The 140,645-nt window shown below is 43.7% G+C and overlaps 9 protein-coding genes across 13 annotated transcripts in view; 2 read left to right on the top strand and 7 right to left on the bottom strand.

Annotated features, from left to right (window-relative positions):
- The window catches only part of adgra1a (adhesion G protein-coupled receptor A1a), a 2,795-nt gene extending 2,182 nt beyond the window's left edge, over positions 1-613 (top strand). Inside the window, exon 5 of the mRNA XM_079577517.1 lies at positions 1-613. This exon is cut by the window's left edge and continues 849 nt beyond it. Coding sequence (XP_079433643.1) covers positions 1-337 — 337 coding nt within the window. The 3' untranslated portion in view covers positions 338-613.
- Positions 614-2,867: 2,254 nt separating this feature from the next.
- LOC306979061 (zinc finger protein 518A) lies at positions 2,868-12,810 on the bottom strand. 2 transcript variants are annotated; one of them, XR_013793936.1, is made up of 4 exons: positions 12,618-12,810; positions 10,388-10,442; positions 2,964-8,982; positions 2,868-2,931 (listed from the first exon to the last, which is right to left on the bottom strand). XR_013793936.1 is itself a non-coding variant. In XM_079577835.1 (3 exons), exon 3 carries the CDS (start codon positions 8,961-8,963, stop codon positions 5,277-5,279), a length of 3,687 nt encoding a protein of 1,228 aa, XP_079433961.1. In that variant the 5' UTR covers positions 8,964-8,982; positions 10,388-10,442; positions 12,618-12,810; the 3' UTR covers positions 2,900-5,276. The 2 variants fall into 2 exon arrangements, 1 of the variants encoding a protein (XP_079433961.1); XM_079577835.1 differs by having other exon boundaries at positions 2,900-8,982.
- Positions 12,811-25,085: 12,275 nt separating this feature from the next.
- On the bottom strand, positions 25,086-35,581 carry fmn2b (formin 2b). Of its 2 annotated transcripts, XM_079576925.1 has the most exons (20): positions 33,727-35,581; positions 33,292-33,527; positions 32,871-33,052; positions 32,396-32,537; positions 32,247-32,270; positions 32,114-32,157; positions 31,132-32,018; positions 30,528-30,672; positions 30,312-30,399; positions 30,124-30,185; positions 29,841-29,932; positions 29,322-29,451; positions 29,107-29,253; positions 28,494-28,553; positions 27,291-27,411; positions 25,868-25,960; positions 25,754-25,805; positions 25,536-25,685; positions 25,381-25,462; positions 25,086-25,203 (listed from the first exon to the last, which is right to left on the bottom strand). In XM_079576925.1, exons 1-20 carry the CDS (start codon positions 35,052-35,054, stop codon positions 25,177-25,179), a joined length of 4,092 nt encoding a protein of 1,363 aa, XP_079433051.1. In that variant the 5' UTR covers positions 35,055-35,581; the 3' UTR covers positions 25,086-25,176. The 2 variants fall into 2 exon arrangements, with proteins under 2 accessions (XP_079433051.1, XP_079433052.1); XM_079576926.1 differs by lacking the exon at positions 32,247-32,270.
- Positions 35,582-36,499: 918 nt separating this feature from the next.
- chrm3b (cholinergic receptor, muscarinic 3b) lies at positions 36,500-39,084 on the bottom strand (the record flags this gene model as incomplete). The annotated part of the gene is made up of 5 exons (XM_079576866.1): positions 36,500-36,988; positions 37,174-37,760; positions 38,002-38,297; positions 38,821-38,969; positions 39,036-39,084. The coding sequence occupies 5 exons, from the start codon at positions 39,082-39,084 to the stop codon at positions 36,582-36,584; spliced, it is 1,488 nt and encodes a 495-aa protein (XP_079432992.1). The 3' UTR covers positions 36,500-36,581.
- Positions 39,085-41,655: 2,571 nt separating this feature from the next.
- Positions 41,656-88,466, bottom strand: ryr2a (ryanodine receptor 2a (cardiac)). 3 transcript variants are annotated; one of them, XM_079578140.1, is made up of 114 exons: positions 88,308-88,466; positions 82,020-82,139; positions 81,556-81,660; positions 80,460-80,534; positions 80,249-80,327; positions 79,871-79,983; positions 79,519-79,618; positions 79,348-79,444; positions 78,954-79,028; positions 77,696-77,852; positions 77,461-77,625; positions 77,157-77,278; positions 76,758-76,941; positions 76,541-76,676; positions 76,210-76,305; positions 75,898-76,016; positions 75,693-75,826; positions 75,361-75,602; positions 74,972-75,164; positions 74,674-74,878; positions 74,504-74,608; positions 74,325-74,428; positions 74,147-74,230; positions 73,872-74,031; positions 73,430-73,577; positions 73,248-73,348; positions 72,958-73,062; positions 72,627-72,801; positions 71,235-71,443; positions 70,811-70,978; positions 70,575-70,720; positions 70,338-70,452; positions 69,814-69,974; positions 69,544-69,703; positions 69,364-69,450; positions 69,150-69,281; positions 68,907-69,001; positions 68,573-68,748; positions 67,859-68,448; positions 67,427-67,627; positions 67,158-67,263; positions 66,923-67,060; positions 66,588-66,715; positions 66,250-66,395; positions 65,938-66,052; positions 65,737-65,869; positions 65,529-65,632; positions 65,288-65,423; positions 65,033-65,219; positions 64,712-64,820; positions 64,512-64,632; positions 64,264-64,433; positions 63,959-64,179; positions 63,803-63,893; positions 63,560-63,700; positions 63,325-63,488; positions 63,173-63,251; positions 63,000-63,089; positions 62,798-62,935; positions 62,594-62,671; positions 62,442-62,517; positions 62,259-62,382; positions 61,787-61,902; positions 61,553-61,617; positions 61,345-61,466; positions 61,101-61,150; positions 60,673-60,733; positions 60,366-60,604; positions 60,210-60,291; positions 60,003-60,133; positions 59,650-59,777; positions 59,389-59,581; positions 59,233-59,315; positions 58,976-59,133; positions 58,805-58,892; positions 58,614-58,706; positions 58,359-58,529; positions 58,232-58,291; positions 58,026-58,160; positions 57,840-57,952; positions 57,676-57,772; positions 57,486-57,592; positions 57,309-57,360; positions 57,091-57,141; positions 56,905-57,004; positions 56,483-56,562; positions 56,187-56,263; positions 55,916-55,989; positions 53,084-53,164; positions 52,757-52,845; positions 52,551-52,679; positions 52,322-52,426; positions 52,160-52,241; positions 51,228-51,386; positions 51,007-51,161; positions 50,658-50,873; positions 50,151-50,423; positions 49,841-50,047; positions 49,369-49,656; positions 49,116-49,186; positions 48,847-49,003; positions 48,686-48,772; positions 48,323-48,589; positions 47,996-48,126; positions 47,703-47,745; positions 47,473-47,606; positions 47,346-47,406; positions 47,059-47,205; positions 46,238-46,372; positions 45,365-45,521; positions 44,462-44,526; positions 44,178-44,278; positions 43,976-44,027; positions 41,656-43,732 (listed from the first exon to the last, which is right to left on the bottom strand). In XM_079578140.1, exons 1-114 carry the CDS (start codon positions 88,353-88,355, stop codon positions 43,637-43,639), a joined length of 14,796 nt encoding a protein of 4,931 aa, XP_079434266.1. In that variant the 5' UTR covers positions 88,356-88,466; the 3' UTR covers positions 41,656-43,636. The 3 variants fall into 3 exon arrangements, with proteins under 3 accessions (XP_079434266.1, XP_079434264.1, XP_079434265.1); XM_079578138.1 differs by lacking the exons at positions 41,656-43,732; positions 43,976-44,027; positions 44,178-44,278; ... (6 more) ...; positions 47,703-47,745; positions 47,996-48,126 and adding exons at positions 55,146-55,163; positions 81,220-81,240 and having other exon boundaries at positions 48,248-48,589; XM_079578139.1 differs by lacking the exons at positions 41,656-43,732; positions 43,976-44,027; positions 44,178-44,278; ... (6 more) ...; positions 47,703-47,745; positions 47,996-48,126 and adding an exon at positions 81,220-81,240 and having other exon boundaries at positions 48,248-48,589.
- Positions 88,467-89,229: 763 nt separating this feature from the next.
- On the bottom strand, positions 89,230-102,416 carry mtr (5-methyltetrahydrofolate-homocysteine methyltransferase). Its single transcript, XM_079576987.1, has 33 exons — positions 102,286-102,416; positions 101,493-101,707; positions 101,045-101,134; positions 100,383-100,452; positions 100,184-100,276; positions 99,970-100,076; positions 99,805-99,864; positions 99,652-99,746; positions 99,478-99,578; positions 99,341-99,402; positions 99,193-99,260; positions 99,038-99,117; positions 98,792-98,904; positions 98,580-98,720; positions 98,316-98,501; positions 98,020-98,199; positions 97,834-97,950; positions 97,157-97,297; positions 96,999-97,088; positions 96,183-96,332; positions 96,008-96,112; positions 95,738-95,838; positions 95,604-95,671; positions 95,323-95,443; positions 94,827-94,908; positions 94,654-94,752; positions 93,877-93,952; positions 93,631-93,786; positions 93,277-93,476; positions 91,469-91,669; positions 91,204-91,396; positions 90,805-90,917; positions 89,230-89,622 (listed from the first exon to the last, which is right to left on the bottom strand). Exons 1-33 carry the CDS (start codon positions 102,326-102,328, stop codon positions 89,533-89,535), a joined length of 3,807 nt encoding a protein of 1,268 aa, XP_079433113.1. The 5' UTR covers positions 102,329-102,416; the 3' UTR covers positions 89,230-89,532.
- A 257-nt stretch (positions 102,417-102,673) lies between these two features.
- Positions 102,674-111,008, bottom strand: bms1 (BMS1 ribosome biogenesis factor). The gene is made up of 23 exons (XM_079576717.1): positions 110,878-111,008; positions 110,310-110,490; positions 110,014-110,204; positions 109,850-109,929; positions 109,586-109,774; positions 109,262-109,404; positions 109,058-109,179; positions 108,790-108,983; positions 108,340-108,482; positions 107,799-108,223; positions 107,624-107,725; positions 107,324-107,475; positions 106,966-107,047; positions 106,628-106,704; positions 106,010-106,195; positions 105,752-105,940; positions 104,688-104,868; positions 104,469-104,527; positions 104,277-104,399; positions 104,047-104,194; positions 103,769-103,944; positions 103,092-103,253; positions 102,674-102,939 (listed from the first exon to the last, which is right to left on the bottom strand). The coding sequence occupies exons 2-23, from the start codon at positions 110,480-110,482 to the stop codon at positions 102,715-102,717; spliced, it is 3,522 nt and encodes a 1,173-aa protein (XP_079432843.1). The 5' UTR covers positions 110,483-110,490; positions 110,878-111,008; the 3' UTR covers positions 102,674-102,714.
- Positions 111,009-118,149: 7,141 nt separating this feature from the next.
- Positions 118,150-121,485, top strand: adoa (2-aminoethanethiol (cysteamine) dioxygenase a). The gene is made up of 2 exons (XM_079577815.1): positions 118,150-118,693; positions 120,707-121,485. Exons 1-2 carry the CDS (start codon positions 118,349-118,351, stop codon positions 121,112-121,114), a joined length of 753 nt encoding a protein of 250 aa, XP_079433941.1. The 5' UTR covers positions 118,150-118,348; the 3' UTR covers positions 121,115-121,485.
- A 2,868-nt stretch (positions 121,486-124,353) lies between these two features.
- On the bottom strand, positions 124,354-126,253 carry egr2b (early growth response 2b). The gene is made up of 2 exons (XM_079577899.1): positions 126,011-126,253; positions 124,354-125,612 (listed from the first exon to the last, which is right to left on the bottom strand). Exons 1-2 carry the CDS (start codon positions 126,171-126,173, stop codon positions 124,585-124,587), a joined length of 1,191 nt encoding a protein of 396 aa, XP_079434025.1. The 5' UTR covers positions 126,174-126,253; the 3' UTR covers positions 124,354-124,584.
- Positions 126,254-140,645: the final 14,392 nt, after the last annotated feature.

Genomic DNA, 140,645 nt, shown 5'->3' with positions numbered 1-140,645 from the left:
TAACATGACTGACAGTGTCACATCGTGTGGCAGCCTCCTGTTGCCCTCTCAGGGGCCACATAACTTCCAGTGGCACTTGTATGGTCCTTCAGAACCATGCTCAGAGGACATGGACCCCTACAACAGCACATCAGTAAACTCAGAAAAACAGAACCGCCTCTGCATTGATGTGGAGCAAAAGGCTTTCCCTAGAAACACGCTTCCCCGGCAACATGGCACCATGAGCCGGAGAGGACCTATTGAACGGAACCGCAGCCTCCAGGAAGACGGTCTTTTTGGCTCTGACTCCATAGGGAACATACGGACTGGCCCATGGAAGAACGAAACCACTGTGTAACTGGAGCATTTTGCTCTGCCTTCCTGTGCTCACCTCTGACCCAGAAAAGCAATAGTTGCACTATTTCACTTATCAGACCATTGACCATATGGTCATTGGTGCTTGCTTACACACAGGTAAAAAAAAAAGAAAAAGAAAGAAAGAAACTCTAACGAAAAAGGCTAAACATTCCAAAGTCCAGCTGTCCAAGTAATGCAAGAGAAGCTTTGCAAAAGTCACTGTTTCCTCATGTGCAAGTTTATTTTTTCAGGTATGCATGATTTATTTAGATTATTATTATTTGTATTATGATTTTTTTTAAGCTTTTGTGATGGGAGAAGCACCTGCTGTTTAAAGGTTTAAGGGACATTTCCATTAGCTTAAACTGTTGAACTGAGTGTTGGGCTCATTCCGGGGGTGATCTCCGGGCAAACTGGATGGAGTGTGTATGTGGCACAACTGGCCCACGACCACTTTATTAGACAGCTGTATATGGACTTGTCTCGGCCTGCAGCACAGTTTTTATGTCTGAAAATCTGTGTCAACAGTCAAACCTTTAAGTTTACTTTGTGGAAAAGGGCCTTCATTCTGCACATCTCCTTCACTTCTGTTCACTTTCTTAAGAGATTTTCAAGAGCACCAAAGAAACAAGTCTCCTTCATTGGCAACATACCTTCTAGAATCATTTGTTCATCGGAATTTTTCTACAAGGCCTCATCACATTATATTGTTGAGGATGCTTTAACAGTTCAAAGTATTATATTTACTGTACAACTATCCTGTCTATTTTAATTCAACACTAGATAAAGGATGGATTGATCACTGATCCTGACTGTCAATGTCACAAATGCATTTGTGTGAGTTTGAGTGCAGTGGTCTGCAGCTTTTTTCTCTTTGCACTTAGACAAACCAAAATAGAGTCAGCACTCTGCTGCTGAAAATAGTCTTAGCTTTATCCAAAAGGTTCAAAGCGTGTTTTTCATCATATTTCACTTTGACAATCAAATTTCAATATTTATGAGAAGTTGCACATATTAGATGGTAAAGTGCACGAAGCACCTGTGAGAAGAGCCCTGGCAGTGGACAGATGCTCTGTACATGTGTTCTTTTGTCCATTCTGTGACACTGGAGTGTTTCATTTGTGTATTTAAGACATGCACATGTGTTGATCAGAGCATGCGTCTGTGCTAACAAAGTCATGTGCTGTGCATTTTGTGGTATGCATATCTAATATTGATTCATGAACTATTTTATCAATTTATACTAGACTTGTTGGTGTCTTTTATTTTTTACACATTCTTATGCTGCCAGTGAATTCCAGTGAATTCCTATTGTGTTTTGTCACAAAACCTCGCCTTTAATGTACTGTGTGCACTGTGCTCTGAGCACCACCTGTGTCCTGTGCCAACACGCTGTTTGTGACCTGACCACAGCCATGTACAATTCTTTAACTCAGGTTTACAATACAAATGTGTGAAGGCCTCCCCAGAAGCCATTTGGTTTGATAATGACATGTATTTTTCTCAGTTTATTCTGACCATGTGAAGGAGGCAGCACTGAGGGCTCAGCAGAGACCACAGGCACCTGTGCCCATGTGCTGTCCAGCACGGTTAGAAATGCAATACATGCAACTATTTACTTCTCCAAAAAAAGAAGTTAGTATTTTGAAAAACATATTTGTCTTTCCAAAAAATGAGTCTGGTGACCAAATGTTTCATCTGAACCGTAAATTCAGATTTAGATTATTTTATATTCAGCTTAGAAATATTAAAATGTATAAATGAATAATTGTTTGAAAACTCCCCAGGAGGTTCCTGTATGACAGTTTGGGAATCACCTCTGATGGCTCTCTGGTAATGGATGCTGCTATGCAAAAAAGTTGATATTGTTATCTGTATTTTGTTTATGATTCATATATAAAGCGGAACACATGACTGTTCCTTTTATATAAAATAAATGCTCACTGTGACCACCTGCAGAGTATTTGTCCCATCTGTACCTGTTTACTTTATCTTAACTTGTTTGTGCAGATGGACAGCCAGCTTTGCATATGAGAGTTGAATGCTTCATGCCTTCATTCAATCTGTGCGAAATATCAAATTCTTTTTTTGTCCTCCTGTTTTCAATATGCCTACACAAAATCAGTGGGCTGCTCCACACAACACATTTATGAACACATCCCATTGCATTTATTCCAACTTTCTAAAGGCTATTTAATACTCCTCTTGCTCTGTTTGTCATCCGTTCATATTTAAATGTTTTGGTATTTCAGCTTGATCCCCATAAGGAATGACATGCTCCCCTCCCCTTGGTAAGCATGTATGCAAACACACGTGCACTAGTCTAAACCCGTCCAGCAGCCAGTCAGAAAAATGAAGCCTGGGTCCCTGACATGACCTACTTAATGTCAGGCCTCCACACACAGGGCCCGCTGCCTGCACCTGCCTCGGGCCTCCTCTGTGACTGTGACTGTGACCATGACTTTGCAGAGTAATACCAGCTCATACCGATGTAGTAGGCGACCTCAGATTGAGATGGATTTCTTAGATGATGCGCTGCCCTCTGGTGGCTTAATGAAAACACCCCACGACTTCAGAAGAGCGTTTTTACCCTGGCTTAATTTGGGGAGAATGTCCCATAGGATTACAAAGGAGAAGGCAAATTGAGAGGCATAACAAACTTCAAATACTTAAATGAGAAATGACACACAAAAGCAGAGAGGCCTGTACATTTATTATAAAACAGGAGCACGAGGTCAGACAATGTACAGTACACAAGTCAATCAGTCCAGGGACATCAGAGGCACTTGGTTAGGACAGAGGTACCTGCAAAAAGCCGGGAAGGGAAAGCTAAGCCTAAAGTTTAGTGCACACAAAGTGAGAAGACCCTCATTAGTCAGTCCGGCCAACACCATTTTCACTTTAGAGCTCAGGCTTTGGTCACATGGCGCAACTAAAGCCTGCTCCTCAAAGAACCTCTGCAACTTTAAAAAAAACAAAAAAAAAAACATGTCTAGATGACTGCTTTTCAAGATTTAGTTACTTTCCTGCATTACTGAGGGACATCATTTATAATTAAGTAATTTCAGTTTTCTAATGGATGAGAGAAAGGAGAGCACAGATTGAACACACTTCACTTTACACAGATTCAAAATGAGGGCTGGTGTTAACGGGAATCACAATAACCCTGTATTCCACTGTTTTAATTAAAGGATTGGTTTTGAACAAAGGCAAACAAGATGTTAAAGTACATACATTGATTTGACAACCCTGGACTAGACGCAGGTTATGTACAGTTAATCCAGAAAACTCATGTGTGGCTTGTCAGACTTTGTCAAATTGCTTTTGCACTTTCTCTGACCATAAGTGAATATTAAAGCTTTAAGGCTTTGATGTTTGGACTATTAAATGATTTAGCTTAGTGAAACTAAGGATAATGTATTAGCCTCCACAGTTTTATATCAAATGGTTAAAGCTGAAACAAAATGACCTTGACTTCTCTGATGACACAAATAACGCTCATCAAAGGCCCGAAAGTGGAATTGTGGTATAAGAGTCAGAATCACAAGGACACCGCTCTAAACCAAACCTCTTTCATGAGGGTTAGGTCTCAGTTAGCATGCATGCTTGTAAAATGGCCAGATGCCACACAAAAAAAGTAAATCCACTCATGGAGGACAACATAATAAACTGGAAGAGTGAATGATTATGGGGTCTTTTCTTTTCCTCACAGCCTGAATGAGGGAAGGGGTGGAAGAGAGCACCAGAGAAACTATTCAGGTAGCACACACAGCACACCAAGAAGTCTTGAAATATTCTGCATTATATTATAATATAGTTTACAAACAGCATTGTCTGTGTATGTGCAGTATACATGTATAATGGAGGAAAAATGGACATGATCCACTAGCTCCCTCTGACCCCTCATCTTGTAAAACTGGTAAAACCGTCTCTATGACACACATCTCTTTGACCACATCACACTTTTCAAAAGTTGCCTTATCAAAGCTAAAAGTAGAACAAATAAGGCGTTAAGCCTTTGAGGCCGTAATGACTTTTTAAAGTCATTTTTTCTGTTGACCATTGTCCTCAAAAACAGCTTTAGGGCAGTAAGCAGCAGGGCTTTAGATCTAGGATTTGATTCTTATCGAGTGGAGGTTACAACCTCGGTCTATATTTGCTTTTGTTTCCCCTCCAACCCTAATGGGGTTCGGTTAGTCATAACAATTGTACAGTATATGTTGGATGTAATGAGAAAGCACTTAACTTTACAGAGGCAAAAATGAGTAGAAAGCAAACACATGTGAAGCCAGTACACTGAGGATATTTGCTGTGATATGCACACTTTCGCATATTAGGGAATGACACATTCATTTCCACAGCACCATTTTGATAACAATCATGAAACAATGAGAAGTATTAATCTGGTTCAAAGACAACTATTTCTCAAGTGGACCTTAATGTAGAGAACAGTACAGGACATTACAGCAAGTAGATTGTACAGTAACTATAAATAATGTGAAACAGAGAGTGAATAAATAAAACATTAAGAAATCTGAACCTGATATCAGTGTGGGATCAAGATAAGAGGATCCAGTTGAAAAAGTGGGACCATTTTCAATATAGGAATGTATAAATGAAGTAGGCCTAAACAAGACCTAAACTTTGTTGTTAAAAACAGGGTCATAGCAGAAAAACTGTACACTGGATTTTTACCTGAGTAGTGTTATGCATATCAACTGAGTTGTGTCCCTTTAGCTAATAGTGCTGCTAAAATGTGTACCGTTCTGACTTTAAATTTGACCTGTGCATGCTCACAAGAAACCCCACGCTTTTCATTTGCATTATATTTTACTGGAGAATCTATCAAAAAGATAACATTTGGATAAAAATCAGTATTTACATTGACAATGAATATAACCATTTAAAAACAAAAGGTCTTTAAAAATGTTACTTCCTGTTTACACCAGAGTGTTCCAGTCTCTTGTAGCCTCCAACAGGTGCCGCTGGCCGTGGCCAATCCAGGCCTCCTGACTGTTAAAGAGGCGACCACAGAACCAACAGGTAAACTCGACTGGCTGTTGCAGGTTTGGGACAGTTCGCACAAGTCTATACTTCTTTTTGTTTTTTCTCTTCAACTTTAGTTTCAGAAGATATCTCTCGCGTACTAAACTCTGCACTGTGCGTGGGTGACAGCTGTCACTTTGAGATTTATCTTTGGTTGAGGAGTCAGTGACGGAAAGGTTGAGAGCTTGGATTGTTTTTTGCGAGAGGCTCACTTTGGTGACTGCCCCTTGGTGTCTCTGGACAACCTTCATGATGCTAGCCACCTCTGGAATGTCCACATCAGGATGATTGAGCACCACCACAGGCTGGGATTTTCGAGGCCATTTAACCTGCTGATCAGAACTCTGTGGGGAGAGTCTTAGTGTCCTCTCTTTGTCTTTGGCTACAGGGCTCCACAGCAAATTCGGCTCTTTCTCAGGAAAGGTTTTATTCGAGAGCTTTCGAACTTTATTGTTAGTCACTGGAAGTTCATCAAACAACAGTTTCCGCCGTCTCTTCCTTTGACTTGGTGGTCGAATGGGCCGAGGTGCTAGTACTCGTTTGTCAGTGTCACTCGATTGCATTTTCACTGAGTGTACAACTCTCGCCTCTGAAACAATGTTCTGTGAAGAGTTTTGAACGGCAAAAAATTTCTTTATACCAGTCGTAGGATTGTTTGAAGACAAAAAAAAACATTGTGCTTGAGGCCTTGTGGTCAAAAGTACAGGGTGATTCTGAGACACTGGTGAGGCATTAGAAAGTGCGGAATTAGGAGGGCTTACAATTTTAAAAATGAGTTTGTTTCCAGAACTGTCATTTGGTTGAGTACATGGTCCTGCGGGTTTTATGACCTTGGTTTCCTGGCTGGACACATTCAAGCCGGATTTTGTAGGAGGAACATAACGAAGCAAGAATGTTTGTCGACCACTCTGCAGATTGCCAGGGCTTTCTGCAGAACTTACTGGCACAGCCAGAAGTGGCCGTGAGTTTAGAGAAAGCTGTGTACCTGAAAGTTTAAGTCCAGGAGCAGGGGGTGACTGAACAACAGGTAAAGATGACCTTTGGACCACATAGCAGGTCTTAGTTTTATCAGAAGGCGTACCATTTAACACTCTGGGAAGGAGTAAAGGACGCTTTAAGTCTGAAGTTATAAGGTAGTGGTTTGAAGAACTTGTAATGCCTTGTTTGGACGAAGTTAGAAGTGTTGCACCTTTCCCTGTTGGGACACCTACCACCTTACTGTTTGAACCAATCAAAACTCCAGAGTTGGATGTTTTTTCACCTGCCGATTTCATGTAGGAGACATTGATGTGAGGATTTGTTGAATTTGTGATGAGTTTAAAGCCAGGAGGAGCTTTGACTTGCACCGGCACAGCAAAGCGGCTGTCTGCAGCAGTCCTCAGCAGTACAGGCTGCTTGCCCTCATGTAACTGAAGGAATCTTAAGGTTGTCGTGGTTTGTTTAGTAGAGTCCATGCTTTCTGAACCTGCCGATTCAGTTGATTCTTTATTAGCTTGTTGGGTAATTAAAGTGTTACAGTGTTCATTGTTTGCTGTTGGACTGAGATGATTAGATGGTGGTTTAGTTATAGGAATGTTCTCTTCTTCTATCTTTATAATATTGAAATCTTGCAGCACTGACTCTGGGTTTTCCTCCACTTCCACATCACTAACGCATCCATCGACTTCTACATTACTACTGCACTCACTGTTCCTTTGTCCACATATACTCTCATCAACTGCTGGCTCCTTTATAGCGCTACCTGGATCCGGTGATTCAGCCAATGTCAAGCTAAATTCTGGTGAGTCTGCTTCCCTCTCAGCTGAAAGCTCAAATGAACTGTGGCCAAAATCGGGAGAAGAGCTTGTGGTTTCTTTTGAATAATTGTGAAAAGTGAAAACTTCTTGCGTTGGAAGAGTTTTTGTGCAGTTGTCATCTGCTCTGCTAAAATTAGAAGACTCTTCCACAACATTATCTTGTCCATTTTTGTCACTTTTATTAGCAGAAGTGTCTGAGGTTGTTTGTCCTGTTAGCGTATGTTTTTCTGGCGTTTGTGACAAAACACTTGCATCTGCAACCTCACAATTATCAACATGAATAGCGTTTGAAGGCTGAGAAGACTCAATGAGGTTTGTAGAATCACTACACTGAGCTGTGTTTTTTTCTTTCACAGTTCTTTGACTGCATGCTATTTGCTGGTGAGGGCTGGTATTCTTATCACAGTTCTTTAACATTAGGTGTCCATCTGAAAAGGGACTTAAGTTTAGATCATTATTAACAGCTGCACCTTTGGGGCTTGAATCTAAACTAGAAACGGTGGTTTCTTCCTCTTCTACCTTTACTTTTACAGTCATTATTTCATCTGCTTGGAGACAGTCCAGTGTTGAATTTTTACCAGTGGAATACTCTCTGGGATCTGGCTGGGCACAATCATCTTGCTTTGAAGCTTGTATCACTTTAAGAACCAAGTGCTTTTTACCATCTACCATTTTGAAACCTATGACTTTGGTAGTGCAGTTTGGGGGGAGAGAGAGTTTGTTTTTGACTCTGAGAACGGTCATCCCATTAGGACTGCTTTGACCCAAGTCAGAGCTCAGAGAGTGCTCTGCCTCCTGTAAGAAGTCTACTGCTGATGGTTCTTGTTCATTGTTGCTCTTTTTACAGTTTCTATTGTCCCTTTTTGCCAATGTGTCTGGTGCCTTGAGATGAGGTTCAGCGTGTACCTCATTTGACAGTACTATTCTGTCAATGGTGTTTGCTTTAACTCCAGGACCTATACTGACTTTATTTATTTGATTATCTTCTTTAGATTCTCCAGATGGAGGTGAGGTCTTTTTGAGTAGAAGTTTGAGACTTGCAGGTGAATTTAGAGGAGCGCCATTGTCCTCTATAGCAGTCCAAACACTCTTTTTCTCTGATTTGTGAACAGCCGCCATGTGCTTCTTGAGGTAATCATTTCTTGCACATCCATATCCGCACATCGGACAAGTGAAGGGAAACGTCCCAGAGTGGCTTTTCAAATGCTTTTGGTGCTGCTCTTCATTCAAGCTAATGTGAGAGCACTTTGCACACTCCCAAGTGGTCGCTTTATGGTGATGGATGTGCTGCACGAATGTCCCTGCGTCCACAGTGGTGAACTGGCACCAGTGGCAGGTGAACTGTCCATTGAGGCTGTGGCACATGTTGTAGTGTCTGGTGAGGAGGAGCAGAGAGTACTGCACCCCATCATGGCATAGCTCACAGGTCACCAGTGTGTCCCGGTGCTCGATGCGATGGCGTTGGAGCACGGCAAACTCGTTGGTGACAAAGCCACAGAGATCACAGGGGTACGTGGGGAGGGTGCCGCGGTGAGCTGCTCTGAAGTGTTTGAGTAGGTCATTGGGGCTGTACGTAGAACTATCTTTGCACTCTGAACATCCAAAACTGAGAATTTTTCCAGAGAACACTGCCCCCTGCTGCGCCCTACAGTGCCCTTTGTTCAGGACTGCTCTGTCGTTCATCAAATGCCTGTAGACAAAGTCCTTCACCTTTTCCCGCTCATCCTCCTTTGTAAGAAGTCCACAGCTTTTGACAGAATCCTGAGTTATGATGTGATCCTCCATAGCGTTCGGTCCGGGATATCTAAAACAACAATATAAAAAAATATATAAAAAATTGAGATGGATCAATATGAGTTTTTTTTTTTTGTCATATAGCCTGTCCCTATTTGGGCGTACCACTTTATCCCCCAGAGCATCTTCTCGCAAAGAAACAATAAGTATATTATTAAAACAACTAAACTTAGTTCTATAGTACTGAAAAGACGTTGAGCCGACATTTTTGGGTGAGTGCACCAAAATTGGTCTCAGTCTGGAACCCCGTTTTGTTTGGTTTTTCAAAAGGAAATTAACTCATCACTACCCACCTCTGCATTTGTGTTGAAACTTATTCAAGTTCATTTGTTATTGTATAGGGCTGCACAATTAAAATAATATATTCAATTGCAATTATTCTTTCAAGTTTGGCAAATAATATTTTAAAAATAAAGAATAAAATCATAGTGCACACTAGGCACTGTGATTTATGTTATTTTTGTTGTATGTTGTGCAGCCCTAATGCACTCACTCAATGTCAAATTTAACACAAAAATCCTACATGACCATCTTGTTGATACACCCAATAGTTAGTGTGAAGTTTCAAGTTCAAATATTTCGTTAAATCAAGAGTCATTTTCACAGTTTGTTCTACATATTGTGGAGTATTGTAGATGTGAAGAATAGAATTCAGTGCTGTACAATTTAGATTTTAGGACAGCCAAATATTGAAAATATAACATTTAATCCATAAAGGCGTCTCTGGGAGATTTTGTGCTCTCAGATTGAGGAAAATGACTAAGAGTCAACATCCGATGCCCCATCTTTACCTTTACTATTGAGGTATTTAATGTTTCTACATTTACTGCACACATTAAGCTTTTGATTCCTGCGATATAGTAGTTTTCATAGTACACAGACTTGAGATCCCATTTTTGCGTTTAATGGCTGACAAGTAAGAATAAACTAATTCTAATTAAGACCTAGTCAGTAATAAAGTACTCTTAAATGACTTATTCATGAAATACATCCACTTATGGAATAAATGTCATAGTCTCAATATTTGGTCCGTCATAACTAAAATTATACAACATTGAATCCTACAACAATCTGTAGAACAAACCATGAATTTCAATTCATATAAAAGCAGATAATAGAGGAGTTACAGCTGGTCAAACACGCTTTTTATACCCAATTGAAAACTTCACATAGTCACTGTTCACTGGTCAATAGACAACAATCAGGCCAAGTTTGAAGCAAATCCGAAATAATAATAATAATAATAATAATAATAATAATAATAATAATAATAATAATAATAATAATAATAATAATAATAATAATAATAATAATAATAATAATAAAAATGGCTTATTACTTGTATTGCGCGTTTAAGGCCTGTGCTACCAAGTTTACACAATAAAAAAAAAAAAAACTTGATACGATTAAGTCACCTGTATTTTCAGACAACAGATCCTGACCGTCTCTCTGACCCGGGCACCTGAACACCTGTGAAGAGGAACAACTAGATCAGAGTCAGGTCAAAAAGATGTTTAGATCACAAAAGGCCAGAGTTCCCTCATTTACATCAGGTTAGGGCAAAAAGACTAATTGTGAATTGAGATGTTTCAAACGGGTACAATTCTCAAATAGACTTTAATCGCCTAAACACATGCAAAAAGCAACTAAGTGGCAGCAGTTGTCTATTGTCTTTCTTTATGTCAATGAAAATATTTGTACTTTCCCCCTTTTTTTTTTTAAGCAATGCATATCGGGCTTGACCATGTTAAGCTGGCCACATTAGGTTGCCCATCCCTGATATACATCAACAGTCCGCCAATGTGTTAAAAACATTACATTGTTCTAAATGAAGCTATATGTAGTGTAGTGTCATTTGTCATATGTTGTTCTACAAATCTATTAATAGCAAAACAGTAATGGGAAAAAGCTTCATTTCAACACTTAATTTTGACACAAAAGCAACATTTCACAACATGAAGAAGCCCAGTAGCAATAAGCCTAGCTGTGTGTTTAGATGGTGTAATATCAAATAGAGATCTAGTGTAGCAGCAGTAACGTCTCTGACTCCTCACAGTAACTAAACAACTATGTGTAAAAGGGACATGCTACTACAATGTTGATAGCATGTTCAGTCTTGTGAGGGAAGCCCCATCACTTTTCTTTTCTTTTACCAGGAGTCAGGAGCAGGAAACTGTGTTGCAAACGAATCAAAGGCGCACTGGGTACAGTTCAAGCTTTTGATACCCTGCTGGGTAGGGCTGATACTGATGGGTAGGCCAGCCGAAAAATGAAAGGTATTGGCCAAAAGCTATACAATATGGCTGATATCACACCAATACATGTCACACCTTGTTTGAAACTTAAATTTACAATTCATTGGTTAAAATAGTTTAACTATCAGAATGTGCAAGCATCCCGAGTAGGTCTCTACTTAAAACTGTACATTAACTATAATTAGTAATACTGTCAAAGACATCTTTATCACGGTCTTACACTTTGTTGGTTAGAAAACGCAATATTTATCAACAACAGCTGAAACAAAATTTCCAGTCGCTTCACTTCCTGATCCTCAGAGCTAGCTCAAATAAGCCCCTCCCACTGCCCCTTCCTCCTGCTCTCCTTCGCTGCGTAGCTGTTTCAATAAAGAGTAAAAAAATAAAGGAAACCAACTGCAAGCAGAAAATTGTTTTGTAAAATAGATTAAATTGTTAAAACACAATACTAATTGAATTAAGATAATGTATAGTGATGCAATCACTATGTCACAATGTCTTGAGTTATGTGTATTTTGCTGGAACGTGGTTTACAACAAAGCCTACTAACAGAATCAAAACAGTCTATAATATGGAGGACTGTGGTCTAGTCTAGGATGAGGACAAACTGTAAAACATCTGAATTACTTAAAATCAATAGCAGTATCGTCAGGGCGTTACTACTTCACATCTGCCTATGGTAAATGTGAAGCAGTAGACAGTAATAACCTCCTACATTCAGAAAAGGAGTTGGATTAGTCTCATGGCTGCTGCAGCTCTGTGGAACGGCAGCCATATTGGATGGGAAAAATGGCTGCCATGATTTTAGGTTTCAACCACTTCAAGCACCACACTCAACACATTCAATGACACTGTTACATGATATTCACATCTGTGCATATACAATTAGAAATAAAGATAAATACTAAATGAATTGTATTAAAAATAATGAAATAATCATAGTTGATTAATTTCTCTGCACTCAGAAACTCATCAGTGTGGGTGAGCACACACAGGTAGGATTTACATGGGACAGCCCAGATGGGACAGGATGCTCCCCTCGGCCAAATCTAACTAAAGAGCTCAATGTTAGTAATTGTCAAGGTGAATCCCAGATGGGAACAAAAACTTAAAATCTCTAACAACACTTTCACGCTTCGTCTGAAGGCAATTTGATAGCACTTTCTGTACTGGTAGTTGTATAGTTAAAGCCCAAGTTGAATAAACGTGAGTGACAATTCATCAGAGAAGAGAACACAAATAGCACACACGGGCATAACGAGGAAGTGTGCTTATCATTCACACACGGGCATTTATCACAGCGTTAGTTAATAGTTAGTTATTCTACACCTAACACTCCCCCCGCCCACACCAACATGTTTAAAGTTATAGAACAACAGCTTAATCTTACGAAGAACTCGATGGAAGTCCAGGCGGTGTAGCGCTGTAGTCCTACATTGTAAAAACAATGTTGATCTCGGAAAAGTGCCCAGCTGAGACATTAGCCTCGCTCCTTTCCTCTCTGTGGAACCACAGCGACGGCGGCCATGACACTTCATCCGGGTACTGTTGTGCTCTAGACTCGAGCACCGGCGGAGGAATATGGGCTTGTTCTCCAATGCTAAACTAGTTCCATACATGGAAACAAATTGTAATAACTACCTTATTTGAAAGGAACACATTTGGTTTACCGACACGATTCGTGTAAGGTCTGTAACGCTTACGTTCCTCTGGACGTCAGAAGTGAAGGTGACTCTGTTTGAGCGTAGGTGGAGGAGAAGCGTGAGCTGCCATGGCGGATGTACGCCATTTCCTCTCGACGATGTGGGGATGTTGGCTTGCTTTTGTTGTTGTACTAATCTGATGAAAATCCACTATACAACTTCTAATTGTGATGCAAGGATTTATAATTTAACCAATGCGTGATGCACAAGCTTGAGCACAAAACACTATCTCTATCTTACCTGCCCTGTGTATTGGAGAATGTGATTAACCTGCTTGCTTTTTCAAAAACATAGTTTAAATAGAGGAGCTGAGATGATTACTCAGGTGCATCCTATGGCAGTTTTGATTTTGTTTCTGTCCAATCACACAGCCTATCCAGTAAAACCATACATCTATGAGTGAAACACACAGAATCTTAATATCCAAATATATTTAGCCTATTAGGCTACAATATAGGCTATTAGCTGCTTTTATTACACTGCACATTTCAATTTTATTGGATTTTTACATTTTTATTAACCCTAATGCAGAAGTTCATCTGTAAACGGAATAATTCGGAATAGATCAGCCCCATCATACAAACCGCAGATGGTTCAAAGAGGATAAACTAAACCAGTGTGTCGAATATTGAAGGATGTGCAAAGAAGAGATGCTCTCTCTCTGTGTTGAGAGAGAGCACCCTTTTGTGCCCCTGTAGATCCGGCCTTGAAAAAAAACAATGGTCCTTGTCTACCAGAAATCACAGGAACATTAAACAGGTAATGATGGTATGAGGCTGATAGACAGCTGCTCCTAAGATTTAAAAGACCATTTAATCAAAGTCTATGGTCCAGTCAGTTTTCCCAGAACAAGTTGATTCAGCGAAGAGCTAAAATATTTGGTGGTGATGCACCCACTGAGTGAGCCAAAGGATGGTCTTGATCCACTACTGCAATCATTTTTGCTGTCATTTTCTTAATTTCTTCACAACTGATCTCCTTCCAATAAAAACAAAGCATTAGATGATGTGGCCAAACACAACATAACTAGTAACTACAACCATTAGAGCAGGTTTTACTGCTCCTCACTCATACTACATATGTGCATGTGTGCACCTGTTACAAAAAGCTCACAGTTTCAAAGCTTGGTTCCGGGCCCATGCCCTGCCCACCCCCCTACGCCTCTGATCACCACTGCCAAACGTTCTTGAGCACAGGTCTGCACAAAATAGACATTTTCACACCAAAACCTAAAAGGGAAAGTCCCTGTCCAACAAAGGTGGGTAGAGCAGTCAAAATAATTACTCAAGTGAGAATAAAAAAAGCACTTGGAGAAAATTCTGTGAGTACTACTGAGTATCTGTTTGATTTATGTTTTAGTAAAGACAAAAATGTTAAATAATAAATGAATACTAATATTTCCAAAGAAAACGCCGCAAAATATATGGAGAAATAATTTTGAAGAATAAGGTAAGAAACACCAAGTACGTTTTTTTTAAATGTTAATATGAAGCCTTTGCAACATTAAGGATTTACAATGTTACTTCAAAACGCACTTGAGTAAATGTAACTGCGTGCTACCCGCCTGCCTAAAGTTTCTGTATTGCATTTTTCACCATGGAAAATGAATCAGTAAAAGAAAAATACAGTGTGCAATGAGCAGGCAGAGACAACATTTCACAGAGTTTTACTAAGCAAAGAGGATCTCCACACATAAGCTATGAAAGAGGGATTGTAACAAGTTTTGCTAAATACAGTGTCTAGGCACGTGTTACATACCTGTCTTACTATGTAACCACGTCACCAAAGCACTCATCTGACTGGAAAGCTGAACCTGTCCCCGCGCCTCAGCCCCCAGGACGCTCAAAGAATCACAAAAAGTTCCTGAGGGGTGAAAATGTGTAAGATTTTGACTGAAAGAGTTCTTCAATTCTTTTGAAGAGAATATGTTGATATATTAATATTTAGGATATGTTGCTATATACACTGCTCACAAAAACTTAGGGCACACTCAAAAAACACAATGTAACTCCAAGTCAGTCAAATTTCTGGGAGATCAGACTGTCCAGTTAGGAAGCCACGCTTATTGTGAATCAATTTCACTTGGTGTTGTGGAAATTAAACAGACAACAGGTGGAAATGAGAGGCAATTAGCAGATCACTCCAAAAGAGGAATGGTTTTGCAGGTGGTGACCACAGACCATTTCCCTGTCTTCATCCTTTGTACCGTATTTTTGGAACACTTTTGCATTTGTGGTATGAGGGCCCGACGTCCACAAGTTGGGCCGGTGCTTACTGCCCAACACCGTGCAGCCCGATTGGCATTTGCCCGAGAACACAGCGATTGGCAGATTGGCCAATGGCAAGGCAAGGCAAGGCAAGTTTATTTGTAGAGCACAATTCATACACAAGGCAATTCAAAGTGCTTCACAGTTGAAAACAAATAGAATCAATAAAAAACATCAACATAAAATTAATCAATTACAGTAAAAGGCGACAGTGCAGATAAAATACTTTCAGTCATATGCATTGGTAAAAAGAACTGTTTTCAGCCTGGATTTGAACATTGTCAGAGTTGAGGCCTGTCTCACATCCTCGTGAAGACTGTTCCAGATTTTAGCTGCATGAAACTGAAACGCAGCCTCACCGTGTTTATTATTGACTCAGGGAACCACCAGGAGGCCCCTCCCTGAAGTTCTCAGGGCCCGAGATGGTTCATACGGCTCTAACATGTCAGAGATGTACTTTGGAGCTAAACCATGAAAAGACTTGTACACGAGCAGAGCTGTTTTAAAGTCTATTCTCTGAGTGACAGGAAGCCAGTGCAGAGACCGGAGCACTGGACTAATATGGTCATATTTCCTGGTTCTTGTCAGGACTCGAGCAGCAGCGTTCTGGATGTACTGTAGCTGTCTGATAGCTCGTTTAGAGAGGCCAGTGAGTAGGCCGTTACAGTAGTCTAACCTGCTGGAGACAAATGCATGGATAAGTCTCTCTAAGTCTGGTTTTGACACTATTCCTCTGATCTTAGCAATGTTTTTCAGATGGTAAAAAGCTGCTGATGTTATTGCTTTGATGTGGCTGTTTAAGTTCAGGTCTGAGTCCATGATCACTCCTAGATTTCTAACCTGATTTTTTGGTTTTAGAGAGAGAGACTCAAGGTGACTGACAACACTTTGTCTTTGTGCCTGTGGGCCAAAAACAATGATCTCAGTTTTGTCTGAGTTTAGTTGGAGAAAGTTGTTTTGCATCCACAAACTGATCTGTTGGATGCAGTGACAGAGTGTATCTACAGGCCCATGTTCACCAGCCGTCAGTGACACGTAGATTTGAGTGTCATCTGCATAGTTGTGGTACGACACATTGTTGCTGTTTATTAGCTGACCCAATGGAAGCATGTACAAGTTGAATAAGAGGGGTCCCAAGATTGACCCCTGGGGGACTCCACAGGTCATGGCAATTTTGTCTGAGACACAGTTGCCAATTTCAACAAAGTACGTCCTGCCCTCGAGATAGGACTTAAACCAGTTTAGAGCAGTACCAGAGATTCCCACCCAGTTTTCTAACCTGTGAAGTAAGATCCCGTGGTCCACTGTGTCAAAGGCAGCGCTCAGGTCCAGCAGAACTTAGACTGAGACCTTACCTGCATTGGTGTTCATGCGGATATCATTTGTCACCTTGATCAGAGCTGTCTCAGTGCTGTGGTGGGGCCTAAAGCCTGACTGGAAAGTATCAAACACATTGTTAGACAGGAGAAAGTAAGTGAGCTGCTGATATACTACTTTCTCTAGGACTTTTCCTAAGAATGGCAGGTTTGATATGGGCCGGTAGTTGTTCATTACCTTGGCATCAAGGCTGCTCTTTTTTAGAAGAGGCTTAATGACTGCTGTTTTCAAGGCCTTTGGAAATGCTCCAGTCTGGAGTGAGATGTTAACTAACTGAGCAAGTTGTGGTAACAAGCTGGTCAGCACAGACTTCAGAAATCTAGTGGGTAATTCATCAAGGCAGCATGTACATGAACTCAGACCAGAGATAACCTCTTCGATTGTTTTGTCAGTAACAGGTGTGAAATGTGTCAGCTCAAGGTGTTTATCTGGTGGCAGAGTTTCTTTTTGTGTTGTGGAATTTATGGCATTTTTAATGCTTTGGACTTTGTCATAGAAAAATATTGCAAACTCATTACACTTAGATGTCGAGATTAGTTCTAGGGGCAGTGAAACTGGAGTGTTAGTTAATCTGTTTACTGTGGAAAACAGAACACGAGAATTGTTTCTGCAGTTCGCAATGATTTTAGAGAAGTACTTCTCCCTTGCTCCACGCAAAATCTGGTTGAACACACAAAGTACTTCTTTGTAAACCTCAAAATGAACCTGGAGCTTTGACTTGCGCCATTTCCGTTCGGCTTTTCGGCACTCCCTTTTCTGTGCCCTGACCGAAACTTCACTTCTCCAAGGTGCCTTTTGCCTATTGTTAACCATTTTAACCTTGACAGGAGCAATAGTATCCAAAACATTTAAGACCCTTGATGTGTAAGAGTCCAACAGATTATCAACATTAGAACATGGGGCATTTTCAAATCTGATCATCTCCATAAACTGTGTCTTCGTTTTATCATTTATGTGTCTTCTTTGAATAACTCCAGGCCCGACCACTGGTTTAGGTGTAACACACAGGTCAAAGAAGACACAAAAATGATCAGATAATGCAACATTAACAACATTCACATTTGATATATTAACACCTTTTGTAATAACTAGATCTAGAGTGTGGCCTTTGTTGTGAGTCGCCTCACTCACGTGCTGAGTTAAACCAAACATTTCAAGGACAGCACTGAGTTCTTTTGCATGCCTGTCGTTGGTCACATCCACATGCACATTAAAATCACCTGAAATTATGGTGCCCAGTGCTCTTCACGGATGAGAGCAGGTTCACCCTGAGCACATGTGACAGACGTGACAGAGTCTGGAGACGCCCTGGAGAACGTTCTGCTGCTGCAACATCATCCAGCATGACCGGTTTGGTGGTGGGTCAGTGATGGTCTGGGGAGGCATTTCATTAGAGGGCCGCACAGCCCTCCATGTGCGAGCCAGAGGTTCCCTGACTGGCATTGGGGACCGGGATGAGATCCTCAGACCTATTGTAAGACCATATGCTGGTGCTGTGGGCCCTGGGTTCCTTCTGATGCCTGATAATGCCAGGCCACATGTGGCAAGAGTGTGTCAGCAGTTCCTGCATGATGAAGGTATTGTTGTTATGGACTGGCCTGCCCGTTCCCCAGACTTAAATCCAATAGAGCACATCTGGGACATCATGTCTCGGTCCATCAATCAACGCCACGTCGCACCACAGACTGTCCAAGAGTTGACTGATGCTCTAATTCAGGTCTGGGAGGAGATCCCTCAGGAGGACATCCGTGGTCTCATCAGGAGCATGCCCAGGCGTTGTAGGGAGTGCATTCAGGCACGTGGAGGCCACACACACTACTGAGGATGATACAGACTCGTTTGGAGGAATTTCTACAGAATTTGGATCAACCAGTGACCTGATTTGTCACTTTGATTTTGACTATAATTTTGGATCCAGACCTCCAGGGGCTGAGAATTTGATTTCCATTGATCATTGTTATGTTATTTTGTTCTCAACACATTGCCCTACACTATGAATAAATATTTTCATCCGAAAAATCGAATTGATTGACATCCAGGATGTGTTTTTTGAGTGTGCCCTAAGTTTTTGTGAGCAGTGTATTACCATCAAACTGTATCGTAGGAAAGCGGTTACTGCTGTTGTTCCACAGCAAGAGAGTCACAGGTTCAATCCCCTGTGACTTTCTTGCTGTGGGGCAATACAGTCCCACAGCACAAGGCTGGATGGAGTTTGTATGCTCTCCCTGTGCCTGTGTGGGTATCCTCTGGGTACTTGGTTTCCTGTATTTGTTGATTGCAATAGGCCAAAATAAATGAGAGTGTGCTTCTGTGAGCGACTGTGGGTCAATGGATAGAAAGGACCCATGGCTACTATCTGGAGTGGCGTGTTTACATGCATTAGTCTGATGTTTGTTCATTTGTATGCACTGTTCCGACCAAATAAACATGTCATATGTATTTATAATCCACTATAGCTCTTTCAAAACGTAAGCAATTAATACGCACACATATGGTAACGGTAAAGCTGGCTGAACCAATTTTGTTTGACTGAAGTGGATTTCCACTTGGCTGAAGAGTTAAACTCACGGGAAAGAAAGTTTTCTGAAGGGCCTTTTTCTAAAACCTCATTTGCCTGACCTTTGTTCTCTATAAAAGGGACTGGACTTTGGACTAAACTTCTTGTGTCTTTATAGGACCTTTAGGAAAGTTAAGGAAGTTTCATATAACTTCAGTTGGAGTTTTTTCCTAGTTTCTCTGTTTATTCAGAGAAAACCTACATCTGTATAAGATTTCAAAATTCAAAACTGTTTTGACAATGTGCAAAATAAATCAGTTAGAGGTGCTCCAATGTGACACATGTACATGTTTTTCAGCAGCAGGTCATTCAAAACTGAAAAGGTAAAACTGCACAACATTGACCTGATGTTACTGCTTTGAACATGTTTTCTGTCAAGGTTTTTAAACTTTTGCTTTTAACTTGTCAAACCTCTTATTTATTTATTTATTGCATTTGTAGATTTGTTCTTCTTGACTTCTTTTAAACAGGAGCAAATTCTGCTTCTATGTTTTATTCCAATGGCTTAAACTATGTTATAATCAACAAACAAAAGTAAACCTCAGAGAAACACTTGTTCAGATGATGTGAGGGCAATGTCCAGTTTTGTATGTAAGTAAGTAAGTAAATAAATAAATAGGTAAGTGTTTTATTTGTCACTGTACAAGCGTACAACAAAATAGTGTTCAGGTGTTTGTCCTGAGCCGCTACAACTGAGCCGCGCCGCCTCTGTGGGTCAACCTGACCAGCATGTTTTTGGAGATAGAGGAAACCTGGCTGGCTGCCTTCAGTCTCCTATGATCCTCTGAAATGGTGCAGCGCCTCCTAGGTTTGTCCCTGTTTCAGAGCATGGTGTCCTGCACTGGTCAGTTCCACCTCCTCATTCCTCTTCCTCCTGGGCAGCTCCCTCCACTCTCTCTGCTCCACAACAGTCTTTCACCATCTCCTCGTTTTTCCCTATTAGTGTCTCCAGAGAAAGTCTGGCAGCCATGAGAGCCATAACAGGGGGGTGGCTCTAAAGATGGTCTCCCATCTTTGTACCAACCAGGCCCTACATACCATGCTTAGCCTCCAAGGTCTGACGGGATTGGGCATAGCAAAGGTGGTATGGAACTTTGAGAATGGCCTTTCAAGTTACAATTACCAATATCCTAAATCTATGGAGAAACGGTGACTCAGTGCAATAATTTTACATCATATTGTGAAAATTAGGCAATAATTGTTTTTAATGCATCCTCTATGTTTTTGTTGTTCAAAACTTTCCTAAATATAAACAGTGGGAACCAGATGTTTACATACACTATATAAAAAAGTGCTTTTTTTTTCACTGTCTGACTTAAAACCAGAATGAACTTTTTAAAGTGAATTAGAATTTCAGAATTATTTCTATGGGACAAGGCCTCGTGGAAGACCCAGGACACGCTGGTGGGACTATGTCTCCGAGCTGGCCTGGTGTCGCCTCGGGGTCCCCCCAGAACAGCTGGAGGAGGTGTGTGTGGATCGGGAAGTTTGGGCATCTCTGCTGAGACTGCTGCCCCCGCGACCCGGCCCCGGATAAAGCGGAAGAAAATGGATGGATGGATGGATTTCTATTTGCTAAATTCCAGAAGAATGAGAGAAAGATTTTTTTAGAAATTGTTTTGTTACGTTCTGTGGTCTGAAATGTGAATATCAACCCAAATGCAAAAGACCTGGTGAAGATGCTGAAAGTGGTAAGAGTTTGTCATCATCCAGAGTGAAACAAGTCCTGTACCGACATGGGCTGAGAGGGAACTCTGCCAGGAAGCCCTTGCTCCAAAAGAAACATTAAAAAAAAGCCAGAATAGAGTTTGCACGTGCACACAAGGATAAAGACTTTTTGGAGACATATCCTGCGGTCTGACGAGGGAAAAAATGCAATTGTTTGGCCATAATGACCATCGTCACGTTTGGAGGAAAAAGGGTGAATCTTGCAAGCCTGAGAACACCATCCCAACTGTGAAAGACGGGGGTGGCAGCATCATGCTGTGGGGCTGTTTTGCTGCGGGAAGGACTGGAGCACTTCACAATATAGATGACATCATGATGAAAGAACTCTATGTGGAAATATTGGAGCAACATCTCAAGACATCAGCCAGGAAGTTAAAGCTTGGGCACTGATGGGTCTTCCAAATGGACAATGACCCAAAGCAAGCTGCCAATACTGGTTACAAAGTGACTTAGGGAAAACAAGACAATGTTTTGAAGTGGTCATCACAAAGTCCAGTTGAAAATGTATGAGCAGTGCTGAAAAACAGATTTGGCTCAGTCACACCAGTTTTGTTTGAAAGGAATAGACACAATTCCTGCCAACTATTGTGAGAAGCTTGTGGAAGGAAATCCAAATGTTTGACCCAAGTTATACAGTTTAAAGGCAATGCTACCAAATATTAATGAAACGTATGTAAACTTTTGGTTTAGTAAAAAGTGATATAAAACCATGTAGAAAATTCTATCTTTCATTTTCTGGCATTTAGCAAATAGAAATAATAATTAAAAAAGTTCTAATTGACCTATAAAAGTAAAAGTTAATTCTGGCTTCATGTCAAACAGTAAGAAAATAGAAGAGATACTTCGCACATCAATTACTAGACGCAGGTGTGTAGGAGATGAGGGAAAATCCCAGCGTACATGAGTAGAAATAATACTTCCCGCACACTGTCAATCTTGCAAAAATAGTTTATTAGGATTAGGTCAACGTTTCAGCCTAGACCTTCATCTGGCAAATTGCTGAAGAGCTCCAGGTGACACCCAAAGGGACACTATGCCAAAAATGGTCAACCCATTAATACACGTCAAACAGGCCTTGCAGTGCATCTGATTACACATATCAATGGATGTAGACCACAGGTGGAACAAAAAAAACCTGTTGGAGCTCCATCGATCCTAACATGTAAACAACATGGTCACAGTACACAATAAAAGATCAGTATAGTCAGGTTACAAAAAAATGCTCAAGTTAAATTTGTCGTTGAGGCCTTCAGGAGCCAACGTTTGTAAAGTGTGGCTCAATAAGATTCTCTTTGCTTGAGGAGTTTATCATGAAATCCCCCTCTGACTGGAGGGGGGACATGTTTGATGCCATAGAACCTCAGAGAACAGAATCATGATTGTTGTCATTAAAATGTAGAGCAATTGGATAAAGAGCTCCGGATGGAGCTCTTGTGCTCACTAATGCTTGTAGTTTTACCTACATAAGCTAAACCACAAGGGCACCATAACATGGAGATGACATGGGTTGATGAACACATGATTAACACATGATTAAAATAACTTTTTTAAGGGCGGGCGGCGGGCGCGTGAGCAGAATATTGAGTGTTACATGTTACAGAAACGTTTTTTGCCTCTTCATCTTTTTAATACTTCAGAACGGGTCTTGTAAAGTGCCCGTAGGTACGCATCATCTATCCAATTTTTGGGATACCCTCGTTGCTCAAGCCTCATTTTTTACATGTCTGTTGCTTGATTAATAAAATCTTCCGTCGAGTGGCAAATTCTCCTTAACCTGAGAAACTCCGAAAATAATCGGGATTATCCAGTTGCTCTACATTTTAATGACAACAATCATGATGTCTGTTCTCTGAGGTTCTATGGCATTGAACATGTCCAGTCAGAGGGGGAGATCATGATAAACTCCTCAATCTCGGTAGTGTTGATTGGATCCACGCTTTACAATTGGCTTCTAAAGGTCTCAATGACGAATTTAACTTGAACATTTTTTTGTAACCCGACTATACTGATCTTTTATGGTGTACTGTGACCATGTTGTTTACATGTTAGGATCGCTGCAGCTCCACCAGGTTTTTTTGTTGCACCTGTGGTCTACACCTGTGTAATCAGATGCACTGCTGTTTATATAATGTATATATTTTATCTGCATTTTCTAAGGCTTGTTTGATGAGTATTAATGGGTTGACCATTTTTGGCACAGTGTCCCTTTAAGGGGGGCACCCTTGGGTGCCAATCACACCTTACTTAAGACTGGTCACCTGGAGCTCTTCAGCAATTTGCCTGATGAAGGTCTCAGGACCGAAACGTTGACCTAATCCTAATAAACTATTTTTGCAAGGTTGGGCAGTGTGCTGAAAGTATTATTGTTACTCACAGACAGTGAGAGAAAAAAAATGCAAATGTGTCTTTCCCTATAGTGTATACAGTGGCAAGAAAAAGCAAGTACACTGTTCGGAATTTCTTAAATTTCTGCCTAAATTGGTCACTAAATGTGGTCTGATCTTCATCAAAATCACAGGAATGATTAAACAGTGTCTTAAACCAATACCACCCAAACATTTACATGTTATCATACTTTTATTGGCCACAACATGAACACATTCACGGGAGCGCAAGGAATAAGTAAGTACACCCCCTGAATCTCGCTGAACTGCAGCAGTTTTGTAAAGAGGAATGGTCCAAGATTCATCCTGATCGTTGTGAGCGACTAATCTGCAACGATAGAAAAGCAGTCATTGCTGCAAAAGAAGGATCAGCAGCTATTTAATACAAGGGATCACTTAATTATTCCACGCTGTTGTGAATTTCCCAGGTCTTTCTGCAAAATGCCTTGATCAACCTGTGAATTAACTTTTCTATTGATGATATCAAGTTGCCCAGGCCCTGAGGCCGCCTCAGGTCTTACACGTAACTGCAGCTTCTATATTAAGCTCGTGCATGACGGCACTTCGGACCCGAATTAACAACTTTTTGAGTGACAGTGAAGGATTTTAGAGGCAGTTGTGGTGAACAGGTCTGAGCTCATTCTACACATTAGGACTTTGCTGGAACAGGTATGGGGAGGAAAATACAAAATGTTAACATTTTTTAACTCTGTATAGTCCCTTTAAGACATTTGTGTTAATCATTCCAATTTAAGCAAAACTTTTTCTTGCCACTGTAAGTAAACATCTGGTTCACACTGTACATACATCATGATATTGTAAAGCTCCATAAAAGCAATGGTTTGCAACATTATGATTTTGACTTGTTTTTTGGTAAAGTAGTCAACATCAGAACATGGACAGAGGAAAGCCCATTTGCTTTGAAAGATTTTATTTTACATTTATGAGTTTCCTATGTACAGTACATTTTCACATTCACTTATTTACACTCAAAACCCAGCTGTATTGAGCACCATTCTTTCATGTACCCCATGTGCCATACCTGGACACAACTAGCCACATTTAAACAACCAATTCAGGACATTCATAAATGTGAGCAGAGGAGTTATTGATTATGGAGTTTCTGTTGGGTCTTTTCTAGTTTGAATTGTACACAGCAAACTTAATTTCTGATGTATTTCATGGCTCTACAGGTGATGCAGGTGAACCACATTTTACTTTAAACATACTTTTTTTTGTGTCAAACTCAATTAAACAAAGGTTTGCTTTTAAAGGTCCTATATTAAGCTAAATTTTATTTAATTTTCTTTTACATTGTAATGGTGGATTCCCTCATGAAAAACAAGGTATACCTTTTTGTTTCTGTGCATGTTATAGTCCTACATGCTGAGGCCACCTCTTCTAAAACACTAAGAATGCTTGGTTTTACCTTATGACGGGTTGGACATGAAGTGTTCAAAAGACCTTCATTGTGTACATATTCTGATGATTTCCATGCTCACAGATGCATCAGTTCATGTTTTTTGTCTCAGGGCAACATTGGCAAGTAAGTCCTTGCACCAGTTGCAGAGAATTATTTTGAATGCTCGGAAATTAAAGCTGACCTTGGCTTTTACTTTTTCCCACACAATACAGAATAATATAGGACCTTTAAAAGCTATGTGGTTATACGTTTTGGAACAATACATTAGTACAGTGTTGTTACAGGCACTAAAACAAACTTATGCAGTATTACATCCACTGAGAAAATGAAAAATAAAGGCAATTCTGTGTTTGGATCCATATGAACAGACATGGGTCCCAGTCAACTCCAGATTGATGCGACTAAAATTCCTGTGATGATGCCGTACTTCCTTTTCTAACATCTTCTTTGTGTTTCCTCTAACACGCTCCTTTCCATATTCCTTCATACATTTTTTGTGGTCACGTCAACTCAGATTTTCATACCAAGCTTAGCTTTCTGCAAAATAAACAAATTAATAAATTAGTACTACTGCTACTACTATAATACCATTACTACTACTACTACCATTACTACTACTACTACTACTACTACTACTATTAATAATTATTATTATTATTATTATACATATTTTTTGTGTTACGGGGAGCCATGCTGTTGTAGACGTATACGTACAATGCCAGATGCGTGCTTGGGTTTGACGCTGTAGGATGCCTTCTCCTTCACTTGTCGAAAGCTCTCCTCAGCGGCCTTCAGCCTGAAACACACAACACAGCTTAGTGCCATGTCCTCTGTTCAGACAACTGTCTCACAGGAAGCTAAAATGGCACCTCTCTTTGATTATGACCCTGTTCTCCCTCTTCCACTGGTCTTTGAGGTCAGAGGAGAACTCATGCCACACACTGAAGCAGGTGTGGGGAGACACCTCTTTCTCTCCACCTTTGGCCTTCACTGAGAAGAAGACGGTTAGCTCCAGGAAGCTGCAGATAACAGAGGTTACAGACTTGAATTGACATGGATCATCCTGTATTAGCTACGAAGCACTTACAGAGTGTGTGTACTGCCAAGCTGAGAGTCAAGCGTTTCCAGTTCATTTTTGGCTGAAAAGGAAAAAAGAGGCATTAACTTGTTCTTTCATGTGCTGAAGCACAGCAGAGCTTACCCTGTAAGAGGAAGTCCTCCATCTTCTCTTTGAACGGCTGTAGATGCTCCCCATCTGACATGCCACAAACCTTTTCCACCTCAGCTGTACACGCTGAGCACGACACAGACAACACATTAGGCTTAAAGCACTGCTATACAATGTGATTGATGCTAAGATTGATTTTGTCTGATAGCGGTCTGTTTGCATGTTCATGGATCAGTGGTTTTGGGCTGAATGACACTTAAAAACCTAAAAACTTACATTTAAAGTGACTCAGTCCTCATTTCATTTTCATTTATTTATTTATTTAATATGGACAAAGCAATGTGGTCACGTCATTGGATGAACCAGATGCATTGTTTAAAGTGTTATAGCACATGTGCTAATTTTCAACACCTGTCCATAAGGGGCTTTTAGGATTTAAAAATAAAACACATTGTTAAACACGGCTACAATAAAACAGATTATTAAACTAGATAAGGCACATTTTACACATGTGAACACCTTTGGGCCGATTTGAGCCACTGTTTAAGCTCTCTGGTAAAGATGGTAATGTTCGTCTGCAGTTTCAGAGCCGTAGGGAGAGAGTTCCACAAGCTCGACTGTCCAAAAGATTTTCTAAATTTTGGGAGCACACAATCCCCATTAACTGAGGGTCTGGTGGAAGGTCTGAGAGAGCCCTGACCCCTCACCATGAGGCCAGAGAACAGAGGTGACACACAATTGTTCAGACATTTAAAAGTCAATTTCAGTATACTAAAATTTACAAAGTTTTCAAAAGTAAAAAACTTGTGCTTTTGTATGATATCACAATGATGCCATCTCAAAGGTTTCTTGTCAAATATCTTAATTGCCTGTTTATACAGAGAAGTGACTGGTTTCAGAGTGGACGCTGATGTTTGTGACCATGCTGTAATGCAGTATGACAAATGTGAAAAAACCATTGCATGCATGTACAATAGAGCCGCGTGGTGTGATAACTCTCTTCTTATAAAACGAAAACAGTTCAGATTAGATTTCACTTTCCTGCAGACGTTAGTGACTTGACTTTGAAACTTTAGGTGTTTATCTAAGATTATGCCCAAGTATTTTGTTTCATGAACCTCCTGAATGGGTTCATGTTCTAACTGAACCTCAAAGGTGCTGTCAGGGGACCTCCGGCTGATAGAGAAACAAGTCCTGATAAGCTCAGAGAGAGACTAATTACTATGATAATATGATAATTGATGTTTTCCAAAGTTATCATTATGGAGTAGTTGACCTTTATGGTATCATACAGGTCTAATGGGTTTATGTGGAGGTGGGAGCTCCTGAGCTTCTAAACTGTGGAGGGCTGTTCCCAAAGCTCATAAATGTATGTGGTGGACTGAGACATATAATTTGAAGTGAATGAGGGAGACAGTGTGCAGCAAATGCTGAATTGATTTAAAAGGTACTCTACCTCTCAAGTCCTTTCGAAGCCGTAGTAGGTCTTTTTGGAAATCTTCAAACTTCATCTGTGAGGCCTGGAAGAGATCATGAGGCTCTGGAAGAGGGAACACACAGGTCTCCCGGCCAGCGTCCTGCCCAAGCACAGGGTCACACTCAGAACAAAGTTCAACAATTCAATTAGTAACACATTTAGTCCCACTACATCCACTTTGTATTGGTGGAATAGGCTCAGCCTACTTAAGTTTAAGTGTACACCAAATTTGCAGAGCACATTGCGTACACTTATAGAACTTTTAGTTTGTACACAGCAAATGTAACTCCTATTTTAGATTTGATGGATCCCTGTGACTTAAAGCAAAAAAGTTTAACATTTTATAAATTATCGCAGAAAGTCAGAGGGGGAGATCATGATAAACTCCTCAATCACGGTAGTGTTGATTGGATCCACGCTTTACAATTGGCTTCTAAAGGTCTCAATGACGAATTTAACTTGAACATTTTTTTGTAACCCGACTATACTGATCTTTTATGGTGTACTGTGACCATGTTGTTTACATGTTAGGATCGCTGCAGCTCCACCAGGTTTTTTTGTTGCACCTGTGGTCTACACCTGTGTAATCAGATGCACTGCTGTTTATATAATGTATATATTTTGTCTGCATTTTCTAAGGCCTGTTTGATGAGTATTAATGGGTTGACCATTTTTGGCACAGTGTCCCTTTAAGGGGGGCACCCTTACTTAAGACTGGTCACCTGGAGCTCTTCAGCAATTTGCCTGATGAAGGTCTCAGGACCGAAACGTTGACCTAATCCTAATAAACTATTTTTGCAAGGTTGGGCAGTGTGCTGAAAGTATTATTGTTACTCACAGACAGTGAGAGAAAAAAAATGCAAATGTGTCTTTCCCTATAGTGTATACAGTGGCAAGAAAAAGCAAGTACACTGTTCGGAATTTCTTAAATTTCTGCCTAAATTGGTCACTAAATGTGGTCTGATCTTCATCAAAATCACAGGAATGATTAAACAGTGTTACAAAACAAACCATTTTATAAATTATCGCAGAAACTTTGCAGAAAGTTTGAAAGTTTGCATCAGACAATCAACCCCTAATTAAATTTTAAAAAAGACCTGTGAGCAAAAATGTTTATGTCAAGCTCAGCACAGTAGCCACACAATTGAACACACAAATAAGGGGGACTTGGCACAGACGGACCTCACTGAAATGTTGGAGGAAGTATCTGACGATGTAGGCCAGCAGGCTCTTGGACCCGTCCTGGAATATAAAACACAGTTTTATCATTTCGTATAGTTGGGGCGACAGTGCCGCAGAGAGTAGAGTGGGTCATCTTGTGATCGGTGGTTCGAATCCCACAGGAACACACTGTTGTTGTGTCCTTCGGCAAGACACTTCACCCACCTTGCCTCTAGTGTCTGCGTACACTGGTGTATGAATGAGAGTGTGAATGGGTTCCTTGATGTAAAGGCACTATATAAATGTGACCATTTACCATTTTTATGTGTCCATTTATAGTAGAGCTTTTACTTTAATAAAAATACATGTATGAACTTAATCTCTCCTCACTGTAAAAATGCAGGAAGTGTGTTCATGGTACAAAAACAATGTCACATAATGTTATCACTGGAATACTGTATTTGTTTGACTTTAGTAGAGACTTGTCAACAGGAAAGGCTTGTTTCAGGACATCTTGCCTCATTTCTCAGTGGCAATTTCTCTAAAAACCATGTTGATTACCAAATTTGATCAGATGTGTGTGGAGAAGTCTCTGCTTACTACCTTTATATGCAAATGTAGAAGGTGTACTCACACTGCTCTTAACGTCTTTTAGTTTGGGAAGGATTTCGAGGGTGAAGCCATCAGCCTGGCCCCTGGTTCGATTTCCACCATTCATGAAGTTCCCAAAGGCCAGAACCAGACCCAAGACCTGCTTCACAGTTTCGCCGTCCTTCAGCTCCTACAGCAAAGAGACTTTGTGGTTATGTGAATACTCAGTGGTCCAAGACTGTTACAGCAGGCTCTCACCGTGCACACTCTGCGCAACACGTCCAACTTCCTCAATAAGGAACACATGCACTCGTTGAAACTGCTTTGGAACAGGATACAGAAGACTCGCCCAGAGAAGCTTGGTATGAGAGACAACTCATACAGAAACCTGCAAAAAGGGGACAAAGTAGCCTGTTGCCATGGACTGTTGGGTTACAGGCAGGGTGTGTCCGGCGGCTGTGTTGCATACTGTTGTATTACTAGTAGGTGTCATACAGTCTGATACATTAAAGATGTTACACATGCGTTTTACAGGCTGGTGGCTTATGTGCAGTTGTGTTACGGACATATACAGTTTATAAAGGGCCGAATGATTTCAGGCTGGTGTGTTACAGGCTGGTGTGTCACAGGGTTCCAGGCTGGTGTGTTTACAGGCGCATATAAAGGGCAGGATGACTTCAGGCCTGTGTGTTAAAGGCTGATGTGTTGTCTTTCATGTATGGCCTGGGTGTGCGCTGACTAGCTTTATCAGGTGTGAGCAGCAGGCGCAGAACTCACTGTTCAGGTTTGTCCAGGGGCTTGCTGCTGTCTTTGTCTTTGGAGGCTTTCACGTGCTTTTGAATTTTATCCAACTCATCCTGCTGGGCTCTCTGTCACAACCAGAACAACAAAAAACAGCTATGAACAGCTTCTTAACCACAAACACCAACGTTCTTTGTGCCTTTGGTTATTTGTGTGTGTTGGATATAGACTGCATTTTTACATGTAAAATATCTTGAACATTCTCAAATACAGTTGGAGTAAAGCTAAATAAATAACTGAAAATAGGTAAAAATCTCACATTCTCATACAGTGCCTGCAGGGTCTCCAGGTCCACCACAGTGTAGTCCAGGTTCAGCACAGCTACATAAGTCAGAGTGAAGCACATACAGTAACACATAGGGACGTGTAGTATGGGAGGCATGTTATGTTACAGTGATACACATGGCCCATCATGTTAGACTTTTTTTTTTTTTTTCAAGTACTGACCGTGTTGGATGTCCTTCATATCCAGGTGCAGAGAGGACATGAGGATTCCCACAGCCTGAGAGCGCTTGTTGTTCAGAAGTTTTACAACCTAAAAATGGCGGTGGGAGGGGACAGTTATGTACAGATAAATGCTCCATGCTAACACCAATCAGACGGACATGAAAGAGCAACAGAGCATTATGTGTAAGTACAAAAAAGATTCTGGGGAGCACTGACCTGCTTAGCCTTGGACTTGGTGATAGTATCAGAGAGTGGCTGCTTCTTTTCCTTCACTGCAGTCTTAGAGAACAACTCCACAAACTCCTCAAAGTCCACCTCAGGCTCTTCGATCTTGTCCCACACTGATGACAATGAGACTTCCCTGAGAAGGAGCAAGTGGTTTTCATCACACTTTTGAACTTTTAAACACTGTGGCACTTTTATGTTTTTGAGCTATAATTGTAGCCTATTACCATGGGGAAAGCAAAGTTGAAGAAGCTAAATTGTGCTCTGATTTTAGTGCATATAAAAGGTCTTAGTTTGTGTTAACAGTGAGGAGTGTAAAGTGGCCTTAATGAGACCAAACAAGGACAAAAAAAAGATGGACTGATGTGGTCAAAATTAAATATAAATACATATAAAAAAAAAAAAAAGGAAAATGAAGTGAAGGATAACAAAAGAAAGTGTGTCCAGACTCAGTAATAAGGTGTTCTTTCTTGGCTTGCTATTTAAAATAATTGTTCAGTGTCCCAGTGAGAGTGAGGCCAATGTTTTGTCACGGACAACAATGTGGGTTGTCCTAAATATATCAATAGCATTTCAGATTTCAAATATTGCGTACTTTTTGGTGTTCAGCTGAATCCTGGTCCAGTATAAGGGCTTCATTGGTCTAGGAGGCTCCAGTAGAGCTTTTCGAGGTGGCTTTTCCTGGGCCAGACCCAGACTGTACAGTCCGAAAGGCAGAGGAGGGGGCAGAGAGCCGTGAGGCGGAGGAGGAGGTATGCACGCTGCACCTGGAGGAGGTGGAGGAGGTGGAGGTGCAGTTCCAGGGAGAGGGGGAGGTGGTGGAGGTGCTGCCCCAGGGAGAGGCGGTGGCGGCGGAGGTGCTACCCCAGGGAGAGGGGGAGGCGGTGGAGGTGCAACTCCAGGAAGAGGGGGAGGCGGTGGAGGTGCAACCCCAGGAAGAGGTGGGGGAGGAGGAGGGGGAGGAACAGCCCCAGGGAGAGGTGGTGGTGGAGGGGGTGGAGGTGCAGTTCCACGGAGCTGGGAAGAAATAGCATCAGGGAGTGGAGGAGGAGGTGGAGGAGGAGGTGGTGGCGGAGCAAGGTCAATATTGTGTACAGGTGGAAAAGGTCCTGGTAGAGGAGATGGCTGTTTCTGACAAGAGCAAAGAAAAACGTCTGGGCCAGAGGGTCGGTGCGGGACCCCATTGACCCCGCTTGTGTCACTAGAAGGTAGTTTGAAGTTTTCATCTATTGGTGAGGTCTGCACTGATTTAACCTGAAGACAGCACGGGGAAGTTTGCAAGTGGGCATCACACAGCGGCCGTAGTACTGGCTCACACCCCCCACACTCTCGCTCCACGGTAATGACTTTAGTGTCCACAAGGGGGGGCTGCTTCTCCAACTCTGCAATCTTAGTGCGGAGGTCCTCGATGGTTTGCTCCAGCTGCTGAATCACATTCACATGTTTCTCCTTCAGCTTTGCTGACTTCAGGACATATTCATCCTGCAACAAAGCCTTTGTGAAACTTCTGAATGCTCAGCAAAGACAATTCGTATATTACAAAAGAAACTCAAAATACTCTTGAATGAAGGACAAACCTGACATTCTTGATTTTCCTGTTGTTTCAAACAGGATGAGTTCTCTGTAAGACACAAGGTCCAGAAGAGTTTTAAATACACATTGGTCTGTAGTTTGTTCATTTGAAATAACTAGTGATATACTGTAGCTCACCCTGATTGTCTCCTGAGGGGCAGACTGGGACAAGGGTAACAAATATCACATATACTGACATTTTAATTTCACCTCACATACATTTTTAATCTATATTCTACACATCACAATACGACATTGTGTATTTAGTGTGTCAGGGATCTGCATACCAGCCTCTGTGGTGCTTGGTCGCCTGCTGTCCACTCCGGGTCTAACCTGGCTGCAGGCAGCTCGGAGCTGGCCCTTCAATTCCAAAGCCTCCAGAGAGAGTGGAGGCTGGCTCACGGCTGCCCAGGTGTACAGCTGGTCATGCTGTGCACAAAGAAAAGCTTTAGCACAAGGACTGTAAGTAAATATACACGCATCAGAACAATATGTGAAAACAGTTACTGGGCAAAGTCTTACAGTGCTTCCGGAAAAAGTTTGCAAATGAATGTTTCATTTGATCACTTGACACAGTAATTACCAGATACAAAGCTGTCAATCAATCAAGCAAACCAAGCCAAAAAGAGAGAGACTGATTTCACCCATACATGCCTCACACATACAGACACTGATTTCCTCTTTATATGTTATGCTTGACTTGTAAAGGTGTAATCATGTACTCCATAAGACCTCCATTGTGAGGGGTAATGTAGCACCTACAGTGAACTTGGCTGTTGTGGGGAGTTGTCCCGTACTGTCCCCCAGAGGTTCTCTGAAGCATTCAGTGAAGGGTTGCAGCAGACCCATTGCCAGAATCTTGGAGCAGAGCTGCTCTGCCTCCTCTGTCTCATCCTGCTGCTGCTGCTGCTGCTGATGGAAGAGCTTCTCCAGAAGTGTACGCCCTGGACACAGACGCACGTACAGATACAGGTCATTCACCACACTCAGCTACCTATGAGAGGAGTGAGAAGAGCTGACCAGGCAGTCATCTTTGGTTAGACATGCTCCTTCTTTGGTAATATATTAATATTCTGTTCTGAATAGTTCTGAATATTCAACATGTAAAAAAGAACACCACTACCTGAATACATGTGCTGTGCAAGCTGACATGAGCAGAGACCGTTGCTCTGGGTAAACTCACCTGTGAATACATCCTGGTACGAGCAGGTGCTGTTCTGTCCACAAGAAGATCGTCTGGTGGGGCAGAGAGGTTGGCTGCCGCCCCGGTGCGTCTCTAGAAAGTCTCGGCAGATTCCAGAAACATCCTCCTGTTCCCGGCAGACCCTCAGCTCCTCCGTCCAATCAGCAGAGCGACTTAGGGGCCTTCCAATACTCCGCGAGCGATGCCTGTGGAGTCTACGGCTTTCTGCAAGAGTCCTGCATCCAATAAGGTTAGTGTGGACAGAGTTTGGAGGGGTGGAATTTTTGTATATGCATTTCATTCTTTATCCTACAGACATCCTTTTGGCTCAGACACACACTGAGGCTTAACTCTGGAACACAGTCAATTTCCAAACCTGAGCACACAATTTACATATTATACATTGATTGGAGATTAAATTGCATCTAAGCATACCTGTGCAACGTATGCGTATCCCGGCGGGGGGACAGTGGGCTGTGAGAGGGGGAGTGTCCTGGAGAGCTGAGCTGCCTTGTAGTGGTCTTGATGTATGAGGGGAAAATAGGGGGATACGGTTTGACCACAGGACTGGTGCTGACTGGGCTGGGCCTGAGCCCTCTCTTGGCTATGGAGGGGCTCTCTTGAGGAGGCAGAGGACTCCTCCGGCAATGCTGAATGGAGATGGCTGTGCTGTCGGTGACTGAGAGGCTGTGTTCGGAGTCAGCACTGACACAATCCTCCAGAGACTCAGCACTGGTCCCTGACCCCACCTTCCCTCCCACCCCTGAGCTGAGCCCCTCATCACCATTACATGGCAGTTCCACAGGGGCACCCCACTCTTCAACTTGCCCCACATACTCCTCCTGAGCTGCTTCGTCAGCACTGGCAAACATGAAGGCTGTGTTTGTCATGGTAACAGGGCTGCCAGTGGCCCCCCCATATGTTGCTATGGAAACCTCTGTATGGGGGGACAGATCTGTGGGAGTACAAACAGGGGCCTCAGTGTCCGGTCGCTCTGCCTCAGTCTGTGCTGTGCTCTGCTGTAAAATCGGGGAGTGTTTCTCCTGACAGGGCTGGGGCTCTCCAGGCTCTTCAGGGGGGTGACCCGGCCCACTCTCCAGGAAGGACAGTGCATCAGAGCCCAGCTCCAGCTCTGGGGTCAGGCCCAGAACCTCTGGGGGAGTGAGGTAGACACCTCCGTTGCTCTGCTTGCCATTGCCCACCCCCACAACCTGCTCTTGGTCGGTGGGAGTGTGGGCACTGCTCCGGGCTCCCCCATGCTGCTGGTGCTGGAGGCGAATGGTGAGCTGGATGTCAGCCAGAAGGTCGTGGTGGTCTGCAGCTGAGTGGAAGCTGTAGATGTCAGTGTCTGAGCCTGAGCTGCCAGCCTTGTTACCTCGTTCCCCCGGATGTTCATTGTCGCGGGTCTCAGGAGCAAGACACTCGTTGTCAGACTGTCCCAGCTCGTCAGCGGACAGGTCCGGGGTCTTGCTGGGGTCTGGGTCATGAATATGCTGTGGACTTGCCAGCACATCTTCTTTAGACCCACTTACAGACGAGCATCCTTTGCCTTTGAGCTGGCCTCTCTTCTTACGAATGGAAAACACAGACTTGGACTCAGATTTATGCTTTCTCTTGTTTGTGGCTGTGCCATGCTGCCCCCCTCCCCCCTGTTTACCATGGATCTTCTTTCCTCCTTTCCGCTCCCCTGAATCTTTGGATCCATCATCCAGAGAAGGGTAGCTGCCATTAGCTTTGCGCTGCCTTGCCTCCTGGTTCCCCATGTTGACACTGTGAGGCAAAGAGAGACAGGGGCTCAGGCCATGGCTACCCCCTTCACCACAGTGGTGCCTGGTTCTGGAGGGACTGCAGCTGGTGTGTGATGCTAGGCTGCTGCTTACGTCTGCTGTGTTCCGGTGACGAGGCTGAGGCTGTGATGCTGTTACTGATGCAGGGGACTGCTGTCTTCAGCCCCTTTCCCGAGCCCCCACCCCCGCTACCTTCTGCTCAGGGAGTGGGCTGGGGGTCTCACTGGATGATATAGCCGCTATAAGGAGCACAAAGGCCTGGGATGGAGGAGATGCTGTTAGAAGAAACAGGGGTATGGGTGGGGGAGGCTCACAGGCACCGCAGTCACTCTCTACTACATTTCCCATCACACTCAGGCAGAAGCATACATTACCCAGAGTGCACTGAGAGTGCATGGATAAAGCTGCAGAACACATAGACAGACAGCTGGCCGGAGAAATTACTCAGAGAAGGAAAAAACAGTGATCTAACCTTGATAATGTTATTTTACTGCCCTGACCACAAATATGTTCATACACTTATTCATTGTACCTCGATTTACTATTACTTGATTTGACTTTTGACTTTTGACTTTTGAATTTTTGCACCCCTTGAGTGTTCTTCAGAGCTGATGAAACAAGTGAATTTCTGAGGTCATTAAACTTCTATCTAATCTCATTTCACTGAAGCAGAACAAAGAGAGCTATCCATGCTTCACAGGTCGCAGTACCCTCATCTGACATGAGAGGGTACTGCTGCTCAACTGTAACTACACAGACATAATCAATAACTACTGCTACCACCTGATAATATATAATGACTCGCATCTTCTTTTCTGAGTCTTTCCCGCAAGGAAATATACATTTCTGGATCTTACCTCTCAATAAACAGGGAAAAATGGTGTCCACTTGTCAAAACTTTATTTAGTGCATGGATTCTAGGTGTCTGTTTGTTGTTAGGTACTGTATATATTGAGGAGGCAGTTATTCAAAAGTTGCAATAATTGTTTAGAAAATATAACATTATATTTGCAGTGGGGATCCTTTACTACACAGAATATTTGTGCAACAGCAGTTAGTATGACAGTATTATCAGCTTTCAACATGTTTATTATAATGAAATAACTATTGCTTTATGTGACATAATAGACAGCAAACATAGTTGTTTTTTATTTGTGATTTTGATAAGAAAATAAAAGCAAAGTCTTTCACATGTTGCTGTTTTATCTGATTGTATTATCTTGATTGAATTATGCAATGTTTATTTGTGATTATGTGTACAATTGTAACTTGTGTGTGAAGTTGTTCCCCTGCCAGGACACTCTTGAAAAATACACTTTTTAAAATCAATTATTTTATCCTGGATGTTATTTCATTTGCAGTATTGGGCATGTATACACGGATGGATGAATGCATTCATCATGAGTCTATCATGGGTCCAAAACAACATTGTTGCATCATGACTTTGTGTGTGACTGAAACAGCATTTATCAGAGCACAGAGCAGGCTTCTTTACAATGGACCTTATCTGCGGAAGGCCACGGTGGGCTTTTTGCGCTTGCTCCACTGACACAACAGAATATCCCTGAAGGTGTCGCGGAAGGTCTTGTTGCACAGAGCGTAGCACATGGGGTTGACTGTGCTGTTGACGTAGCAGAGCCAGTAACCCAGAGCCCACAGGCTGTCAGGGATACAGTTCTGGCAGAAAGTGTTCACCAGAACCATGATGTTGTATGGAAGCCATGTAGTGACAAATGCCAGTAGAATAGCACTAAGTGTCCGAGCTGCCTTCTTCTCATTGGCTTTCTTCTCGTTCTTGCGCTTGTTGATTTCACTCTTTGCTTTTGATGCTAATCGTTTGGCTGTAGCTGCATCCTTTATACTGATGGAGGGAGTCTGCTCACTCTGAACTACTGGAGAGTGCTGTTTATCTGAAAAACACAAACAAGCCACATACATAAGCATGTCACAAACCAAAAGGCAGAACACTTCATGATTAACAATGTCAACAAAGTCATCATACTGTATTTATGAAAAGATACAAAAGTGCCAATAGCTGAAGCAGTCTAGGACAGCTGAAAGAAGTCCTTTAGTGGGGCAGAAGAGTGTGTCTGACCTGCTGTAGGGGCTGGAGGCTGGGGAGTGTCTCTCCCTGTGGAAGGTCTCTTGACGGAGTCACTGCTGCCTGGCTCCATGGCTCCTTCTGCTCGGCTGAACATGCTGGGAGGACACGGGCAGCAGAAGCCCTGTGGACAGGGGACTCTTCCCCTGGGTTGTCTCTGTCTGGACACTTCCTGGGTGTTATTGAGCTCCACGCTGCTGCAGCTCTGGGAGCTCATCTGTCTCAGCACAGCCCCGTCTGACTGTGATGGCCTGGGGGCAGAGCCAGAGCCCTTGAGACCCTGCACATCTTTAGCCCTCTTCTCTGTCTCCTGGTAAATCCTCCAGAAGAGAACGCTCATAATGGACACAGGGAGGTAGAAGGCAGCGATGGCTGTGCAGAAGGTGATGATGGGCTCTGACAGGAACTGGATGTAGCACTCAGTGGGCTGCACTGTCCGCTCTCCCACAATGTACTGCCAGAACAGGATAGCTGGAGCCCAAAGCACAAAGGAGATAGACCAGGCAAGGCAAATCATCACCATGGCCCGCTTTGTGGTGCGCTTCGCCATGTAGGTCAAAGGTCGCATCACAGAAAAGTATCTGAACACAAAAACAAACAAATCAGTGTGGTCGGAGTGTTCGTCTCTGAAAGTTTCCCCGTGGCTGTGTTGAGTCTCGGTCTATCGGTCAAATATATGTTTGTTTCTCTCTCTCAGTAAAAGAATTGTTGGCTCTTCAGCCAACAATTCTATATCCATCTTACTGAAGTGTCTACAGTGACTTGTTATTCTCATCACAAACAAGGTTAAGAAAATGTAGGAGGATCTTGTGCATGTCTCACCTGTCAAAGCTGATGACCAGCAGGTTCATGACAGAAGCGTTGCTGGCCACATAGTCAATAGCCAGCCACACGTCGCACACGAGTGGCCCCAGCGCCCACTGGTCCATGATGATGTAGGTGGTGTAAAGGTTCATGGAGAGGGTTCCGATGGTCAGGTCTGCGAAGGCCAGGCTTAAGAGGTAGTAGTTGTTCACAGTTTTCAGAGCTTTGTTGATTTTGAATGAGACCAAGACGAGAATATTTCCCACCACAGTGACAAGGGACAGCGAGCCAGTCAGGAAGACGATTATAACAACCTGTTAGCACATTCAAGGGAAGTGTGGCGTCACCTTTCTATCGCTCTATACATTTAGGACCAAAGGCAGTACAAAAGCCCTGTTAAAGTTATTGTGGTTCATGCATACTGTCATGTCCATGCTGTTGTGTCCTCCTTGTCTGTCCGAATGTGGTGTGTGAGGAGTATGCACTATTGGTTGGTGTGGGGAGTTTGTAATTAATTTGGACAAAACTCCAGGAGCTGCAACAGCTGATGGTACCCGTGAACTCAAATCACATGCCTGTTTTTATCCATCTCTGACAGAAACATTTTTCATTAGATTTATTCCCTCAGTTAAGTTCAAATGAATTAAAAACTCTTTCCATCAGAGTATTGACAAAAACAGGCATACATGTATGTTGTCTGGTCAATTATTGAAGCTCCCGGAGTCTAATTCAAATGACTTAAATACTCTGCCCATCAGAGATAGTTAAAAACAGTGCACTGACCATGCGTCACTTTATGATGGGCACGGAGTGAGACTGTGTTGGCTGGTGCTGTACCTGCCAGACAGTGTGCCCACCCAGCGGGTCGAACGCTGGAGGATCTGCAGCTGAACTCTCATTTAGATGGCTCGAGTTTCCTACTTGATTGGACTGATTTGGATGGCTCCATCCTCCCACAGTAGACAGTATCTCCAGCAACTGCGGTCCTACGGGCAGGGGCAGAGGTTGGTTATTACTGCCGATGAACTTTAGTAAGTGTGATGGATTCTCACCTGGGAGACTGGGGCTGGGCTGTGGCACCAGAGTAGAGCTGCTGGCCATGTTTCAGACAACAATGGACATCTACAAAAAGAGCATCCAGTCTGGTTTAGCAGAAATCTCCATCCACGATAAAAACTCCAATAACAATAGTATAATACAGGATACTATTTATGAAAAGGGTGCCCAGAGATACCTTCATCTTCCTGGACACATCTGCCTTTAGCTTCTCACTCAAGCTGTTTCTTCCCTATCCTCCTGACATCTCCTACAGATTCCCCCACTCACCAGAAGAGTAGATGTTGTGGTTTTCAGAGTCGATGTTTTGCTGGTTCTGGCATAGATTAGCATAGCCTGTAAAGAAGTGCACACAAGACTAATACAGGCTGTACTAATTAAAGCCACAACCATCCGCTCTCATCTTCTGTGACCATTCAGGAGTCAAGTCCCATTCCAGTCAGCTCAGGGTGAATGAGATTATAATCATAAAAAATAATAAAGACGTTCACAATGTTCAAGTATTGTCACAATTTCAGATAAAAGGCGGGACCTATGAATCTGGGTAATTAGTATCATAGTAGTAATGGTAATATAGTTTTTTAAATATATAACCCACATGAAGATCCTTGTTTCTTGTGTGAAGGATCGGGTCCACACATTTTCTACATTATTCTTTAAAGTCGTTTTAAAGTTCTACACAAAAATGCCCCTATTTTTTATTCTATTGTTAATAAAAACAATATTTGATTGACATTGACAGAGAAGATGTTGGACTTCATGACACTTTTTTGTTTCTTGTGGATAGATCCAGTAATGATATAAAACGAAAAACAAAACAAAAAAACTACAATCTAGGCCATAGAAGTCTGGTCTTTCCTGCATCTCAATATTTAACTATCGTTCTCAGTCAATTGTTTATACTGAAACCAACCTATTTAGTAAAGCAGTTGATTCTAAATTAGGCTAAGAGAAACCTGAGTACCGCAGTATATCAACAAATAAAGCAAATACAACACATGAAAATAAATACAATCCAGACTACAGTGACATAAAAATTGGCTGATTTTAAACGAGCCACAGCGACCAGTGAGGAGAAAAGCCAAAATCAAGTCCAATTCGTGCGAGAGTTTATGCCAAAGAGTAAAGTCTACTTACCTGAGCTGGACAGTGCAGCTCTCAATCTGAGCTCCTCACAGTGGACTGATGTGCAGAACTCCGCACTGCTGAGGGCTCCTCCTCCCCCTGCCCGGCCACAAAGTTGGAACCTCCTCTGTCAAGGTCAAATACTCATTTCTACTTTTATGTGTATTTTAAATTAGTGTGTATTATGCTTAGCTCGGAGGGGGTTACTCCTTTGAAAGCAATGACCATGTGATTTGTGTACTCAAGTGGGATGATGAGCCGGTAAACTTTCACATAACTATTTGCAGACTCCCTTATGTGTGCCTTCATTTCACTTTTATGCCCCTTATAGATCTCTTAGGGCAACATACAGAACTGGGTAGAAGGGTTTGTCAATGGAGGAAGGCTCTTAGAGTGATGGTTGGGAGCAAGTGTCAAAATAAGTTTCCTCTGCGGGGCGACTGGACACTCCCTTAGTTGGGTTGAGGAGCTCCGTCACCCATGGGAAGCGCGGGATAGAGCCGCTGCTTCTCCATGTTAAAATGAACCAACTGCGGTGGCTTGGGCATCTGTTTCCTGGACACCTTACTGGAGAGGTGATCCATTGGGAGGAGGCCCCATGGAAGACCTAATACACACAGGAGGGACTGTCGGCTGGCCAGGGAATGCCTTGGGAATCCCGTGGAAGAGCTGGAGGAGGATTTCATGGTAAGTTTGGGAATCTCAGCTGAGACAGCGGCCTCTAAAGCCTGGCCCTGGAAAAAGCAGAGCTGAATGGATAAATGGCATTGTAATGTGAAGGCATTATGACATTTTTCGTTCCAGTAAAAGTACCATATATTGAACTGGAAATAAGAATAATAAATGTGCTTGTGTTTGTATATATTTTATATTTCAGTGGTTGTTTCTGCCTGCCCACCTAGATTAGCCTATGTACATCTGTTTCTACTGCCTTGTACAAGGACGTGCACAGTTTTTGTTCTTGCACTGGCAATCTTCATTATTTTGGACGGATCATGTGACACGTTTTTACATCATGTGACCCATATAATCAAGAGCTGTATATATGTTCAGGTGTGCATGAGCCACCTTTATTGTCTGAAGAAGGGCTACTTGCCCGAAACGTCACGCTGTGGTGAGCTAATAAAAAAGCTAGTGAGCATTCAGGATTTTGTTGTAATTTTTACATTTATATCATGCTGCAGTCTTACCGTCTGTATAGCTGTAACTTTGGCTCTCAGGCAGTATATTATGGTTTAGCTTGCATATCAGTATGACGCACAACTATTATTGTTTGTCCCTCTTCATGTAGAAGCATAGCCAGACTTGAATGGTTCATGTCTCCGAGTCCTGCACTGACGGTAAATAAACTTCTCCTGCATAACACATCCAGACTCATGCCTATTTTTCACCTTTCCTCTCGGACGCCATTGTTTTTTCTTTTACCGTCCCCGGCAGTTGAAATAAAGAACAACATGTTGCACATTTTTGAAGGTTTTACATTTTTATTAATTGAATAAATACATGAATAAAAATATCATAAAGAATATTAAATGCATATTTAAATGTCTGCTCTGATAAGCAAGCTCGATTAGATTAAAATTGCCATTCCTTGCATACACTCATCATTTCTGGAGTAACCACAGAAAAAGGATGCACTTATAACATTGTCAATTACAGCAAAACCTGCAGATTTCAAGATTACAAACATTTATCCGAAATATACAATCACCATCCAATGAATCTGTGCATGGCATACTTTCTCACAAAAAGTGTTTGCTTATTTTGGTTGATTTGACAGGACAGCAAAGAAAGCAACAGTAACGTTTTGAGGAGAGCAGGGCTGTAGCCTGTAAATGTGCTCTATATGTGCCACATGCTCTGTCAACTGAATACGGTATACAAAAGGGTCATATTTGAACATTATCAGAAACCTGTAGTAAACATGCAAAGTATTACTAGGCCATTTTTATATAAAATCAAATTAAACTGAGAACAGAATTTAAAATGTAGCATTCCTCAAAATGTTAAAAAATACATCTGAACGCATGCCCAAGGTCGTGTAAACCACTCTGGGCTCATCTTAGACAGAGGACTGCTGTCATGGTCAACATCAGAAATGGTGAAAACTATGCAGAGCAATGTTCATGTATGTGGATCTGTGAGGTGTTCAGCAGTGAGGAGTGACTGATGGTGTCAGTTCCTTTAGTGTATCTGCACAGAAGTCATCATTTACTCTTTCACTTTGCCCTCAACTAAAGCCCTCTCTGACAGCAGCAGGTGATGAGACCCTAAACATTTAGTGAGCACAGGGAAACATGACAGACTGGTGCTGCTGTGGTGAGGACATGCTCCTCATATAGACCACTTTTACTGTAGGGTTCTCACACCCACGTCTACTGGAAGACTTCTGTCGTGAACAGGGTGTGAAGGCAAATAATTCACTGCACAACTAAGTGTCCCTGCCAAAGGGAGAGTTTAGAGTGGTCACAGAGAAGTGGAGATGTCCGTCTGCACCGCGGGCCTCTGGCTTAAGGCACTGTTTCCTGTCTGCTCTTTGAGCACTCAGCCTGATCCCATTTTCCAAACTTTATCACATAGTAACTTTGGTATTGCTTACCATCAAATATATTTGATCATAATCCTATATCTTCATCAATATCTTTCAGCACCTGGAGAATGCATGCTTCCACCAGAATAGGCTCATGGCTCTTCACTATTACAACAGTGTGTCAGGTCCTTCAATAGCAGTGACCTCATTTAAAGTGCATAAATATGATATGAAGGATGCTAGAAAGTGAAAATGAGACTCTTTCTGGCATTGTGTTGAGGCTGTGACTTTCTGCCATACTCTGAATGTGGCAATATGGTTGTATATGAATATATACTAAATATTGTATTTACCGGTAATCAACAGTCAAAAGGTCAGACATAATGGTCTAAAGTGTGGAATCACTTCATAGTGGTCCTGAATGTATGTAAGCACTTCGTAGGAACACAATATACTGTTGATGCAAATATTATTTTGAACTTTTGAACTTTGAATTCTCATTGTAGAAGTTGTGACGGCTCCTCTCCTGCTCTTTCATAAGCTCAGGAGCACTACAGCTAGCCAGTCCAAGCATGGACACAGGAGCAGCGATGTCCTGGGGGAGGGGGGCGTGCTGGTTCTGGGGGGCTGTGGGTCAGCCTGAGGTGATGGATGAGTTATTGCGAAATGCTTCATTGGAGCTTCACATGTGCTCACATGCAACGTGCATTAAACAGAGGAGTCAACCAGAGCCACGCTCACAGGCCAGCAGCCAGTTGGTCCAGCTGTAAGAGTCAAGAGCTTTCGCTGTGTCTGTGCTGTTCAGAGGAGCATGTATCAGTGTATCATACAAACTTTCTTGTAAAAACAAGAAACACAAGCATTGTCTGAGTGTGCTGGAGGCGCCTGAAACCAGGGGCCTCACTTGGACGAAACAAGAACATTTTTGTGTTTGATGAAGAATCAATTGAGCTGATCCTCATATTGTTTACGGAAACAGTCTCCAGCGGGGAAAAACTCCCAGCAGCGCTCCTGGTACATCTTCCACACATAAGACTCCTGTGGACAGAGCATAGATTTAGAGCTGGCCCAGAGCACAACCCGGGGTCATGACCTCCTGCAAACTGGTGCCTGTTTCATGATGAAACTAAGGTGTGCTTCTCCAGCAACTCTTTGGCAGATCAGCTCCTGCAGCCCGTGGCACACTAACTACTACATGTACAGTATCACCCAATACAACAGTTGATATCCCCATTTAGTGTGTGTAAAGTGGGATCATAGTAAAAGGATAGCAAGGATTACCTGGCCAGTGTGCTCTGTCTCATCTTTGTTGATCAAATACATCACAAAGAATCTGAAACAAATTGAAAGAAAGAAATACACATTAAATCTGTATCAAAAGTCCCAAACGAAGAAGGATCAAGTCAGTGGAGCTTTTTAGTCCTTGATTTCTTTGACAAACTATATTGACACTATTGTCAGGTTTATAAAAATAAGCACTCACAGGTAGTTTGCCAAGTTGTGCTCCTGAAGTGTGTGGGTTTCAAAGCCATGTGGCACTGTGTCAAAATAATCATTTCCGATTCCACAGATGAAGCATTTGGTCTGAAAAGAACACAGGTGTGAAGTTATTATATTTGAAAACGATGGGCTGAAAAAACCTCTCAGAATCTAACTTACACCTAATTGTGGAGATAAAACTTTAATGACTCTGGACAGTAAACCCTGGGGGGGCTACTATCCTTCCTAAAATAATCTACTAATACGCATAATGTGTATATGGTTCACCTCCATGTCTTCCTTCACTTGTTCCTGCTGGTCTCGCAGTTCTCCAAAGGCATCAATGATGAGACCTGCAGACAGAGAGACCAGTCTGTATCAGAGCTCACTGACAGCAGGGAAACCAGGTGTCACCACAGAGGGGGTTAAACTCATGTTGGTTTCCCAGTGCCCTGTCTCACTGTGATTTTGATCAGTGATAACTGACCAATACAAATATATTGAACAATACAATAACCTATATGTGTTATACAGGGACGGCTGGTGGTTTTTCAAACAGGAGAAGCTCGTGATATTTTCTATTCTTTATCACGGACCTACATAAACCTGCACTAACATTGAACACTACATTTCTACACACAGCCTTTTGTGCATACTAGATTTATTTAGACTTTTGACTCACTTAAAATCAAACTCAAACTCAACAATTAAATTAGGCCTAGTATTTAGGGGGAAAGAAGGCTATTCCTAAATCAGCAACTAAACCAGTCCAAAACAGGGTTTAACTGGAACAACACAAAACTTGGACAAAAATACATAAATCTGGAACTAAAACTGAACTAAACCAGGTCCAAACTCGGACTAGACAAAGAAACCAGGTCCACATTAGGGCTTACTCTGAGCTGTTGTGCATGATGCCCATAGCCTATAATAGCACCAAAGTGAGAGTCCATTATAATGAATACTTTTTCTTGGAGGCCCCACTATAAACTAGCGAGGCCGTTTATAGAGGACATTATGCACTTTGTGGTACAAGTGCCAAATTTGGCATGGATGTAGCTTAGGACTCTCTTTTACATTAGCCGCCTGAAAAATTCAAGACGGCGCACATTATTCAAGATGGCCGACATGCACTCACTAATACTGAAACACATTTGCAATTAAATTGATTATTATAGGGGCGGGGTGTACCCTGGATGATGGCCAGCAGGATGACGATGACAAAGAAGAAGAAGGTGATGTCAAAGATGATTCGGTAGATCTCGTATTCGTCTCCGGCCGGGTCCTCGATCTGGTCCCCAATGCCTCCACCGGCACGCACACCCACATACATGTGAAACATGTAGCACTGCAGCACACAACAAGCACAATGAGCAGAGTGCACAGTACAGAGTACTCAGTACTGAGATCATGGTACATTTGACTTGAGTTCAGGTCTCAGGGAACAGAAGGAAATGGAAGTGAAGTGGGCCCTCTCACATTGTGCCAACGGTTATTGTAAGGGATTTCTTTAGCCACAGTCTGGTGTTGCCCACACACATAAGAACCATCACCAGCCCCTTAGAAGGACATGAGCTCAGGAAATGTTACGGGTGACTGGCTGAGAGGATTACTGAGTGTCCTGGGCTTTCCGGGTGACTCCTTCCCCCGCTCACCCTTGCGCCACAGCCTTATATAGGCCTTCTATAGTGTACTATGAAGGAAGCAGCTGCTCCCACTGCTCTCTCTGGTCAGACACATCACTCTGTTCTGACTCTGATGCTGAGTGATGGGCTTTTGCTGCTCACAGTCGAGACGATGGGAAAATGCGTGGCTTTTATCTTTATTCACCAAATGCCCCTAAATATTTATAATTTTGTTTAGCAAATGCATTTTACTAAATAACAGAAGTAGAGAGAAGCATGTCCTATTCAACTTTTCAACACATGTGCCTCTGAAATGGGTAAAAATTTGTCTATCTCTCATTTCTCATGTTTTGAAGAAAGTCATGTTATTTCTACATTTTGTAGTTTGGTGGCCTGGGCGCTGAGGCCAGACTCTGGGCCCAAAGAAGGAGCCGCTCACCGTGAGCATGTCGTCACACTTCATGTCGGGCAGCTCCCCGTCCTCGCTCTTGTTGTAGAACTTTCTGAAGAAGTTGAAGGCAACCACAGTGTAGAGATAGACCACCACAGCCAGGAGACCCACTGTTAACACCAGCTGCACAGAACAAACACCACACAGGAGGATAGAGTTAGGAACCTTTCACCTAATTCATGGGTTTCAGTCATATGACCCTTGAAGGCCATTGCATAGGCCACATAAAATAATAAAATATGCAGCGCAATTATTACGTTGAAAGTTACAGGATTGTAGGGTATGGGATTACTTAAAAGCACATGTGTCAAGGTCAAGGCCCGTGATGAGTTAATGGCCCTTTGAGGAGCATGAATTCCTGAGCATGTCAAAAAAAAAGTACATCTCTAGCCCATTCCCGTGCGGAGTTATGGATTATAAAATAAAAGAACAGTTTGCTCACTCCAGCCACTAGGGGGCAGCTGACATAATAAGAGATCACGATACAAACAGCATATTATAGCCACGTGGTTAATGCTCAGTCTGCCCCAGGGCGGCTATCGCGACAATAGTAACTTACTGCCATCGAGTGAGGGCTGAATGAATAATGACTTCATGTAGCACTTTGAGAAACATATGACACAGGCTGATGAAGCGCAATAAGTGTAAGCCGTCATTTATGAGGCCACAGTTTACAATATATGCGGCCTGAATATGGGGGATTAATTTTGGCCCACGACCCAAACGACTTCGACGCCCCTGCTTTAAAGTAACAAAACACAACTCCAGGTATATTTTCTTTTGACGATGTAGAAGTCCGCCTCGTTTACCTGCTTCCCATTGTGAGTTACAGACGACAGGATGGTCCGCAGAGTTTTGAAACCCATTGCGATGTCCAGCAGATGAGCCGCAAAGAAGAAGTTGTTGTAATGTCCGAGGATAGACATGGTCATGTACCAGGCCAGGTACAGGAATGACTGAAGGGCGAGTGCACACAGTTAAAACAAGGCCATACAAAGCACATTTTCTCACATTAAGTTTTCCTGAATTTCAATGTACATTCTCAATAATGTGCATTGTGCAAATGTTCCACAGAGAAGTGCCAGTGTGCACTTACATTGTCAGTGAAAACAACCCCCAGCTTCCATATCTGGTACTTGACGTCAATGGAGTTGAGTCTATAAAAAGAAGTGAAGTCAGTGTACAGTATATTATTGGAGGGCCCCTAGTGGTCAAGTACTCACACAGCGGCCAGTGAGCTATCTCTGCGCGGCTTCCTCTTCTTCTGAGAGTCACTGAAGTCCAGAGCTGCCTTGTCCATCCCTAGGAGCTCACTGATACGGTCATGACCATAGAACTCTCCATACTTATCCATCACCTGACAGTAAACAGTTTACTCAGATTACATTCTCAAAAATGCTCAATTATACAAAGCCATTGTAATTTCACAAAGTACATTGGAACCAAAACATACCTTTCTTTTCACAAACTTGTCCCAGTAATTGTTTGGAAACGATCTACATGATACAACACATGACATGTTCAAATGACAATTTTCTGAACTCTTAAAGGAACAGGCCACCGTTTTTTCCATACTGACATATGTTCTGGTCTTTGTGCGTGCGCTCAGTCACGCAAAAAGACCAAAGAGACAGGTACGCATCAACTAGTCTAAGCTCAGGCAAGAACATATCTCAGTATGGTAAAAAGGTGGCCTGTTCCTTTAAGTTTTCGAAAATAAGATTGCACTGAGGGGATGCCACTAACTGTGTGTTGATGACCAGTCGGTCCCACTGTCCTTTAATGTCGTCCTCTGAGGGTTGTTCTGTTATGTATAATCCATCAAATTCAAGCTTTCGGGCCACCTCCTTTTCCCTCTTGAAGATGACCAAAGGGACCTGCCACACATCCGATAGAGAGAAAAAAGAAACCAGGAAGAGAGAAGTACAGTGTAATTACATAGAGGCACAGAACTTTTTATATCTGAAGACTCTGGTGCATCTTCACACATTTAACTAACTATTTGTGACTATCTTAAGACTTTATTTGTAGAGAAGTGTTCATTTTGTTTGTCGTGTTGTGCCGAGGACATGCCTTGAGGCAGTAGTATCCAATGATGCAGAAGAAGGAGATGACGGTGTGCAGAATAGCCAGGATCCTGAGCGTGGGTTCCATGTAGCCGCTGCTCTCCTCCAGAACAAAGCGCACAGTGGCCGGCTTGTGGGACAGCCCAGAGTCAGTGAGCGTCTCAGCCTGATCTTCGCCCAGGACCTGTCCCTCTGAAGAGTCCGCCTCAACACGGCTGTCAGGGGGGCTGAAGGGCACTCTGTCCTCCACCCCTGAAGCTGAGGCTGTAGACACCTGCAACCACCATATGTTATCACTACAATTGGCACGGAAACAGAAGGATCGAGGCAACAGAGACAGAGAGATAAGAGAGGATGAAGTTGGTCTCACCTTATAGAAAAGGAGGATGAAGTTGATGGCAAAGGCCACAAGGAGAGCGAGCATCCTCATGTTGTAGAAGTTCCTGGCAAAGTAGTTCTGTGGTGAGCAGAGACAGGACACAGTGAAGGATGTGCGTATGCCATGGACTGAACAGACACTACAGCACTTACCAGCATCTTCCTCTGATAGGCCAAGATCTTCTTCCAGAACGCAGACTCCTGTTGGTCGCCTTCATCCGATCTGGAAACACGCTGCCATCTCACTTTGGGCTTCTCATTAACGTTCTTCACAATCTGTGGTTTGTCTTTTTCCACATTTTCTGTCCTACTGTCAAAACAAGTGAAAGGAAATTCAAGGATGATGAAACATTCGCTGCATGGTCAAGTCCGGACTGAGAGAATAATATTTAGCCAACAATCAAAAGAAAAAGGAAGCATACGCAGATTTGTTGTCTGTGTCACTTGTGGTGTCAGGACTTGGCTCCTTTCCCTCGAGTGAAGAGCTCTTGGACTGAAACAAGAACAAAAAGAGAGATTTAGGGTGCTTATTTGTTGTTACAAACACAGACCAGACGTCAGATGTGCTGGGGTCTCATACGATGTAAGAGTTACATTAAAACACTTTCCCCTTAGGTGACAAATAAGTTTTTAACGAAGATCCTAGGACTTAAACGGTGTGTGACCTAGGCTCACCGGGTGGCGCTGTCTGGGTTCTGTGGGGGGTGTGGGGGGTGGCACAGGGGTGTTGAGCAGTTGGGTGAGGCCGGCATTGGGGTTGTGGGGGGTGATCTTGTACTGGCCCCCCTCTCGCCGTAGGTCCAGGCCAAAGATGTCCGACAGCAGCTCCGTCTCATTGGTGTTAACCGCCAGGTCGGCCAGGTCCTCTTTGGCTGAGCTCCTCTCACTCCTCCTGTCCCGCTCCCCCTCCCCGCGCACCTCATCCTGCGTTGGGTCAGGCATGTTGGCTAACAGTTCAGACACCTATGGGAACATTATCAGTCCTTAATCCAGGAGTTTGCCCCAAATACTTCATAATAGTACAGAAAAGGGAGCAAATGTAGATGCATCACATTATCATTTGAACATTCATGATTATAAGTTTAGAAGTTTGATAATTAAGTGAAAAGTTAATTTTTTTCGTAATGGAGCTTTCCAGTGCACTCACCTTTATGGTCTTGGCACCCTCCACCAGGTTTCCGCCCATGAATGTGTTGTAGAAGATTCGGCAGAATCCTCTGGCCACACTAAAGGCCACATGCAGCAGGCCCAGGAGGATGGCACAGTAACAGGACAACAGGGTTCCCACCAGCTCTTTCAGTGTCATGTTCTTCATCTTCTTCATCTGCTTCCTAAGGCTCTTCACTGACAGCACCTGTCCACATGAAAACATCCTGTAATCTCTCCACCAGCTCCTGAGGTTTGACTAAAAACTATCGATGCGGGTGATCCTGTAAATGTGCGTTGTGATGGTTCACCTTGAAGAGCAGAAGTACGTTGTAGCGCAGAGTCACCAGAGCCATGCAGACTGTGTTGAGAGTAAAGAAGCCCAAGTCAGAGGTGTCGTCGTCTGGCCTCTCTCTCTCACTCTCTTCTTTGACCATGGAGCGCTCCCCAGCATCAGACATCTGAGCGGCCAGCTGCATCTCAAAGATGGTGTCCTCACAGAAGTTTACAAAGAGCTCCATCTTCTCCTTCTCTCCTCCTTCATTCACCACATCAAAGATGAACTGACGCTTGGACTCTTTCACCTGGTCAGACACGACACGCAATAATGGTAATGCCAACAGAGGTTGTCTCAAAGAGTCTCAAAAGGAAATACTAGCAGATAATAAGTATGAAGTAGTGGTACTGATTAGGAGAACAATGTCAGAATCAGAATCGGATTGATTTGCTGTTTGTAGACAAACACAAGTCTGGAAAACACTATCTATAGTAAAACCTGTATAGCACTACACAGAACTCAAAGTTGTATTATGAAATACCTGTGGTTTCTCCCACTGTGTGCGGCTGGACTCGCTGATCTCAAAGTAAACCCTCTCAATGCGTTTGGCGCTTCCCATGATTTCAATCCTGCCCAAAAACGGCTGGAAGTAGTGGAGCACGCTGTCTGCCAGCTCCAGGAAGGTCTGCAGGCGACAGTCGTGGGGCATATGCTCGGACAGGTTGGTCAGCAGGACGGCCACATTGAAGCCTATATCCTTTATAATCAAACAGCATTAGCACTAATTAAAACACGGTCAACACAAAATAGAATTATCAAAGATATTATACTAATTAAGAATGCAGGAATAATCTTAAGAGTGAGAAACACTGATAATGAGAGCTGTGAACCTTTGCCGGCTCATGGAAGCGCTGCACAAACTCCTCATAGTCAAGCAGCTCATTTTCATCGGTCTCAGCGCAGGACAGCAGGAAGTCCGTTTCTGACGGAGTGTAGTGCTTATGGCTCTCCATGGCTTTGTGGAAGTCCCTTTTTGAGATCACTCCTGTAATTCAGAGCAGTTACAAGTCTGCACTGGCATTTGAGATTTCAAAAAATCAAGTATACACACCTTTTCCGTCCTGGTCATACTCCTTAAAGGCGTCTGACGAGGTAAGGTCTTTCAACTTGAGAAACATGTCGAAGAATTTGAGAATCATCTCCACATTGTTGGAGGACTCCACCAGCATGTCCACCATCTGCTTCCCAATGGTACCATTCACCACATTACCTGAAGAAGAAAATCAGGCATCAGCCAGGTGTGTGGTAATACACCTTTGATATGCTCTGCCTGTGCATATACAGGAGGTGCTCATCTGTTATACAGTATATTGAAAGAAGGCAAAAAGACATGGGGCCAGATCTTGTGGCGGCGCACGGGGCGGCGCAGGCTCTTGGCGAATTATTTCCCGAGTGGCGGCGCTATATGTGCCATTCGCCTCCGCCACCTGTGAGGGGGCGTCACAAGAGGAGGTGCCTACACTGATGGAAACACGGCTGACATTCACTTCCTCGTTTACATTGCGCTGTCTTGCGTTCTTTCTTAAGCCTTAGGCTCTCACAGGTCAAACTAAAAACTTTATTTACCTCATCATGAGCTAAACGATGTTCACGTCTCGAGAGAAAAAGAGCTACAGCGTCCGCTGTGGCGCGGATCGGCCCGCGCTTGTTGTGAACGCGAAGCAAAACAAAAGCACATGTTCACCCCCAACTCCCACACAACCACTCTCCTGGACGCGGAGTCGATCTGGTTGGAGGAAAATGTGTGTGTCTCAACCCACTTAAATGCGCCAAGTCTGGAGTGGCAAGATCACAAAGTGCGCTCCGACTGAGCGCAAAATGTCACGCTATCGTCTCCGTTTTGATGCACAAGATCGGGCCCAAGATGTTATAGGGCCACAATCATTTGAAATATATTGCGACATCAATGTTCCTTGCTGCTGGATGATGTTCACCGTTAACCCCATAAAAACATACTGTATATTTTTGTACTTCATGATGTACCTTCCAGCATAGACAGCAGCATGACAACCATGTCCTTCTGAAGATCCATCAGTTCCTTCAAAAGGTCAATCTGACTGGAGTCCTACAAAAACAAAATCGTAGACTCACTTTTGTTTTGAAGACTTATCATCCACTCCCCTGACAAGAGAATGAGGTCCCGACCTGCGACAGCTTCATCTGCATGTGTGCAAAGACATGGAGGAATCCCACCACTGCATCCCACAGACGACTGTGAGCCAGGCTCTGCTGGTTCCCTGTGCATGGCCCCTACAGACCACATGGGATGCATATTTTTACCCCACAACAAAAACAACATGCTTGACAGACTTATCTTGAAATATTTTTAGCAGTTGACAAAAACATTACCCATCCGCTCAAAGAGATGATGTACCTGAATATATTCCGTGAGGGTGTTGAAGACTTGTTTGGCAACATTTATGGCTTTAGAGAAGTTTCTCTGACCCTGTTCATCAATGACATCTTTGCCAGAATAATACCAGTAGAAGTCACTGATGGACTCCTGTAGAGATTTTAGAGACTCTCATGAGAATGACAGCAGCAACACTAAGCAGATTCACCAGAGCTGAGCGCTCAGACCTGGACCCGCAGAAGGTAGTCCACTGTAGAAATGATGATGTTGACTGTCGTATTGTTCCCCGTTTGTGTCCTTAAATAGTTCTGGAAATCTAAAACACACAACTCAATGGGACACAGTGAAATACAGAGATTGTGCAGATTTGAGATGGCAACAAACTGTTGAAAAATGCCTAACGCTAAAAAGGTTAAGATTAGTCCTGTGTGGCCTCAGTCAGTTCCTCTGTTCAGCGTTTGGTCAGAAATAGGTCAAACCACTATCTGACTTCAACATAATGAAGCTGGGCCTGGGAACTTTAGGATAGAGTATATGTAGATTCTTTGACAAACCTGAATTGTGTCCTTCGCAGAGCAGCTGCAGGAAGCGGAACAGGTCACACGTGAACTGATCGTCCTGCATGACCTTCTCGCCTGGAGGAATAAAACAGCCCAACAGGCAGACAGAGCCCATGCACAAGCAGGACAGCCGGGGAGGGGGGTACAGGAAGATGAGAGTGAACAAGGATCAGAAGAGATGGTCCCAGACCAAGCGCATACACTTCAAATGAGAAGTGGAAACCACAACACTCTGAGACTCTCAATGTGCAGCAGTAAAGCCACGCTTCCACTGAGCTGTACAGCATGATATGGTATGGCACAGACTCCTAGAAGAATGTCTTAAGACATCTGTGTTTTTGCTTGGGCCACATGTTTAACCAGATTAAACTGTTCTTCACGGACACAGAGAGTATTCACTGTAAGTTGTAACTGTCAAAGCCCACTGTGCCAACCCACATGACACACTTCAGTGGAAGCATGACTTAAAGCTGACTCTTTCTGTGGAAAGAAACTATGAGCTGCGGATAGTTTGTGGAGTTCACTAATGTGTGGCTGTGAACCAGAAAATGATGAAACACAATGAAAAGGAGGTAAGACACCAAAGGACAGTTAAAAGTGTAAGTACAGTTAACACAGAGAGTTTACATAGACATACAGTATATGCACACAGGACAGCAAACTGCACTGAGCTGGGGAGAAGAATCTCACAGTGATACTTTGCCTGTTCGCTGCTCTGTCCACTGGGCAAAGGTGAGAATGTACCGTGTGTATGTGTGGGGTATATTCACTGGTGGGCTGGCTGAACTCACTATCAGCACAGTACACTGATGGTCAATGGTCCTGACCAACAGTGGTTTAAGTTGAAGTTTTGATAGATAAACAGATGACACACAAACTGAGAATGTACTTCAACAGACAAACACCAACACGTGACCAGATCCAGACACAAGAGCTGTGACGGAGCGGAGGAGGGACAGAGGGAGCACTGGATTAGTATTTACCCCGTACCAGACGTGCTTTGCATCCTGAGTTGAGTTTGACATGACAGGATGAAAGAAAGGAAAAGCCTTAACCCCCAAAGACCTTCATAAGTAAATATTTCTTTGATATTACAGAAATGTTGCAAAGTTGATAACGAAGTTCAATTGTAGCACTTGAAAAGCAGTATATCTGTTATTCATTTATGTATCTTTGTATCCGATTTACTGCAGTATTACTTTGTTGCAGGATAGTTACAGTGAAAGATAAATGTCTTTATTTTCGTCTGAGGCAGACTGGAGGTAATACTGTATAGAATATGGATCAATCTGAACTTGAGATATTTGCAATCACTTGCCTTCAAACGTCCAATAATTGCAAGCAGAACCAGACAAAATCAGAATGAGGTTTAACAATGATGTTGTAGTATTATAACTCAGGCATTTGGGGGTTAGATAACATCCATTTGTATTTTAACAATGGAAGTCTGTGGCAAGGTAATTCTTAGGTCAGATTAAGTTCAGCTTAATTTCTCGGTACTATTTTGTTTTCCAATTTCATCATTCAATATTTTGTATTTTGTTCTCATTTAGCGTATATATTTAATATATTGAAATTCATTCTTTTTTCCTGTAAAATTAGAGTTTCTCATGTTGTAGATTATGCCACTTCCTGTTCCTTGGCTGAGACAGTCCTCCTGCGAGGCTGCATCCTGTTGACAATTCAGTTTAAGAACTCTTCATGACCAGCTTGAAACAATATGAGAGCTACTCCGTGTGGATTTGTAAGTTGTTGTTTTTTGTGTGACTTTAAGTGTCTCTATTCAACAGGCCACATTTTTGAATAGACAATGATAAATCTTTGGACGTGGACGTCCTTGGAAAGTGGACAAATTCAAATCATTTGGAAACAAAGTGGGGTGTAGCGTGTGAACCTGTTTAGTACTAATATTTAATAACAAATAAATATAGAGCCGCGTTTACTGCCATGAAACCATCTTAATACTCAGGACTTCAGCACAACTGACATAAACCAGAGAAGAGGAAGAAAGAGACCAACCAATCAACACACAGCGAAATGGCAGAGGCATAATTACCACGCTCATGACTGGTGACTGAGGAAAGTGCCCAAAACAAACATGAGAAAAGAAAGACAACAGAGGAAAGAAAGAGTATAAGAAACAAAGAGTAAAGTCATAACCAGGACCAAAGCTGGAGGCCCAGCCCTAATCAAAGCTGACAATCTGAGTGTTCACTCCTAATAGAGGTTCAGGAATCTCATTTAAATCTGGGCTTTCCAGTGGAAATGTTTAGTCAGGGACAGGCACAAAGAGCCATACACACAATATTTGCAGTGCCCTGTGTACATAGGCCTACACCTTTTCCCTTTGTAAATCCCACCTGGAGTAGATGGTCTCTTCATGCCTAGATTCAATCAAAAGACAATGTGACTTATGAATGAGATCTGTGTAAACACGAGACATCAATGAGTGAACTTTACTGAGACATTACACAGGCACCAGACATTACACACAGACTATGCTTCTCTGACCAAGAATATAAAGAGTAAAAAGTGTCACTTCAGTTATTAATATGTCTGTGATACAACAAGGCATCATGCTTATATGCTTATAGGTACTTTACTAATCTCTCTTGTAGTAAGATTACCTTTAAGAAACTATAACACTAAGGGCAAGCAATATACAGAACATACTACAACATCTGTAAATCAACTCTAGAGAAATGATGAATGTGGACAACACAGAACAAATGGGGAGTGTGGGAAGGGGTGCATGTCAGCTAATGTTTATAAAGATATGGTCTTGGTGTAATGTTGTGTTACAGAAGTTATTAACAGTTACTGTACCTGATCCTTCCTCGGTCACCATTCCCAGACCCTCGGCTTTGTTCTGTCGCTCAAAAGCGTTTAGGTCCAAAACACTGTGACAGAAGGAGAAATGTTATGTCTTACTTACTTGTTATGTCTTACTGTCACTTACATGAACCTGCACCTTTCATTTAATATATATATATATATATATATATATATATATATATATATATATATATATATATATATATTTTACAATGACATGATCTGACTATTAGTCTCCATGTCAACCGAGTGGATGATGTACCTGCACGACTGCATGAGCCTCGCCAGACTCTGGAAGAATCCCACATCCTTTTTGTCTTTCAGATAATCCAGCATTTTCTGTGAAAGGAATAAAAAGGAGTCTTCGTAGTATCCATGTGGGGGTGACTGTGGCTCAGAAGGTAGAGCAGATCGTCTGTGGCTACAATAATAGTTTCCCACCGAGCATAGAATGAATGAATAATGACCACAGTGTAGCGCTTTGAGAAGCTACTCAATCGTATAAAGTGCAAGTAAGTCATTATTATTATTACTGTCCCGGGAACTCGTAGGGAGTACCTGCTGCACTGTGGAGTTCCCTCCGTTCAGAATGGCTATGCCCAGCTTCAGAGTGGAGGCCACCATCAGGCCCATCTCACCTGTGGGATAAACAAAAAATACTTTTCACATTTCTATTTAACACAGATATGTCAGTCATTCCACTACTATAGTCTTAACCTGTGCTTTTCACTTCTTCATGACTTCTGTCCGTTTACTTACATCAACCAAAAATATTCTTTCTCACCTGCATGCTTTTTACATGAATAATGATACGTTTTTTTTTTGCAGAATCACGTTGCTGGAGGATCACCTATCATACATGTTTTTAGTGGTAGGAGAAACAACAGTACCTGGAGGAAATCTACGCAGACACAGGAAGAACATGCAAACTCCACACAGGAATACACTCTCTGTTATAATACTTTGTGGGTGATCTGTACCTTTGCTGGCACTGAGGGTTTGGAGCACCATCTCCGCAGCTCCACGGTCATGCAGCCGAGCCTGCTGGTACAGCAGCTTCTGCTTCTCCATCTCCTTTTCCTGTTGACACAGACAACCCAGTGACTGCTCTGCTACACAGACAGACTCTGCTGCTAATGCATTGTCCAGACCAGTAGAGGGCATACCTCAAAAGTCTTCACTTCTTCACCATCTTCATCCTCTTCATCATGGCAGCTCTGAAGAGAATGAAAACACAATCAGACTCTACAGACACTTTTTCCACACAGATAGTCACTAAAGCTCAAGCAAATCAATTGTAATAATAAATAATATGAGATTCAAATATTGCTCAATGAAAGAATATAATAATCCAACCAAGATGTTTCTAGCAGGAAGCTCATACCTTTGCCATAATGTCCGCGTAAGCCATGTAGAGCATGTCCTCGTCCAGTTTACTGCAGCCGACACAGAGAGAGAGAAAGTTAGGAGATATATTAGTTTTTGCCAATGATATTTTTTTCAAAATAGTAAAATACTTTCAATCTTGTTCACAACAGTTAAAAAGAAGTAGAGTAGGCACCATTTCTCAGTGAGGGCAGTTCTGCTGAAGAGCTGGATGATCTGATGCAAAGGATCAATTAGCTTTACTCCTTCTTCATCATCTAATGATTCCTGTTCACCAGGTTTCTGTCAAAAGAAACCAAATAAATAATTTAAAACAGAATTTCTTTATGGTGAATCCAAAGCACTAGTTTGTATTGAGATCTTACAGCCAGGTCTTCTATGAGTTTATCTTCAAAGTAATGCTCTTCTGCTTCTATCCAGGACTTCTCATAGCCCTGCAGGAACAGGTTTACCGCCCGGTGCCTGCTTGGACAGCACAGTCAATAGAATCCTAACTACTAGACAAAACATTTGGGTCTGTGCACACTACCGTGGCAAGTTGTAGAGGGGTGCCATTCGGAAACATGCCACCACTGCCCTTTTCCTCTGTTTGGAGAGAAGCTTGTGCCACACAGCTTTCTTACTGCGCTGCGGATGCTCCACCTGAAGAGAGAGAGACTGAAGAGTAAGATCTAGCCACAGTCACTATGCGGAAACTGCATTTCGTGGGACACACCTGGTCCAAATGGAACAGCACATGTGCGATGTCCAGGACTCTGTGCACAGTCTTGTTTGGGTCTGAGAAGGCTTCACAGTGACTGGGAAGGTCTCGGTACAAAGCCCGCTGCCAGCGGATGGCCGGGTCTTCCAGCTGCGGGACACAGAGAGAGCTTTGGCCATGTCTCTGTCAGTGTGCTGTTATGTCCATGAGCATGCACTCACCTTGCCCTGCAGGTGGAGGTTGTTCCTAATGGTCTCTCTGACCTCCTCCTCTGTGTCTTTCTGATTTAGAAGAGAGAGTGTGGCTGTTAAAGCTATACTGTGAGCTGGAGCGGTGTGCGTGTTATACCTGAGTGAAGCGGCTCTTGGCCAGTGCGATCAGCTCCTGCTCCCCTGGTGCACACATATTGAGCCCCACAGGCAGCAGCCTCTTCAGGGTGGCCACAATCAGACTGGTCTGCATAGAGTAACGGTCTCCTTTCCTCTTCATCTTCTTCCTCTCTTGGTCCGACACTATGCCCTAAAACCGTGGGAAGCGCAATCATTAACCCAAGTTTACATTTTGTTAATTAACTTAGTTAAAGAGCTGCCATAGGCCTTTTACCTTGGACATCTTACACTTGGTGTCAGAGATGAGGAACGACATGTTGTTGATTTCATTCTGAACCACAAAGTTCTGCTCCTCTCTCTTAAAGTTCTACAGAATAAAGACCAGACCATGATGATGTAGATGTAATTGACTGTAGTTTCTGTTTGCATCAAAAAGGTTGTAGATGAATTGGAAATGTGTCTTACATGAGATTTGGCCCAGAATATGAACACTTCAGCCACCATGCGAAACAGCTCCTCAGCTTCTCGACTGGACTCCTTCAGCCATCGTGCCCTGTCAACACAGTCCACTGTCAACTTTAAAACAAAGTCAAAGAAGTTGGATATATGCCCCATCCCTCCCAGCGTGGGCTGTACCTATTGTAGTCCACAAACCGGATGAGGAGGGGGTAGAAGGCATACAGGTCCCGCACCAGGATAGTAAACTGATCCATGATGAGCAGCTCTGTCTCGGACATCTCCCCTCTGCCCTCTGCCTTACTGTGTTCCTCATCCAGAAGCACCACCGAGGCTTTCTGAGAACAACATATGGTCGCAATGGCACTACTGCACTCGCTTATCATATTTACTAACTCATATATAGATTTCAAAGAGAAGACAATGCTGACTCTTACTTTCTTGAGCTTGTCCATCAGAGGTAGGAAATGGGTCTTGAGTAGTTCTGGTTGAGCCTTGCTTATGATTGGCTGAGAGAAAACTTCAGGACAGTGGGAGGGGCATTAGAATAAGTCCTTAACCAATCAGAATAAAAAGTCATGAGCGAGATCTACCTGCCAGCCTCTTCATCCAGGCTCCTTCATCGATGCCCAGGTTGTTGTAGATGATCTTGAGGATGTTGCCTAGCAGAGCGTTCATGTGCTGTGAGGTGACCGCTGTACAGAAGCCCTCCGCCCGCTCCACTGTGCTCTCCGGGCCGTGCTCCCACCAGTGGGACATGTAGTTACACAGCATAGGTAACACCACCTGAACAACAGCAGAGAGGTGACCACTGCAGCTTTTGTTCATGACATGTGAGGAGTGACTGCTCCTACCTCCATGATGTGGGGCATCTGTGTGTACCTCATGCCAGACTGTGCCAGCTCAGTTATCTCCTGTAGGCATGTGTCGAGGCTGGGGAGGAGCGGACACACTTGGCCCACCTGTCCCTGGAGGCCAAGGGCTATATCAAAAACAAAAAATAAATAATATATATATCAGACTCATTTGGGACTTCTAGACACAGAGATCACTTGAAATTTACTTGTCATCTGTTTTTAAGTCAACTTTTTGATTAACATTTCATTTTCTTTTAGCTTGTGTGGTACACAAGTTATGTCAATATAAGGACATAGAAAAGGACAAAGTGTTGGGCAGACCTAAACTAACTCTATCTGTGTACAGTTACCCGAGCGCTCTTTAGTGGCTCTGCTGTTGTAGATGGAAAAAGGGTTGAACTTGTTCAGGTGGGGCTCGAGGAAAGCGACAGGAAATGCAGCGGAGAATGCTGCAAGACACTTTCCTAAAGCGGGTCGCTGTCTGAACACAGAGACATCAGATGTTAAATGGCAGAAAACTGTATTTTACTACAATCTACTGAAAGACAGGCACACACCTCTCTACATAGATACTTGTGTTGGTGCCCAGCAGGTACAGACTGTTGAGGATTCTGTAACAGGAAACCTGAACATCGTCCACTGAAAAAGGACACACAGAGGCACTGTTAGGATCCACCTCAGATTGCAGGACGGGCTGAGTGTGAGGAGCGTACAGATCAAATCCTCCCCGAAGGCGTTCTGCCCGATGTGCTCATACAGGGATGACAGCACGGGCAGCAGAGCCACAGTAGTGTAGTTGATGATCTGCGTGACTCCGCGCGGCTGCTCTCGGCTGTGGCTGAACTGACCCAACTGCAGGTTCTCCTGGGTCTTCTCCAGGTCTTCAGCTGCATTCACAAAGTAGCACCTAAGGGCCGCTTTGACTGACTCCAGACCAGTCTTCATCACAGTCCTGAAATATGCACAAATCATAAATATGTCCATCCTGTTATTTGCAGAGAGTGTGTGGGTGTCTCTAACCTGGCATCCAGGCTCTGGCCCAGGATCTGCAGACAGTTCACTATGGAGCTTGCATTGTTTCCTATAAAAGAGAGACGGCAAGTGAATGGGCATAAACTTCACAGCAGGAATGGTGCCAACAATATAAACCAGTATAAAAGTATGAGCAAAGTGAGAATCTCAGATAGCTGACACCAGGTTTACAGGCAGATTTGACAAGTCAAAATAACAAATTTATTTTTAAAACTTCTATGACTCAGTTTTCGATTTTGAACAATAGGGTTTCAAGCATTTGATTAAGAGTGCCTGTGATGCTTGTCAACATCAGCAGCTCTGTCCCAGAAGCTCGGCGGTGCCATGAGTCAGTTTCACACATTTAGACCACTGTGGGACAAAAGCTTTTGCAGAGAACCTCGAACACATGCAGGACCACACACAAGTGTCCTTACCAAACAGGGATATCCTGTGTCTGACCAGAACGCCCAGTTTGCAGAAAAGGCTTGAGAGTTTCAAGAGGAGCATGTGGAAAATGAGAGGAGAAGAATAGAGAGAGGGACGTCAGAGGTGAGGTCTGTTGAAAAGCATCTCCCAGACCTGCTCCTCATCATCCACTACATCCTTTACAAATGTGCACTCAACTGTTGATGACCTTTCGACACAGAGCATGCAGTCAGTTCACTTTTAAATACAGACCTGGTCACCATCTCCTTCTCCTTGTTTGAGGCGTGGCCACCGCTGCTGATTGGGTGAATGGCTGTAGACAAGAAGTAAAGCCGGTGGTTTTTGAAGTACTGGTCCAATAAAGGCAGCACAACCTGAAGGTCAAAAACACGTCTAGTGATCAGAAAGCAGAGAAACAGAACAGCAACAACGCACTGAAATATATTCCGCTTTTCCAAACCTTCCCGAAGAATTTGATCTGTTGTTCATGTGGAATCTTCTCTCCTTGTTGTCTCATCCCCACATCTGTGTATGAGGGAGGAAACACAAGTCACAGTTTTACAATGTTAAGTCAGCGGTTCTCAAACAGCGCCACGGGTTCTATTGTTGTTGTGCGGCCTGCTTCCGGTGGTACTCGGCCCCTCGTAGAAAATGTCCAATAAGCCTGTGCTTTGACTTTAAATGCAGGTCTCACCAAAGTCCATCATGTGCTGGTGCGCCTGCTCCACATAAGTGATGAGCTGCTGCAGGAAGGTGTAGGCGAAGCGCTTTTCTATGGAGGGAGTGTCCAGCTCTGGAGACTTCACACCCCTGAGAACGCACATCAAGAGGAGCACAAGTAGAGATGAACGAGTACTAATGAAGCAGTTTTTATTATTATATTTGTGTCTAATTGGAACCATCAAGATTCAGTTCAGATGGAGCCCTAATATGTACAAGCTGCGAAACTAACACATAAATAATGATCTATTTCATACATAATATAACCCCATGGAGACATACTGTATCTGTCTTATTATCCATAAATTATCAAAATATTAGCTCAAGTCATATTTCAATGCATAAAGGCATTGTGGAACATTTCTAAAAGTCTAATACTGTACCAGATAAAGGATAGAGATCGTAATAAATACCCCACACTTAATTAAGCCTGCTGTTCATTTTACCTGGACACCGTGTATCCATTGATCTGCAGGAACTTGAGGATGTCCTGTGCCTTTTCTCTGTCTTTGGCCTTTTCTTTGGCGGTCAACGTGTCATAGGGGACCAAGAGCGGGTGGTTGCCTCCCCCTGTGTGCAATAGCAACAGTCAGCTACAAAAACCTAAAGATTATAAATGGACACTGTACCTTTGGCTTCCAGTTCTTGTTTCTTTTTCCTGGCCCAGATATTGTGGTAATTCTCTGCAAGCAACTCTGCCATGGACTGCAGACAGGGAGAAAGTGTCAGCATCAGAAAGCATTACACATATACTATGTGTGTGTGAGTGTAGCATGCGTACCTGCATATCTCGGGACAGTGTTACGTTGCTCATATCAATAGGCCTCGGGATGAATGTTGCACCTCCTTCAAATGATAGCTGAGAGGGGCAAACATACAACTAAAACTTTCTTAATAGTACTAGTCATAGTAAAGTATTAGTAAATAAAAAAGAAAAAGTTATAGTAATAGTATCCCTCCTGTGTTAAAGAAAATCTGCTCTGACCTGGCTGGCCAGAGAGATCCTCCTGGACTTGTTGCTGAGACTGGCTGGGTCCGGTTCCTTGATGCGCTCTATGCTCCAGCCCCAGGAGAGCATGGTCTTCAGAGACTCAGTGACGGGCCAGCGGTACCCCTCCCTGTCCTGCACATAAACAACAGAGCGTCAGAGATACAGGGCAAGGGCAGCCATGAAGCAACAACTGTACCTTCTCAGGAAGACTTTTGTAAGGCTTCAGTAAAGTGTGTGTCTTTGAGATTTCACACATCTGATCTCCGTGGGACCAGCCACATGAAAGCTAGATAAAAACATATAGAGCAATCACGTATTATTAGAAACAATTAGAAGCAATTAAGATATAATAAGACCAAGTGTCCTCACCTTTTCTGTGCACCACTTCTCATGGTTGTGTTCTGCATATCGTGTAATGAAACAGTCCAGTTTCTCAGGCACAGTCACACTGAGGACAAATGACATAGTTCAATAAAGCATATGTTTTACTGTATAAAATAATCTCTTTTAATGCTCTTTACTTGGTGATGTCTGCAGGCTGAGGTGTGAAGTTCCCTTCTGAATCCATGGAAGACTGCTTCTCCATCAGAGTCATGTAGTTGGACTCCATGTAGTCTGGGGGGAGAGCGCCTGCCACAGCGCTGAGGCAGGGCAGAGCCAGCTTAAACAGCTCCTGCTCATAGGCCTGTGCACAAACATCATGCTTTACACCATAGTGTCTGCATCTCTGCAACTGTAGCAGGAAGTCCTGCTGACCTTACGTGACAGAGCATCAAAGATCCCCCAGAAGAGTTTCCTTGAGAGGTGCAGCTCCTCGTCTGACGCTGCCCCGAAGCTGCCCCAGCCTCCGGACAGGCAGTAGTACTTCCAGCAGCGCTCATAGTGGTTGGTCAGTAGCTGAAAAGGATGGCCTCTCAGATGACATGTCTTCATATTTGTATTGTTTGTTGAATGTACTGCTCATCAATAAAGGTAGGGATACAGCATTTGTTACTTTACCTTTAAAGGCATCTTGGTGTGTTCATTGAGCAGAGGAACATCAAACACCAGCCTCCTCAGCAGATGCTGCATCATAGAAGGCCTGAGCTTCCTGAAGAAGAGGGTTTGGGTTACACGCTGCTTAGTTCTCAGAGTGATGCATGGGGATGAGCTTACCCGCACACAGTGAGCAGGCACTCCTCAATGGCATCACGTTGGGCCTTGGTCAGACAACAGCCTCTGGACAAGCGGTACACAGTGTGCAGCAGGGAGTCGATCAAAGAGGCAAACGGCTCAGTGCCCGCAAACAGAGGAGCACATTTAGTCAGCAATGGCAGCACCGCAGTGCACAGGTACCTGTTCAGGGCCAGTGCCATGTCTGTGGCACTGAGAGCCGCCTGGCACAAAAAGCAAAGACAACATGCAGTTTTTAAACTCATTCTGACATTTGTAGTCGTCGATTTGCAATATTACGATCCTACAGTGTCCAGAGAGGCAGCTGCCCTCAGGTCAGGTAAAAAGCCAATCTCCAGTAAGTGCAGGAGGAAGTTCTGGTCTTCTATTCCATAGACCCTGTCCAGGAACAGCACCATGGCCGCTTTGTGGTCCGGACAGAAGCCGGCTGACATGTCTGGCTCCAGAACCACACCATCTGCCATCAGTCGAGCATACTTGTGGTTACATTGTATCCAGTCACATGCAGGTTAACAATACGATCCACGCAGCTAACCTTTGGTGAGGCTGGGCATGGAGAAGGGGATGCTGATGACCCCCACCAGGTCCTCTATGGGAATAAGAGAGCGGAGGATGGCTCTGATCCGAATGGCCTCCCCTTTGCCCGCGTGTATCAGCTGAAGGCAGAAGACAAAAGGTCACGGTTCTGTGACATGTTGAGAATGTAGAATACTGTCAATGTTTGCAGTTTCTCACATGCATCTCAGGGGCGCAGCGGCCAAGAAGGTCAATCAGTGCTGAGTAGAAGGTCATGATGGCGTTTCCCATGTGGATGGTGTCATCCTCCTCATCCTCCATCAGGTCACTGTAGTATACACAGAAGAAACAGCTTGTTTTATCATCATCTTGCCTGCACCAGATTAATGAAACAGATGAGGCAAGAGAAATATTTGAGGTGACATAAGAACAACACAGTTTTTACAAATCGTAATATATTATTATTGTTTTACATATTCAAATGTGGTTGTAGTGGGTTTAATCCTAGATAAATAAAAAATTATGAATAAGCAGTCTTACAAGCTCCGATTACTCTCAGTCGTGGGTGAGGGGCCGTCACGGGAGGGATCCTGAGAAGTCTTTATGGCTTCTTCCATGGCTGACAACAGGCCATCTCCTCCCTCTCCACGGAGAGCAGGACCAAAACACTCTGGTCTGCGGATCAGCAGTCTCACCACCACATTGGCATTTTCTTCCACACTTTCCCCTGCACAGAATCATGTGATCACCTCTGTGTTCAACAATACACGGCTCACATAATGCCTACATTTTTACCATTGCAAAACACAGCAAAACGCAGGAAGTCCAAGTAGCGCTCTCCCTCTACAGGGTTCCAGCCGATGTCGGGGTAACCCTTCCGAACCAGCATCGCACAGCTCTGCAGGCCACAGCCGGCCAGGTAGCGTACCACCTGTAATGCCAGGACACTCATGTGCACATGGTTTATGTTCATAAACTGGGGTAATGTTCATGTACTGTGGTTATGTTAAGAGTGAACTCTGCACGAAACAATTACCTTCTCCAGGTCTGGTTCTCTCAAAGCCAAGGCCAGCTCATTGTTGTCCATTACAGACGCCGCAGCCACGTCCAGAGGAGTTGAACCACGCATTGAGGGTGATGCTGAGGGGAAAATATATAGAATATGAACAACCATGCATCTTTTCAAATTATAGGAAATAGATAACCATGTATATCTTTCAAATTTAGACTGTTAGATCTCCCACCTAAACCCACGCTGCTGTTCTCCAGGAGGTAACTGAGGTGGTCAAACATGGCCTTCTGGTTCTGACGGCTGATCCGGCAAAAGTAACATAGAAATCGACAACAGTTGGCCACCATCTTTGGGAAGGTGATTTCCTGTAACACATTTACAGAGGTAGTATGAACAGAGCGTAGACATGGCATTGCAGGAGGAGAGCTGATACCTTGGAGTCCCCTCCACTCAGGACGTTGACCATCACCTCCATGACCGTCTCGTGCATGCCCAGTGCTCTCATTAGGTTAGGGTGCTGGTAGAACACCTTGTTGTTCATGATATCACTGCACAGACAGTAAATGTCATATGAATTTACATGAAACAAATGGATGTTATTGATGCTTGATCGCACAGCAGAGGTGAATGAGGCTTAACATGAGGTGTAAGCACTTTTGAGCTGAGGTTTGTTTCAGCTTCACACCAGGACTGAGGCCTCTTAAACTTATGAGGGATAGCAGAAGAAATAATGGCAAGCCCTCACCCCAGTCCTCGAATCATAAGTTTCTCCTCCTCTCGCCCCATGCGAACACTCAGCAGGGAGCGAATCTGCCCCAGGGCGGCCAAGAGGGTTATAGTGTCCTCTATTGACACAGAGTTTATGGTGTAGGCTTTGGGAAGAGCGCGAACCTGGAAACATCACATAAGCAGGTGAGTAATGACTATTAATGAAGTGGCAAATACACAATGAGTAAAGTCTGGCAGCAAAATTACTTCAGAGAGTATTTAATTAAACATCTATGCAGGGGCTTCATCTGTGTGGAAATTGATTCTAATAGGTTTACACACTAAGGCTCCAGTGATCAGTCCAGCCGTACTCACCAGTCCTCCAATGCCGTCGTACTGGCGGTGGAGCAGGACAAACATGGCCCGGACCAGCTCTGGATCCTCAATGACGGCCTCCTGAGCCCAGCGCACCATAGTGTCTGAGATGAGCTGCTGCAGAGTGCCTGTGAAGGAAAAGACAACATGCTTTAGGCCAGAGAGAGGAAAACATGACAGGAGGGTGAAAGGAAAGAGACAACAGGACAGAAGGGGAGAGGACTATAGAGCAATTGCTGCTTTTAAAGGGACAATACACAGAGAGAGTAGAGACATAACAGGCACAGAGAGGGGATGGTAAACGTCATTATTTATGTGGTTTGGAGGCCACTCACTCGGCTTCCTGCCCCGTGTCTCCAGAGGAAGAAGTGCCATCTTTTTCTTCAGATACGACACTTTCTCCACTAATGACATGAGGCGCCCCCTGATCGTGACATCAGCGCCCCGGTCCATGGATCTATTTTCATCCAGTTCTGTACCAGACACAACGCACATCACAAGCAATTAATCATCAAAACCACAAAACTAACACTCCATGTATCTCTATTAATAAAGAGGGGAGGTGTTTACCACAGTGTCGCATGAGGTCGTCATGAAAGTCCAGGAGCTGCTCCCTGATGTCTGCAGGACAGGGGCACTCCTGCTTCTCATCTTTAAAATTTAACAGCATGTTGATCTGAAGGACAAAATGTACAAGTTTATAAGATAAATAAATAAATAATCTAAATAATACATTCCAAACTAGTGGATTTGTCATATTAACAATGCAAGAGAACTTGAAAACGCGAAGTTAAGATTGTTTTTCACAGAGTTTCTCATTGTAAGTGTGTAGACTCTACCTGTTCCTGGGGAGGCGAGCGAAACTCTTTGGTCTTTTTAGCTGTGAGGGCAGCAGACATGTTGAGGGCCAGCATTACTTCATTGTAGCGAAAACGCTGATTGTCCTGAAGACAAGCCACAAAGTCATCGGAGAAGGCCACCACAGCCTCGATGCGGTGGCGAAGCTGGCAGTCACACAGGAAGCACAGCACGTTGCACATCTGCCAACATGGAAATAAACAAAGCACTTGAGAAAGAGCAGCTTTATCCCAGTCACTGCTGCACTATTGGAATTAATGCACAACATCTAGATTGTTAATGTTGTAGATTATCATTTATTTATATGAAACAGAAAAAGTCAAAAAATGAGTGGGAAAAAGATCATATAAACAAAATATTTATGTTGAGGAAATGTAAAAAATAAATAAACAAGCTAAAGGGTAGAGAGTCACCTGTAGTTTGACTGACTCTGGGAGCTTCATCTGCAGCAGACCCTCTTTATTGACGGAACCCGGCTCATCAGGACCCCCCTCAGAAAAAACATTTGGTTCAATCAGACGGAGGATCCTCTTCAGGTCTCCGTTCCGGAACAGTCCCATGATGAGCATGGTGTACACCAGTTTGATGACAGGCACAAAGAGGAACTCTGTGCTTCCTCCAATGGGGTCCCGGACGTGCATGTTCCCCTCCTGCACTGCTTCAGTCAGCATTTCGATGGTCTTCTCCTTCAGGACATCCAGAGGAAACTCAGGGCTGTACTGGAAGCAGTCTCCAGACAGTGTGCCATCACTGCTGTGGTTGAAGTGTGCAGAGCGACTACAGACGAAGTTGGGGGAGGAGAAGTGCATCCGTGGTTGGAGTGAGGTGCTGAGGCCGATCCCCGGGAGCCCCTGTTCATTGGTGTCTTCTGGAAACAGAGTGATGCTCTTGGTCTCCTCTGTCATTGGCACAATGTATTCATTGTTCATCATGAGGCGAGCAGTGGAGTAGCTGCTCAGGTGGATGTCAATGAGGAGTTCGTAGTAGCCCACTCGCAGCAGCCCTGCAGTCACACAACACAGGGTAATGAGTTTTGGATCGTCTACCATGATTAAATACTTCTGCATAAATGGAAAGGAATTGCAACAGAGCGAGCTGTAGTGTATGCGACACAAATATGTCAGTACCGGGCATGTACTTGTCCTGAATGGCCTGCAGCAACTGGGCTTCGTCCACGTGAGAGCAGAGGGCGTGGGCCACGCGCCGGTTTCCCAGGGCACAGATGGCAGAGTACAGTCTGAGGGTGTGGTAGTGAAACCGCAGCAGCTCATTCCTCTCCGAGAGCTCCAGGACATCCACCGACCTGTGGCACAGAGGCAGTCAAGTACGTAGCATGACTGCACAAACACAACAAGATCTGTCTCAATCAGAAAGCTGTGACATGTCTTCTTCTGATTACACACGTGGACCTTGGTACTGAGGCACTAAGAATGATTGAGCTCTCCACAGGACAACACCTACCTGTTCTCCTCTGGGATGTGCAGAGACATGAACTGGAGAGCCTCAGAGCACTGCACCAGCCATCCATGTCGGTCATTTACTCTTGATATACCCACCTACAGCACAGAGCATATAACACAGTGTGTTACAGGCCAAGTCAATAACAACACTACAGCTGGCCACATGTGAGGAGTACTTACTGTATACAGACAACTCTGACACTACTTACTACATGTTATTGAGTCATGTTATAATGCCTAGTACCTTGAGAAAGTGGTTGGGTACTCGGCTCCATAAAACTGGAGTGAGGAACTGCACATGGAGGCGCGGAGGGCACTGTGGAGAAAGGTTCTTCCGCTCACTGCGGAAAAGCGCCGCAGACAGAGGCATAATGTTCTGACAATAAAAAACAGCAACAGTATAATAGCATGAGTCATTGTTATCTTTGTAATGATCATATATTATATATCTCTTGTACCTTGATGCGACCCAACTCAAACTGGAAAACATTTGGACTTGTGGCTTTGGCAAACACCGCTGGGAACAGTTTGGTGCTGGGCTCCACCTGGAGGAATATCACACATGGATATTATTGGAAACATATTTTAGGATAAGCGTAGTGCATCTGCCAAACAAGGAGAGAGAGTGAGATAAGGACCTGGTAGTAGGTGTTGAGTTCTTTTCCGTTTGCAGTGAAGGACAACAAGCCTGTGGTTGTGTCCAACAAACAGCCGATCTCTAGACCATTGTTGTTCCTGCCCTGACCTGGACTGCTGCTCTCTCCGGCCCACACCATGTAACAGTTACTGCGCTTTATACTGAGGCAGAAATCAATCAGCAAAGGGAAAACAATAAATGGAAAGTGATCATGGACAAAAGAGAAAGTGCAATATCCACATAGCATCACTTATTCTAGTTTTGGCCTCACCTCTCATGCACTTTGCCTTTCTCGTCGCCCAGGGTTACAGTGACTGTGCGCACTTTCTGCAGGTCAAAGCCAGGGTCATACTGGTGGAAATCTGAGGTGACCCAGCCCACCCACACACTGCTGGGCTCCTGCCCCGGAAAGATTCGCACCGAGTAGTAGTACTGCACACAACAAAGCACAGAAAGAGTCTCTGCATTATTTACTACAAGGACAACACATGAACTCATATATAATAAAGGTTCCTTGAATCCCAGACGACTGCCATGAAGTGGTACTTCAAGCACTGAATCTCTGGCGGCCAGCAGAGACGAAATAGAACTAAAAATCAGAAATGAACTGAACTGTAATCATTTATATCTTTCATTCTATTTATTTCATCCCTGCTGACCACCAGAGATGCAGCGATATACCAATTAAATATATGTTTTTCCTTTCATGTAATGAAAAGGCAGCAATGTTCTAAACAACGATGGACTAACTGTACACTTGTCAACGTAATTACACGTAAGTCCTTTAAATCTTACTGTAGAGGCGTGCATTTCATACTCCTTATCGTCCCTCTCATCCGCAATATCTTCTTCGGGCTGAGGGGTCACTGTGGGGCAGCTGTTGTCCGGCTTGTTCCTCTTCAGCATAAATCTGTGAGACAGAGTGGGAAAGAGGAAACAACAGACATAAGACAAAAGGTTCTGTCAGCTTGTTAGTTATTTGCACTTTTTTTAGATGCTGCCTGAGTATCAGCAATATTCGGCCAATCTCACCTCTGTTTGAGCTTGGAGGGCTTCTCCTGGGTGTAATCTTTGTGGTTGTTGAACTCGTCTCTCTCGGGACCGTTGGGGCCACTGTAGCTGTGTGACGTCTTCATCAGAACTTCAAAATCTGACACTGTTTCAAAATCCTCCAGCTCCTGCAAATCCAACAGTGGTCCCATGAAAACAGTGGCAATGGATAAAGTAAATCATTCAAATTCATTCCATGGTGAAGCTTTCGACAATACCCTTTTGGGGGAGAAAAAGCAGCTGGTTCTGGAGAATGACTCAGCGCACTCTACTGGCATGCTCAACCTGTAAAACATGATGTCAGGGTTGTTGTTTTGGGAGCCAAAGGACTTCTGGATGACCTTCAGGCAGGGGCAGGACTCTACGTTTCCATTAGTGCGAGTCACCTAGAAACATACATTAAAAGAAGGAAAGAAAAGTAAATATGTCATCCGTGCATATTTCCGTATAGACTTTTATCGATGTATTTCAAAAAATATTAATACCCCTCTAGTTTTCCTATGTTACAATGTTGAAGTCTGAAACTGATTGATGTGTTATACTTAAAATACCTCGGGTTTAAAATGTTAATAGGCAGTAAACCTAAACTCTGTGTTCTCGGAAAATGATGTTGTGTGTGTGTGTGTGGGGGCGGGCACTCGCCTCTATGTGCTGGTGGTGCAGGGGCACAGGGACAAACTGGGGCAGCCTCTTGCTCAGCCACATAGTGACGTCCCGGTTCATGTTGACGGCAAATGGCTCGTAACCCTCTTGCAGCCCACAGATGGTGAAGTATTTCAGACTGCTCACATCTTTGCCAAAGTTCATCCGGCCCACCTGACACACCCCGAGGCTGCACACCGGGATGAAACCTGGAGGAGCATGCAAAGGTGAACAATTGACTTTATGTTTTATGTAGCATTTCTAGAGCACTTGCGGGCACTTTAACACTAGATTTGTGTATGTTTTATAACTTCAAAAAATATATGCATTTTGAAAACTGCTAACAGTCTTTCAGCTCTGTTTTTTGAACATATAAAATGAATGTGTCGTTGGACCAACGGGAAGGAAACAACGAGAGCTGCCAGCTATTTGCAAGAAAGGATTGAAATGACCAGAACAAGACCAGTGAAGTTTTGTTTTTGTTTTTTTTAACCCCGGAGGAGCACCACCTCATGACATCAGCATTAACCTCTTAACTGAGCACATTTTCTCTATTTTGACTTTCACCAAATCTAAAATCTAAAAAAAAATGCAGCAAAACAGGCGACAAAAAAGTGATAAATAAGCAACAAAAATGCACCATAAAAACGGACAAAAAGTGACAACAACGTAGCGACAACGCAAGGAAAAATCTTAGATCAGTTTTGTAGGTCTTCGCTTTCAAATGAGGCGTTACTCTGGCTTAGAGGCTGTAAGCTCCAGTCGAGAAGCTTTCACATTTGAGTACAGCCGAACTGGAGAAAATATGCTAAGTTAAGGCGGGGGGTTAAGAGGTTGAGTAGAGCTTGATTTGTAAATCTGTTGTTAGTGCAGCACTTCTGACTCAGAATCATAACAGGACTTCCATTGTCAGTGAAAGTTACATTAACAAACTCTATTGTACTGCATTGATATTTGCCATAGGGGCCATGCATTTTGAGCTTTTGAGATTAGGATATAATACACTGCTCACAAAAACTTAGGGCACACTCAAAAAACACATCCTAGATGTAAATGCCAGTCAGGGAACCTCTGGCTAGCACATGGAGGGCTGTGCGGCCCTCCAATGAAATGCCTCCCCAGACCATCACTGACCCCAGAAATTTGACTGACTTGGAGTTACATTGTGTTTTTTGAGTGTGCCCTAAGTTTTTGTGAGCAGTGTATTATAACATCATTAAAATACAATCAAAATCATGTACAATAGGCCAGGGTGAATGAGAGTTTACATGCATGCGCGTTTCGTTCATTAGCATGCACTTCAACCAACAAAAAAACAAACAAACATGGTCGTCAGCTCAAAAAACAGTGGGCATTTTAACAAATCTGAAAGCTTTAAATTATAAAACCAACCGTCTCCGACTTCAAAGTCCTTAAAGGCCAGCTCTGAGCCCGAGTCGTCCAGCATGACTTCTCCGTTGAGCGTGAACATCATGGTGTGTTCGTTGAGGTCCACCATACAGCCCACCACATCTCCACTCTGCCAGGCCCGGCCAAAGTGCTCATTGCCCTGGTGCCAGCGCTGAACCTGGGAATATCACATCACACGTTAGGCCTGCAACATTTTGTCAGTAATAATGTGTGAACGTGTTTCAAAATGCTCTTGCAACCATATTGTAATTGATGTGTATAATTGTGACCATGTAATCATTAGTTACATTGAAAAGTTGTGATAAAGCTGTACCTTGTAGCCATCAAATACAAAGGCCTGGTCATCGGAGCCCAGTTCTTGGTCTGGAAGGCAGCCTGGTCTGGCCCACCCCACTCTCATCTGTCCCGCTGTGAGCACCTCCACCAGGAGACAGCCACAAGTGAGTGACAATGACCTCAGTATAATCATAATCATCAATCATAAATCAGATGTTATTATCAGGTTACATCTAAATTGCTAATCATCAATCAATATGTTAAGAGCATAACATTCCTATACACATCTCTGTGGGTCATCAAACACTAATGCATCTCTCTACCTACCTCCAGCTCAAAGTACCACTTCTCCGCATTCACGCAGTAGGTTTTCTCGGCTCGGAAAATGCGGAACCTCTCAGCCGACATGGTGGTGAGGTCAGACTGAGCTGGAAGTGAAATATGAGATCCATGATAGAATTAATCCAGTAACGTTATCAGAACAAGTCGAAAGAGCAGCGCTGGCTTACTGTGGTCCTGGTCCTGAGCCTCCAGGTTGTATCCGTAGCCGAGCAGCGTGCGCACGGCCTCTCGAAGACTGTCCTTGTTCGATTTCTTGGTTCGTTCATCCAGCAGCATGTACGGGACCAGCCGGGGATTCCTGCGGTTCTTCACATCCTGAATCAGAAAAGGGCCGTTTCATTACCATGAATAATTGATTTATTCTGCTGTGAGCGCAAGTCGTGTTCACTGGAAAGGCATCCTCAACTAGAATACCAAAGTGTTGAATATAAATGTAATTGAACTTCTGCTAACACAAAAAAGTAGACAATTTTAAGTATTGACATTGATATATGAGGATTAATACTTTTCTCTACAACCAACATATCAATATTATAGTATCGATCTGCCGTTGACAATCTCATAAATCAACACAATTTTCACCAAACTCCAGGATATTTCAGCTCTGACCTGCTGGATACCGTAGGTCCAGCCTTGGCGAATGCGGTCTCTGGCCCACACATTATGAGCATTCTCGGCCAGTTTGTCCACCATGGCCTCCTGTGTGGAGGTCAGTCTGATGTGGCTCAGGTCCAGAGGAGCTGGCTTGTACCCGCTGGACAGCTCATAACTGCACACAAAAACACTTGTGCATTGAAATAAATCTTGAACCTGAAGTATTCATGACTGAAGAAGACCCTTGCAATAAAAAATGCTTCTGTAAATATCTGCTCAGAATAACTTACGTTGATGAGAGTTTCATGCTCCGAACCTTTTCCACTGCATGTTCATCAGCCAGGCCAACATGGCAGCCCAGTGCCAGGAGAGTCCTGCACAACACACAACCATGTCTTCTATATTAAGCTCTCAGAAAAAGGCTGTGGTCTAATGGCATTTCAACAACAGTGTTTGACAAGGCCTTACTTCAGAGTCTCCAGAGACATCTGGAGGTTGTAGCTGCGCTCTTGTTCAGGCAGTTTCGAAAACTCCACCAAACAAGGATGCTGCCGCTTGTTGTCATCTCGCACCTCAATGACAAAAAAATCAAGTCCAACAAATGTTGAATACCAGATGCATGAAAATAAAAGATAACTCTAACTCACTGCTCCAAACATCCATCCCAGTTCGATCTTGTTCATGACCCACAACTCATGGATGTTCTCCGCCAGTCTCTCACGGATCCTCTCCAGATGAGGAGGCAGCACGATCTGTAAACAGTCCATGTCATGTCAGGGCTCTTCACACTTCTAGATCAGGGGGGAGGGTTTAGTACCTGACTGGTGTCCACAGGGGTGGGAGTGAAAGCTGCTTGGCTTAATGTAACAGTTGGTCCAAGCAAGTCTTGTGCAGCTGTTTGATCAGCACTGGCTTCTAGTTTCAGTTTCTCTCGTGGCAAAACAGCTTCATAACAAGGAGCGTATCCAGGAGGAGGGAGGAACTTAAACTCCCCATGACGACCCCCCAGGAGAAATCGAATCCTGAAGAAAATGTCATGCTCACAGTAAATAACAACAACAACAACAACAACAACAACAAAAAAGACGTTTACACTGATTTAGAAAAGTACTTACTTGACTCCAGCAGAAAAACTGGCCACAGGGAAAAAAAGGCCATCCACATTGAAGTTCTCAAACATGCCTTGCACTGGCTGCCCATTGATCCTGAAGGAGATACTGGGCACACTCAGATCGAGGCAGCAGCTCACCACATCCTCAGCTTTCAGGAGGTGCTGGTTAGGTGAGCTGACTGTGCGATCAATGCAGCCTGTGCAAGTGCAAGACAAAGGACAATCTCACTAATCCATCTCAGTTTATGGCCATTACACGACAAATCCACTGATCTTACAAAGGCTTCATGAAGCAGCATGGTGACCTTAACCATGCCAAGTCTAGATCTGAATGTGGTCCCTCTTTATAGTGTGATATAGTAGTAGTTAGTTAATAGCTGCCTTGAGTCTTACCGGACCACAGGTGGAGTCCATCAAAGCCGTAGGAGTACAGGTCATCCCCCACACCGTTACCCCCCCAGCCCTCTCCTCCACTGGGGCAGGGGCTGTAGCCACTGGTGTTGGCCCAACCCACCCTTAGGTGAGTGGCCTCAGCCGTGATGAAAGCCGTGGCCTGGTCCACAATCAGCTCGTAGTACCATTTCTTATATTGAGCCGAGCCCTCACTGACCCCCAGGAAAATGTTGGGGCGTATGCTGTTCAGAGGGAAAGAGAGTCTAAGCGATCTGCCCATATTAAAAAAGAACGTGTGTGTGCTGGGTGTTTTGTGTTGGGGGCATATGAACCTGCTGACATGGTTGGTGAGCCTGGTCTGCAGGAGCAGGTCTCGCCCCGGGAGCAGATTGTCACAGATGAGGTGTTGGTTGGAGCGCACTGCCACACCGTTACACACACACAGAGAACACAGCACATCCAGGACCTACATCAGGCACATAAAGACTGTAGCTTTAGGGGGAGTTCCCACGTGACATGTTCAGAGTGTGTCTGTACCTTATGGTTGCGTCCATGCTTATCCAACAGTGATATGATGGATTTGATGTGGCCCTCTTTGATAATGTTCAGAGCCTCAGGACTTTCCACCAGCACACAGTGAAGCACCTCAAGTATCCCTAAAATAATAGTATCGTCTCCGTAAGGAAATTCATTTGCAGTGAGTAAAAAATACACAAGACACAACAATAACCACAAAAAACAGATTGACACATTGACAACATGAAAAGATCAGTACTGTACATGCAAGCAAATATTGCTAAACAATCTTTTAAATGACTTCATCATCGACTCTACAGGTATATGACCTACCAGATGAGGCCTCAAGCCTCTCAAGCCGGCTGATGAGCCAGTCCAGAGAGCTGGAAAACTGAGCACAGTTCTTTCTGTTGCCCCTGATCAGAGCAGCTGCAAGGCACACACAAAAGAGGATTTTGGAGACAGAACATAAAACTGGTAATCTAATGATGAAATGCGTTCTTTTATGGCTTTAAATGCTTCTAAAATAAAACACATTGATATCAAAATGAGTTTAATCAGGTATTCACTCTCTGAAGTTTGTGGAAGTATGGATTTCAGAAGATTACATTTGTTTTTATTGGAAGGCTATTTGAGAAACCAGAACTGTAGATCCCTCACATACCCAGCAGCTCGTAGAGGGAGTTGAGAATGGAGCTCCAGGCCTCTCCAGCTGCTTGTCCCACAGCTTCAGCGAAATGTGCCGCACTACTGTACACATGAAGGTGATCTATGCACTCTAGCACCAGGCTGATCATGCCCTGAGGGAGCATCACAGTGTCAGTTAGCAATACGCCTGGAGATTTGACAAATACCCAAGCACCATCAGACAGGACCAGTACCTCCTCCTGGAAGAGGTTCTGCCGGTTCTTGAGCGCTCGCAGACGATTCTGCTTGACCTCATGTTCAAGCTGCTCATCGGGAGGCTGGAAGTAGCCGATCAGGTCCTGCAGGCTCAGGTTGACCGAGTCTATGGGCAGATCTGCAGAGGAACTCTTCCCTTTTCTCCTCAGAGTGTCCAGATCCCTGTGCGACAGAGAGGACACACATCCAGATATAGATGACCGGTACACATGCACAAGGAACAATGAGAAGACAGCAGTAACCCACAGCTCACGACAGGTTGTCCCAAGAGCACCGGGAGAATACAGTGTACCAAAGCCTGAACACTCTTAGTGCTATGTAAGATAACTGTCTTCCCCTTGTTCTGTAGGTGAATGCTGTGTATTAGACGGACAAACCGGATGAAGAGGTTGAAGAGAAAAACAGAGCTGCGAATGACTCTGGCAGTTCGACTCTCCTCATGCTGAGACCGAGACAGCGTCAGCCCATCATCCATGTGGCCCTCGTGGTGCATAATTGCCTAGAAATGTAAAGAAACAAGAGTGCAATATGAATGATATATATCAACAAAAATGGCATTTTTACCAACATGGCAAAAACATATCAAGTCTTTCTCAACATATTTTTCATCATTTCTGCAATTTTCCACATTCTACTACTTATTGTACTTTTACAGCCTTTACCTGGAGAACCTTCACGTACCTTTCTCTGCACTCCTCCCATGCGTGCACACTTGGCGTCGACAGTCTGGTAGGTGAGCCACAGACATGTGTCCACGTGCTGGATGTAACACACAGAGTCTCCATATTTGATATCAGGGGTGCCCATCCCGTCCACCTCCTTCCTCACTCCAGGGTCCAGCTTTTCCTGGGAGATCACACCATATCTATCTATCTGTAAACCAGAGCGTAATAGCTGTATATGCAGTGTGTGGTACCTTGGATGACCTGAAGCAGAATGCTGTGGACTTGATGTCAGCCCTGTCTTTGTCCATGAGCAGCAAAACTCGGTCGTGGCTCAGACTTAGATACTTCCCTGTGGTCACATGACGCAGTCTGAACGGCTGGCCCCAGCGTATGTGACTCCCACTCCACCTGAGAACGACATGGGTCACTCGCTTCTTCAATCTGTTTGTGCTTTAAATGAACATTTAACATCCCTTGACACACAGATGGAGAACTAGCTGCATAAAAAACCCTTTACTAATACTGAATTTATCGGGTTATCTATGCAAACAAAAAAATCTACTAAAAAAGTGTGCATTATAAAAAATATATTTTGGTGGGTCACATTGATTACCTTGTGGTACAGACATAATATGGTCCCATAGTGGTTTATTCTTCTCCTCATTACTGCAATGTGTTTGTTTGCGTCCCCAGGTCCCAAACTGGGGAGCCATCAGCTTTTTTTCCAGCTCTTTCCAAGTAAAGTAAATATTTAAATAAATACAGAAGATATAAAACTCAAGTCTCAACTCAACTCAAGTAAATTGTGTCGAAATATCACCTTGGCAACTAACTCTGCTCCTCTAAGTCACATAGTTACTCAAGTGTCAATGCATAAGTTGTTCTTTGCCATTTTTATGACGTAAGAAAAAAAGCTACCGGGGTAAAAACGCAGTTCTGAAGATGAGAACGTCATTTTTTTCAATAGTAGCAGAAGCAGTGGCAGTATATAACCACACATAATTAAGGACTTTAAAATATAAGATAAATGTGGCAGGTTTGAGGACTGAATCCCCCAAGTTTTTAAATGTTTTATTGTTTCAAAATTAGTAAAATTGTCCAGTCTCAAGGTCTGGACCAAGATATTGTTCCTATTTTGTGCAGTTTTCTTATTCCACCAGGATTATTTTATAGGGTCTGAGTAGAGAGCTTGACAATGCTACGTACTGCACTTTTACTAAAGGACTGGCCGAGCTCTCCGACTGAGATTATGTGTCATCAAAGTCTAGAGGGTGAACGCAAACCAATTAAGATGTCCTTGAAGAAACAGGACTTGAGTAAGTGAGCAGCAGCTGATTCATGCAGTACCGACTCAAATTAAGTGTATGTCATATTAGTCGGACAGTAGTGATGCTCCACTTCGCTCAGCTGGATGTGCACATGTCCACATTGTTCCTCTCACCATTCAGACACGTTTGAGTCCACTGCGGAACATACAACATACATACAACTGATGTGTGCTCTACTCACATGACTCGAAGGGTCTCCAGTCTCCACAGAGACCGGGCGTGGCTGGACACTGCGCCGCCTTCATAATGCACCGACCTGAGGATCATGAACCAGGGTTAACATTTAGTCAAGACATACAGTAGTTTGCAGTGGGTTTAGAAAGTGGGGTTTCTGCGTGTATGAATATGTGGGAACAGGTGAGTGATTGCTTGGCGTAAAGCCCTTTCAGTGCCTAATGTAGTTGGAAAAGCGCTTTATAAACTCTTTATTCCTGTGTTATAATGTCTGATACTGTTTATTTATGTTTGTCACTCTTAAACAGTTTATGAATATTGCAATAGTGTCTAATGCCGTGCAGCCCCAATGCACAGTGACTTCTTGTGTCTTGTGTGTTAGGGATTAAGTTGTTCCTTACCTCCTGTGCTCATTCCCAAGCTCTCCAGATGGGACGGTCAGACACTCGTCCATGTGACCGTGAAGGAGGCGCAGGACGTCCCCTCCGATCAGATAACCTGCCCATGTGAGAGACACCGTGTGAAAGAGTGTGTGGGTTTGTGTGGTGGAAGTGAGGAGGGCACAGTCTCACCTTGTGCGACCTCACTGCCCGAGCAGATGGGGGCCACACTCCACAGAGTCTGCTGGAAGGCTGCGTCCACGTGCAGGCTGTCCGTGCCATAGGACAGGTGCTGCAGCACGAGAGCAGGGCACAGGTCAGCACTTCAGCTTTTCAAGTACACCATAGTTTGCTTCAGTACGTGACAATTTGATTTATAGGCAGGGCAATGGAACTGGCTCAGATTTATGTTATCAAAATTGATACAATGTCTAAAAGAAGCCACACTATGCTACAGAATCACTGAGGCCTTTCATCTGACTTAGATTCTAAATATATATAATCTTTCCTAAACTTTAGCTGGACTCATAGATGTGGCACTCACCAAGTATCTCTCCGATGAGACGCTGACCAGGATCAAGTCATCCCCGACTCGCACTTTCTCCCCCTCTGAGCGCTGCTTTGAGGCCGGATGGATGGTCCACCAGCAGGCCTCCCCTGGACACACACCTCCATGTCAACACAAGAGCCTGGACACACCACTACAACCACTGCTCTAAAGACGTGTTTTCATTTGGCACTGGCACTCGAAAAAAGGATAATGAAGTGAAGTATAAACCCTGTTATCGAAATCCTCTTTGCCTCTAGAGCTCAGCCAAACAGAATGAGAGCACAGTAACTGGAACACCTGAGCCCACATGCTTCATTTCTGTCCCATGAGATTGGTTTTCACCTGTGAATAACGAGAGTCGATGTGACTTACCTGTGGTGTCCTCCTGCAGTCCCACGTCAAAGGCCAGTTTGTCTGTGGACGAGCGTGACGTGGACAGACAGCACAGGTACTGCACACAGAGAGGCAGACAGCAGAGTTCTTCCTTACACTATTGTACACAACACTTGACAATTGCTCACACATGTTTTTTACAAAGTTTTATGCACACGTCGCACTTTGCAAGGACGGTGCTTTCACTGACCATTGAGCTGTAGGAGTGGCGCAGCAGCACGGCGTGTCCATAGAGAAGAGTGCGATGACCACCGCCCTGCGCAGTCTGAAAACAGGCCCAATGAGACATGAGGTCCAGAATGAGACATGTTCACGGAGAATTAGAACAAAAAGTGGCCAAAGCTACAGAAATACCACTGGACACAAAGCAGAGCTCGAGATGAGAAAACGACAGTATGTCTCACATGTGAGAGTGGGAGCCAGGTGCCATTTGACCATTTATCAAGCAAAGCTAAACATTTAGACTCAGAGAGAAGCACTATTGCAGACACAGAAAATACCACACGGGGACATTAGCTGTTGTTCTGGAGAAAAACAATATCCTTCATTTATTAGAAATATGGCAGGTAAATCGTTCATTTAGAAACTCTTCAGCCACTCATGAGTAAACGATAACCCATTTAAATTAAACATATTCGTACAAAAAAGGGTATAGTATCTTTAAAGCACTATAGGAGGATTATTCTTCATCTAAGTCTGCTCTGAAGATACTTGGGTGACTGTGCATTTTAGCATCACAGTGTGCAGTAAGACGAACAGTGAGCTGTGTGCCTGAAGAGTGTGGCATTGAAGTGTCTTAAGCACCAAATGTGAGTGTGTGTATCACCACAGCAGCCACTGCGGGACCAACACACTGTATATGAGACTGTAGCTCTGCTGTGCTCTCAAAGAGCTGGCCCTAACCATGACCTGACGAGACAGACACCACATACAGAGAGGCCGGGACCTACCCACACTTCCACATCTACATGCTGTGTGCAAATGAGAGAAAACAGTGTTTCAGAGACAGCACCCAAACACCCTGTGTCCACACAACACATCAGCAGTCCACACCACTGTCCACTGAAACGTGTATCCATTACATGATAGAGGCATCATGAATGCGTGGGTGATCGGTTCTGCTCAGGAGTGAGAGAACGAGTTATGCAGGATCCGTCGCAGGTGGCAGAAGGGTGTGATGTTTATGGGATTTTGTCCTTTTGAAATGCACCGAACGCTCAGTGGTACAGTTTTTGCGAGGATGTGTGAGTGTGTGTGTTTTTGTGTGTTGGTCTGGCTGGACTCACCGCGTCCGCCTTGTCCTCAGTGTTGGCGAGCATCTCCTGCAATGCTCGCACCGACAGAGACTGCTCCAACACAAAGGTGCAGATAGACAGGTCTGGAGGCACATTCTGAGGAGAGACAGCACACTCACTGACAGGGACACAGTCGGTATTCTGCTGGAGCTAGACATGCTTATAAACATTTCAGCGAAATAGACAAGATCTGATAGGACATTATTGCTCTCAAGAAACACTCAGAGGGTGCAAATAAACAGGAAAATGTACAATCAAGTAATATAATTTCACTGGAATACAGAACATTTTAGCCAAATTATGTTACCTGTTTCAAAATGTGTCTGTTTGAAATATATGTTTTCTCATTAGAAGGCACCAGTATTCTTCCTGTGGGCTGTAATTGTGTGTCGTGAAATACCGGCCTTCACAGACCACAGCGGTGTAGAGGAGCCAGGCTGTGTAGCTGGTCGTACCTTGGAGTTGGAAATGGACTCGAGGAAGCACAGTCTGTTCCCAAAGCCCTCAGCAGCCAGGCACAGCTTCTGCTGTTCTTTATGGAGAGTGGCAGAGCACTGCAGGACCACCTCATCATCCTGCACACAGAGGATGGATTGTGAGGACAGACGGACACACTACTGACTCTATGAACTATGGCAGGATTGGATTATGCTGTTTGTACACAAACAAGATGGGATTAATGTTGCTGAATTACTATATTATTGACAGATCAGTACACCCAGCAGTCTCACACAGACCCATGTAAGGGCTTTGTAAAGAGCATGTTCGACAGCCCACCCACAGCCTTGTACACTCTGAGAGCCTTGTAAGGAAGGTGACCCAGAGCCAAGCTCATAGAGCACATTCAGACACAGCACAGGGCTCCTCTCTGCTCCTCCACACAGACAGAGCACACTTCCTGGTGCATGTAGAGCATGTTTTTTGTTATTTCGATAGACTTTATTTCAAGACACTCTGAGTGGTCAGACAAACTCCCATTCCCAATGGCCCATTGTACAGCAGTGGACCATTCTCTTTCGTAACATTTTGAGACCAGCCCTACAGCCATATGCTTCATTATGAGTGTCTTTGAGTGCGCTGAGCTCTAAATTACATGCAGCCCTCCCCTGTAGAGCACGAAGAGCTTAGAGCTGCCAGCACTGACCTGCACAGATCAGTCCGGGACAGAGCAGCCTCAGTTTGATCTGCCTGCACCACTGTCCAAATCCCCTGAATCCTGTCCCTTGACTGCGTGGCTACATGCTCGCATCTGTTTGATAACAAGGCTTTTCCCAATACCCCACATATCCAGCACAACGCTCAGCCCTGCACTGAAGCCAGCACCCACAGCAGCATGTCGCGCCCCTCACACCAGTGCCCCGAGTCATTTCCATAACTATCACCATGACGATAAGCAGCGTGCTCATGAGTGATGCCTGTACAATAATGCCCTGTCATTGTATAAGAGACAAACTCAGGAGTTACACATCAGCCCATAGAGGACGGCCCAATGTGCTGCTGCGGCGAGGAGAGACTTTCTATATGGGACATTGCAGAAAGTTGAGGAAGTTTGTTAGTGAGGCCACGGGACCCACTGGGACAAGCGCGGACCGCAGCAGAACTGTCAGAGAGTGGAGCTACACCCTGCTCCAGAAAGTCCGCCTCAGCAGTGATGAATGAGAGAGCTCCCCTCCCTCTATGTAGGCCACAACACAGGCTCACATCACAAGGAGACACAAGCGGTCAGATGGTCTCCTCACAAAGCAGGACTTCCACAGTCAAACAGTACATCAACAAAAAATAACTCTGTCACCACACTGTGTCAGATTCCAGGTTACATGTTTCAACATAAAACTCTTGACAGTGTGCATACAAACATGCCAGCCATACCAAACATGCTCCTAATGCTCAGCTTGAATGCTGTATTTTTGCAGTGGATTGTCACAATAAAGCGTTTGAAAGAGGACTGAACATATTTAAAGCTCATGTTTCGCTACCTGTAATCAAAGCACAGCAGCATCTCCATGGAGACGAGCTGGCAATGTCCCTCTCCTCGCAAAGAAACGAATCAGGTCACAGAAATAAAAATGTAAATAAAAAAGAATGTATTCTATTTATTGGGTGAAATTTTACACAGGATGTCCTGGTTGTGGAACACTCCTCGGACGTACCAGTCACCTTCACGTAGCTGTCTTGTGAAAATATGGAAACTCTCTGCTCTGGCGTTGTAACCTTGATGAGCCGCCTGCGTGTCACAACAAGCCACATCTATGAAAAAGGCCAAGGTCATGTGACGTGAAAAGGCACTAAAACGCTGAACCAATGTGTAAAAGACAAAAGAGCGTTGGTCTAGCACTGTGGTTCCCGAACTGTGGCACCTTTTCCACCGATGTTACTTCAGCTTCTTCAGGAGGTTATTTTCATTTGAGTTATCTTCATTTATGATTTAGCCATGACTTACGCTAAGTTAAGACATAATTAATATAGTTCAATATGGGTATGTTTTGGAGAATGTAAGATCCAGTAGTCCTGATTTGATCTTGACCTATACGCTTGATGATGGTACACTACAAAAAGTGACTTGAATTGAGGAAATGTATCTTGTTTTGAGCAGTTTTCACTCATTTAGACTTTTTCCTGATCTGACCATGTTTACTTGACTTGTTTGATGACATTTCAGACTAGTTCAAAGGTAAATCTCGCTTTAAATAAGAAAGTCAAACTGCCAAGGGGATAAGACCAATTTTCTTATCCCATTGGCAAAGGAAATTACCTGAAATAAGGACGAAATGTATATAATTTAGGACAAAAGCTCAACTAAATCTTAACTAGACAAAACTGCTCCAATGTTGATAATCATGCTCAAATTGAGACATTTAAACTAATCTAGTGAATTACTTTTTGCAGTGTATACTTGGAAGGTCAAATATTTGATGATCTGGTCCTTGAGAAGAACAATTCTCTGTTCAGCCTTTGAACCCTCGAAAGGGCATCTTCAAAGAGGCTTTAGCTTCAGAAGCATCGAGCCACCCACATGTGACACTGTGCATTGCCTGTCCCCCATGTTGACCATTCAGAGCCAACGTTTACTTTAATCCATGCATTATGCCATCAATCTCATGAAACAATGACTGGGCATCTTTGACACTTGATCGTATAATTGTACCTATTCCCTGACATTTTCTTTGCTTCGCATGAGCATGTTTCGTCACCCCACAGCTCCGTTCATGTCTCGACCTGCAAGTGCACCCACACACACACACACACACACACACACACACCAGCAGATCAGTCAGGAGCTGAGTTCTCACTTCTGGTTTATTTTGGTGAACTGTGACTTTGAAAAGCTTGATATTACACATTAAAGCCAAGGTAACATTTTAATTGACTAGATGGAAAAGAAGCATTGATTTCATTGCAGGTGTTTTCAGTGGTTAAAAATAGGGTTCTCCTTGGAATCGGCTTTTGGACTTTGTTTGGAGCGGGAAATCGACACACCTTTCCATAGACAGGCTGCATTATGTTTGGCATTGCATTTGCTTATTAATCAGTGTCGTGAGCATGGAAAATGTGACCAGGAATGTTCCGCAGTGTGGCTTTAAATGAAATAAATGTAAAAAATCATGCAGAGGAACTTGAGGCAAAGGCTTTTCTAAACAGTAGGTTCTCTAACACAAAGATTGCCTATTAGACATGGACAGTGAATCCTATCACAGCGGCATGATGCAACGTCCTCTGTCCACATGGATATTTCTGCGCCGTGCGGCCCATAGAGCGGACGGATTATGGCCTTCGGGGCATTTTTGCTCTTGCTTCAGCTGCACATATGCATTTAGATTGAATCAGCATCATTCACTCTTCAGCAGAGGGTAGTTCTCTGTTACATTTTGACTGTAGCTTCTTTGAGTAGTTTTGTCACGCAGTGTTTTTAGTACTTGAGTAATATCATTTTGAAATAACACTGCCTGACCCAAAAAGAAAAGGTTGCCAAATGGATTTATCTAACTGTTCTGATCTGGGGTTGCTGCAGTTCAATCAATCAATCAATCAAATATTTATTTCTAAAGCACAATTTAAAACAACTACTGTGCTACTACTAAGTGCTGAACAGACTAATACAACAACAAGACATATTCAAGATAAAATTACTAATGAACATTAGAGTAACGGCTAAGGACAATAATAAAATAGGTGTTGAGTGCATTTAATAGTGTCAGAACGCCTTCGAAAAAAGATGTGCTGTGAAAGGCTGTTCTGAAGTTTAGGCACAACTACAGAAAAGGCCCCGTCTCCTCTAGACTTGAGCGATGAGCGTGGAACTGAGAGCAGGAGCCGGTCATCTGACCTCAAGGCTCAAGGAAGACAGGTAAGGTGGGGCCCAACCCATGTAGACATTTAAAAGTGAGCAGTTGGACAGGTCTAGAGATCAGCTGACGGCATGACCATCCTGAATAAACCAGGTTATTCCATCAATGGATGTCTTCTTCCCTGACGACACGGGCATATTCCAAGATGACAACGCCAGGATTCATCAGTCACTTTGTAAAAGAGTGCTTCACAGAGCATGAGACATCATTTTCACACATGGATTGGCCACCAGATGCATTGAGATCTTTGGGATGTGCTGGAGAAGGCTTTGCACAGTGTCACACTCTCCCATCATCAATACAAGATCTTGGGGGAAAATGTATGCAACACTGGATCTTGTGAAGCTAACTGAAACAATGCCACAGCAAATGCATGCTGTAATCAAAGCTAAAGGCGCCTATTAGAGCGTGTGACCTTTTTTTTGTGGTCAAGCCGTGTGGTTTAAACTCATATAGATTATCTTGGTACATCTTAATTATATTATGTACATCATTAGTGTATTTGTTCTATTACATCAATAAAAAATAGACATACTTAAATTAGATTTTTACACTCAAGCAGTTACCCTCTAGGCCTGTACATGAAGAGTCTTTCTCAAAGACACAAAGGATTGAATGCGATCCAATACTTTATCTGTGAACCATGTACTTTTACTAGGATAAGAACAGAAACAGAGGTTTGTCACATGAACTGGATTTAAACTGATGCTGATGGTGCAGTCTCAGTAATGATGTTTGGAAACAGGTCTGTGGAGGTCTGCAGCTCCTCTCAGTTCAGGAAAGACACAGCCCCCTGAGCAGGTATTGATCAGGGTTTAAAGAGCACTTACCCAGAAAGGGTCGAGAGGAGGGGTGGGCACATGGACATGGCTCCAGACCCCCTAGAGGGCACTTCGCTCTAGCTTTTAGACAGACCGGCTCTGAGACACAACTCCAGAATAACCATCCAGCGTTATAAGGCTTTCAGAGCTTCCCTAGACCCCAGAGACCACAACGGAAACTACTCTACACTACAGAGCACATACAAACACAGGTAACACCACCCATCTCCCCACTCCATACCTCCAACATGCACACCTACCAGAGGTTTAGCACAAAAACACACGTTATCAGGGTATATAATGTAAACAAAGGTGTACAGCTGTGTTTGGAGCAGGGCTGACTCCTGTCCTTGCCCCAACAGTGAGATGCCAATACTGGGAGATCTCAGACTGAACCTTCACATGCTCACAACCGTACTCATTAAGCTATAAGGCTCCAGCTAATTATAATCTAAAGTTGTTTACGTGGTGCTTATTCATTGAAAGTCACTACACCTCATAATCACTCAAAGGGGATCCGCTGAAACTACAAGAACTACACATTCATAGTCCAGGAGCAGAAAGACAATTAGGGAGATATCTGACTATAATGGCAGTTGACAATATGTATGAACATTGTTAAATTGTGATTTTCAGCTCACACGATCACCTTTAGTTCTGAAAACTGGACACATCAACTTCCTGCCCCAGTCGCACTTACAGGACAGCAGGGCAGGTGCTGTATGAGCCACAGCGCTGTGAATTTGTGATGTGGACCGGACTGTGGATACCCGGAGGTCACATGTTTCTGCAGCACCACTCTGCAGCACCCCCCTCCGCTCCCCACCGGTCCAGAGCCCATGGCCTGATGGGAGCCAGTCTGTGCACCCCATACCTGTCACTAGACGCACCATCATGACTAAAAGCCCAGTTCTTCTGAGCTGACAGTGCGGCATCAGCGCAGAACTCACATCTTACACGCAATTACGTAACACTTCACTTCAGTAGCTTTGTGAAATTCCTCTTACAAGAAAAATGGCTGACGGATATTATTATTATGCCTCTTTTTGGAGCAACACCAAAATGTTGGAGTGTAACCAATGGATGCGCATTGCATCTGAATTTTTACATCATCCATGGCACTGTCATGCATGTTTGCGTGCAGGGGGTTCCTTTGATCGTTCGGACTCCTGCTTGTGCTTGATGTTTGGGTCAGATCATGCTAATACCTGGGCTGTACAAAGAGAAACGCAACAGTTCATCAACACCCCGACACTAAACTGAGGAATTCAGCGGATCATACAACCGCACTGCGCCCGCATCCACCCAGCATCATCCCCACACACAAACCGCCTCTGCGGCCGAATGACAGCAGAGCTCTGTGGGACTTCACCGCCCACCTCTCTGCCACCTCTCTGCCTCCTCTCTGCCGTCTGTCTGCCGCCTGTGTGTGGACAGGGCTCCACCAGCGCGTTGCGGATCGCTGACCACAGAGAGTAACCCACCGGAGGGTCCTGCCTAATGCGGTAAAGTCCCTGCCCTGAGCACGCGCATCGAGACAGCCGCAGTAGTGCAGCATCACTGCAGCGGGACTTACGGTCCTCAGGAACTGGATCTCGTCTTCAGCCTCCCCGCCCTCGGCCATGCTGAGCTCCCGTTAATGATGCTCCTGTCGCAGCGGAGTGCCCGGGCGCGTGCTCCTGCGCGGCTTCAGGCTCGAGACGGGCAATGAGTCGAACATCCGAACTCGCCTCTCATTGGGCGCCTCACGCACGCGGAGGGAGGAGCTCAGACGGCACAGGTGTTGGCGCGTGTGAGCGTGGATGAGACCGCTACGTCTTGTTTAACTCTTTCCTAACACAAGTCTTGAAGATGACATTCTACAGGAAGGTTTGAGAACTATTCTTCATCCATGAAGTCCAACAGCCTCAAGATGAAAAGGAGTTGGAGGGAGAGAATCCCGCAACACATCTGAACCCAAACCCTCTCCTCCAGGACGACAACTCTTACAGAAGGATGGACTCTGACAGGCGGATGGACAGACAGAAAAGGCCATGGGATTGAGGATTAGGCTATGAGGCTGGAAAATGGGGCAGTGGGTTGGTTTTGCATGACACACAAAATAGATTATCTTTGGTGGAGTTTGTTGAGCTGAACATTGGCATACTTTAACCAGTCATGAGAATTACTTGTTTTGTTTATTTGGTAGGGACAGTGCATTGGGGAGAACATGCAGACTCCTGGTGGGAATCACTGCGCCACCGCCACCGCCCAATACCACCCATCACTACTTGATACCACTTGAATCTCCGCACTGTTACATTTTCATATTTTAAATCTGCACTTGGGTAAAAACTCACACAATGTACTTAATTCCAGATTTAAGATTACCACAGATTACCACAACTACATCGAGAACGAAGTAGCCTATTTAAACTTGGATTTGGTCAGGGAGACAGAAGAAAGAGACAGTGAACAAGTTTGAGGCTTTTTTATTATTATTAAAAGATCAAATTTAGGTCATACAAAATGCACACATAGAAACAGTGTAAGGTCCCAAAAAACTGAGAACAGGCGCAAAGGCAGCATAATCAGGGCATAATGTGCTTTCTCTTTACACATGATGAAATGATTCTGGTTTGAAGTTTTAAACGTGACAGCACTGCACAGAAATAGTCTGGCAGGTTTATTTTTAACAGCCAGGTGAACTTAAAAGTAACAGATGCATTGTGCTTTAAAGATCAAGTGTAGAATGTTGTCCATCCCTGTGAAAAAGACAGAGTCCAGTGCAGCGTTGGTTTGACACAGGGCCTGTGCAGAGGCTAAACGTCAGGGTCATAGGCCAGAATGGGGGCAAGCCACTTCTCCACCTCAGACACATCCATGGCCTTCCGCTGGGCGTATTCCTCCACCTAGGAGCAAAAACATAGTCAGCCGTGGAACTGCGTTAAGGACTGACAAACAAACTGTAACCGTTTGTTTTACTCATCAGCCTCACACCATAATGGCCTGACTCATACTCTGGGGAATATAGAAAAAACACATCGTAATCTTCATAGACTCATGCCCTAAGACTAGATTTGACCAATGCTTTTGGTGTGAGGGCAACATTGGGTTTTTGAACTTTCCAAACCAGTTGCAAATTGGCCTGTTTTCAAACAAGTACAATTCTTAAATTCTCGAATATACTGTAATTGTCTAAACCAGGGGCTTCCAAGTAAATTTACCTGGGGGCCAAAATATATCGGTGTATTGCCGGGGTCCATAAACAAAAGCTTCAGTAAATTATGTTTTGATTGGTAAAATACTACTGAGGAAACTTTTTATTCCATAAATAAATAATAATGAGCCTGACCAGACTGTTGCTTCATAAAAATAGCTTACACTTGTTTTATTGCACTTTACCGGCCTGGGTCACACGTTTTTGCTACAGGTGCTACACTCACGATATAATTAGAATATCATTCAAATGTGCATTTATTTCTGTAAACTTAAACTTGAAACTAATATAGGAGATATAGACTCATTACATGCAAAGTGACATATGTCAAGCCTTTGTTTGTTTTTGATGATTATGGCATCAATGATTATGACAGTCCATTTTTTTTCTGAGATTTTTAATTTGGGGTTTACAAGCTGTGAGCTGTGTATCATCAAAATGATAACAAATAAAGGCTACATATGTCAGTGTGTATATAATGAGTCAATCATATATTAGTTTTACAGTTTAAGTTGAATAACAGAAGTAAATGCACGTTTTCATGATATCCTAATTATATGATGAGCACCTGTACACTGTAGTTATTATTTATTCATATTATTTAATACACTTGATGGTGGCAAGCTACTATTGTAGCCACAGCCGCCCGGGACAGACTGTCCATTTACCACGTGGCTATAATGTGTTGTTTATATCCTAATCTCTTAATGTGTCAGTGCCCTCTGCTGGACACATGTGGAATTATTTCTTTTCTTTATTTAAGATGCCCCCTAGTGGCTGAAATTATAACATTAAATAAACTCTAGCAGTCAAACAAACATTGGCTAGCACAAGATACCTGGCTGTTTCTGATTTAAGGATGAACTCAGTGTACCTGCTCCTTAGTGATTTTCCCCACAGCGAAGTATGAGGCCTGGGGATGCGAGAGGTACAGCCCAGAAACGGCCGCTGCAGGATTCATGGCCAAAGACTCGGTCAGACTGATGCCTGCATAAACCGGGAGCACATGACATTCAGGCTAGTGCAGACATTATTAAATGCCTCATGTGGAATGAAAGGGGAGGGGAAGGATGTCTTGAAGACCAGAGTGAGGAAAATGAGCAGCAGAAACAGTTTCCAAACTAATCTAATGAACTAGATCAGAAAGAGTCATTGCTTTAAATTGAAACACAAACAAGAACGCATTGACAATTAACAGCAAAGCTTGTAGCAATTAACAGACACAGCCCTCTCCCCCCTCTCTCACAGTGAAGGGGTTATTATTGTAAGGTACCAGTGTTTTGGTGGATGTTGGCCAGGCTCCACATGGTCCTCTTCTCGGTGTGGTCCGGTTGGCTGGGGTAGCCTGCAGCTGGTCTGATGCCCTGGTATTGAATCTTGTGCAGCTCTGAGGTCTGCAGGGCTTCAGTTGTGCTGTAGCCCCACAGCTCCTTCCTGACCCGAGTGTGAAGGTGCTCGGCCAAGGCCTGGACAGACCGGAGGGGAACAGGAGCCATAAACAACATGATTCTGCAGTAAGAACATCATTTCATGAATACCTCTGCCAGTCTGTCTGCCAGGGCTTTGACCATGATGCTGCTGTAATCGTCTCCTTTGTCCTGGAATTGCTGGCTGAGCACCTCTGCCCCGAAAACTGCCACAGCAAACAGCCCAAGGTAGTCGTCCACGCCTGAGTCCAGGGGGGCGATGAAGTCAGACAGGCAGAGGTATGGCTCTGAGCTAGAGGAGTCTTTCTCCACCTGTCTCACACACACACACGCCGACTCACTAAGATTTATTTATTTAAGTAGGGACAGTACATATTAATGAGCATATAAAATGTGTAAATATGTCAGAGGGAAAATTAGCCTATGGCTAAAAAATGTTATCGGTAAACAGGCTGATGTGAAACTTCCCATTGAACATATATAACAGTAAGACACATCAAAGTCACAAAACAATACAGGAAACAGGACGACTACAGGACAAGGAACAATGGGACCACAAGATACACTAACATACAGGTAACATTAGGGATCTCAGGCAACAACAGTGACAAGAGACTGGACAGGACCGAGGACAGTGAGGACAAAGGACAGAGGACAGTGAGGACAGAGGACAGTGAGGACAAAGGACAGAGGACAGAGAGGACAGAGGACAGTGAGGACAGAGGACAGAGGACAGAGAGGACAGAGGACAGAGGACAGTGAGGACAGAGGACAGTGAGGACAAAGGACAGAGGACAGTGAGGACAGAGAGGACAGAGGACAGTGAGGACAAAGGACAAAGGACAGAGGACAGAGAGGACAGAGGACAGGGAAGGGTAAGGCAGATGCCGAATGCGGTCACTTCCACAAACCCAGGGAAAGTCAGTTCATATTCACTAATTCATTAATTTCTTCATATATATTAAAATATAAATAAATTAATGTTATATTTCATGAAGTTCTATTTTTTTCCTTAAAATAGTAAATTATTTAAAGTGCTGTGGTGAATTGCACATAGCCTTAAGGTGCATTTTACATGTGATTTTGTCAATTATGTAGATAAGCTTGGGTTGATCTTAGCCACTCCTTTAAGTGACTTTTAAATGATTTAAAGCTGGGAGCCTCCCTCACAGTAGCTGGTAGTCTGTTCCACTGGACACTGCCTATATAAGACAGGACATTTTTACCAAAGGAGGTTTTCCTCACAGGAACCCCAGGAACCTCGCCTCTGCTCATAGACCGAGTAGTTCTCGAGGCAGTAGTTCTGTATTTAATGTATCTTGTTACAGGTGATGGACACAACCCATGTACGCTTTAATAAATTAGACAGTTTCTAAATGTTAGGACATTTTCAAAGCTCAATAATATATATTTGGAAAGAATATTACAATGGTGGTAACCAAATGTTTTTTTATCAAAGATTTTCAGTGCCTTTTTATAAAGTCTTTCAATTGGTTTTAGAATTGTTACACCTGTCAGGGACCAACTACTTATACAGTAGCTTACATGGGAAAAGATCAAACTGTCTAAAAACATCATAACAGCTTGATGAGTCATTAGCCTGGGTATTTGGTTAAACTTTGACACATTAAATTATTTATTGTTGATATAATTTTAACATGATTCTTGAAGGAAAGGGTAGAATCTAACAACAAATGCTTTCTGTGCGTGTAGCTGGAGACATGATCGGATAAGCCAATTCTGGATATGAGTCAGGGCTGATGTAAGAATTTGGGCTGCTTCCTCGGATGATTTTGCGCTTAATAATTGAATGTCTACATCCTTACAAACATCAGGTAAATCATTTATGAATAGAGAAAATAAAATAGGCCCCAAGATGACAGGGCCCTCCCTCCTGTGTGATGCTGGAGATACAATACCTGCTGGCGCAGACCGTAAAACACAGCTGTTGGTTCAGTGTCTCTGTTGATCAGGACGTCTTTTCTGTACAAGCAGATGTCATCGCCTCGGGACTGAGCCCGCCAGAAACCCACCAGGCCCCGTCCCTTCAGAGCAGAGCTGTCAATCATCTGATGAAGCATCTTCTGAGCTTCATCGAAAAGACGCCGAGCCTCCGGACCTGTGAAGAGCCATCATTAGTCACAAAGCAGGTTTCACACAGCATCATAGCTTGCCCAGGAAGTTTCCTCCACGTGCCTTTAAAATTCCACTTAATATTATAATTATTGGTCTCCTTTAAGCGCACCAGTCTAGTATCAGAGCACTGCACGCACCAACAGTCTTGTCTCTGAAGATCTTGGGGTATCCTCGGTTGGGGTACTTCCCTCGTAGCTGCCATACATCAAAGAAGGGTTTCCAGTCGATGTAGTCCAGGATACTGTTGAGGTCGTAGTCCTCAAAAACCTTAGTGCCAAGGAACTGTGGCCGCACTGCACACATATACACAACATCCCCAATCAGGTTAGTCATTTATGGTTGAAACGAGCTTTTTTCTGTGCTCTAAATCGATGATGTGTCACCTGGTTTTGCTGAGGACTGCCAGTCGATGTGGAGAGCCTTTTCTCTGGCCTTGTTCAGAGACAGGTACCGGCGGTCCTAATGCAACAGAGCACAAGTGAATTAGGAGCGCAACAACAGGTAACAATGCTTCTGTTCATGGTCTATAATTGAGCAACTGGGTTTTCAATACTGTAGTACCACAAGTTTAAGCAAAAGGGAGAATAATCTGTATGCAACCAAATGATCTAATGGTTTCGTAACTGATATCCTAGAGCATAACAAGAAAACAAAATCACTTTTAACCTGTTTTAAATCAATGAGTTGTTACAATATACATTGCACACTGTTGGGTCCAACACTGACGACTGGAGAACAAGATAACAAACCCTGTTCAATGCTAATCATCTGGCAGCAAATCTATGGTGTCAAATGCTTTACACAGACCAGGGAATACCAGCTGGGTATTTCTTTGAATCAGTTTGGCCTGGAGAACAGTGTGCTTTGAGGAGTTTTTCTTGGCGCTTTGAGAACTGCGGAAACATGAGCTTAGGTTCAATGGTTCACGATGTTGGGCGGGCAGTGTTAACCACTTTTGGTTTTGTAAAAAAATCTGCAACAAGATCCTCTCAACACCCAATAACTACACTAATACTGACAACCTTGGTTCCTACAGTAAGTATAAAAAGCCTGTTAGAGATATTACCTTTTTTTTCTTTGTAAACCTACTAAAATCCCAAATAGTTAATTGAAATACTAAAGCCATTTTAATCATTATTTGAATTTGAGCTATCCCGTACCTTCAAAGAGTCGTAATGGTCCTGTCTGACATCCTCATACTCCTCTTTCAACTCCTCGAAATACTCTTCCCTCTGGGACTCGTCCATGAGCTGCGAGCACTGAACACACCCTTTAGGTCACGGGAGGTCACAGCAGTGTGTAAACTTTAAAGCAGAATAGTGTGTGTTCTTACCACCAGCACAGCGCGGGAGGCGTCCAAAACATGTACCACAGGAGAGGTGTAACGTGGGGAAATCTTCACAGCCGTGTGAGTCCTGACAAAACATCGCAGCTTTACGTAAATATCCTAGAAAATTAGTCACGTCAAGATCATATTTTAGAAACCTGGATTAACCAATTACATTATAAAATCTGCATGTAGTGAACTTGTGATCAGCTGAAAAATCAAAACAACAGGTTCAAAGTGCATAGGAGCCATTGATCGGACATGCAAAATCAACAAGTCAGTTGCGTCTACAGCATATCGTCAGTGTCTCGGCACACTCAAAGCACATGCAGTCATACAGATCATTTACATCTGTGTCAACTTCAACGAGCTGAAGGAGAAAGTCCACTGATACAGTCTGAGCCTTAGCCACAATGAACCACATACTAAGAAACAGATGAAATTGTAGGAGTAAAAATCCTTCTTCTGCTCTAGTGTGCTCTGAGACAACAGAGGACTTTACTTGGACGTAGTGGCTCCTCCGATCAGCAGCGGCGTACTCATTCCCAGCCTCTCCATCTCTTTGGCCACATGGATCATCTCGTCCAGGGAGGGGGTGATGAGGCCCGACAGCCCGATGATGTCTGCACAACACAAACACTCACAGGGACCAAAGAACTGCTGATGGGTGGATCACTGACGAAATCAGTGTTTAGTATCAAGGTTTCAAGGAGCTACTTCACTTCCTCTTTTTCACTTGTGCACCTTCACATCACAGTGTTGGTTTAAGAGGTCTTTCATTACCTGCTTTGCGAGCCACAGCCTCTCGGAGGATCTGATCACATGGTACCATCACGCCCAGGTCCACCACTCTGAAACCACAGTGTTGAATAACTCGTTCAAACGCAATCTACAGTCCATGCCCAATTCAACATTACCTGAAGTTGTTACAGCCGAGGACAACGCCAACAATATTTTTGCCAATATCATGGACGTCTCCCTTTACTGTGGCGATAACAATGGTGCCCTGATATGGATCCTACAGAAATAAATCCATATTACATTTGAGTGATCTACTTTAAGGTGCACAAGCGGAGTTGTCACGTCTAAAAGAAAAATGAGGAGAACGCTGAAGGGCATGCAGTTAACACTCACGGGACAATATCCCTGTAACAGTCTAATCATGTCAAAACATACAAATAACTTACAGTTTCAGTAGTTAGTCCTGCAGATTGCATCATCGCTCTCTCTTTCTCCATGAAGGGAATCAGATATCCCACAGCCTTCTTCATCACGCGAGCAGACTTTATTACCTGCAAGTTCACATCAAAGTCTCTGTGAAATGTGTCCAGAGTCCTGTAAGACACTTGATAAGCACAATACCTGAGGCAGAAACATCTTCCCTGCTCCAAACAGGTCGCCCACCACCTTCATGCCGTTCATCAGCGGTCCTTCGATAACGTGCAGGGGCCGCGTGTAGGACTCCTGAGCCCGGCACTCCTCCACATCCTCGACAACGTACTTCTCCAATCCCTAACAACACACAGTATTCCTCAAGGCTCCACAAGATTCTCAAATAACTTTAAAGGAGTTAAAGAAGGCCAGTGGTGGAGGGTAGGTCAAGATTTTAAGATTGAATTTGCCTAAGCTGATGTTTTGACCTGGTTTAGGGCTACTATCTCTGTAATTACTACATCAATCCACATGAAACAAAACTTCAGTGTTTTAACAGTCAACAAAAATAAACTTTATACTTATTTTCTCACAATAGCTTTGAAATTTAGCAGCATTTCAAGATACGATAAGATAAGATAGCCTTTATTGATCTCACAATGGAGAAATCACATCACATACAGCTCTTAAAAACACTCAGGGTGTGCAAATAAAATGTGAGAAAATAAACAAAAAACGATTAAATCCCACAAGCATCACTGTAGTGATATGATTTATATATTTTCTGTTTGGAGTTATTTTTGATTATCTAAAATATCTGTATGTAACTCTATGCAGAGGCCATAGAGTTAAATAGGCCTCTGCAATCCAGCTAGGAAATTCATAAGCAGGAATCCAACTGTTCCAAGTGATTCATTATGTCCAGATAGCTACGACGAAAACACAACTAATAAAATAGTTCTGTATACTGCATCATAGCAGCGTGTTCTGCCTCTGGCCTTCTGTATCGTGCTGTGTTGTCTTTACTTTGATAAGAGCGTACTCCAGCCTCTCCTCCACAGTTCCCTCTCTCCATTCCTCACTCTGAACGGCCTTCTTGGCTCCTTTTGCGTTGTTCTGTTAAAGAGGACGATGTGAGTGAGCACTGTACACAGTTCAGCTGCAGACTCACACTGGTGTGGTACCTGTGCGTACGTCAGCAGCTTCTCTGTGGCCTCAGGGTCTCTGTCCCAGATGAGGTTCTCGCACAGCTCCAGCAGCTTTTTGTCAATGTCGTCGTACACCGGCAGATTTCCAGCGTTTACTATGCCCATATCCAGGCCATGCTGCAAAAACAGTTCATGTCACCTTGTTCATAAGTCAAACATGTTGTAGCCATGTACAGAGCTTGTATTTATCCATGAGTGTTTCATTGTTGTGATTAACACTTTTCCACCATTTCAACAAAGCAAATTCCTAGCCTGGGAAAATTTTCACTGGCAATGGTAATCAAAATTATTCTGCACGGCTGCGCTTGTTGTAAATGTGCGAGATAAAGCTAACCTTGATCTTTCTCTCATAGTCAGAACCAGGAGTTTGTGAAAGAGAGCACATTTCAAGTAGTTATAAATATATCTATAAAGACCAAACAATCGTGAGAAGGAATGTTTTTTTTCGTTTTAAAGCATTGGTTATTTTTCCTTTATACAAGCACGTAGATTATTTAAAAAATATTTGTGGGCTTATTTTTTCAATGAAACCCCACTGTCCAAAAAATAATCATAATATAGGATTAAAATGCAAAAATGATCTAAACTGAACTTTTGAGACCAGCCTCAGTCACGGGGGTCTTGATTAGCTACATTTGTGTTGGTGGAAATACCTTGATGGCGTGATACAAAAATGCCCCATGCATGGCTTCTCTGATGACCTCCATCCCTCTGAATGAAAACGACAGATTGGACAGTCCACCGCTGACCCGGGCTCTTGGCAAAGTCTCCTACAAAAAGTCAACAGCATTCGATTGTGTCAGCCAACATCGGCTTTAGTGAGTGAAGACTGGGCTCACCTTGATGACCTGCGTGGCCCTGATGAAGTTGACCGCGTAATGGTTGTGCTCCTCCATGCCTGTGCCAATTGTCAGAATATTGGGGTCAAAGATGATGTCGTTGGGGTCATATCCCACTCTGCTGACCAACAGCCTGTAGGCGCGAGTGCAGATCTCCACTTTGCGCTCCGTGTCTGTGGCCTTTGGAAACACTACAGTTAGGGCCAAAGATCTTCGGTACCATTTATTTGTCACAGGAGTAGATAACATCAGATTTGTTGCCATTGTAAATATTTCAAATAGAAATAAAGGCAGACCTGTCCCTCCTCGTCGAAAGCCATTACCACCACTGCAGCCCCATAGCGTTTTACTGTGGCTGCTCTCTGAAGGAAGTCCTGCTCTCCCTCCTTCATACTGATGCTGTTCACGATGCACTTCCCCTGACAGCACTTGAGCCCAGCCTCAATCACAGCAAAATTAGAGGAGTCTATGCACAGAGGAACCTGAAAGAGTGTTTTGTCTTATTATTCAAGTGACAGTAACTTAAGCTTAAATACCAGCTCCTCCAGCTCCTGCCCTACCCTGGCAATATCTGGCTCTGAAGCAATAAAGTTGCAGAATCGAGCCATCGCAGCGGGACCTTCCAGCATGCCTTCATCCATGTTTATATCCAGGACTTGAGCTCCCATCTCCACTTGAGCTTTGGCGATGCATAGTGCCTCCTAGGCAGCAGAGCGAGTGCATGTCAGATACACTCAGGCTGGAATAGAAATGTCTAAGGAATGGCTCTTACCTCAAAGTTACCTGCCATAATCAGCTTGGCAAATTTACGTGATCCAGCTACGTTACAACGTTCTCCAATGTTCACAAAGTTGGTGTGTGGGCCAATCCTGAAGGGCTCTAAACCTGGGAAAACGCATGAGGTAGCACAGCAGACAGGGAAAAGTGGAAGTCAGGAGTAAAAAATTCATAAGAAGCTCAAAGATCAAGGAGAATCATGATTTAAAAAAAAGAGCATGACAGGAGGAGCAGAATGTACCTGAGAGCTGGAGGCACTCCTGGTAGAGTTGAGCGGGGGGGGCTCTGGGCACAATGTGTCGGACTGCTTCACTGATGGCCCTGCATCACAGAAGACACACTTTTAGATGATAACCTCTGCCAATAGCTGCGTCTTGTGCTGCTCCCGAGTATGACCTGATATGTGCTGGAGTGGTTCCACAGCAGCCGCCCACAAGATTCACCAGTCCATCCACAGCAAACTCCTGCTCAGAGGCCAAAGACATGGATCCAATACAGTGTGTGGGTGTATTAAAAAAGCATTTTGACAGGATTGGCAAACTACCTTCAGATTGGAGGCAGTGACATCAGGGGTCTCATCGTAACCTCCAAATGTGTTGGGCAGACCTGGCACAGACATAAGTGGTCAAACAGAAGTGGAACTTGTGCATTCACGTCTGATTCATGAATGCTTTTAATCACCTGCATTTGGGTAACACAGCACAAACGCAGACGTGCTCTTCCCAATGGCCTCGATGAACGGCCTCATCTCTGTCGCCCCTAAGGCACAGTTCAAACCCAAGCTACACACAGCACAGACAGTTAGTGGGAGGTGCGCGTACGTACAGACAGGGGTACAATGTGATGATAACTCACCATAGAGGTTTAGTGTGTGATACACTGACCACAAAGGCCTCGCTGGTTTGTCCCGACAGAGTCCTGCCGCTTCGGTCCACTATAGTCCCTGAGATCTGCCCACACAGACAGTCAGCTTCTAATCACACATCCCCCAACAGAAGAGATACTTACAAAGATAGGCTTCCTCTCGTACTCCTCCTCAAACAGCAGATCAATGGCAAATAAGGCAGCCTGGAGACCAAACAGTGTCCGACAATGTTAGCTCACCTTTCACTGGAAATTTAGTTCTTTAGTTCTCCGCATATCAGGAAGATAAACTATGCAATTGAGTGATACCTTAGCATTGGCAGTGTCAAAGATTGTTTCCACCAACAGGATGTCCACTCCGCCGTCCAGCAGCCCCCGGACCTGCTCAGAGTAGGCCTCCACCAGCTCATCAAACGCTGACCACAACACAGTCATCGTGTTACATAGGTCAGAAGCACGCCTCTCTTATCACAAAAATAAACAATGAAATCAAGCTCTGTTCACAGGGCTCTGAGTGTCTTACTGATGTTCCTGAAGTCTGGCTTTTCCACAGAAGGGGACACGGACAGCGTTTTGTTGGTGGGACCCACTGCCCCTGCCACATATCGCTTACACCCTGATCAAAGCAGTGCACACAGTAAAACGGCTTGAAAACCCAGAGCAGCGAAAAAAGCACGCAGATTAAAGCAGAAGTGCGTAGTCAGGGCAAAAGGGTGTGTTACCACTGAGTCTGAAGACATCGTCTGCAGCCTTCCTCGCCAGTTCAGCAGACGCCTTGTTCAGTCGATAAGCCTGCACACAACACAGGAGCAACGTCATAAACTGAAGCACAGGCACACACAGAATGTTGGAAATTATGACAGGACAATGCTCATGCTTTAGCTGAAACAGGGATGCATAGCAGTATATTGTAATTATCATGATCGCCATAACATTATTGGATTAAGTATAAGATAAGATATATTTATTGATCTTACAATGGAGAAATTCACTTGTTACATTCAGCTCTAAAGAAAACAGTCAGGGTGTACAAAATGTGCAAACTGTTAAATAGTAAATAGAGGTATCTGTATATACAATGACTATAAAAAACGTTTGGAGTTCTTTTGTAGATTGTACTTCAGTCCTGTAAGACTGAATTTAATTTTAATTCAATATACTGTGTCAAAAGGTACACTGAATATTACAAAAATATTGTTATTACATTTTACACTTTACTCATATGAATGACCATAATCTAATGATAGTGGTTGAACATTATGGGATAATTTAAACTCGTGTTTATGTAAAAGTTATAAGGATGTTTTAACCTTCCCTAAAAGACAGTCTTAAGAGGTATTAAGAGTTCCGTTTTCATTAAGTACTGTGCGGTATGCGAACGTACCAGGTGCTCCAGCTTGTAGTCGGCCTGTGCCACTGACGTGCTGCTGAAAGTGTTAGTCTCGATGATGTCGGCCCCAGCCTCGAGGTACTCCTGTCAGGAACACATAAAATCTCTGTTAAGCCACCACACAGGGATGTGGGCCCAAATCCAGCCCCTCTCAAACAGGGATCAGTTTAAACAAACTTTCATGAGGACCACTCTGGGCCTGAACCGTCTGTCAGGCTGCAACATGTAATGCAATCATCAACAAATTATATCCCAGATAAATTGCTATCTCAGCCATTATGTAGACTTAGGAACAGATCTGAGCCCAAAGCCACTCAAATTAAAACAATCTGAGTTTTCTTTATCAGTACATATATGCCAGAAGTCCCTTTGTAGCCTCAAAGCTCGTCATGTGTCCCACTGTACTGTTTGATGCAACAGGTTGGTTCTGGGGCTGTGATACCTTGTGTATTTGGTAGATGATCTGAGGCTGTGTGATGCTGAGCAGGTCATTGTTCCCCTTCAGAGAGACAGGGTGCTCTGTGAACTCGTTCCCTCTGAAGTGCTCCTCTTCCAGCCTCTGCTGCTGGATCATGGTGCCCATGGCTCCATCCAGGACCAGGATCCTCCGCTGCAGCAAAGCACGCAGCTCACGCTCCACAGGAGACCAGGAAGCAGCTGTTCCACACATCATTTTTACTGTGGTTAGGGTGTTGGGTTGGTGAATGTGGAGTGTTAAATGGTGAGAACAGTTCATTTGCAGCAAAGCATCTTAACTATTGTTGGTGCAATATTTGCATCTTTTGTTTGATAATGACTGGTTCTCCAAATTCAACTAGAACAACAGTGCACACTACAACATTTACAGATTTCAACCATATGAACTCTCTAAGAGGCTAAATGTGATCATTTGACACTATGAAATGTAAAAATCGTAACAATTATATTTTTCAGTCATTTATTCTTGTGATGTCAACACAGCTTGCCTGTCCTAAGTTGTCCTGGGACAACCTCACAACAACCAATCAGAGGTGCTTGGCACTGCGTGCTCGCAGCAGCAGCAGCCTCCACATCCCAGGCGAACGCATGGACCGACTGAAAGACATGAGGCCATCATTGGGCTGCCCTTTCAGACCCATTGATCCTATATTTTAACCACAATCGACTGGCCTCTGGCTCTTAGTGGTGTCCACGTCCCCACGTGCGCACAGACTTCGCTCTAAAATGCATCAAACTGTATAAAAGCCTGAGTTTACCTGCACCGGAGGACAGTTCGCGGAGGACATTTGTCGGAGCCATGTTCAGCGCCTGCCTCGACACCAGCCCCGCGGCTCTTCTCAGCAGCACAGTGAATGTGGACCGGGGATCGAACTTTTTACAAATCCAGTCTAGAGCAACCGGTGTTTATGAAACATCCACTTCCGGCCAGAGCACTTCACAATAAAACCGTGGGCGTATTTAACTCTCTGCAGCGCAGTCATCATAACACACGGGTCTGCGAATCTCAAAAATGAACATTTACAAGTTTTTTATGTATCTTTAGAGTTTCATCGTGGAGTACAAGTACAAGGAATGAACACACAATTAGGCAAGAAGTTACATGAAACAAATTATTTATTAAAAACAAATCAAACATGACTTTTATACAAATAGATTATTACAAATGTAGCTCTTTAGTGCAACAGTCAGTCCTCAGAGGCTCCCTTTAGACTGGAGCGCGCACTCTTCTTCTCTGCCTGGCCCATGGCGCGGTACAGCTTTTTGCGCAGCTCCCTTTGTCTCTTGGCTTTGGCCTCCTCCTGCTGGTTCTTCTGTTGCAAGAACTCTTTGTGCTTGGCATGTTTCGCCGTCTTCGCCTTCTTAGTTTTATAGTTATGAACTGTGCCCAGGGCCTGGAGGAGGGCTATCACCTGCAGAGAACAACACATCACATGAGCACAGATGAAAGCTTACTGCAGGTTGAGAGAGGCAGGTCAATTACTGCAATTGTCAGTGAAATACACTAAAATTACAGATTGATAATGTAAATTGTTGAGCTGGTGTGGCTGCATTTTACACTTGCCTTCCTCTCGTGTGGTTCTCGGATCACACTCGGCCTCTGGAGGTCCCTGGGGGTCTTCCCTTTGGGCTGCTGTTGCTTGGGCTTGCTCTTGAAAGGGAGGGCTTTCTGGAGGTCTTTCGGGATGTGCAGTGGGTTAAAGCGCCGGGGAGCACGCGTCACAGGCTGAAAACACACATTTACAGGTCATGTATGGAAAAAACATACTATATAACTATAACTTACTATACAATAACCGCTATTAAAATCATTTATGAAGTAAAACAGGGGCATGCACACGTTTCAGTTTGGGTTTGTTGAATGTGTATCGTGAAATCTACAAGTATAGTAAGCGTAGTACCTGCCTGTAGTGGAAGTGACAATACAAACTTTTACAATCCCACAGCCAACAAAAAAGTCTGATATTTTTGGCAGCATAAACGACAGATTTTAATTACACAAAACAACAATAAACCCAAGCCCAACAAAAGAAAAGTAAGACAATACGGAAAGTAACTACAACCAGAACTGCGCATCATCCTTAGATCAGATAGATTTAAGCTGATGCTGCAGATTTGCCCTTTGTTCAAATGAGTTTTGGGCTGAGAGCCAACATAGCCATCATTCTAAAAAGCGCAAATATCGGCTCATCTAATGGCAGAATCTATTCATACACTTTCAGTAGGAGTGCGGCCGTGTACCTTGTAAAGAGAGTCGGTGTTGGGCTTGTTGCGGATGCCAAGTTCAAATTTGAGCTGGCCCAGAGTCCTCATGCCGGCCCAACCATCCTTCTGTCCCACCGGCAGCAGCAGTGACGTGACCGGGTTGTACAGCTGCGGGACAGTCACCGGGTACCAAGAGCGCAGGAACACAATATCTGTACGAAAACAGGACATCATCACACAACAGGCAACCAGACAGTCCTTTCCATGTCGACAGTAGTGTGTGCTCACTCAGGAAGTCAAAATTACTTTCTCACCGCTCATGAGCAGGCGGTCCTCAAAAGTGGCTCTGTAGGCTCCTGTGGGGGTGGACAGGGCCTTTTTTATCTGACCTCTGACCCCTGACACACTTCGAATAGAGGCGCCTTCAAACTTGGCAACTTCCAGGACCGTGTTGAACATGCCCTGCCACAACAACACCCATTTGAGTTTATAATTTTACAACTAAGGATACTGACAAAGAAGTGGAGAGTGGTAGAAATCTCACCTTAATGAAACAAGTGTTTTTGAAAATCTTGTAAGGGTAACCCAGGAGTTTGAGCTTCTTCACAATGGTCACAGACTTGTCCACGTCTAGAATGACCCCTGTGGCTGCAATGCGGAAATTAGCCTAAAAAAATCCGACTGTTAGTACGGGACCGTTGTAGGAAACACTGGTTGAAGAATGAGCACTGATTACCTTGATTCCTGCCACAGACTGGAGAGCCAGGAAGCCTGTGCCCTGGGGAGTGATCGGTCCTGCACAAGAAAACAGGACATGCCTTTAGTACAATATGTAGTATGATGGATGTACTACCTAAACCCAAAAAATAAATGGTCATGCGTCATTTTGGCATGTGTCACAATAAGAATTACAGTCAAAAGCTGCTCTGTTCTCCTTAATTAGGGAGACTCTCACCCCAGATGGAGGCCCCGCAGTGCATGTGCTGTGGGGTGTACTTGAGCAGACGGTGGCGCCCGTTGTGGTCCTCGATGTGGTACAGGGGGATGGTCTGGAAACGGCGCCAGCCCAGAGAGAGGATCAGGGGGTCCCGAGTCTTCAGGATTCGCTGGTACCAGCGATGCTTTTTCAGGCGCATCTGAGGGTCACGTTACAATAAATATTAAAATCTCACCTGTATCTTTTTCTGCATTCAGATTCGACGTATCGTGCACTACATTTTTCTATGGTTTGATCCACTCTATTGGGCTCACATTCAATATCAAAGTCACAGAGTGAGAACAATTTTACTTAAATATCCAATAACATAATAATTTAAAACAAACAAAAAAAAAAGTTTCTGTCGCTTAGTTTAGAGAAGGTGAAATATGAATAGCTAAAATGATACAAAAACACAGATAGAAGATAATCCATTCAGCCCCAATTCATAGTAATGATCCAGAGTAATTCCCAGAGCTTGTCAATCTTAGATTTAGGCATCAACTTTTTATTTCTAATATACAAAAGCCTGGTTACAAATATGATACATAGCCCGGCGTTGTCACTTGGATCATAGCAATTCTAAAAGAAAGGAAAATTCTTTGGGGCCAGACTTTTAAGCCTGTTTAAACAAGACACAAAGCTATATAGGAATCCTTTTTACCAAGTGTTTTTGAGCAACGTGTGCGCCCCGCCATGAGGACCAAAGAGAAGGGCTTTCTTTTTATTTAATTTTGGAAGAGATCTAAAGAACAGGATTACCATTCAATTGTGTTATTTGCAAAGATATTGTACAGCCTTATCAATTGCAGACAAATACTTTGCCAATTGCAATCATTAACAGTGGAATTTTGATTGCTATGAACTGGGCCGCCCTTTCCAAGGCAAGTTTATTTGTATGGCACATTTCATGTACACGACAACTCAATGTGCCTCACAACACCTAACACCCAAACACATTAAAAAATATATAATAAAAACACAATAAAAAGCAGTTGATCAAATCGGGGCGGCCTTTGCAATACTATGATGCGAGCTCTCACCTGTAAGTACCCCACGTTGCCTTCACTGGAGCTCAGTCCTCCGAGGATTATGGGATAGTGTGGGTCGAAGTTGGTCACAAACTCGCAAGGCAAAGCAGAGATCTCCAGCCGCACATACATGCCTGGCCTGAAGCCTTCATACTGCACTCTTGTCTCATCGTCCACCGCCTCGAATTCGACCCGGTTCAGCTGCACACAAATCAAGGTTTAAATGGCCGCTTATTCAAAAAGATCCACAGCAGGGACATGTTAGGATACCTCGGCCTGTTTTTGCATCTCCTCCTTCAGGTCGTCCAAATACGTGCCCTCTCCGTCATCGTACTCCGAGTCGAATCGCTCTTTTAGCCGCCGCTTCTTCTCCAGTCGCTGCTTCTTCTGCTCGATGTCATCAGGTTTCACCTGCGGCTCGTCCTCATCCTCGTCTGCATCACTGTCGCTCTCAGCCTACAAAACAATCACAATGTTATTAAAATCTCATTTGTAATGTAAAATGCAATTTATGTGTTCAGTGTGAATGTAACTAAACTCATCGCTTTCAACTACTTTCATCTTTCGTTTTATTTAGTAGGCCAAAAGAAGTGTTGTTTAAAAAGGGACTCTGGATTTCTTATGCAGGAGAAGATTATTTACCATCAGTACGAGACCCAGTGACATTATGGCAGTATTAGTCATTAGTCAAAACACAAGCCATCTGTGGGACAACCGTATGTCTGACTGACAGTCCCTGTGATAACATGCTCTAGAGTGGGCAGTGTGACCCAGTGATTTAAATATGCCAATAAAAATGGCATTCTTTACCATAAAAACGATGGTATTTGGATTTATACGGGACCTGACCTGATGCACAACCCAACACACAGATGAGAGTTTATGTACCTGCTCGTCATCTTCTCCACTCTGTTTCTTATGAACCTCTCCCGTTTCCAAGTCCTCGAAGTCTCCAAACAACTCGTCTGAAAGCAACAAAAAAAATCAGGCCCAGGAAAGATTTATAACTGTTCAAACACATACAAAATAACAGGCAGTCACAACATGTGCATGTAACGTTTTTGTTTCTGATGACTTATAGATGGGCATCAAAACCAACAATTACTTTATCATGTGGTATAATACAGTATTAAGAGACGTAAAAGACAAAAATCTTTCTCTTTTCTACTTCAGCAGAATATTCAGAGAAAGGCACAGAGGAAAAGTGAATAAATCAGCTCCATTACCGTCCTCTTTGAGCAGAGTGGCAGCATCTTCGCTCTGCTCCCACTTCCCGGTCACAAAGCAGTCTCTGATAGAGTCCAGCACCTGAGCACACAGCACAGCAGGTCACTAAGCTTCATTAACTGCACTTCTCATGTTTCCCTACGTGTGACCATTTACTCTGGGTATTCTGTGAGTGCAATATGAATAAAAAGGTCACAATAACATGTATATGTACAGAGTTGAATGTACATGAATACTAATTGACTGACTAACACAACAATGTGCTCTTCAACAGGATAATTTAAATATTGTATGCAATATTGAATAAATGGAAGGTCAGATACAGATCCTAAAGCAACGGTCTGGTTTTGCTCCCACCTGTTGTAAATCCCAGCTAGAGGTGATGTCTGGATGGAAGCGGGAACAGTCCAGAGCATCAGCATGGACTCTCTTACTGTTCTGAGGCCGACTGACTCGAAACAAACCGCCCAACTCCTCATCTTCATCTTGTGAGTCGGCAGCTTCTGCCACTGTGATTAGTCAGAGAACAGGTTAGATAACTGCAATAACTTGCACTTCTACTTGACAGGCTACGATTTCAACAGCATCACTAAGGCGTACATCTTTGTAAGAGTTCTGTTGCATTTTGCTTAGATGCTTGAGTTGTGCCAGACATACCTGTGCCATACACCAGTTTACGCAGATTTGGGGCTGCTTCTTGTTGCCGTAGAAATGCTTCTGATGCTTTCTGCTGGAGGGACTCTTTCCAGCGCAGGGCCCCTGTGTACAAGGGTTACAGACTAAGCTCTTCATTGCAAAAGACTGTAACCACCTTTCAAATCAAAGGTCTTACCTTGCTCCTCTTCTGACCCCTCCTCCTCTTCAGAACCCTCTTCTTCCTCTTCCTCTTCCTCATCCTCTTCATCATTATCTGAGCCTTCTGTCTCCTGACCCTCATCATCCTCTGAGCTTTCCTCATCAGAGCCCTCCTCGTCCTCACTCTTCTCCAGCTCATCCTCACTGTCGGCAAACACAGGAACCTCTGCCGTCTGCTCCACTTTCTGTCTCTTCTGAGGGGGCGCGTCCCTCTCTCTGGTCTCTTTCAGAAACAGGCTTATGTCATCCTCTTCGTCCTCCCCTTCATCCTCCCCTTGATCCACCCCTTCATCCTCATCCTCTTCCTCGCTGGAGCCACTGTCCTGGGCCTGGTCATCACCGAAGACCACTCTCCTCCTGCTCCGGCCGGTCTCTGGGTCCAAAACAGTCTCCTCTTGGAACCTACACCACATGCATCTTTTTAGTCACTACTGACAAACTTGTTGTGTACACAACAATATTAGCAAACAACGATGACATTAGCAAATAGTCTGAGACAATGACGGAGTAAGTCTCACCGGCCCTGATCTTCCACGTCCTCAGGATTGAGAGTGGCCGAACCACTGAACAAGGACACTTTACTGGCAGCCATCTTGGCGTCTAAAGTCGCATGTGTGTCGAGGAGAGACTGGACAAGCTCCGTAGTGGGACGTACATCTTCCTACAGTGGCACAGGCAAATGTTACAACATAGGAAAGAGGAAAGGCAGCATAACGATCTCTAAATGCCCTCTCAAATGCGTGTCAATTAGTCTTTGTCTTTATATCTTTTATCATGCATGAATTTAAATGTCAAAAATTACTTCTCTTGCAATATAGTACTCACAGCACACAGGTAACAACTGAAGCCCTATAAAACATATCGGGATGTCCACCACAATTTTAACAATACTTTTAAACTATATGTATGTTGATCCTGTTGCTCTTTAAAATCATCTCAAATGTTGCTTGAAACGTTGTCAAACTCACCTGTTGCTGCTTGACGTGACTGGCGGGGAGGTCCACATACACTGCGTCTTTGTCATAGACCACACCCCCGACTCCTGCCATGGGGGCGTACAGCAGCCGCTCCTTCTCATTCAGGGCCCGCTTCTTTTGGGCATCAGGCAGGGGGCACGGGTCGGCCAGGAAGTTCACATCAGACACCTGGTAATCCCCCACTCCTGTCCACCACATAGTATTAAGTCGGAACTATTGACTTGGTTCTCATTATAGAAAGCCATTCAAATTACATTACCAGGAATATGAATGTTAGACTTGTTCTTCAGGTATGTCCCTCGCAGGTAACCATACAGAGACACTGTGCGGTCACACTTGGGTTCGGTCCTGATCTTTTCGGGGTCAGTAAGGTCCTCCATTCTGTCAACACAGCTCTGTTATTAACATGTAGATACTGTCAATCATCAACTGGGGGTGCACTTAAGAGAGAGATAGTACTCACCGGTCGGCCAGCACATACGGGTGGGACGTCTGCCACACCAGAGGACGGAACTTCATCACAGAAATGAAACGGCCCAGATTCTTCACCTCTTGAGTCTGGTACTCCCCGTACACCATCCCCGACAAGTAGAACAGCTTTGCACCCTGCACAAGCAAGCACCCAACAGCTCAGTCACTACACACCCTTTACTACCACTGGAAATTGGAAAAGGAATCTAGTGTATGTGCAAAGGGAAGAAAGAATGGCGCTGATGTGACTTGAATTGGCTTTAAAAGATCACTTTCTCCCGGGTTGGCAGTTTTGAAATAGAAGCGCCAAATGTACCTGGTAGACCTCAGTCCAGAAGCGGTGCTTGAGGTTCTTCTTGGTTTTGCGCAGCGTCTTGTTGTTCTTAAAGGCGTCGAGGTGAGTGAGCACTCCCATGATGCGAGGGAAGCCGTGGACCTGGCAGATGTTTAGGAACTCAAAGGTCTCCATCTCGAAGCCAAAGCTGGCATCGATGAGCATCAGCACCTACAGTAATGTCACAAAAGACCCAGTGAGAGACGTTCAAAGTGTCAGGACAAGTAAAAAGTGAATAATCATCACCAGGTCCGCGACTTTGGCCAGATCGATCATGGTGTTGATGTCATTTGTGCACTCCATGAAGGTGAGGCGACGCTTCTTCCCTGCAGGACACAGACACAGGAGAGAATCAGCATGAGTCAACAGCTACCCGGACATGTCACAGAGGGGGGGGGGGGCACACTCACCTGACACGATGGTCACAGGGCCAGAGATGTCGCCCAGCTTTTGCCTGGTGAAGCTCTTGATCAGACAGCGGATCAGTGTGGTTTTGCCCACTTTGGGAGGCCCCATCACCACTATGACCACAGGAGGGGGTTCCAGGGGGGTGCGGTCAACTAGGGGGACGTGGTGCCTCTTCGCCTTTATGTCCTGGGCCCTAGAACAGTCCACAAAATGTCGAACAGTAAAGCGCTTGCGTCATTGTAAATGCAAGAGATCAAGTGTTGTAAATTGTAAATGTGAAGTAGGTGAAGGAGCCGACCTGTGGAAGGTTTTGGCCATGCGCACAGCGGACTGCACCCCGAAGGCCTTGGGGTTTCGTCTGCGCTCATCTTCTTCAGTGGACGGACCCTGCTTCTTCAGCTTCTTCTTCTCTGCTTGGGGCCCACTGTGCTTCTGCTGGTGCTTCCTCTGTTTCTTCACTTTCCCATCCATTTTGGCAGCTAGAACAATCATCACATCATCACAATTTATTCAACAAATATTTAAAAATATAGAAAAAAAAACACCCTCAAAGTTTTATTCAAAGTAGCCTACAAAGTGGTTTATATCCAATTGAATCTTTTAAATACAATCAACACAGACTCTCCCAATCAACCACAAAGTCAAAGCCTGTCAAAACATGTCATTCTTGTCCAAAACAGCATGGTAAAGCAGTGAAGTATTTGGGAGAACGAAGCCCCTGCCCCGCTGTTGTGCCGGTGTTTACAAGAGTCCTGGGAAGAACTGTCGCTAACCTAACAACGCAGATGTGGTCAGCTAAAATGAAACTTCATAATGCACAACACGCGCTCGTGTCTAATCATTAGTTAAAACATGCGGAATCCTACCTTGGGCTCAGCAGCGGCTCCAACAGAGGCTTGTTTTCACAGTTCACGTGCGCCGCTACCACGGACCCGGAAGTGAACGGGAAACATGTGCGTGGAGTGGTTCCGCTGTTTCTGCACAGTACACAACAGCGCCGCCTGTAGGACACACACATACAGCTATAGTTTAGTTTTTTGCTATTACACAAAACATTTACTTCATAATGGTTGTCAAATAATTTCGGAACAGATTTTAGAAAGATGGCATTATTATTTTTATTATTATTATTTTTATTATTATTATTATTATTATTATTATTATTATTATTATTATTATTTTATTTAGCCTATGTATTTATTTATTCATACATTTATTTTGTACATTTATTTCTACTTTATTTTATTATTATTTTTAAACAATTTTGACCCTTCTAAACTGTAGATTTACCGTAAAATCTATTGTCTTATTATATATATAATATCTTAAACATAAGCTAAGAAAATATAGGCCTAATTCGTTTATAGAGAGAAGAGAACTCAGAGATGTGTGAGTTGAATTGTTCAAGCCATATTTGTTGCCTCCACTAGATGGCAGCCGTGAGCGGGCATTGCTCTGACATGGATGGATTTCACTTTGATAGTCTACATTTTCAACAGGAATTTTAAAGTGAAAATTACATGAACCATGCAAGAAACATGAACCGGGGGGGAAAAAAATCCTCTAGCATTCAGTTTTACCATAATATTCCAAGACACATTATGGATAGCCTAGTGTGTCATGGTGCATTAGTCCCTGAGGAGAAGTTTGTCATTTTGATGCCTGATCACATCACAGACAATATTCTGCTTCTCTGTTATGTAGTCAATAGTAGGGCCTACAGTCTATATCAGGGGTGTCCAAAGTGCGGCCCAGGGGCCAAATGCGGCCATCAGACCAATTTTTGGTGGCCCTCGGCATCATCAGGGTTGGTCCTTTTCATTTGAAATGTAATAATTCTGCACAATTCTAACCTAATAACTAACATTGCATTGTGAGACATGAAGGTTTTAAGCATAAATAAACAATTTAAACCTCTGCTAGTCGATGGTTTTGCGGCACTAACCACTGATCTATGGCCCTCACCCTGTGTATGCTTCAATATGCGGCCCCCCCATGAAAAAGGTTTGGACACCCCTGGTCTATATGATCCCCATATAACATTATCCACATTCTTGAGTGCGTGTGCGTTTAGTTTCCTTGGATCTACTCATTTTGAAATATACAGCGGAAACGATCCCCAAATAAGTGGGGGGCAGTAAAAGACAGGAAGCTAAACTTTAAGATGGGGATGAGGATGTGAACTGTGAGTAAAACATAAATCAAAATGTTATGTTCAGTAACTTCATAGGACTGAATGAGTTATACCAAGTTTTTCCTTCTACCTGAGCGAATGCAACACACCTTAAATAGGCCTACAGTATTTTTGCTGCTCTACCAACCTCTGTTCCTTTGCCTTGTGTCAAAACCTGCTTTTTTATATATTTTTGACGTTCTGTGTTGAGCTGACCAGGGTGCACAGAACTCCTCACTGCAATCAGTTGAGGCGAGTGACTGTTTTCTTGAACATGAACATGAAAGATGCAAAGTGAGACTGTACAGTAAAGAGCGGATGAAAGGACAGTTAGACAAAGCCTTGGGTGAGGTCCGGGGGGTTTAATGTTTAATGGTGTCGTTTGGCAGCAGTTCAGAGAGACGGAGCACACTGCTGCAGTGTCTCCACCACACTTTTATTTAGAAACAGACAGCTTCTACAAAAAAACTTCACAAACGACCCAGGCACCTCAGAGTCTGTGCGCGAGGAGGAGCCTCTCTATACAGCGCTGATGTAGCATTACAGTGTGCCCTGCAAATACTGGCATAAATATGAGATGATAATGTATCTATTATCTGTTTAACCTTCAGGGTTATACTCAATTTCTTTTACAAAAATGCTCTAGTCAATACCAAAAAACAATTATTTATAAGAGCAGGAATATAGACCATTTGTCAGTCAATGCAATATTCCCCTTCATGTTTTTAAAGGGTTTCAGATCAGGGGACAGGGACAGCCCCAAACAGTCCCTCTACTTCAAGAGTTGAACATATGGGGTTCTTTTCCACATGGCAATCGCTGTGTTGTATGTCAAACTCATCTCAGGTGTTTGTTGCCAAAACATGTTTCATCTTGTAGTTTTTTTTGTTTGTTTTTTAGTTTATTTAGTTATTGAATGTAGTATTGAGTCTTTGTGTTTGGCAGAGCAGAGGCTTCTTTTTTGTTTTTCTTTTATTCAAATAAATGATAGTCATAAAGGTTCTGTCTATTTGTACTTATGGAGGATTTCTGATCTTCAGACCCAAAAATCTTGGGCCATTGAACTGTGATTCTTGGAGACTTTAGGACCACTGGGACCATGTTCCTGACAGTGCGCTGAAAAAGGTTAGACTCACATCCTTTTTGGGGGTAATTTAATAAAGAGTATGAAGAATATGGCCCATATGTGATCATATTCATAACCCCATGAAACAAGAAACATCAATATGAGAGAAAAAAAGAAACATAAAAAGACATAAGAATATTTTTCTCATTTGATTTCTCAAGGGCACCAATCATTGTGACTCACACATATTACATTACAAATATCTCAAAATGTTTTTTGTTTCTTGTGTTCATCCTTAGTAGAATATGTTTGCAAATATCAAATATGATAACCCTCTTGGATGAACTCAATCCTCTGTGTATTGAGCTAAGGTAAAAAGGTTTGACCATGGGGTGAGGATACATGTATTTTACATCAATATAGTCATATTGGTGTTGTGTCTATTTGCAAGACACTTGACTTTGACTTTGACTTTGGTGGTTGTTGGTCAATGACACGGAACAGAAGACGTGTCTCTGTCAGTCAGTCACAGGGCAGCTGTGGCTACACAGCAGTGGAGCAGTTCAGAAATGCTTCTCAAGAGCTCATTATATTAACGTGCATTGCATGTACAGTATAAGAAGAGAAAAATAACATTATTTTTCTTTTGTTGTAAATGAGTTCTTCATACATCAAAAATAAGAGTTATGGAGAATATGACACTGTTGCTGCAACATAACATTGTTCTTTGTTTGAAAGCAGGGTTAAAGCAGAGGTTCTCAAATGATGGTTCGGGACCCAAAAGTGAGGGCGGAACCATTTTCAGTGGGTCTTTGTCAGAAATGACTCTCAATCAACTGTTTTGTTAGTTTGAACCATATGATCTATGTTTTTAATCAATAGGAGTCTGCGAGGGATTACGGTTGTATAACACAGCTAAATTTAAACTTTTTTTGGTATAAGTTTAGATGAATCATTTTATTAAAGGGAGGGGTCCCTGAGCTAATTGAGTTTTGAATCTCACAGAAACTACTTGAGTTGCAATAATAAAAATAACTACAAAATCATTATCTTTGTGAGGGTATAAAGCTATCCTGTTGAGGAGAGGGGAGGATTAGAAGGACAAAGAGAAAATCCAAAAAGGTATTTGGAGGTGGAGAAGTGTGTTTTGGTGATTGTTTCTGTGGACCCGAGTCATTGGGCAGAGTATAGCGCAGCCCTCAGCAGATGAATGAGGCTATAACACACACACAAACAGGTTTCCACACCATTGCCCCGGGCCAAACCCACTCACTGCTCACTTCACACAAATCATTCACAATAAACTGAAGCCTGGTTTGACACAAGAGCTAGAGGATTTGCTTTCTCAATATGAAGCCTATGAAAACAGATGAAAATACTCAGATATAAACTTTATAATTAGTTAACAGTTTAGAAGAATGATCAGATCATCGGTGGCCGATTATGAAGGAATGCTCTGGCAGAAGTTTGATTGTGAATCAGTGGTGAAATTTCAGGACCCTGGACAGTCTCTTAGAAGTGTTTAGCACATTGCTTTTTCAAACTTTTCAGACGTTTAGGGATTTTTTTTTACAGACCTCCACTGCACTGAGCTTGTAAACATTCAGAGCAACATGAACAGTGGGACTTGAGCTGGTCCTGCCCAGCTCTAACCTCTGCTTTGGGACTGGATTTGATGCTACAAGGAGTTACTCGCAGAGAAAGATGGTCAGTGAGGGATTATGTTTGGAGAGTCCAGGTGTATGGTCAGCACCAGAGCCTTATCCGGTCGTGTCATGGCACTGACAGCTGTTACTTACAGATATCTCAAGAATGTGGCAGGAGCCCTTCACTTCCACTGTCCCGCTACAGTGTCCCCCCCCACACCCTCGTACATCATCTGTCCGTCCATCCACCCGCCGGGACAGAGCAGCTTCCACGCGTGAGCTGCCGGGGCTAAACTGCCCAGCTACGAGGGTCCCTGTCAGAACCTGGAGGGCCCCTGACGGAGCCTGGAGGGCCGCGCTGACTCGGTTTGCTGTGGACAAAGTGAGCCGTCGCATCAGTCTCCATTATGGCACTGTGTTGGCGCTGCTGTCGTGTTCCTGTGATAGGCCAATGGAGAGCCTGTCTCATACATCATCAGGGACAAAAGCCAGGCTGTGGGGAGAGGCCCCTGGGGGAGGGCCCTTCCTGCCCCCTCCTCCTCCCCTAGCTCAACTGTGTACAGTTCTGATAGCACAGCTTCATTCATGTTTGATTACAGTCATGTGATCACGTAGGTCATTGCTATACATGTGATTATGTTGCATTAAGACATGGAGGCAGAAGAACATGTGTCCACAAATATAATATATAAATTGGTCTTGACATTGGTTTAAGTGTCTTGCCCAAGGACACAACCAGAGGACGAAGTGCTGGTCACTGTGATCAAACCTCCAACCTTCCCATGAGTGTATGGAGGTGCAGGAGTGTGGGCCACACTCTCCTATTAGCTCGACGGCAGAGTCCTGAACAGAGACAAATAGGCCAGTTCCAGTCCATTGTCTCCAGCCGCTCTGAGGTGCCCGCCGTGATGGAGGACCTGGGGGACCACAGTTTAACCTGATGTCTTTAAGAGCACAGCCCCAGACCAAAGCTAGAGTTTACTGTGTGCAGTCCATGTATCAGATCAAACACCAGCAAGTGTTCACACAAGCATGAGGAGTGTCACGAAGATATTTTGTGAAGAGGTCAAAGTGGACTGGACCACTGTCCCCTCTGTTCCAGTCAGGAAAAGTTCTTTGTTCCTCAGGACAAACATTAACATAGCGACTGTGCTCATTTCCCCTGTAGTTATGCAGATATGTTTCCAGCAGCCTGATGAATTTACATCTTTGGCTCATGTTGTGGGCATTCTTTGAAGGCCGGTCCTCTGGGCCCACAAAAAGGCTTTTATTGTCAGCTTATATTAAACAATGTGTGTGATGAGAACTGGGTACAAAGACCTCAGTGACAGTTTGTCCATAAACAGCTGCAGATGCAAACTCGACACATTACTCTTCAGAGCGCTTCAGCTCAGTGCAGTCTGAAATACAATTTCACAGAGGGAAGGAAACACATGTTCTTACAGATAATACTAACATCAAGTGTATTACAAGGCTCTGAACTCACCAGGGTGAGCCAGGAAAGGCATCGCTCATATCACGCATCACCAGGTGACCCATGCTAATGATCTGCTGTAAGAAATCTGAAGGACAGAGAGCCTCTGAGACCCGCTTGTATGTGATTATGCAAATACTGGACACACAATCAGTACTTCAGTTAGATCTTTGGCTGCCACTCTGAGGAAGCTATGATAAATGTCCCTTGACTTCTCTGCAATGTGAATCATGCACATTTTAAACAGTCAGAATAATGTTGTCTTTATGTTTATCCAATAAACAATGTTCACATACTAATCCAGTATTCATCTCATCTGTAGGTCATGAGCTGGAGAACAGTGCCATACAGAGAGCGGGCATCATGGGTCAGCGATATTCACTTCTACTGATGAATCTTTCAAAATGTTTGCTATATTACAAAACAATATTATTTTTCTCCATTATTTTCAGCCTGATCATCTGTGGCAATGGCCAAACTATGGCTCGGGTGCCAAATGCAGCTTTCTTGTCCGTTTTCATGCTGAATTTACCCAAATTGTCATGAATTTATAGTTCTTTTTACTTTTTTTTTTTTTAACCCTACCATCAATCTGAATAATGGTTTCCTAACAGGGGTCGCCAGAACCTTAGATGTATGAATCATTTAGACCTGCTGACAGAGAAACTTGTCAGACTTCATTGATGAACTGAAATACTGTATGTCCATGTTTGGCCTCAGCCAGAATCCAAAGGCCAGAGCTCAAGCAAAATGATCTGAAGTGCATTTCACTTGCAGACCCTATACATGCTCCAGTTTATTTAGGCCAGACCAATTGAACTCTCACGACACGGCACACAAACAGGCTGGTTGATATGTTTCGCAAACTGTAGAATGTCACATCAAATGACGCGCAAAGATGGTGCGCGGAGTGGATTTGGCCAAGCGAATGGAGAGGGGTCTCTAAGCAACACGTCCGCTCGATCCTCATTATTTCCAAAGAGGACATGGATTCCTTTTATTCCAAAATTCCCTACAACCCTTGAGCCACACTCCCATGTGAAATCAAAAACAGCGCTGTGCGAAGAGGTGCTCGAGCCAAATGCATCTCTTTGCGCACGGAGCGCACACGGAAATGTGAAAGGTGTGTCAGGCTTAGGTTTCTGAAAGACAAAGGTACCAGGCTATAGTATGTTAGATTTGAGCATAGCCACAGGCCTATAGGTCATGTGACATTTGTTGAAGTTCCTGTCCCTTTAACCGTTTAGCCTAAATTTCTATATACAGGTTCTAAGCACATGCGATAAAACCACAGTAGAGCCAATTGGCCCCTGGCCCCGAGTGAGTGAGTGAGTGAGTGAGTGAGTGAGTGAGTGAGTGAGTGAGTGAGTGAGTGAGTGAGTGAGTGAGGGAGTGAGGGAGTGAGGGAGTGAGGGAGTGAGGGAGTGAGTGAGTGAGTGAGTGAGTGAGTGAGTGAGTGAGTGAGGGAGTGAGGGAGTGAGGGAGTGAGGGAGGGAGTTGACGCAGGCGGGCGCTGCAGAGTTCACTGTCCGAGCTCCCCTCGCCTTTCACAAAGGCCCCTGGGTAATGTAGTCTTCGTTTGAAAGAGTAGCTATTGTTTCCTACGCTGCAAGTGTTTATTTCTGTTTAAATGCTGTGTTTAGTTTGACACTGGATCTCACAGAAATATCACAAAAAAGCCTTTTCCAGTGAACACAATGTACTGCCTACAACTGCACGTAATCTTCATGACCAAACTTGTATTCCCATACTCCTTTGCGGATGCTGCGCAGACGCCGTGGTCACCAGCACAAAGGGGACAGTCGATAGAGGAAAATGATCATCCGCGGGCTACATTACCTAGAAAGTATGGACGTTTGGAACATTGCGTACTTGTTGAAGTGTTAATATAGTGGGACGTGAGCGCGACGGCGTCGAAGCGCACGGTCAGCGGGGAGGAGAGCGGCGCGTCAGAGCCAGCGACACCGTTAACTGCAGAATGCCGCGGGACAGAACTCCTCTCATACAGAAGATCGCCCAACAGGCTTCTCTATCCTTTAAAGACTGTCTGTCCGAGGACAACGGGGACCACAAGCCGCTCCCTGACCAACACGAGCAGCTCCTGTCTCTCGTGAACGCGCTCAGAGCTGCCGATCTCAAGTTAGCTCCCCGGAAAAGCAGCAGCAGCAGCAGCAGCCGCCCTGGGACAGATGGGGCCCAAAACCCGCCCGTGACATACATGCACATCTGTGAGACCCCCGTGTTTAGTATGGGCGTTTTTCTGCTCCGCTCGGGGGCCTCCATCCCGCTGCACGACCATCCGGGAATGAACGGCATGTTAAAGGTAGTCACAAGTTATGGTCTCAACACATCTGTAACACTTATGTTGCACGTGCCCCGGGGGTCTGAGCCTGTGACCTGCATTAGCCACGCCTGAATAGCAATAATAATCAAATATTCACTCTTGGCTTTACAACGTTTTTCTGTCAAGTTTTGTTTATTCACTCTCCACTTCTGTTTTCTTGTATTCTACATCTGAAGCCACAGCTGCCCTTAGTTTGACTGAGGAAGCGTGTCTTCCTGTCCGGTCACCACAAATCACTCACTCACACACACCATTCATAGACAGAAGGCGGATGAAGTGTCTTGCCCAAGGACACAAAGGGTGAAGCTGGGTACAAACTGGGAAACATTTCTTTTTTCACATTTTCTCCCAGTCGGCATTACCTAAATCTAGAAGCTTCTTGAAAAAGCATCAAAAAGCCTTCGACAAAAACCTGCCAGAAAAGCAACTAATACACAGAAAAAAAGTGACAAAACGTGACATAAACGCATCAATAAAGTGACAAAAGAGTGTCAAAAAACTGCAAAAACACGGCAAAAAAAGGAGACAAAAACTCTTCAAAAATGTGATGTAGACGCGGCGACAAAAAGGTTTGGATCAGTTTTGTAGGTCTTAGCTTTCAAATTAAGCGTTACATCGGCATAGACGCAGTCGAGAAGCTTTTAGATTTGGGTAAAGCCGAACTGGAGGAAATAAGAGGTTAATAAGTCCTCTTAATAGACTTTGGCCCAGCTGTTCTGGGCTGTGGCACAAAGGTGATGGGCCTAATACAGTCTGTCTGTAAACATTCTCTTCAGAAACCTGTGATATTTAACGAAGAAATGTGTCAGACCTTTTAGTTGTTGACTTCTTTTCCCATCAGGGTGATCACGACATGGAACGTTGTATTAGGATTTGTAAATAATGTAATGTGGATCAATGACTCAACCTTTTAACCCCCACCTGACCCGAAAAAAATCAGACGTAAAACATTGCGAAATCTTAGCTCAGCTTTGTAGGTCTTAGTTTTGAAATGAGGCGTTACACAGGCCTATAGTCAAGACATTTTTAGATTTGAGTAAAGCCGAACTGGAGAAAATGTGCTCGGTTAAGAGGTTGATCAGACGGACTAAATGATGGGTGTGTTTGGTGTTTTGGCAAATACCATTTTAGTTTCTGTTTCTTTAAACAGAGCTGGTTTTGTCCTGTAATGTTGAAACTAGGGCTGAACAATTTTGGCAACACAGTATATCTAATTACAGTTATGGCTAAATTTGCAGTTTGCAATCTACATGATAGGATAGGATTCAGTTCACAAAGCCCATTTTAAACACACACAGGAGCAGCATTTGAGGGGAGACTAAAGTATGACCTGCTAAACTAATACAAGAATCACATGCATTTGAGGACTCCCTTGTACTACATATGATTGTGCGATTTCATGATTATGACCATTGAAACGTCAATGTTGATGTGTGAGTGTGATTATTGGGAAGCAAATAGGGCTGTCACGATAATTACTATATCGACTTATCGTATAATAAACAACAGATAAACGATATATTTTTAGGCTCAATATTTATCATCATTTGAGTTACATTAGAGTTCATGTTTTTTGCGGCTTGTGTGGTATTTTAGGATATGATGATGCACTTTTAGAGCAAAGGTTTACTGTCATTTTCATGTTGACATTCGAGTTGACAGTATCCAATATCGTTAGAGTCAATATTATCGTTTATCGCGATACTTTCCTGCCTCGATATATCGAACTTCAAATTTGTTATCGTGACTAGAAGCAAAGACCACCCCTGAATCTTATTGGCCACCGGGCTCAGACTAAGGCAGTACACTGGGGATTAATGTTTTTCCAAATAACAGCAATGATGGGGAAATGAGTACAGTTAAAGACAAAGAAGTTGTACAAGAATGCTGGAATTTAAGTGAGAATTCTTACAAAAAAATTTGCTTCAAGCCCACACGTGTCCCCAAGTCTATACACACAATACACATTAACATTCTGACCCATGTCTTCAGGTGCTGTACGGGAAGGTGAGCGTGCGCTGCTTTGACAAACTGGATTCCGAAGGCGTGGCCCCCCCTGCGTTCGAGCCCCCCCTGTCCCACTCAGACGTCCCATCCCTGTGCCGCTCCATGCTGCGATGCGTGTCCGAGTACTCGCCCAGCAGCACAGCCTGTCTACTCACCCCTCAACGGGACAACCTGCACCAGATTCAGGCGCTGGGAGGTCCCGCTGCGTTCTTGGACATCTTAGCACCCCCTTACGACCCCGACAACAACAGAGACTGCCATTACTACAGGGTCCTACAGCCGTCGGCCCCCAGCTCTGAGGGCCCGGAAGAGACGTGGCTACTAGAAATCCCGCAGCCGGAGGAATTTTCGTGCGGGGGCCAAGTTTACTCTGGACCCCCAGTTACAGTGTGAATTAGGAGTGGGACAGTCGCGGCTCAGAGTGGCAGGGTTTTACCTGAGTTCTACTGGACCTGGATTGAACTAATACCAGATTAAAGATGTTATATTATACCTTTATAAAGCAACTCATCTATTTTGTACAATGTATATAAGAGAAAACCTTTAAAAAGTACCGAAAGGTCTGCAATGAGGCTGGAACCAACACTCAAGAAATTAGATATATTTTGTCACCTTTTTCCACATAACAGAACAGATTAAAACAGAGCTTCATGTCATGGATTAATCACATATATAAATTAAACACACATATAAAATATACATAATAGGGCAGGTCTCTCCCTTTTTCGTCCTGTGAGCATCTTTTCTGTAACAAAAATAGCAGAGAGTTAAAGTGATGTATCTACACACAGCTACACACTCTTTATATTTTTGCTATATTTACCTGATTGCTTCAGGTTGTATTCAACATGTTCAGAAAAAGCATCTAAAACATGGCTAAGCAATCTAATCTAATCTCTGTAAATGTAAAAAGACTTTGGGGAGCTACTTGTAAAGAGCATAAGTTACTGATAGAGCTACTAGTTGGGAACCCTTATAGGGCAACTCTAGAAAAAGGGAAAACTAAAATTCCTCTCGACAGAAAAAAGTGACAGGATATATTGAATGAACATAACGTGTTTTGAGTTGAGTGTTGTGAATTGTGCAGTGCAGTGTCAACTTCTGAATGAATCCAACGCCATGTACACTTATGCTTAATGTGAATCAAGAGCCGACGTTCCAAAACAGCTAGATGTTTTCATTGCACAGAGTTTTCAGAAGGACTGCAGAGGCTGCTGGCGTGACAGAAAAGCAAAGCATGAACAGGTTTGATTTGTGCGCAGCTGGATCTGGCAGGACTGAATGGGGATGGCTTTGGGACAAGTTCAGGCTAAAAACAGGACCTGCTATTGTAATATCAATTAAAATATATATACCTACTCAGTGCCATTACTCTCGCAGCTTTGTGCCCCTGTTCTTTCTTTGTCCGGGAAAGGGTTCACATAGGATTTTATTTTATTTTGGTGCAATGATGCAACATAAAACACAAATAATGGGCGATGCAATAAATATAAACTATGATTGAAAAATAATACACTGAATACAGAATATTGGCTAGCATGTACCAACAAAACTCCAGTGTGGGTTGGAGGATGGATTTATAATCAGCAGTTGAAATTGTGGAATAATCATGTTGCAGAACCTGTTGCACTGTTGTGCAAATACAACAGTGCAACAGGTTCTGCTCCTGCCTGAGGAGAGAGGGTCAAACAGTCCGTGTCAGCTATGAACCCATGTCAGAAGCATTACACCCACCCCTTTTTACATCCTGGAACACATTACAATGATCATCCGTTTGTTCAAAGATTCCAATGATAATTAGTTGAACATGCGTGAAAAAAAATTAGCGCTATTGTCTCCATTTGACCTATCCTTCAATGTCAGTGAGGCAACCTGTCAGGAGCTCCGCCGTGCAGCTCCACACTTAAGGTTCATGGTCAAGACTCAAGCGTATGTAGGAGCTGAAACATTAGTCTATTCTGTCAATTGACATTTAGGTGGATGGGGGGAAGCAAAATACTTGACGGAAACCCAACCAAACACGGGACAGATATGCAAACTCCAGAAATAAAGGGCACACCTCGTCTGGGAATTGAATCTTCGCACTCTATTGTGCTGCCTTGTGAGCGGTCAGACGTTAAGCTCTTGCTGTCCCTGAACAAATAATTATTTATCTTCCTTTTGCTTCCTTTATTGGAGTTAACAGTTAAGTTATGCAATCCCTGCAATTTGTTAATGCCTTTCAGTCATCAAGGTGTTGTAAGAAGTGAGTATTTAATTGAATTAAACAGAAAAGTCTGACTCCTATGGATATCATAATCTTGATCCTCAAGCAGCCCCTGCATAGTTTTTTAATTAAAGATTTTTTTTTATCTAAATAACCAACAACATCAGTTGTTTAAGAGTCAGTTACCACAGCCAAAGAAAAGCTACAAATTGACTCAAACCCAAAAAATGGTAGCCTTTTTGGGCACAATTGCGGACTTTTTTTTTAAAGCTTTAATCATACATTTATTCAGACATTCATTTATTTGATTTGGTGTTCAATGGATACCTTTAAACTGCACAAATAATAAAATAATAATAATAAATAATAGGCCTAATATAAGTCTGAAGAGAACTAAAATCATGGAGTGAGGTCATATGTTCCTTCAGCCGTCAAAACATGAGCCAGAAGACCCATCAAAAGTAGCCACATGCAGATAAAGTAAAAAGTGTCTGCTCGAGTATCCATAGGCCTACATGATCAGTTTAGAAAGTTAGTAGGCTATACAACAAGGCTCTTCAAATATTTAAATATTAATACATTTGACGTAGGCTATTTTGCACATATTAGCCTATATGCCTAATTATGGGTACGGATTACTATAATATAATAAAAGTGAAGCAGAGAAGGCTAAATCATAGTGCTTTCGCCTTTATTATTGCTGTTTAAACAAAGACGAGGCACTGTCTGCTTGCGACAGCCCTGTGGGGCCTAAATGGATGGCCTATATGCCGTTGAAATGAACCTGAACGCGTCACGTTCATATCCTGGCAAGAGCGCTGCGCCTGCTCCCACTTTCCATCCATCGTGCAACATGGGCCACCGGACTCGTGCGCGTGAAGCCCGTGAGACTCAACGGACGGTGCAGGCCTCTCCGGTTAAATACGCATCGAGCGGCGACGGGCAGCCCTTGTGTCTGCACTGTTATGGCATTATCTGCACAAACACTCGAGCTTCAAAACAACACCCATGCAGCCTAATTCTCAAATCAACCAGGGAATACCACTGCGTATTGTGACTTATTAGAATAGGCCAAGAAACAGTGAGGTCTGAAACTCGGGCCTATTCACCTGATGTTTTTAAGTGTTTTATATTTATTGATTTATTTGAATATTTATTTTATTTTTATTTGCCTATAGCCCGTGTTGGTCGCTGCATGCTCATTGGTTGCCAAAATGCGCTCAGGGTAAAGAAAAACAACAGACGCTCCTGGCCAAATGTGCGCGTCATGGGACATTCCCACGCGTTTTCCTCATAATGAGTGCGGCCCACTCTGTGCCTTTAGTCACAACTAAAGATCACTTTCATTACAGACCACAAAGGCTAAATGTGTATTGGATAAAAACACAGAAGCGCGCACACCTTCATCCATGTTTAATTCACAGCACACTGCAACCACTGATATATACAAATGTACACACTTTACATATTTACTTCTTTTTCTCTTTTCTTATCTTTTACAAAAAAGTACATTTTTTGCGCGCTAGCATAAGTGCAAAAATATAGGCTCTTCTTTCCGTCACAGACACCGTCAGCACGCACTTTGTTACACTCTGCTTATTTGTGCCATTTAGTTCAAATGCGCGTCTCTCCAAACGCACAACGTTCCCAAAGCGCACTACGAACAAAGCGCGCTGGAGCCGGAGGAGGAGGATGCAGCGGAGGATTTGCGCTCTTTCTGTCGCAGGTGAATCTTCGTGTGTCGCTTCCTTTCATCACTGCGCGCAAACTTGCGTCCACAGAAGTCACAGGCAAAGGGTTTCTCACCCGTGTGTGTGCGGATATGAGTGGTTAGGTGGTCGCTGCGACTGAAGTTGCGCATACAGATGCGGCACTGAAAGGGCTTGTGTCCAGTGTGGATGCGTATGTGACGTGTGAGTTCATCAGAGCGGGAGAAGCGGCGGTCGCAGCCTTCTGCAGGACACGGGTACGGCCTCTCGTGCACCGGTGTTTTGCTGGGCCGGTTGGGGTATTTCCGGGGCCGCAGAATAGGCCGCAGAGGCAGGTTCTGCGGGCTGTATACAGAGGGTAACCGGGAGCCCGCCTCTAGGCCGGCAGGTGCCCCAAGGGTGAAGTTTCGGATGGTGTTGAGCGGGGTCAGGGGCGGCGGGACTCGAAATGTGTCTAGCGGACACGGGCCAAAGGGCTTTCGCTCTGGGGGTTCTCGCTGGCATGTAGGCTGGAAGAAGCCCGTGTAGTCCGGGATCAGAGGGAACAGACCTGGGTCTGCAGCCGTGGGCTTTGGAGATGAGTAAGAGGGCGGTGGGTAAGACATGGGCCCCGAGGGTGCCAGGAACGCTGAAGGATCCTGGAACTCTCCACAGGTCGAGGTGTAGGGTGGCGGTGGAGAGTACATCTGCTCCTCAGGCTGAGTCTGTGCCATGCTGCAGCTTTGTATTCGGGACAAGTGACCGGGAGAACGCGAGACTGGTGAGGAGCACGCGGAGGAGGAGGGGGGCGGAGGCTGCGCCACGTTGAAAATCCCAGACACGATGTTAATGACCCCCTCGGGGCTCCACGAGCCCGGGTACTGGGAGTCAAAGGAGAACTTGCCCATGTAGGTGAATGTCTGACGGGGCGCCGGGGCGAGTGCAGGAGCCAGCCCGCTGTAGGACAGTCTCTCTACGGAGGGGTCCAGTAGCGACTCTGGAAAGACAAGGGAAGTTTATTTAGCGCAATTCATCCACAAGGCAATTCAAGTGCTTTACACAGTTACATGAAACTAAAAGAAGGCAGATCAAATCAAGCCATAAAACATCACAGTATTTATTAAATTAGCCAACATTAAAAGAAAAGAGTGCAGATAAAATACTTTCAGTTGTCATATGACACGGAGAAAAACATCAGCATCTGCACCTGTTCCTCTGGCCAAGCTGTATCCAAACTAAAGGATGCGCTGCTGTGACTGATGTAGCCTTCACATTTAGTGTAGATAAACCTAACGTAAGCCTAATTGTAAAAATATATATATATATAGCCTATATATATATATTTTCGTGTGTAAACGGTTAAACTATGTGTGTGTGGATGGGTGAGGGTCTTACCTGGCCCTGCTCCGGTCGGATCGTAGTGGCCCAACTCGCTGCTGAAGGGGGCAGAGGAGGAGAGGGTTCCCGACATGTCCTCCACGGAGTACACGGTGTCGGGCATTGGATGCCCATACCCTCCCAGGCTCACGGCCACTTTATCCAGGGTTTTTGCGGTCATGATGATTTCCAGTGTGAGCGCGCGCGCTCAAGGGCTATCCTGGAGCGCACAGTGTGGACGAGGAGAGTGAGATCAGGAGCCGGGCCACCACCTCGCATTGGTTTTAAGGGAATCCTTTTTGAATAGCTGATACGTCATTGCCCATATAAGGAGTGGGAGTGGCGAAAACAGACGCTCCGTGCACAGGCGCTGCGCTCGCTCATTGGTCAAGATAGTATCAGTGACGTTGTCAGAGATTGTCAAAGTCCTGCTCCAGACCCGTGCATTGACAAACACAGGATCTGCACTATGGGCACACATCTGCAAGTTTAAGACTTCTAGGACTTAAAGAAACGGAATCTCTGTTCCAACGAGAACATAATGCTTCAGAGGCCACTTACCATAAAAGGTGTTATCCGGTGCGAGATGGTACCACTGATCTATATTTGGCTTTGTTCCGAAATGTGATGCGCGGAAAGTGTCACTCAAATCGACCACAGGCAAATGATGCGGTGCGGAATCCCCTCAGAGGAAAGTGCGTTTTCACTCCACACGAAATGACTCTTTCAGTCAAAACACAATTAGAGCAGCGCAGAGTAGTGGGCAGCAGGACGCGAACACGTGGGTGAACTTTAAATAGGCTGCAATAAATACTAATATCCGACTCACGCGGGTTTAGAAGCACAGGCTAGTGGCACTGTGATGAGTGGAGCAAATTAAAAACACAGAAAAGCATAGATCTTGAAACATTAAAATGGTTTTATCACATTAAATTTGGCCATTTCAGAGATTCAAGACGGACTGCGCCCTCCCGCGGTTTCTCATGGGAGTGTCTCGGGACCCGGGAAAGTCCCTTCGTGGGAGAGAAGTTGACAAACAGAAATGTGGTGGAATATTGTTTCCACTGTTTGCATCTGAATATAGCTCTATGATCAGAATATGTTTGCAGAAGATGAGCTTATTGGCTAAACTCTTGTCTAATCACGTTTCATGATCAAATAGATATAGTGTCTAGACTAATGACATTTGATTATTTGTTCTTGAAATCAGTCAAACCATAGATTGGGGAATAAGATGGTGCAGTCTACGTCTCAGCAAATGTGGCTCAGTGGTCACACCCTCCGCGCATCCATCAGCCCCGCGCCTACACACCCGTCGATAACGGGGTTCAATGAACACGCGCCTCTACCACCACCTGAGAGAGAGAGAGAGAGAGAAGGGAGAGAGAGAGAAGGGAGAGAGAGAGAAGGGAGAGAGAGGGAGAGAGAATGAAAGAGAGAGAGAGAAGAAGAGGGAGAGACAGGGGAGAGAGAGAAGGGGAGAGGGAAAGAGACAGAGAGAGAGAGAAGGAGAGGAGATAGAGATAGAGAGGGATGGAGGGAGAGAGAAAGAGGAGAGGAGAGAGAGGGAGGGAGGGAGATGAGAGGGAAGGGGGAGAGAAAGAAAGAGAGAGAGTGCGAGAGACAGAGAGAGAGAGAGAAGGGGAGAGAGAGAGAGAGAAAGAGATGGAGAGAAAGAGAGAGAGAGAGAGAGAGAGAGAGAGAGAGAGATGGAGAGAAAGAGAGAGAGAGAGAGAGATGGAGAGAAAGAGAGAGAGAGAGAGAGAGATGGAGAGAGAGAGAGAGAGAGAGAGAGAGAGAGAGAGAGAGAGAAGAGTGAGAGGGGATATTTAAGGATGCCAGGGGTATTGCTGGACCTAAAGCTACACTGGGGCACGGACCCTTACCTTTATAAGCTGCTGTATACTTTTGATGCAGTGCTTATATGCAGTGATTCTCTGGTTTATAATAAATCTATATCGTTCTTCTTGCTCTGTTTCCATTGAGTTTGAATACACAAACTGAACACACTTATACTGGGGCTCAGCTGATTTATGATCCAGTGTTCGTCTAATTGGAGCAACGTACGTGTGAATGGCCAAAAAACTAAATAAAAATTAACAGTAAAGAAATGAGAAAGAGCACAGTTTAACGAATAATATGGTCTGTAGTATGCAAATAAATTCCATTCAGTCACACCATGGCCACTAGTCCCCCCACGGATATTTCTTTGTGGATAACTTATAAAAGCTTGGAGTATGAATATGATGGTCAAACCACCACATAAGTGATCATGTCTCTTGGTCTCGTAATGGCAAATTCACTTGTCCTGCCCCAAACCCCAGAGTTTCACCTCTCATCCCTCAGACAGCATTGATAAAATAAAGATGGGATTTATAATAATCATAATGATAATAACAATTATTGGGTCAGTCCTGAGTAAGAAAAGCAGAATGATGACATGACATTGGATTCCATTATGCACATTCATAAAACATGAATGACATCTCTGATGATGAAGTGGGCAGAACAGCAGAGAACTGAAGTACTGACATTACACAGCAGCAGCTGTGTTAATGCCCGACTCAAAGGCACTTTAGTGGCACTTTTCAACCAGTCCTCACTGGAACACACACTAAACCCATTTTGCAGAGGTGGGAGATCATGGAGTCAGTGAGCTTCAATCCCATTTCTGGTCTTCATTCACAGAGGCACACAGTTCAGCAGACACAGTGTTTACATGGCACGTTCATAAGACTGACACACTACTCACTGGACAATATATGATGAGGAAAATAACTTTGAGGAAGATTCTAGTTCTTATAGTTATTTTTTTTTTTATACATTTATTTGAAGCAGCAATTTTCATGCATGAGATTGTACATTGCCACACACTGTGCATCAATATATACACATGTGTGCAGATACACTGTATATCCACACATGCACACACCTTAACTTGCTCAAGACTGAGCATGATGGACCTTACAATGTAACCTTATTTTCCAGATCATTCACACACGGGAGCCAAATGTTCTCAATTTCATTAAGTTTATCTTTTAGGATATAACATCACTCCAGGTGTAGTATCTCTAATCCATAAATTGGAAAATGTATGGACTCAAGACTCAAAATACTTGCAATCACAAATGCAAAACTCTCAGTTCACACAAATCAATTAAAGAAAATTTCATTTTTCCTTTATTCATTTATTTCAGAAGATAGCACTGGTACAAGGTAGACAACATATAGTTAAGTCATATAGTGCAAAAAGGAATATAGGGAGTGGGAAGAAGATCATTTATTTAATCCCACCCCCAGTTCACCATTCAGTGATTAATACATTGAACTTCACTGTTACTTTGTTCAAGGATTATTATACAAATGTTATATCATGGTGGCGTTACCACAGGAAACAAAATAATTATTACATTGTAACAACATTTTTTAAATTGATAAAGTGTTCCAGCCAAATGAACAAATAATTAGGAGGAACAGGCTGATGCAAATATGGAGATGTTTGTGTTCATGAAGTGGATGGACAGGTTTAGAAATGAGTCCAACAGCAGAGCCCTTGTGGTTTGTCCATAAATTCAAATGTGGCCAGACGGAAATGTTTTGGACAAGTATAGGAAGAGTGAATGTTGTCAGATATCTATCGCCACATTGTTAGTGCAGAGACGCACGCACCAGTCAGATGTGGATAGGACTCAGTGGACTTGTGTGGTGCTGTTGTGATAGTGCTGACAAGGCTGAGGGCAGAGAATGTGAGTTGAAACACTGGCTGCTGATTGTGTGAACAGCTCATGAACAAAGACCTCAGCTACAAAAGGCTCTCAGAGCCACAGCACAGCGTCTCAAAAGCTCCTGCTCCTCAGGCCCATGAGCGGAATGTGTCCGCCTCCACACTGCCATCAGGAAGCACTGAGCTCTGGGACAGCGGCGCTCGCCCACGGACACAAACATGCAGCACTGTGCCCAGAGAACAGGCGGGCCCAGCCAGGGCCTTCCTCAGCAGCAGCCTCTGAGGGCCCGTCCAATTTATGCAGTGACAAATAAAAGAAAACTTAAGAGTCAGAAATGAGGCGCAGTAAACGAAGTGCAGTGAGGTCCATGAGCTGAGGTTCTGTGTCAGCTCAGAGTGACAGTGTCAGGGCACTCTCCATTTAGACTTTAAACATACAGTACGACTAACACTGTGATCTGTAACCTGTGAGGTCAGATTCCAACAGAAACACAAAATGCATTCAGTACAATATAACATACTGGGTTGTGGTTAATTATACTTATGCTGAGACATCAATAATAATCAGTCAATTACACCAGGATGACATGTAGCATATTAAGTAGTGGTTGAAATGTGTGTAAAATACTTTTATTTGAAAGTACATTCCCAATTTTATTTTTGAGTATTATCATTATTAATACTATTTTCTAGATAATTAAATAAATGAAGTACCTCCACCATAGGACAAGTTACAATATGCACAACTTTATAAAATAATAATACAACTTTATTATACCAGGCCAATTTCAGATAGACTAGAGTTTCTAGGAGTCCTTGCCTCAAAGGAGGACCTGAAGCAAACAGAGGAAACCATGGACCACGAAACTGTAAACTATTTTTCTGTGATAATAAACACGTGAAGCTTCAATCTAATGTGTCTCACTTTGAGGCAGTAAGACAAACTGTCAGAGAGAAAGCCCTGACTGACCCAATCTAATCTACTTTGCAAACTCTGCATACTCTGGAGTAACAATCTCCAAAGAAGCAGGAGAAATATGAAGAAAGGATGTATGGTGTCAGATGTAACTCTCATGAAGCAATTATTGAGGCACATGCTGAGTCATGGCGACCCCCGGCCCCCTTCCTCCTACACTCATTCACTGTGAGCTGAGAACTTCCAGGGTGCTTGCAGTGGCCCATCTAAATGTTCTCCCAATGATCAGTGACAGGCCGTGCAGACGCGTGTGCTTTCAGGACAGATCAGCTAAAGCAACGCATGACAGATTGAAGCTGAGAAACTGTCCATTGTGCAGGTGGGGAGGGCAGTCGTGGGGGCGGTGGTCCTGGGGGGTCTGAGGCTGTGGGAGGACTGGGTTTTTCTTGCTAATGCAGTGTAGGTGTCTCTTTTTCTTCTGGTCATCTCAGGGGTTAAGAAGACACCACTCACAATTGGACACATGGAGGTCTTCCCAACACCATCCTGAGCCGGAAGGAAGGTTTTGAATGTGCTGTTTGGGATACCCACAAACTACTAAAGAGAATATATGTGTCCAGGGTCTGACGTGTTACTGTGTCGACAGACCCAAGTCAGGTGCTCAGATACATAAACTAATAGGCAACCTGCTAAGAGGCTTTTTTGAGTTTGAATCCAGATCCGGCTGGTGAATATTGTTGTTGTGTCCTCAGACAAGACACTTCACCCACTTTGCCTATTTGGGCCGTTTTCATTTATATGTTAAACACTCGGTCACCACCCTTGGCTGGTTAATGCGGTTGTAATATCTGGCTTTTATCACCTCAGGCTTTTATCTTATGTGTTGCAGCACTTCTGAAACTGTCTGAGTTATTAAGGAATACAATAAATAAAGCTGTATTGGATATGGTACATGAGTGAGCGAATGGTGGTGGTCAGATCAGGGCTCACCATTCTTACCCGCTACACAACTTTATCACGTTTTCCCTCTCTGCCATCAGACTCATGAATAAGTGGCTTTTAAACTAACTGTTTAAAATAACAGCTTTTTGAGCATTTGCTGCTGTTTGTCGGGACATACTGTGTTTATTTTGTATATACACAACACACAGTTTATTCATTTGACTACATCTTGTATAATTCCCAATGTTGTTTATTTTTCTGCATGCCCTTTTAGACTTATTATTTTGTATTTTATTGTTTATGTTACATGTTGCACAATTGCGCCGAAGAAAATTCCTGTTGTGAATGTACCATGGCAATAAAATCTATTATCAGCACTTCAGTCTACTACACCTGGGCACCTGTGACAACATACACTTCTCACCACCAAGTGTAGGAAGCACTTTGTTAACATGTCTGTGAAGCATAATATACAGTGGGAGGGAAATGTATGTGAATGCTTTGGAATCTGCCAAAATTGGTCTTAAAATGTGGTCTGATCCTCATCAAAATCAGAATGAATAAAAAAGAATGAGTAAACAGTGTCTGCTTAAACTAATGCCACCCAAACATTTACAAATCATCATATTTTTATTGGCCATAATAAGCAAACATTCACAGGACAGGGAGGAAAAAGTAAGTAAACCCAGGATTCTCGCTGAACTGCAGCAGTTTTGTAAAGAGGAAAGATTCACCCTGATCGTTGTGAACGTCTAATCTGCAACTACAGGAAAGCAGTTATTTTATACAAGGGTTCACTTACTTATTCCACACAGGTTTTTCAGCAAAATATCTTAATAAATTTGTGAATTCATATTTCTATTGATGATCGCACATTGTCCAGGCCCTGATGCAACAAAACAGCCCCACACCATGTGCAGTTCCATTTTTTCCTCCACACATGACATTGTGTTTTCCGCCCATACAATTCAACTTTGGGTTAATCAGTCCTCAGAATATCTTGCCAGTAGTGCTGTGGAGCATCCAAGAGCTCTTTCGCAAACCAAAGTTCAATTGTTCAATACCCAGCCCCTTGTCCATATATGACCAGTCAGTCAGACTAGGGCGGTCACAGAGCAGAGCCAGGACTGAAGGTTGTAGCCTTACTAAATTCCTCAGAGAAATCCTTCCATGACACTGGAAGTCACTGAAACATCACACGAAAAGGCCCTACCCGGTCTGGATGTCTAACCTAAGACCTCCTTGCTGTGATGTGGGGGTGCTATCCACCTGGCCACTAAGTACAGTGAGTCAGGGCGTTTACGTGAGCGCATGTGCTATGTGTAGGACATGTCACAGTAAACGTCTCATTTATCATGCTGCTCGTGTTTCCGTGTGCTGAGGTCCACACGGGAGCGGCCAAAGGTCAGGGGTCATGGTGATTTGGTTGGGGTTCATTAAAGCGGTCCCCAGCCTGCACCATTAGACTGAGCTGGCTCCATCGTTGACATTTGACTTGAGCATCATCAGAAAACATTACTGCTAATGTCCTGGAACAGCCATAAAGAGTTTGAATAATGTTCTCATCTAGGCTCATTAAAATCAGCGGCTGTGAGCGGCATATCGTCAACAGGACTTTCTCTGACACACAGCTGAGCGGGACGGCTCTGCTCAGGCCCTGTCCACACACACACACACACACACACACACACACACACACACACGCACACACATACATACTCAACAGGTGCAACGATATCGCCAGAAACAGTGCTGCACATTCAGCTTCATATGTGACACAGAAACATTATGTCATTGATGTTAAAGTGGTGTAAAGGGAGAGTGGAGGTGACGCTGTGCTGTGAGCTGTGTGTGGAGTATGTCTAACATGAGGGGTGTGTGTGTATTTGGGGGGGGCAGTGCTGGACCCTGGGCCGCATGTCAGCGCAGCACAGTCTTTGATTGTGGAGACAAAATGGTAAAGACATTAGGCAAATGGCCTCATTAGAGTCGTTCATCTTCACCTGTTGACTGGCTGATCCCAGGAGCCGCTCCGGTGTCAGCGCGTAACAAACGAGCCCGACTAATCTCTGTTTGAGTTGGTGTGGGCCGCGAGAGCCAGGCCTGTGGAGACCAGGGCGGGCTCTACCTGCCTCACCATTAGTCTGGAGCCCATCTATCAAACTGATCCATCTCCAACATTCAGCACCTGTCCATCACAATAATGAGCCACTATGTTCAACAAACACCTCAATAAATATTCTGCACGGCGTCCGGTCACGTTCAGTGTCCTCGATGTTGTCCCATGTCCCTGTGCCTTCATTCTTCTGTCCTGAATGGTCCTCTGTCTCGAGGTATAAATGCCAAAGGCGGCTAAACGGAGCTGCCACGTGCCATTGAAGTTTATGTGTGTCATAATGGTTATTGAGCGAAATGATTGGAAGTATGCTCATGTTATGCTTGGTTAACGTGTCAGACAAGGAAATGATCACAGCATGAGGGTCTGTCCCATAAACCCCGTCCTTTGCGACATAGTGCACAGATGAGGAGTCTGGACTGTCCAGATCAGTCAACCCTGTCCCATGTTGGGATGTTTCCATTTTCAAGGGAATCTGCCCTGGCTCCAGGAACGCATGAACCTAGAGACTGCGGCTTGTGTGAGGGGTGTACTCTCCACACACTGTATTCATATTCCAATAACCCTCTACTGGTTTCAGGATTATTATTATTATAGTGAAGGACACTCATTTGTCCTGGTTACGCCACAGAATATGAACACATTGAATATTTGAGCTGCCATTTTCTGCCGATGTCTCCATCTTTCTCTTTGCTCGCTCCGTATCATTCCCCATAATTTAGACATTTATATAATGTGGCTGATTATTATTCCCAGCCCATTCAACGAGTCACTTTGTCAGTGGTGTCAAAGGCTGCATCATCTGAACAGTGGAGTCCTGAATTCAGAGAGAACACATGACAATTTAAGATTTGGATTGAGGTTTGGATTAAGATGCATTACGGCAATGAGCACAGGCTTACGTGAATAAAATGGTTCTAAGTTGAGACGGTTTCACATGAAGCCAATCAGCGCTAATGGACACGTTAGGCAGAAAGTCATCACAACAACACTGACTGGATTACAGCCAATTAGAGAAGAGACGGAGGGGGAGGGGCCAGCGGTGGAGGCTGCTACAGCACCAATAATGTGTTAATTACGTGTGTCACATGAGAAAGTTTGTTCTTATTAAAATGTTTCTGAAAAATGAGCGTTAACTGAATCACGCGTGTAGTGTTTCTGTATTTGTTTCCACATAATCCAATGCTGTTCATTAATGTCCTCCTTCAGCTGTAAACATGCACTTATTGTATGTCAGTGCGAACAGACGACTGTGTGCTCCTCTCTTTTGGTCACACGGATAACTAATATGAGTTTATCGTCACCATAAATGTGAGGAAAGAAAAGAACGATAAAAAGATAAGAAAAGACCAGTGTATCCATGGTCATTCTTGTTGACCGCACGATCACGCTAAATAAGATGCAAATGCAAACACTTCTCCCCCACAGTCGCCTACTCACCCAGCTGACCTGATGTCTGTGAGGGACAAATGCATGACCTCTGCCCTCATGATGACTGGAGCTCAGTTCATCTTTATCTTTAAAGCCTCAGTAGATGAGGTGATGTGTTTCTGAGGGCACCTTCACTTGTTATTGTGTCTCAGAAAAACTTCCATCTGGGTTCCCTCTCTTCAGTTGTTCCCTCATGATTGAAAGACACTGAAACGTCCCTCTAAATACTTATTAGGGCTTGGGACAGGGACGCCGGCATAGGGACATGTGCGGTTGTGAGGATGGGCTGACTTCATGTGAGAACAGTGCTGCTCATAGTGAGTGTAATAAAGCATGCTGGTGATGGATGATGGCATTACGAGGCTCGGGTTTCCAGCTGGAGAAACCTGTGCCAGCGACTTAATGCAGTTAAAGCAGAGGAGGAGCGCTCGGCCTTCATTTACTGCTGTGAAGGGGGGCATAATCACACATCATTATCAGATAGACCATAAAGGGGGGGGGGGTCTTCTTAATGTTGTGACAATAGAGTAGGAGTAAATTAGACAGAGCATCACCTCAGGCTGATAACAGCCTTTATAATTGAATGCCATTCAGTTGAACAGACGCTAGATAAACACAGGCGCACAGCCACTCTCCTACAGACAGACCGCGCCACCTGTTTCTGCGATGCCCACAAAAGGTCCACACCTTTATGTCCATGAAAGCATCTACAAATTCAATCTCAAAAGTCCAGGAAGGTCTCACCAGGATGGGTAAATCACACACGATAGGCACAGTTTTGACTTTGAGGTTCTGCTGTGTGGGGATAGGGTGCAGATGTGGAGATATGCCCTCAGTGTCAGAATGAGAGTTATGGGGCTCTGGTATAGCTTGGGGATAAGAAAGGGGTTGACCATATTTACAAGCAAAGCAATAGACATTCATTTGGGTTAACTTATACACATTACTATTACTGACATACAAACAGGTGTAAGGAGTTAATGTAGTTATGGGTATGAGGTACAATAATGAGGTCGAGCCACAGGTTGGGTATGAGGTACTGTTTTCAGATGGGCAATAGTCCAATAGTAGTACAGTTTGAGGATGGTGCCCAGTTGAAGTTTTTGCACTTTTTTAATACTTAAAGGAGCTGTACTGTACATTACATCATTTATTCACTCCATACTCTGGAGTGGAAAGTACTACAGTAATCCTTGCAGCCCTGGGGTAGACTGAGGGAAGTGAGGCAACCAATCTGCACCTTTGGTCCCTCTGACCATCACCAACCACAACGTCAACTGTCCAGTTATAAGAAACCCGCTCTGAGCCACTGCCACTCTAAATGAGGCACAGTAAAAGTGTTGAGCTGAAGTATCATTTTGTGATGGTGTCCACTAATGGAGTGAGGAACACTTTGGGGGACGAGGTTCAGCGATAGGGTTTACGTTAAGGTTAGAGATGACATGAGGTGGAGGCAGGTCGCTGAGGAGCAGCTCTGAAGCAGCATTAACACATGCAAGTTTCTCTCTGTTCTCTTTAGTGCATTTTAATTGGAGGGAAACAGGAGCGGGGCGCAGGGCGAAAACATGATTACACTCTGCAGCACCACAACAGGGTATTGTGTAGATGTAATTACAGCAGGCTATTGTTTAATTTGCCTCTCGATGGTTCAATTCTGAAGAAAAGGCTCCGGTTTCAGCCTCATCTGGGCCGTGGAGGAGCTGCTCTCCCCAGTGCAGTTCACATATCATCACACGGCGGAGATCAAATGAATTTGTCATGCTTTGACTAATGACAGGAAAGAGGGATAAACCCAGTTAGAAAATCATCAAGATTCCCGACGTGCGCGCTCTTGGTCGGGATGGGGGGGGGTTTGGCGGCGGAGGGCCTCGGAGCCTGAATATTGAGCTGTGTGGCTGATGGGATGTGAGGGCGCAGCGGCCCAGAATAGCAGCAGGATAAAGGAATGTACAGAAACTCCCCCAACCGTTCCCTTATTAGTTTTGTACTTATTCAATCTGCCAGCCATTTTCTGAAAATAATATTCTTTAATGTGCATCCTAACCAAGCAGGGCTGTAACTCCACTGAGGCTGTAATGGAGAAACTTGAAAGATGATGATATTTGATGAAGAGCGTAAACTCTGTAAACTATGCAAGTCTTGAAGCTGGTTAAAAAATACCTTTGTGTCCTGGACCTGAAGCTCCAGATGGCTCAGACCCATGTCTCGCGGATAGTATAAGGCATATTTATTGTTAATTGTCTGCTGAAATATTCATAGTCAGGGCTGAGGTGCTCTCTATGTCTCCATGGATCAATGCACCCTGCTCATAACTTATCACCAATCAATAGCTCAGGCTGTAGTCACCCTATCTGCAGGCTTCAGTTCATAGTTTTACTCCAGGCTCAGAATATTTAGCTTGGATTTAGACTGCTGCTTATATGATTAGAATAGATACACAGGGGAGTTGGGTTCTCAGCTGGTGTAGCCTTCTCCATCTTTGACATATGACAAGCTGTAAGTCTCAACTTGTAATAAAAAACATGTTTGTAGTTTGTTCTTGTGACGCTATAAATGTCGATCAGAATTTTGTGTTTGTGCCGCTTTAAGAACGAATCTGGTGCAGTGCATCTCAGTCTCTCTGGCCTAATGCCTCTGTACATTTAAAGAAAGATTAAAGTAAAGAAAGATCACCAGGCCAAATTTCAACATTGTCTCAAACCACCAGTTGAGAACCATTGACATGGATTACGTGGGCTGACTGAGAAGAGTGTGAGAAGGCTCAGCTCTGGTCAGTCACTGTCTCGCTGCTTCAGCACAATCTTTGTCACTGAGATGGGACGACTTTTCATATCCTCCACCTCCATACTCCACTGTCCCCTACACCTCCGTACGTCCACTGTGTGCTCTCACTTCCTTCCTCTGCTCACTATAGAGCAAAACTCCAGACAGGGCCATTATGGCCGACGAGGTGTCGCTGCTGTCACGTCCTGTCAGCCAAACAAAGACACGGGAGACGGACGAGCTGGGGACACTCACAGAGAGCACTCACATCAGTGCCTCCTGCTGCAGCACCCCGCCCCGGTACAGACTCAGCTCTGACAGACTGTGGTCTGAGCAGGTCCTGGTACGGACTCTGGGGTCTGCTTAAATCCCGTCTTAATGTCTCTCTCTTATTGTTCAGAAATACCACAAAAAGTTGAAAAGTGTGCCTTTACAAAGTTAAATCGTGCAGTATCTGACTTTTTAGTTTTATACAAATATAAAAGACACACCAAAGGGATTAGACCATCTATTAAATAATAATTAAATAACGTGTATTTTATTTCATTTTTTACCAAATCTATTTTCCAAAGTAGTGGTATGCAGGAGGTTTTCGGGAACCTAAGTGAATTATACAGTGCAAACGTTCTAATTCAACGAGCTGCATGTTTTTACACAAAAACCTTCCTCATTAAAACAGCAACAATTACATTCTTTAACTTTTAGCCCTGTCCAGATAAAGATATGTTTCCTATGTGCCACTTTAAAAGTGGAAGAAAGAAGAAAGTTTAGTTTCTTTTTTTAAATTTGTTTTTAAAATAGATGCCACTTCCTTCTATCACATTGGACAATAACGACGCCATTATCCCAATATGGCAAATTTGATGAACAATGACCTTAACAATGAATGATAGATTTTCAATGGGTTATTTCAACTTTAGATCAGGAAAAACAATCGTACTACAACGAAAACTAAAATGTTTGGGAGAAAAACACTCCTGTAAGTTGACAAAGTGTGAAATCCACCTGTTCCTTTTGAGAAGTGAACATTTAATTGTCATTTCACTTTTTTTTTTATTACTTATGTATTTTGTATGTCTCATTTGTATTATTCGTCAGCTGAGTGATAAACAACAATAAATACAAATAATATAATCCTACCATATACTTAGCATACCTTTTATGGTCATTCTAGGAGCAAATGTGGCAGCAAGGGAAAGACAAAGGAGTAAGCAAAGCTTTCTGGACAGCAGAGCAGAGTGAGATGCTACTGCTGCAGATAAGACCACCAGCCATTTGTGTTTCCTTCTTCATTGTGGCAGTTATTAATTTCATCTTTGTACAGAGATGTGTTCTCTTCATTTGACAATCCCTCACCTTTCTTATAGGCTAGAGGAAGAAGGCAGGGGAATTCTTCAGTGAATGATAGGCTATACAACAAACACACTCTGATCAAACCATCTCATGGTTTAAGCAGGTTCCGTGTGGTTAGGCTACAGCATGAGCTCTTAGATTATTTTGGTTAATTTGACCTGTTTGTTAATACTTTCTTAATTGCTCACAATTTGCCCATTAACCTATGTATTGTTAAATTTACAAGTTCACCCCGCACAAGTTTTACACAAAGGATCTAGACCCATGCAAAGGATACATCTCCCGGTCAGTTTGGGCCTTGATCTGAAAACACTGAGGACCTCTGGTGGAATCATAGCTTCTTAAACTTGTTACTTACGGAACGGAACGTGTTACTTATGGAAAGAAAAGTCGCAATTTCACAGTAAAATGTTATTCAGTTAAGCTTAAGTCTAATATGTTTAAAAAAACAGTCATTTCTACACGGACGTCGTCTACGGTCGGGGCAGAGCGCCCCCTCGGGGTTATCTGGAGTAATAACCGATTCTGCTGCTAAAACAAAAAAAGAATGGATTCTTCAAAAGAGACTTGGTCTAATAATTTGATTTTCCTCTTACCGCTTAAATGATGAATAACAAAACAAAATTAGACGCTTTTACAAAAAAAATAACTGTGTGCTCAAAACAGATCACTGATTATGTCTGAATGTACAGACATCAACTTAGCGCCCCCTGGTGCCTGGCAGAAGGTGCAGCACAGGGTGGTGTGCAAACTCTGCATGGAGAAGGAAAAGCAAGCAGTCATACAATAAAATCAATATTTAATCACCCCTTATTTAGACATACATGACATAAGATAATGAATTGAATAATAACAACAAAGTAGTTACATCTAAACTGGGCAAAGACACTTTTGCCATTAGTAAAGAACAATATTTATTTCAAGTCAGTGGGGATAAAGTGATGCCAGTTAGTGCATTGAAAAGCTTGGCTTAAGAACAGCAGCTTCCAGCCTTTGACACGTAAACCTCTGCACAGAAGGTTTGCATCACACACTCTTTGTCAGTGCAAATGAGACAGAGTAAAATGGCACAAAGAATAATGCTCCCTGAATAAAATCAACCTCTCAATATAGTAAACGATTGCAATAATGACTTATGAGCCAAGCAAAAAAATGAATTGTGACGGGGTTCTTGAGATAAAGTCACAACATGAAGTCAGAAACAGAACGGTTTCACAGTGAGTGAAGTGCAAGGCGTAAATTTACAGAGCTGTGTTGACCTCACACAGAGTCTGATGAAGTACCTGAACATTCAAGCCCACGTCAGGACGCAGACAGCAGGCAAATACACTACTCCCCATTCTCTACTTGCACGTATATGCACCCATAATGCTTTGCGCCTTGGGGGTTGGCTAAGAGCTGGAGGCCT

This window comes from Gobius niger, assembly GCF_951799975.1.
Source record: "Gobius niger genome assembly, chromosome: 19".
NCBI lineage: Eukaryota > Metazoa > Chordata > Actinopteri > Gobiiformes > Gobiidae > Gobius > Gobius niger.
This window is presented reverse-complemented; position numbering and strand designations above follow the sequence as displayed.

Coding starts and splice junctions, on each gene's coding strand:
- fmn2b (XM_079576925.1), bottom strand. CDS start 35,054: ATGGGGAACCAGGAGGCAAGGCAGCGCAAAGCTAATGGCAGCTACCCT. Junction 28,554..29,106: donor TAAAAGACGTTAAGAGCAGT/GTGAGTACACCT, acceptor TTTATATTCCAG/GACGGGTCCAAGAGCCTGCT. Junction 25,463..25,535: donor AGGGTCATAATCAAAGAGAG/GTGCCATTTTAG, acceptor TGTGTGTTTCAG/GCTGAAGGCCGCTGAGGAGA.
- adoa (XM_079577815.1), top strand. CDS start 118,349: ATGCCGCGGGACAGAACTCCTCTCATACAGAAGATCGCCCAACAGGCT. Junction 118,694..120,706: donor GAATGAACGGCATGTTAAAG/GTAGTCACAAGT, acceptor CCATGTCTTCAG/GTGCTGTACGGGAAGGTGAG.
- mtr (XM_079576987.1), bottom strand. CDS start 102,328: ATGGCTCCGACAAATGTCCTCCGCGAACTGTCCTCCGGTGCAG. Junction 101,135..101,492: donor TCATCTACCAAATACACAAG/GTATCACAGCCC, acceptor TGTTCCTGACAG/GAGTACCTCGAGGCTGGGGC. Junction 94,753..94,826: donor CCTCCCGCGCTGTGCTGGTG/GTAAGAACACAC, acceptor GGGTGTGTTCAG/TGCTCGCAGCTCATGGACGA.
- egr2b (XM_079577899.1), bottom strand. CDS start 126,173: ATGACCGCAAAAACCCTGGATAAAGTGGCCGTGAGCCTGGGAGGGTAT. Junction 125,613..126,010: donor TCCGACCGGAGCAGGGCCAG/GTAAGACCCTCA, acceptor TTGTCTTTCCAG/AGTCGCTACTGGACCCCTCC.
- bms1 (XM_079576717.1), bottom strand. CDS start 110,482: ATGGATGGGAAAGTGAAGAAACAGAGGAAGCACCAGCAGAAGCACAGT. Junction 109,405..109,585: donor TCTGGACTGAGGTCTACCAG/GTACATTTGGCG, acceptor TTGCTTGTGCAG/GGTGCAAAGCTGTTCTACTT. Junction 106,705..106,965: donor CACTCTGCTCAAAGAGGACG/GTAATGGAGCTG, acceptor TGTTGCTTTCAG/ACGAGTTGTTTGGAGACTTC.
- ryr2a (XM_079578140.1), bottom strand. CDS start 88,355: ATGGCCGAGGGCGGGGAGGCTGAAGACGAGATCCAGTTCCTGAGGACC. Junction 65,424..65,528: donor GAGAACCAGACCTGGAGAAG/GTAATTGTTTCG, acceptor CTGGCATTACAG/GTGGTACGCTACCTGGCCGG. Junction 47,746..47,995: donor CGACTGGTCATCAACACACA/GTTAGTGGCATC, acceptor TGTATCATGTAG/ATCGTTTCCAAACAATTACT.
- LOC306979061 (XM_079577835.1), bottom strand. CDS start 8,963: ATGGAGGATCACATCATAACTCAGGATTCTGTCAAAAGCTGTGGACTT.